Below are 123,582 nucleotides of genomic sequence, written 5' to 3'. Positions count from 1 at the left end.
CTGCCAGTCTAACATTATATTTTCAGCCTTCTATAATAATAGCAATGGTGAAAAATAATGTGAAGAGGGAGTATGTGTGGATGCCGGTGAGAGTGCTAGAGCACTATAATGATTCTTTAAGGGTGTGACAGTCACACCTGGTAAATCACATCCACCTGAGGACAGGGATGGAATGCCATGCCATCACAGAGAAACATGATGGATGGTGCCAAAGCTGCAGTATTTAATCGAAATTTAAGGAAAATTAAATTACATGTTAAGATTTTTTAGGTCACCACGAATTTTGTTATGGAGTTAATCTTAAGGGGATTTTAAAATATACAGATTTTTAATCAAATTTTGATTAATAACTTGTTTACTGACTGTATATCAACACATTGTTTATGAGCAGAAACTAAAGATACATATATTTCACAGAATTACTTATTTGTCCCAAAATCTGGCTCAGGCATGAGTTGCGGCGGGGGGGGGAGGGGGGTTCACTATTCTTACATTCCCACAGGATACCCTCATATTTCTGGTGATTACATATAGAAGACCTAAATGTCAACAGAAAATGGCTGAATCACAGGGTGACGGCATGGGCAGGGCAGGACAGCCCTGGTGGAGATTAGCTTGGCCTCCGTGCCTTTTGATGGTGTAACTGTATCAGCGTAATGCTCTGCACCCTTTTCTCCTCAGGAGATCACAGGGCTAATTTACACATCACACACAGGCCTCTCTGTCATCTCAGAAAAAATGCATGCAGGACGCTGGGACTTTCCGTTAAAAGAAAAAAAGGAAACACTGAAGCGCTTTTTCGAGAAGACACGGTCGGAATAGCAAGCCAAGGACAGTTACCGTTATAATGTCTAGAGCCCGCAGGTGACATTCCGCATAGGAGTGAAAGGTGTGGCTGCTCTTGGTGGAAGGGCTTTGGTTGGGATGTAGCCCAGGAATCAAACATGCACCATTTATGCACAGCCCATGAGACATTGTGCAGAGAACAACCCTTCACACACGATTCACTCAAGAAAGACCAGCCTGTTTATGAATGACGCTTGCAGCTGATGCCTTTTAAGCAAATGCTGTTGAGAAGGAAATGCAATGACATCAGTGCTAAAGCAAGTCAAGTTAACACCCAGTAAGAGTAATTTCTTAAAGGGCAACGGTCTTCGCGAATGCAGGCTGCCCCTTCTAATTCCACAGCAGATGACTGAAGGCTTTGGAACGTGTAACGAAAATATTAGGCCAAGTATGGTGTGTTAATTACTGGCATCTTTACTATGGCTGGATAAATAGTTCCCTGCAGATTCATGCAACATAAATATTTGATGAATCATTCATTGGAATTACAATGTTGGGATGAAAGTCCAAGTGCAACCCTACAGAATATATGTCATACTAACAAGGCGACTGTCGCTGCAATCAAAGTCAGCAAGGCCGACTTTTTCAAACGCCTATTCTCGAATTAGTGTGTGTGCGTGTGCGCGCGCGTGTGTAGGCGTGCTTCATCGTTCATTGGTCTTAACCAACTGTTTGGTGAGGTCTGCTTTGCCTGATTTAGCTTATCAAGCTGTACGCTGCTCCTGACCAGTCTCTGAATGAGAGGTAGATTGTAAAAAGGGAAACTGCAGTAATCCTTAGGACTGTCCTTCCAGTCTAAGGGAGTATTTGCACAGGAAATAACTGCACTGTCACGGACTGGCATCCCGTCTGGCCCCTCCCCTGCCTCATGGCCTTGCTTCCTGGAACAGCCTGTAGGCTCTCCCTAATCAGGAGCTGGAGAACCTGCTGCACGATGGATGGATGAAATACCTATTCATCAGTGCTTTTGTGGTTGCAGCTGGAAAGGCTGGTGTTGAGTAGAACAACAAGCAAATTAAAGTTTTATCACTGATGTATTAATAATGAACAGGGAAACATCCAGACATTCTCAAGTGGGGAAGCTTTGAAAGATGGCAAAAGGTCTAAATGTATTGTTATGTAGATACATCTGTTAAGCAGCTCTGACAGCCGAACGGCCCCCAAACTCTCCCCTCCCACACCCCAGGTGGGCAACACTGAACGTCACTTCTGTTTCTGTCCCTGCTGCTCGACCCCGTACAGACAGCAGGGGGAGCAAAAATCAATACGAGCCCTGCCATCGTCACCAAGACTTATGTCCCTTTCAGCTGCGGGGCCATTAAGTCAAAAGCCTGCGCTCTTCCCACCCAGTATTTTAAAAATAGTCTGCAATCATTAGTACTTGATTTACTGTTATTTAATGCCCCCCCCCCCCCCCCATTTAATTAGTTAACAGTACCGAAGTAGGTAGCTGGGCAGAGTGAATATCTCTCTCTGAGGGGAGCATTAGTCTGTGGTCAGCTTTGTGAAATTAAGACCCAGTTAGCTGTCTTCATACATTGCCTGTTCGGCATTAAGAGCAACTGCACATTTAGCTTGATTTCTCACCAAGTATTTTATGCCCCCTCCTGGTTAGCTTCTGCTGTAGGTCAGCAAATTTATAGCACAGCTTGGAATGATGCTAGCTGGTCCATTTGTGATCCCTGGCCTTTTTCTGTTACAATCCATCTCTCCCAGCATGAAAGTCATTAGCGTGTGCAATTTAGCTCCTTTAAATGTGAGGGTTAGGATAATAATTTGTTATAAGACCAGTAGACAAAGTGACTGGGGGGGGCATTTCAATAGTGTCCACTAGTGTCTGTGGAAGCACAGCACATGCGAAGTTCACGTATCACCCAAGTGGAGCATTTGAAGGAGAACAGATTAGCAATATGTCACAGCGAGCTTACAGCAAAGAGCTGGGGATAGGCAAAGCTCTATTAAACAAGACTGATAATTACAGGAAGCACAACAATTTACCTTTCAGGGGTATAAAGCTGGATATTTTGTGAAATAATTCAGTATAGCTTAAAGGATCAATCACAGTACTTGACCTATGATTTGAACAGGTTCTGAACTTTGAGCTGCATGTTGGCTGTAGTCCTGGTTTTGCCAAATACTTATTTTAGGTCAAGACTTTGTGTAAATAGGCAATACATATGTAATAATGCAGTTTCATCAGGCATGTGAGCGTCAATTTGATCACCAAAGAAAAACAACTGAGAAAACTATTTCGAGAGAGCAACTTGAAAAACCTTCTGAGCGTATTTTTCAGCAGGGTGGTAATTAAGAGCAGTTGATCCATAATTTTGTGCAAAAAAAGGAGGTGAGGAAGAGGCCGGGGCAGTTTACGGATACAAAATTGTGTTGGGTTGCACATCAAAGAACCACAGCAATCTGTTCCTCATGAAAAACAAGACTCCCACACAGACGTAATCAAGGAATCTGGCTTCTGCCTGCCAGGGTCTAATTGAGTCTCTTTCACACTTAAAGTCATTTTTACTACATTTTTGTCAGAGATACATTTTATTCATGGGTGGGTTGTAAGCCTGCAACTATAGATTAAGCCTGATGTCTGTACACATGTTGTTGTTTTCTTAGTCAGTTTGTGGACACTGGGGGAGTTTATAATAAAAAAATCCAAAGTAAAAAGGCTCCACATCATTATGGCTAATTAGCGTCTGTTTGGTGGGGGGCAGCTTGGAGGTTGGGGGGAGTGCTTCTCTCTTCTGCTTTGTTCCGTTTGTTTCGGCCAGGAGCCAGTCAGCACAGGCAGCAGCCCGTCCAAAGCTATTGGACAGAGGAGTAACTAAGCAGTGGGGCAACTGGAGGGGCGGGAGCAGAAATGTGGCAGGTGCCGTCCTCCTAGCATTCCCACAATGCATCTGGCTGGCTGCCAGCTGCCAGGAGTGATCCACAAGCTGCGGAGACACCGCGCCAGCGAGGGCATCAAGACGCCGTGCATAGCACAGCCCATGGCCTCGTTATCGTGCAGCGCTTCGCCTTAAAAGCTGCCTGGCTGTCTTGAAGTGCCACATGAAAAGTCCCGACTGACAGAATGTTTCATGAGCTGCCTTTAATATTTCATCTGCTGTGTCTCCTCTCGTGCATTTCCTGTTTCCATCTCATACATTAGAGATCGCAGATTGTCTAATTAAAGGAACTTATGGTCATATGAAGGGCCAGCCAGTGCCAGTTTCCCTTTGTGCTGCCTCAGGTCAGTCAAGCTTTGGTTTACTCTCGAATCCTCTGATCCCAGACCTGTCTGGCAGTGTCCCTGACCATCAGCAATTTCAGTGTGTAGATGGCAAACAAGTTCCTGACCTGAAGACTTCAAATCCACCTTGAACATAATATCATTTCCATTATTTACAACACTGCCAAAATTGTAATGTAAATGAGGGGTGAAAACAGCAAGCTCTTTAAGTTACTTTGGATGTATGCTAAGCAAATGAATATTTAAACAGAAAAATGCAGGGCTTGGATGCTGCAGGGGAGGGAGAAGCCCCCTTCCTCGTTAATGTGGAGATCATAATCTCACACTGTCCAAACGTGTCTGAGGATTTAATAGTTTCTCTACAACACTGAGTAATGCTGCCAGTTTAAAAAAAAAAAAAGTAAGATTTTCCACAAGTTAGTTTCACAATGACATCTGCCGAGCTCGTTTGAAAGTCTGGCTGCCTCTGTTCGGCATTGATCCTGTTTATGACTCATCATAATGCTCGGACTCAGGAAATTACAAATAGTTAGCATTGTCTTGCTTGTTTATTTTGTATATTTATGAGGTATTCCAATTTGCACAGACATCTGGTGTTGAAAATCCTCTCTGAATTAAGTTATCCTGATATGAAGAAGGCTTCAGAGTGAAAGCCAATCACAGCACCCTAACTTTGATTTCCATTTTCAGGAAGCGGTTGTTTATTTTGAAAAATTCTCATATTTTGTATAAGCTGTTAAGTCAGCATCTTTCTCAGGGCCTGCCTCCCAAAGAAAAATAACCAATCAAAATTTGTCTTTTTTGTATTATTATTTCAACCGTGTGATGTCATGGGGCCATGACCCCCCAGTGCGTCCTCCATGTGTGTAGCAATGCATTATGGTTAAGGATACTGTAAGGGTCACACATGATGTCAATTGCATAACTGTACTGTGAATGCCATTGATCCAAAATCATACCTGTCGGAAATGGTGGGTGTCAATAATGACATCATTCACACCTGTATGGACCGCAGTGCGGGGCCACCGAGGGAGGGGGCATAAAGTCATGTCCATTGTTTGGTCAGCTTTTCAAAAACTTTCAAAAACTCTTCTGCCGCATCTTCTTAAACAACTTTTGGAAGCGTGCTTGCCTCATGACACACATTTTGTCTCGTACAGTACTGTGTTTTGAGATCTGGCTAATGCTGCAGATGACATAACATTAAATATACAATCTAAAAATACAGTTCATTTTGCATATCAAACCACAACACCCAGTGAGTAACCACAATCATTTTCCTTGCTTAAAAATGACATTTTTATTATTTTATAAGGATATAATTCAGGCTTTTATTAATGAAAGTTTATTGATTTGCATCAAATTGTTGTTAATGTTTTTAGTGATTTTTCATCACTATATTCCAAGCTCATGGCCAATAGGTCGATTGGTCCACCTTGGCAGATCTCCCTTGGGAGGGGGGCAAGCCCTCTCATTTCCCCCCTAGCTACATGCCTGGTCAAAAGCAAACAAATTTGGTGTGGTGTGTGTGGGAGGGGGGTGTTCAAACTTGCAAGTTCAATAGGTAGCTACATGCCTGCTGCATTGTTAATGATGCTCCAAAAGAATGTGCCCCCCCCCAATATTACCAAGGAGTGCAGTCACGTTTGTAGAATTGCAGTCATTGTGTGTGGCATACAGTATATGTAGGTCTTATGTATAAAGGGCAAGTGAGTTAGGTTCTATGGTTAAGATGAAGCCTGACTCTGAAATGCAGTTTAGATGCAATTAAAGAAGATTATGCCAGCATTTGGTTCAAGTAGTCAGGTTAAGCTGAAGATGCAGCTCACGTTCAGCACTGATGCCTGTTCAGTCAGAGATGAGCATCTGCTCGAGTCCGAATGCTGTTGCTTGTTGCTTTATTGCAAGGCTATTCCTAACAGCTGATGTGATTAATACATTGTGACTTCTGCTTGATCGTTTCATATGAGAATCTATAGCATGTAATAAGTCCTGTACGAGATCTTTAAACAGCCTTTGAACAGGCAGTGCTTTCACAAATGTTGCGATATAAATTCTTCTACTGGTGTCAGTCTGTGCTTGCAAATAAAAAAGGATGAAGTTTAGTTCATGTAGAAAGATCCAGAATTAAAGAAGAAACATTGCAAAACAAATGGCTCTATGAAACAAATACAGACAATGAGCAGCATTCAGTACTCAATAATATAAAAATATACATTTGTCCTAATACAATATTTTTCTTTTTGCAAAATAACAATATTGTCAAAAGTATTAAATGATTGATCTCTAAAGGCATTAGATTGCAATAATACTGTATTAATTTTACATGAATTATGGCCTTCCATAACTTCATCTCTCACTAGGTTATAAACATAAGGTAACATGTGTAAAATCAATTTCACACCCATAACACTCAACTATGGTGAAAAAGCATCACATTTAACTGATAACAAACGTATGTTGATCTAAACAAACTGGGTGATGGGCACAAAAGACACTAATAATCATAGTTTCAAACAGCAGGAAGAGACTCAAATATTTTGCTAAAAGGGAGGTATCCATAGATCAGCCATTCAAAAAGATAATAATGACAGACACTTCAAAATCTATAAAGAAAGTAAAAGAAAAATGGTGCATACCCCATCAAAGCAGCTGACTATCACCAACTTAATGATGGAAGGATCCAGAACGGTTGGACACTAGGGGTGTAACTGTAGACAAAAATCACGATTCAGTATGTAGCTTGGTTTTGGAGTCGCGTTCGGTACATTTTCGGTACAGTGGGGGTAGAAGGATCAAAACAAATTGCTTCTTTTTTCTTTATTAAACTGGTTTACTTGTCAAAGTATGGCTGTCAAATTATCAAATTGCTGCAAATTACTCAGAAAAAACTAAAATGTACTTAAAAGTAAATTAAAATAAATATTCTTTCAAGTAAATAATAAAATAAATATCCATTAAGGTGCACATTTAGAGAATTAACTGTACCTGATCTGTACTGTATTCATGTTAGCAGCTTTCAGCTTCGTATTACATCTGTGCAACACAAATACTGTCTCAAATAATACAAAGCATAACAGAATAAATATCCAATATGGTGCAGCATAAAAATACCTGTGTTGTACTTGTATTCACATTGACAACATCCAGCTTCGCATTAAGACGTACGTGCACATGCGTAGTGAAGCGGCTTCCTCCGCCCCTTTCCGAATGTGGCTCAGAGGAAACACACAAAGGTTCTGCATTTGCTAGATTCATTTGGTACATATGCATATTGAACTGAAAGACTCATACCGAAAATTTTGGTAAAATCCCCAATCACAAAAATCGGTATGGGTTTTTCGGCTTGGTATGCATATGTACCAAACGAATGCGGCAAATGTGGTCCGTCACACACCTACTGGACACAGAGAAATGGATCAAGATCCATCCACCCGAGCTCTACAACCTTACCAAGTTCCTGAATTTTGGCTCAGGGCTCTTGTCACTGCCAGCAGGGAGCCCTCAAAGTGCCAGCACCTACAACTGTGGAGAAACAAAATAAACTGTAATTCAGAAATGTATGTAAGTGATAGTTGCAAAACATCTTAGTAGTAGCATTATTTATCTGTTTCTTTGGTCATTTTCATCAAGGGTGCCCATAATTCTATGCCCGGCTGTACATTTCCAAATGATTTTTTTCTTGCCTTGTGCTTTTTGGTTAACATTTATTCACTCATCAGCACAATAAGGACATTTGAGTGATAAGACTGTGAACACAAGTGTCCTGTGAAGCACACTAACGATTACATCTATGCTTCATAAGCAAATGACGTCCAGAGCACAAGCACTGTAGTCAGCAAAACCCAGAAGTTTCACCCAAACAGGGCATCATCCTTGCAGGCTGGCGGCAGTGATGCTCAAACGTTTGTTGAACAGCCATTGGTTTGCAGGTCATGGTCATTTCAGATGCTCATTAACCTGTCCTGTTCTGTCTGCTCCTCATTGTCATTCGAGTCACCCTGTCTCCCTGGGCAGTACCATCTGTAGAGACCATTATTAGCCTTTTATATGATAATCAAGCATTCTGCCAAGTGCCCGAAACTGTTCCTCTTTCCACCATCAGACTAACCCTTCCCTCAGAGGGTTGCTTCGGCATATATAAAAATATTTAATGCAGTTGACTTTTTTCATCATTATTATAGCTTTCGGTGAAAATGCTGCGAGCCAAAACTTTATTTCTTTTCACCAAATTAGAAAAACACCAGAAGAGTGTCCAGGGAGTGTCTGTTGTCAGCTTGAGAACGCTGGTTTGGAGTTGATTGTTCCCACTGTAGAAGCAGCCAATCAGTGATGTGTGAAGACGCGCCCATGCTGGGGGGCTCCACTGCAGTCAGGCTTCATCACAGTTGCTGCCTCTCCGCCCTTCAGTTCCACTGCCACATCCCGAAAAACAAAACCCAGTGTCCCCCCTCGCTTTACCTCCCTGGGCTGAGCTCTTCTGAGATGTTACTGCCAAGAACGATAAACTCTCCGTGATTTCCTCCTGGTTCCTCACTTGTTACTTGCTCTCCCCTCCCTCATTCCAGCTCTTTTAGCAGCTGCTTTGGCTTCTCTTCACTGCCCAATAACTGGAGCAGAGCCAGAATCCGGCTCCCGTGAGGAGTGTGTCTTTAAAAGTCTGGTTGATTCAGGCCAAACGATATTTATGTGTTGGATATTCTCTGTTTGTACCTGGGCAATTCCATTCTGTGATCCCGCCCAGTTATTTCCAGCCCCTGCCATTAAATCCACCTGCGTCTGCTGCCTACAGCCTACGCTGGCATGACTGTAGCTTCCCCACAGAAGACTTTTTTTCTTATTTATATAACTTGCAGCAAACTTGTGTTATATATATTTGTGAGTATTGGTCCAGGCTGCATCTGGCAGATCCTGTGTAATTATAAATGGGATTGAATCCCCAGATATGTAAATTAATATGCTGAATGTTCCCCATCGGACAGCTCTGCTTCAAGGCATTCTGATTCACTGGAGAGGGAAGGGAAGATGCTGAAGGGTAAATATGAAAAACATGAAGGAAGAAGGTAACCTTGGGCTGACCCTACGCCTTCTCCAGGGTGAGATGTTCTCTGCATTTGAAGCAGGAAGTAGACATTCAGTGATTTGGGTCTCATTACCACATCATTGGTGAACTCTTTGTGGAGAAAAAACACTGCTTGTCTCTGTGGTTTCCACTGTATTCTATCTTGGGAAAAATAGGACAGATTAAATTTTAAAAATCATGGAGCCGACATGGTTTGTCGGTCGGTACAGTAGTCTTATATCTCAGTACTGATTTGGGTCTTGCATATACCCCAGTTCCTCTTAAATGTTAGTTAATTGTATATCTCATCTTTTGCATATTTCAGTTTTCCTATTCCCTCTCAATCACTGCCTTACCATCTGGGTTCTGATTTCATCTTTATGCGGGAGAATCTAGCAGTTAATACGATAATCTTTACCAATGATATTATTTGGAACAGCAATAAACAATGAGTTGGGTGTGTTCTAAAAACGTAAACAATGTGGAACTGGACACACACCAGTACTAGTCTTGTCTCTGTGTATTGGAGACAGCTGGGTTAATTATGGAAAGCTCTTATAAATGCACGGGGCCCAACTCTTTTGGATAATCCCAGCAGAGAACACTACTGAGATGCACTGATGAGCATCATTGGGAGAAGTTGACGACATCACAGAATTTTCCGGAACTGTAAATGTGCCTAGCAAGAGTCCCTTATGCACTGAGCTGACTTTATAACTTCAGAATTCAAGCTACAAATGCAGAACACAGATAGTTCAGACCCTCCCAAAAATGTTCGCAATTTAAGCCGGTTTACAATGAAAAGCTGGTATAGCAGTGAGGTTTAAGTGAGAAATTGGGAGGAAACAGCAGTGATCCGCATCATTATGGCCTTTGAAGGAGTCTCTCAGTGTGTTTTTTCTAGTTGGAGGTTGAGAGGTCTTTCAAGACCCCAAGAGAAACCTACAAATTAGAAAACCGACAGTGTTATGGCACGAAGAACATATCATCTTGGGTAAGTGCTGCTTCTGGGTGAATGTGATGCAGGATAACACGTACAGTAACAGTATCACTGAACGGTCTGTTTCACCTTCAGATGGCATTCCAGCAGTGTGTTAGCGTCGCCCCCCAATATAAATCCATAGGCATCAATATGGAGCTGGTCCCCCCTTTGCAGCTATAACAGCTGCCTCTCTTCTGGGGAGGCTTTCCACGAGATTTTGGAGTGTGTCTGTGGGGATTTTTGCTCATTCATCCAGAAGAGCATTTATGAGGTCAGGCAATGATGTTGGACATGAAGGCCTGGCTAACAATCTCTGCTCTAGTTCATCCTAAAGGTATTCGATGGGGTTGAGGTCAGGGCTCTGTGTGGGCCAGTCAAGTTCTTCCACACCAGACTCACCCAACCATGTCTTTATGGACCTTGCTTTGTACACTGGGAAAAGGGCCTTTGCCAGTCTGTTCCCAAAAAGCTGGAAGAAGAATTGTCCCAAACGTCTTGGTAGGGATATTTCCATATAGTGTAATTTTTGTGTTTTTGCTGTAATTTTTTTGTCAAGGAATCCATAAGGGGAAACCACGTTTAAATGAGTAAATTGCAAGACTTGGGTCTCCCAACATAAGAAATCAGTCAGGGACAGTTTCAGCTACTGCCCCGTCTTCCTGCCCACCTTCAGTGGGCCCCCTACTTCTTTAACATCTAACAAAAGGCCATGGGAAAAGGATGAGAGTATTTAACTAACCTGACACTCTTCTTATAGTCTCTGCTACTCATGAATTCATTTAAGTGTGATTGCAATGTGACTTATGAAACTGGGATAGACTGCAATGTAGGTCTCAAAGATTAGCCACTGACCACAGCTTGTGTCACATGCTACTATATAAATTAAGGAAATCTTGGAAGTCCTCAGTATTAAATTGCAGCAGGCTAATTTAATTAAATGTGAGGAGTTTATGACTCATATACCTGGAAGAGCATAAATGAAGGTGAAAGGTGAGGCTTATTCTAATTGATTGAATATTATCTTTTTAATTAGCGTAGACATTAATATTATTGGCCCATCAGATTCTATACTGTCTGAGGAAGATAACCTCCTAACTGTGTTGTTTTGACTCATTAATGACACCATCTATTTTTCATAATTAAAATATTAATGCATATGTAAATTGTGGCCCGAGAAAAAGAGGTTGACCATGAAATCAGTTTGATGGTGGTGTGATGTAATTAAAAAGAACAGCAGTCTTTTGTCTGAGTCTGTAGCCATATGTTAGTTCTAGCTGAAGTTCTTAAACTTGGTCGGGAAACTAACCTAGCAACAAAGTTTTGTGGTGCAATTAAAACCAGCACTTAAGGAGACACCTATATGAATCACTTGATCTTTTGCACATTAGAGATTAAAAAATACTCACCAACTGTAGAAATGTGATTGTAAAGGGCTGCTGTGTCCCCAAAAGGGTTTGTGAATGGCAGTGTTTCTCACTCTGACTGTTATTACTTCGGAGACTCCAAGTGTTGACTGTCCACATAAAGTAATAAGATATTTTAAAATTATTAAGATATGGCTTCTTAAACCAGCTGCAGGTAAATATAAAATGAAATGAGTAGAGCGATGGGGCAGTGCGGGGGCGGAGTGGTTGGCACTGGTGACGCCCAGCGGACCCCGGCTCTGGAGGGGGGGACAAGAAGCAAGGCCACATCTTTAAACACCAGGCTGTTTAATATCAGCCCTTAAAAGGACTCACACAAATGGGCACCACAACCGCGGAACACATGAAAGGGAAACACGAGGTCTGATGCTGGACAGCAAGGCACACACATGGTAACTATTTACAGAGGGCATGGAAATATGCGAGTAACTGACACAGATCAGGGTGAAGCACAGGTAAACACACTTACATACACCGAGGACACAGCACAACTATCTACAACAACAATAACACACGGGGCTATTTACATAGGACACGGGGCTATTTACATAGGACATCGTGAGAATTCTGGGAAATGTTAATAGGGTCCGCTTTGCGGAGACATCTCACCGGCGCTACACACTGTTGCCGCTCTTTGTGTAGAGTTTGCATGTTCTCCCCATCGGAGAGAACATGCAAACTCCACACTGAGATGAACTAGAGTTGCTAAATTGTCCATTTGTGAATCTATCTATGTAAGGAAAATGGATGAGAAGTGCAATGACTTCATTTCATTTTGTAGTTCAGATGAAGGGCTCCGGTACTCACCAGTGAACCACCCTAGATAGTCAGGAACCTATGGTGGCTGAAAGGCTTGGATGGAGTCTCCATGATACTGGAATGTGTCATTATAAATGGTGTAAAATACACTCTCAAAATCATCCCACCAGTGTGATCAAACCTTAATCTGTTTGCCTGCTAGTGATCTCAACATTTTCAGCTTGTTTAATTAAGGAAAATGTAATCAATTAATTAGGCAAGGAACTGAATCTGTTTCATCATGTAATTGCAAAAGTCAAATTGGAATAATGAACATTTGATTCACAATATTTGCATGCGGGTGTGAGGCTCTTAAAAAGGATTACATGATTTATTAAAAATTGCTGCTTGCTATAGATTTTGCAAGTCATTTGTAGATATTTCATATAGTTATTTTGATTTCTGTGTTTTGCCTCATTTTGATGCTAAATGCAAGCATCATCTTGCCTCGAAGACTTAATTTGAAAATCTAAATTGAGGAAAAGGGTATTTATGTAATACTTATTTGAAAGCATTCTGTTGGGAAGGCAAAACAAATTCTGCGCTAATTTGATTTCACAGGAAAATCTGGTTAGTTTCAAAGAATGAAAGTGCCTCAGTTATCGGCTGACGAGCTGCTTCTCCATCATCATACCAGGCCTGCGTGCAGGATCCCGCCCTGCGGGCTTTCTGCTGGCTGCATCCCGCCTCCGAGCCCCTGGAAAGCCCTTTCATGGAAACCAAACCACCCAAGCACACATCCTCTGTAGTAAGTGGCATTTTTTTTCTTACTATCTGTAAATTTTTCATTAATTCCAGCTGACAGCCAAGCGGATAATGATTTTAATGAAAAATGAAAGAATGAAGTGTGTTTAAATTCATTTGTCAGAGTTAAGCTCGCATGCCATGCCATCTCGACTGAGTTGGACCTTAATGCCATCCGTGCTACTGTGACTTCACTGAACCCGAGCCTCAGTCACGTTGCATGAGCTACACCCTCAGACACCTGCCTTCTTATCTAGCCTCTCCTCTGTCCAGCCCACATCGCCCCCAGCCCTCTGTCTGTATCCATCGACGTGGGCGGGAGACTGTGCGGCCTAGCAGCGAGAGAGGCAGATTGGGGGGGGTGGGGGAGAACCCCACCACTGATCCTCATTTCCTCTATTCAGTACAGATTCACCTGGAAGCAGAAATGCATAACTTGATATGCAAATTCTAAATTTAAGTGCGACTGTGTTCTGGATGCTCTTCCTCTTCATTGCCCTCCCCATGGAGAAGAGGAGGACTATTAATCTACCATGGAGGAGGAAGCAGGCTCAGGAACTTCGGGCTGCTGGAGGATGGGCAGATGGGCCCTGTCGCCTGTTAGTGTCCCGTTAGCGTCAGCAAAACGACGCCGTCGAGCCAAGCTACAGTGCGCGGGCGTGTGTGTGTGTATGTGTGTGCGTGCGAGCGGGTTTACCTATCCTTATGGGGACACAATGTCCCCATAACGTGATAAATATCCGTTTTTTTTCCCCTTATGGGTCCCTTTATCCTGGTCCCCATAAGGGAAAACTCTATTTTATAAAAATCGGTGACTGCTATGAAAAAACGAAAAATGCAAAAAAACTCTTGTATTTTGTTAGGTTACTTATGGTTATGGTTAGGGCAGGGTGGGGGTTAAGGTTGTCATAGTTAGCGTTAGCATTTTTCCCATTGAAATGAATGAGCGGTCCCCATAAACATATATGTTTACCCTACATGTGCGTGTGTGTGTATGTGTATGTGTGTGTGTGTATGTGCGTGCGTGTGTGTGTGTGTGTGTGTGTGGCCGGCCTTCCCCCACACTACATGTGCGTGTGTGTGTGTGTGTATGTGTGTGTGTGTATGTGCGTGCGTGTGTGTGTGTGCGTGTGTGTGTATGTGTGTGTGTGTGTGTGTGTGGCCGGCCTTCCCCCACAGTATATGTGCGTGCGTGTGTGTGTGTGTGTGTGCCTTCCCTCGCGCATGTCCTAAGCACAAGCCTCCCCAGGCTCCACTAATGAGGCCCTTGAGTGCCTTGAGAGTGGCTGAAGCACTGTGAAGTGTCAGGATTCCCCGGGAATAAAGGTAAATAATAATCAATGTTAGCTGGCTTTGATAAACAGCAGTCTGGGATCACCGGGTCTGCCGGCGCGCACGGCTGCCAAAGGCCCTGCGGACTGACAAGGTGACTGAAAGTGAAAGAGGATGAGGCCGAAAACACGGCCTTTCTTTCATTCTGTGCCAAGCAGGGACAAGTGAGATCTGATTTAAAGAGACTAATTAAATGGAAAGTGCTGAGAAATCTGCCGCCATTTTCATTAGCCTGCCGCGCGCCTGTAATTTCCCCCGTACCGTGAATTCTAACACGTGACATCACTTGACGCAACCTTAAATGGATTCCGAACTTAATAAAGAATTTGTCTCCCAAGAAGAGCAGGTCTTCACATTTCATTACCACAAATAAAAAGAATAGCAGTGAGGGTGAAAGTGCCTCCATATTGCAGTAGGGGAGCTCCTTTGGCTCCCTGGGGGACAGAGACTGAGGAAAAGCTCTTCACACCAAAGGCCTGAGCTAAGAACTCAGTTTCTCAGCTGGATTTGCATTACAATGTCCCATAATAATGACAAAAGAAAGCGGATTTACAGTTTTACACCTTTGTCCTGTTTTTGTTCATCTTGGAAAAGTAAAATGGACAAAATTATTGTTATTGTTTATTATTTTTTGGTTTTATATGTATATTATTATTATAAATATATTATTATATTATTTATTATATTATTAAGTAATAAGAAATTAACTGAAACAATAAATGCTGACATATTCATTGATTTATGGATGTGTGTACTGGTTTGTTTATCTGTTCATTCATTCCTTTGTTCATTTAGTTATTTGTTTGTCTGACAGGTGCTTCTGTCTAAAGCAAAGTGCAAATTCACTCATTAAAAACGACCACAGCAGAATCACGTGATCTACATTTTCAATCAGAATCAATAATCTATCTATCTATCTATCTATCTGTTTGGTTTATTGTTTCAGGTATTCCTCAGTTCTGCCACACTACATGAAAAGGTCAGAAAGCTAGTTAGGAATGAGTTGTCTGTTCTGAATTCATGCTGATTGCTCCTTACAAAGTTATTGTCTGACAAATCACCAGCTCCTTGGGGCTAGTTAGTCTGTGAATGTTGGGAACCGGTCTTTACGTGTATTGTGTTATTATCATGCAGTGCTGGGGAAGCATTTTTAAATGGTACATTTTCAAGCTACAATCTACTTATGATTAAAAGTACCTAAGCCACTGCCGAGGAACTGCTGTAGTTGGCTACACTACAAGCTACAGAGAAAAGTATAGCTACATCGAAGCCATTTCATCCGGTAACACTTGTGCTGTAGGATACTCTTAAAGCAAATTAATTTAAAAAAATGTGAAACATAATGTTAAAAGTAACAAGAAAATCTATATATTTTTTCCAGTGTAATGTCAAATCACAATGAAGTTTCAAAAGTTTATTAGTTGTAAACCAAGAGTATTTCACAGTATCTGTGTGAAAATTAAAAGGGTTACAACAAAAAAGATTTTGATTATCTGTCAAAGAACCAAAGTGCTCATTTGCAATTTAATGAAAGTATCTAAAATATTGTTTGTCGTTTAGTATTTTTCAACCCTTTAACATCCATTCCCAGGGTATTCAAGCAAAAAACACCAATCAGAAACACCTGGTACAGTCACGCGGGACAGCACTCGCGCGGCCAGACTCGGCGCACTAGTGACTAGATATATTTGCGGTGTCGGAACGGTCGTAAAGTCGATAACAGTCGTAAGTTGACGATTAACTGTAGTATTTTAACGGTGCGGCATTTTCCACGCTACATCGCTATTTGTTAAAAAAAAAAAGTTAGTTACTGGAAAAACTACTGCGTTCTAAAAGTAGCTGCACTACTTATAAACTACTGAAAAAAGTTATTAAGGTAGTAGCGTCTCTAATTGTAGTTAACTATTTCTCAACACTGGTCATTTGCCATTTTAAGGAATCTGTGGACACTGTTCCAGCTTGAGTCCGATAGCAGCTCCAGTCTTTTACAGTTGCTGAGACCATGATACCCCTGGGACGAGTTACAAGATGAGGTAAAAACTACTCAGATATGCTAATGCTATCAGTGTAGCAGAAGAGTCTGTATTATTAGGGGTAATTTACTTGTCCCTTCTTCAGTGAACACTCACCTAAAATACTGCATTAATTAATCTGCTATAGCCCTGTCTTTTCATTTTTACTTCTGCTCAGTCTCTCCAAATTTCCTTGTTGTCTTACTGTTGTGTAGCCAAAAGAGACAACATTTTCATTTTATCTTCATCCATGTTAATTCTTGTCTTCTGCATTGATTTTCTGGTGTCCTTGTGTCTTATTTATTTCAGCTTGTAGCTGTATTGGTACTTTAGGGTATTTAGGTGTTCCCCATTGTCTGCTGAGTGCCTTCCTTTCCATTGTGTTTAATCTCCCCCCTTTTAGCCACTTTTTCTCTCAGTTTGTTAGGAAACGGAGTAAACTTTGACTCTTAACAACGTACATCTGAAGTTAAGCCACTTGTATTGCAGTGCTTGAACATTTGCCTGTTCAATCTACAGCTTGTAGACTAATATTACTTTAGCAGTTTGCTTTTTGAAAGAGTAAAATGGATAAAAAAATTATATGCTAGTCAAACTCTGCATTGAAATATCTACAAATAAATCTTAGTTCATGCTAAAATTTTGAAAGCATCATATAATTACCACACACATTTTAGCTGTCTTATTACTAAAGAAGAAAAGTGTTTTTTAAGATTCATGATGAACAAGGGCGGTTCCTCGGGGGGGTGGCAGTGCCTCCATGACAAAATGCATTCCCCCCTCCCCCCAAAATATGTATGTAGCAGGGGTGGGCAGAAAAAAATAATCAAGCTTCAATAATCAAACAAACAAGAAATCAGAATGAGTTACATATTTGTAAAATCTGTAAAATGTGACTGAGAAGCATTGCATAAATAATAATAAATAATTCTTGGAGGACATTAAGGTCAAATGCATCTGGCCCCCCTAACAGAACAACTGGCCCCAATCTGCTCTCCCCCCCCCAGTGTAAATGGTGTAGAATCGTCACTGATAATTTTATTCTTGTATATAAAAATCTTTTCAAGGTGTAATACATTTGACTTCTATAATGCTGGAAAAATACATTGTTCCCTTTTCAAACATTTAAAGTTGCAGGGGTTCTGGAACCAATCCCAGGTACCATAGGGCACCAGGAGGCTGGGGTATATCCTGGATGGGATCCCAGTACATAGATGACAATGAAAATCCAAAATACAGAAGCAAGCCTTGTCCTAAGTGAGCTACACTAACCGCAGTGCTACTTTGCTGAAGAACGTCTTGCTGCTTCTTCACACTCCCGACACTAAGTAACTGTACTCTATAGAGACTCTCCCTGACATGTTTTCACCTTTATGGTCTTCCTTCACTCTGGAACCGCTGTAATTGAATAACACTCTGCTAGGATATCATTGTCAAATCTAAAATTATTAAACGGGCCTTTCTAAACCTGTTACTTTGCTTTGCTGGCATACCCTTTCGATTTTCTTGGCCCCATCCTTATGAGAGCTGGTGCACCCCGCTGTCCCTCCTCCACTCTGCTCAGGAGCCTGCAGTGAAGTACACACCACCCTTTCAGTTGGCTGTGGTTCCCTTCCACCGTGCCGTTTAGCAGATAAAGCAAACAGTCAGTCTGGCAGAGGACATGCTGGAGAAATTCAAAGCTTTCCTGGCGGCATTCAGGGGCCGTTGTGGACAGGAAAGTCACACAGCACTATTCCAAATAGTGATAATTCATTAGTCTGGACAATACTGGGGCTCACTGGCACTGCTATTTCTTCTTCATGGTTGTGGATTTGAATCCCATGCCCATTCTGTGTAAGGAGTTCTCAGGGTGTAAAGCAGGACATCTAGCTTAACCAGATAAATTGTCGTATCTTGCGGTAGTCTGTATTAAATGTAAGTGAATGAAGATAAAAATCCATTTAAACTTGGGTACCTGAAATCCAACAAGTTATCCGGCTAAGCAAGAAATCCAGCTTCATGGTACAGGCCTCAGTTCTCTGCTTAGTTCAGGGTACCACAGTTTAAATGGACTTAATCCTTGTTTACTTACATTTAGTCCAGACTACCTTAAATACGAGGAGTTATTGTTCACATCTTGTGTCTACACGTAGTCAGCCAACAGCATGCCAGATAGAAGACATGTTCACAACAGACTTGAACAAATATGTTGTTTCACAAATGTTTTTGACTGTTAAACCTTACTTATCTGCGGAAAAATATCAGCAAGTTTACAGCTAGTGGAAGTAAATTTAGTGGAAGCTAATTAGTCCGCTAACGGTTTTCAAAGTTAGCATAAATGCTAATCTGCTAACGAAAAAGTTAGCTTCGCTCATTAGCACTTAGTGGATTTGCCAACCACTGCCTATAGTGCGTGTGTGCTCTGTGCATCTGTCCATTGCTTACACCCTATGCTCCCCCCCCCCCCCCTCCTTCGGGTCCCGGTATTATTATCGGGTGATAGAGAGATAATCCAACCAGCAAAAGATTAGAAATTGACAGATGGTGCTGGGCATCATACTACAAGAGGGGCCCCGCCGCCCATGGCAGGCCAATGCTGTCAGGTTTGCGCCTGTGAAGCTAATGAATTCTCAATGGCTCACAGTGCTCTAACAGAACATTCAGGCAATCCTCGTTTGAAGCTCTGCTCCCTTTTTTCTAGGTTTGGCGTGGGCCTCCGCAGTTGCTGCGGGGTACAACAGGGGTTTCATTTTTTTTAAGCTCTTGTAAGAGAGTTTCAACTGAAAGGCTTAGCAACAGAAGCTGCTGTATACTTCCTACAGGGCCATCACGCGGAGGGCGCTTTGGCAACATGCTCTGGAGCTGCTTTAACGTGCTTCTCACTCAGCTTACATCTCTGGAAAAAATCTTTGCTGATTATCTGCAGTGTTCCCTCTTTCTAATGGACTGGTCTTTGTCATGTTGAATCCATAGATATATGCACAGTGAATGTTGCTGTGAATCTCCCAACTGGAAGGACATTTTGGCAGGAGGTTCCCTGAGCGTGGTGAGCTGGCCAGCCAGCAGGTGGCGTAGTGGTTTAGCAAATGCCACTGCTAGTCTGTAAAGAATGTGTCATGGCGTTAAACATACTAAACAAAGCTGAAGCTCTGCAAATGAAGAACTTGTGATATATAACTATCTATCCACTAAACAGACGATTTGGAGCAATTATTTTAGCAATATTTTGCAAAATAGCAAAACGTTAAAATCAGATTAAGCACTAGAATAAAGCAGAGAGTTTAGCTAGTCAAAGATTGCCACTTTCATTTCTAATATCCTCAGTGCTCTCTGTTGCATGCCTCTCCCCTCCCATCAGAAGCTCATATGGCTGCCCTATTAAACTCAGCTCTGTCTCTGTTCATTTCAGTCTGTCCTCCGCTCTTGTACCTGTGTAGCAGAGACCAGGTCTGCGGATGAACCAGTGACATCGGCCAAATTTGAGTTACATGGTTAAAACTGGCAGGTTAGCGCTGAAGATGGCTAACTGGCTTGTTTGGCTCAGATCGTTAACCACGCAACGACTAAAATGCAGTGAGCCAATGCACTGATGGGACAGTAAACATCTGCCCCTGTGTTTGTAAAATGCAAGTTTATTGGGAATCTAAAAAGAAAACTGCTTACCTGACTGTGGTAGGGACTGGCTGAATGGATTTTATTTTTCTTAATGTTGTTGATTGTAAATATACACCAGAGTCTCTAGATATTAAATATACAGCAGTAATAAGTCTTGTATGAAACCTTCAGATGCTTGGAAACACATGCTGTATTGGAGATCCTTGCCATCATTGGCTTACAGACCCATGTGTGGTGAGATTCTCACGTTTCACAGCTGTATTGGAGATCCTTGCCATCATTGGCTTACAGACCCATGTGTGGTGAGATTCTCACGTTTCACAGCTGTATTGGAGATCCTTGCCATCATTGGCTTACAGACCCATGTGTGGTGAGATTCTCACATTTCACAGCTGTATTGGAGATCCTTGCCATCATTGGCTTACAGACCCATGTGTGGTGAGATTCTCACGTTTCACAGCTGTATTGGAGATCCTTGCCATCATTGGCTTACAGACCCATGTGTGGTGAGATTCTCACGTTTCACAGCTGTATTGATCTTTTCTTTCTGGTCATGATTGCATGGTTCACAATAACAGCAGATCTAAGGGGTGGATGAAATCCAGCCATAGATATCAACTTATTAAGATCACAAAGACCTTTAAGCAACAAAGTTTTAAAAGCTTCTTTAAAAAAATCTTAAAGAACTTCCAAGCAGAAGTGATGTAGAAATGCAAAGTGGAGACAGTCCATCTAAACACTGTTTTCACGTAACAAGGAAAACTCGCCCAGTAATAAGATATTAATAGGAAGCTGTCTGGGCTTCAGTGAATGCTTTATAAATGCCTTTATAAAAAATTGCTTATGTTAAAAATGCTTACAGGATGAATGCCCCAAGTATTATTCTAGTCAACAGACTAAGCAAAGCTAGAGAGTGAACTGAATGATATGACAGAGAGGCGAGCCTTACACAATGAGCTGCACAGAGATCATGTCACAGTCGTCGGCAGTCTCCCACGGCCCTGCTGGACAATCCCAACATTCCATGCTTTTCCATGTTAAATCCAGTCGTAGATCTCACTTGAGCCTTTTTATTAGGCTTGTGTGGACATAAATGCGCCATAATTAATTGATCTCTCACCTAGCAGCATACCCAGATGAGAGAAATGCCAGTTAAATGCAAGGTAAACACGAAGGGAACATGAGCGGGAGTAGCTGATGGCTTCCCCCGTTGCCTGTTATGAGATGGTTTTCGTTCTGTTGATGTGCTTTTGGTGGTACACTGAGGACAGTCGACTCAATAGCAAATGTCAGTCAGCTGGCATAGAAGGATTGGACCAGTGCTGGAGTGCATCCAAAAGTACCAGTACCAGGTCCTCTGTGCTGCTGCCTGCACTGGGTTCCATAGGGGCTTGTGGTAGGTGACTCACTGTGTGTGGGCATGTCTGCGCATGCGTGTCTGTACTGTTTGTATATTTCTATATATTTTTATGCAAGCTAATGGGTTTGCCAGTCTGGGCAGAGACACCGTTGGAGATATGGAACAAGGCATGCGACATGATTAATGGAGGGGTCCTGCGATCGATTTTTAATGTGATTAATTGGGCTCAGGGCCCTCCCTTTCTGCAGAGTTTTGATGAAAATGAATAAGGAAAAAAGAGATGGCAGTGAGATGTTTGCCAAAGTGACAGGATGGGGCTGAAATACAAACAGCCCAGGGGTGATGTTACTGTCAATGTGTGAGTGCGTGTGCTGGCCCTAACTGTACCGTGCCTCCAGAGTAATAATAAATACCCGAACGGCAACGGGGACGTTACCGTCAATGTGTGAGTGCGTGTGCTGGCCCTAACTGTACCGTGCCTCCAGAGTAATAATAAACCTGATCGGCAACGGGGACGTTACCGTCAATGTGTGAGTGCGTATGCCAGCCCTGACTGTACCGTGCCTCCAGAGTAATAATAAACCCGAACGGCAACGGGGACGTTACCGTCAATGTGTGAGTGCGTGTGCTGGCCCTAACTACCGTGCCTCCAGAGTAATAATAAACCCGAACGGCAACGGGGACGTTACCGTCAATGTGTGAGTGCGTGTGCTGGCCCTAACTACCGTGCCTCCAGAGTAATAATAAACCCGAACGGCAACGGGGACGTTACCGTCAATGTGTGAGTGCGTGTGCCGGCCCTAACTGTACCGTGCCTCCAGAGTAATAATAAATACCCGAACGGCAACGGGGACGTTACAGTCAATGTGTGAGTGCGTGTGCCGGCCCTAACTACCGTGCCTCCAGAGTAATAATAAACCCGAACGGCAACGGGGACGTTACCGTCAAAGTGTGAGTGCGTGTGCCGGCCCTAACTACCGTGCCTCCAGAGTAATAATAAACCCCAACGGCAACGGGGACGTTACCGTCAATGTGTGAGTGCGTGTGCTGGCCCTAACTGTACCGTGCCTCCAGAGTAATAATAAACCCGAACGGCAACGGGGACGTTACCGTCAATGTGTGAGTGCGTGTGCCGGCCCTAACTGTACCGTGCCTCCAGAGTAATAATAAACCCGAACGGCAACGGGGACGTTACAGTCAATGTGTGAGTGCGTGTGCTGGCCCTAACTGTACCGTGCCTCCAGAGTAATAATAAACCCGAACGGCAACGGGGACGTTACCGTCAATGTGTGAGTGCGTGTGCCGGGCCTAACTGTACCACACTTCCAGAGGAGTAATGAACCCAAGCTGTGGCTGCTGTTAAATAAAACCCATGCACATCTCAGAACAGTCACTCTTGCTTCTCACAGGAAAGAATTGAGAAGAACTTGATCTCCTGCCGCATAGTCCATAATTAGAATAAAGTACATCTTTTACTGAATACATAAAGACTTTTATTCAGATGATATATATTATAGTTCCAACATGTAAGAAATGGGCCCTGGTACCAAATCTCAATTCCAAAGCTTGATGGTCTTGATAATGAATACAATTAACAGTGATGAATACTCACATCCTCAATTGTTAGCACAGAGGGACAAGCAGCGACACCTTAACCTCTGAATCCATTCGTGGAACACTGATGTTTCTGTTTTCATGATGTAAATATTTGCAAATGTGATTCACCCCAGACCCAATCACAGAGTGTTTGTGTGAATATTCTGATTGTTTCTTTAGTTAACAAAATCTAAAACTAACATAGCTAAACTAATCAAATAGCAATGTATTTTTTTTTAAAAAAAGAGAGAAAACATAAAGAAAGATTAACACAACATTAAAAACAAACTGTTATGTAGTGCCACGGAAATGCCGATTGCAGCACCGGAAGGCTGTTTTGAGTAAACATGGCTAATGGAATGTGTTTTATGTATGTAAAAAAACAAACAAAAATGCCTCTGCTTCTCGCAGCCTCACAGGTACAACGACTTATGGGCAGTACAGCACATCTCTTCATTTTTAACTATGCTTATCTGACCTTGACTTGTGGACAGGAGGCACAGGCTTTAAGGAAAAGTTATGCTGCTAAAACATCTTTTTTACTTTAATGGGAATTTGCAGTTCTTTTTCTCTTGGTTACATACTATATGATTTATCCATCCATTTTGTACCCCCACTTCTCCTACGCAGGGTTATAGGGGTCCGGACTCCATCCCAGGTATTGAGGTCAAAAGGTACAGAACAACCCTGGATGGGGCGCCAACACCATTCATGCGGCTCTGGGTCATGGGGTCAAGCCAAAAAACCCACAGGAACCTCAGAACAGCACGGAGAGAATGTACAGAAAAAAAACTTGCACCCGCGGAGGGCAAACTCAAACCCTAGTCCCAGTGGTGTCACAACAGTGCTAACCTCTGTACCACCGTACCATCTTCTAGCTTTCATATAATAAGTTATAGAAAATTTATTTTACAAATATGCTGGAAAAAAAACACATCGGTCCAATGTGACAGAAGAAAGTAAATAGCTTCTCTTTCTAATGGAATAAAGTGCGATAACACATGTAGCTGTGTTGACTTTTCCGGATTTGCAATTATCTTCATTTTACTTTTACTGATGTGGAAAAATATGCTTGATAATTTATACTTGTGACTTCAACCTGCTTCTGTACCGGAAGACATCACTTAAATGAAGATATACGTACAATAACCATTGCGCCTGTAGCCTCTGGGATAGGCTCTGGACCATGGGCGTCGCTAGACCCCTGTTACTGGGGAATGTGGCCCAGTATTTATGTTCTGAGCCCCAGTAAAATCTTATTCAGCTTTCAAAAATCATATGGATAATGGGGGCGGGGGGCCTGTGCCCCAGTACAGCTCTATGTTTAGCAAGGCCCCTATTCCGGACCCCTTGCGACCCTGAATAGGAGGAGCGGTTTCAGAAGATGAATGGATGGATGGATGGATGGAATAACCACCTTCTCCAGAGAGTCAGAAATGGCCTGTCATCTACATTAAGGGTCAGTCACTGTGGTCTTGGGAGCTGAAGGATTTTCTCATTTTCATTCCAGCTGAGTTTTTAATTAATTATTCCTAATTGAGGCATTGATTATATCCATCAAACTATTCAAATCATGTTAAATAAAAATGTATGCTTAATGACATGCTATTATTTTGTAATTGTGTTTAACCAAATTCATGTTAGAACTGGAGAAAATAGAAGTAGATTTTATGAATGTTTTTTTGCTCATTAAAATGAATACTACAGCGTTCAAAATTTTAATTGAATCAATGATTACTTAGCCCTTGAGCGACTTAGTAAGTAATGCCCTTATTATGCTAAATTAAGTTCATTACTATTTTATACTATTTTATTTTGTTTAAGTTCCAGAAATGAACAGATAAAAGGAATAGATTTTATTGGCATGAATACACTTGTAACTGTTAATTATTTATTTTGGTTGAATTCCACTGAAACCCATTTAAAACCTATATAATATAAACTGTATGACAGGATTCAGTCAACATTCAAAGCAATTTACTTGGGAGCCTACTGAGGCAAAAACAGTACATAGCATCTCCAGTACCAGGGTTGGCGACATCTGGTCCATCCGCTCTACATCAGCAATGAAGCACCAAACTGCCTGTTCATGCCATCAGTATGCTGTCTCCATTCGGTCATGAAGAGATCTTCCCCATATGTTTATCTATGAATGATGTGCTCTATTGCCTTGATATTTGATATGTGACATGCTTTGTTTTTTTGCCCTGCATAGTGTCATTTCCGCTTGTGCCGCTTCCAGTGACGTGTTGCGAGGCCTTTGGCTCTGACGCAGTCAGACTGAATAGTCATTGAAGAGTCTTCCTTTAGCAGCTGAGATTAAAGGGCAATCACAATGTCAGCTTTCTGAGCTCTCATCCACACTCAACCACTCCCAGTGTCTTCGTGGGCTCTGTCTCCCTTGTTAATGTCCCCATGGTTGGCCCTTAGTTAGACTGGTCTACAAAGTCATGAGATTTTTCAAATAGATTTTTTAAAGTCCATTTTCTCACAGTTCCAGAATGTCTTTGTCAGTATTCTGACCAATATTTGTTTCCACCTTGAACATGCTTGTGCTCTGAGCCTAATGACCAGAGATGGGGACAAGTCGCATATGATCAAGTCCAAGCAAGTTTCAAGTGTTAACCATCAAGTCTCGAGTCAAGTCTCAAGTCACAGTTAAGACAAATCAAGCAAGTCAAGTCAAGTCAAGGGTTCACCCTAAGCAAGTCGAGTCGAGTCCTAAGTTTCAAGCCAAGTCAAGTCAAGTTGCAGTACTAAAACAGAGGTTAAATTTTCGATACATGTTTATTTTTGCACAGAAAAATTTTTACAGAAAAGATGAACTTATATACACTCACCTAAAGGATTATTAGGAACACCATACTAATACGGTGTTTGACCCCCTTTCGCCTTCAGAACTGCCTTAATTCTACGTGGCATTGATTCAACAAGGTGCTGAAAGCATTCTTTAGAAATGTTGGCCCATATCGATAGGATAGCATCTTGCAGTTGATGGAGATTTGTGGGATGCACATCCAGGGCACGAAGCTCCCGTTCCACCACATCCCAAAGATGCTCTATTGGGTTGAGATCTGGTGACTGTGGGAGCCATTGTAGTACAGTGAACTCATTGTCATGTTCAAGAAACCAATTTGAAATGACTTGAGCTTTGTGACATGGTGCATTATCCTGCTGGAAGTAGCCATCAGAGGATGGGTACATGGTGGTCATAAAAGGATGGACATGGTCAGAAACAATGCTCAGGTAGGCCGTGGCATTTAAACGATGCCCAATTGGCACTAAGGGGCCTAAAGTGTGCCAAGAAAACATCCCCCACACCATTACACCAGCACCACCAGCCTGCACAGTGGTAACAAGACATAATGGATCCATGTTCTCATTCTGTTTATGCCAAATTCTGACTCTACCATTTGAATGTCTCAACAGAAATCGAGACTCATCAGACCAGGCAACATTTTTCCAGTCTTCAACTGTCCAATTTTGGTGAGCTCGTGCAAATTGTAGCCTCTTTTTCCTATTTGTAGTGGAGATGAGTGGTACCCGGTGGGGTCTTCTGCTGTTGTAGCCCATCCGCCTCAAGGTTGTGCGTGTTGTGGCTTCACAAATGCTTTGCTGCATACCTCGGTTGTAATGATTGGTTATTTCAGTCAAAGTTGCTCTTCTATCAGCTTGAATCAGTTGGCCCATTCTCCTCTGACCTCTAGCATCAACAAGGCATTTTCGCCCACAGGACTGCCGCATACTGGATGTTTTTCTCTTTGCACACCATTCTTTGTAAACCCTAGAAATGGTTGTGCATGAAAATCCCAGTAACTGAGCAGATTGTGAAATACTCAGACCGGCCCGTCTGGCACCAACAACCATGCCACGCTCAAAATTGCTTAAATCACCTTTCTTTCCCATTCTGACATTCAGTTTGGAGTTCAGGAGATTGTCTTGACCAGGACCACACCCCTAAATGCATTGAAGCAACTGCCATGTGATTGGTTGATTAGATAATTGCATTAATGAGAAATTGAACAGGTGTTCCTAATAATCCTTTAGGTGAGTGTACATATATTATGTATCTTATTTAGTGATGAATCTCGTTAATTAAAATGAACGGATCTTTTTCATTTCAGCAGAATATAAATATAATGTATGTTAATATAGCCCAGTGATGAAGTTATGAAGCTTAATCGTCATCTCTGCGGTGGACGCGCAATATACACGTTTCATACATAATATATAATCTGATATATTTGTTTTCTATTTGAACTGGTTTCATTGTTATACAGCACACAACATTTTGTTGTTATTGTGAGTGTACACAAAAAAATTATAGACACTTAACGTAACCGATTCGAACGATGAAATTATTCTTGTCTGTATGACCAAAAAGTTTTGAACGAGTTATTGAAGGAGAAGTGATTGCACCGACGCTTTCATCTTTAGATTTTCATGCAGTATAACGTTACACGAGCTGCCATTCAACTAACCACACGCAGTCAGTCCATACAAACGCTTGAAAATGCGCACATTTAATATAGACATTATAGTTTACATGTAATATCGAGAAGCCCTTTCATTTCAAGTTGCACTCAACATTAAAATGTGGCTACGCCACTGGTAACGTTATAGCGTTTTATTTATGAGATGATCATCACATTTCTGATAAAAAAAAAAACATGCAACCAAGGCCAAATTATGACAAACAGAAAAGATTAATTTAATTAATTAGTAATCGTTTTATTAAATTGACTATAAAGAATTTGACTTTCTTACCTTTCCTTGTGGTTTTTGAAGTGCCGGATGAAATTTGATGTTGTGGTTGTCGTGTCTGATATTCTCGCGTTGCATTCTCTGCATCTGGCAAATCTTTTTTTGTTAGTACGGTCTAGTTCAAAGTCTTTATAGCCAAAACGTGACTATATGAGGAGCTCGACTATTGTCTGCCATAATTGGCGCGGTTTGAGTTGTGCAGCGTTCTTCTTCTTCTTCTTCTTGGTAACGTTAAGAGTTGTGCAGCGTTAAGGGCGCAGGCGCCAATTATGGTGCTGCTGAGTCATAATTATTTTATTAAATTATTTTATTTTATTAAACGAATTATATTTAAAAGTTCAAGTCATTGTCGAGTCTTCCACTTTAAGTCAAGTCAAGTCTCAAGTCACTTACTCTCAAGTCAAAGTCAAGTCAAGTCATTTTCTTACTTCAATCAAGCAAGTCTCAAGTCCTGAAAATTGTGACTCGAGTCTGACTCGAGTCAAGTCATGTGACTCGAGTCCCCCATCTCTGCTAATGACACATCATTGTTTCAGATGTGCAAGATGCCATAATGACATCTGGCCACTATGGCAAAGGTTGGTTTGACTGAATATTAAAATTGAGCTAGTCTCTGGTTTTCACACTGTTAAGGTACCCTATGATTTTTGTTAAAATTGTGAAAAAGCCTTTGTCATTATCATTTCAGTTTTTGTTTTATTAATTTTACTTTTACATAGAAATATATATGCATGTGTACATAAGTTAAAATGCTGTATAAATGAATAACATTGATGCAAAATGGGAAATTATCCTTTTTTTTTTTTAGTAAAATTGCATGTCACAGTGAACTGCTACTCAGTGTTTTACCGACATTTACTGGCAGTTATCCAATAACAATGAGGTGTGCGACTTTCTACTGAGACTCTCAGCTGCCTTCAGTGATTTATAGCCAAAGGAGATAACGCTGTGGCTCTGAATATCCCAGCCAGGCCTCATGTAGCTACCCTCATTTTTTTCTTCATGCCATAACACAGTTCTACAGAAGAAAAGACGAAAGAAAGAAATAAATAAGCAAATTAGTTGAGTCAGAGAGACGCCGCTGAGCTTTGATCCGAGTGGCCATCAGAGGGATCCGCTGCTTAAACACAGAGACTTGAGCATGTGCGTATGTCAGATAATGTTCTCTCACATCTCCCTTCCTAGTGTTTAATCCTTCTATTAAAACGTGAGTGTGGATTGCCGGGTTTGCACTGGAAAAATGCCCACTATCACACAGAAATCGGCTGATGGAAGCCAGGTGTCTCCTCTGAAGTTTTCTGTGTATTCTGGAACTGCAGGTAATCCTTACAGTGCTTGCTGAATTAAGTAAAAAGAAAAAAAATGTGGATTAGGCAGTAACATACCATGGTGCTTATTGGATTACTAATAAAACATGTAATGACAGTAATTTAACTCTATAAAATGTAAAGCCATGCCAAATATAAAAGTAGAGACTGCAGCTCTTTATGCATTCCTTAGACTCAATGAGTCGGAGAAACTGCACAAACCATTTATGGCAATAGTGAACAAGTGATTATTAATGCCCCCCTCCCCCAAGCAAAAACAGGCCCGCCCCTCCTGTGAAGAGTGGGGTAAAGCAATGGCCTTCACAGCCGGTCCAGAATCTAGTTCCCTAGTTACTTGCCACAGGCGTGGTCACTCCTCATGGCCAAGCCCACCTTTGTTATTGTGGCTAAGCTCTACTTTTATCCATACTATTGAGTTCTAGTATACTTGATGCCAATACTGATTGAAATTAGTAAGCCTTGATTACTGTCTAGTATGGCATGTGATTTCTTGCCATGATGAAGGGGTTGTACTGGATGTCTCAACTGAACTATCACTCAGATCAGATAACCAGCTGTGGAAATGTGGGCAGATGTACCGCAGGCCTTAGGTTAAAGTAAAGGTGTCGACCTGCCTTATCCAGCTCAGTTATGCCTCCTGATTTGGCACCTGTAACTCCCCTCAGGCAAATGAGTCAAATTTCTGACCAAGAGAGACAATGTTGCTTGACACAGCAGCTTTGTTTTGATATGATGATGCCAGTTATTGGAGGTGCAGTTGTCCTGTTTGACCAAAATCCCACACAGGAACAGTAGCTACGTAGCTAATGGAGCAGTTCACCCAAATAATTGTTCTCTGCAGTTGCAAGTCCCAGCATGTCTCAAAATTAAGGGAGCCGAGATCCCAGTGGAAGGTTTTATAGATTGCAGGGATGCGGCTAGTTCCATGGATGAATCTTTTGCACATCCCCATAAGATCCCTCTGAAAGACTGACTGGGTGTTGTCCATTTGGGGTGTAGATAGGTGACCTTTAAGGAAGGTTTTAGTCATTGCTATTACATGTCCCTCAGAATTCAATGTAGGGATCCTCATTAGGGAGACTATTCAGTAACCTGATACCTGTGTTCCATCAGTCATGATAATTTCAGGACTTTTCTGCTTCCACTTACATAACCCACACATAGATTGGGCCTCAGTGGAATTTTCCAAGTGTCTAGTGTAGGCTGTGCTGCCGCTGTAGAGTGGCACCACTAAGGATGTCCGGATGCTTGCCCCTCGTGTTGACTTGTTTAATTTAAAGAGGGCCTCAGTTCTTCCCCTTCACAGGCATTGTGCTATTAGTCTTATCCCCCCTCTGTCTCAGTGGCACCAGCTATAGATGAGTATATTACAGAAGCTCTGGAGTATCATTTCATTCATCACGGACCTCTCCTGTAGCTACTGGCTTTTTCTTTGTGGGGGGAATAAAGGACAGAGGGCTATGGCCTGTATAGACAACCAGAGTCTTAATGAGATTGCAATTAAGAATCATTACCCCTGCCATTGATCCTGTCATCAATTGCAAAGGTTCAGTTGACTTGTATCTTCACTAAACCGGACCTTTGCAGCACCTATAACCTATTTTATATGTGGGAGGGAGAAAAGTGGAAAACAGACTTCCAAACAACCAAAGAGCATTACAAACACTATGAATACTAGTCTTCGGTCTAGTAAGTGCTCCAAATGTGTTTCAGGAGTTTGTAAATGTAGTGCCCCGGGATATACTGAATAGGTTTGTTGTCATTTACCTTCAATGAATCTTTCTTGAAATGACGCCTGAACATGTACATGTTAATATCATGTCTCATGTCAGACCAATTCTTCAGCATTTAATAGGGAATTGGTTGTGTGTCAAGTTGGAGTTACATATATCTATCGTATCATTCCCCGGTTATGTGCTCGTTCCTGAGGATAGGACAGAGGCCCAACTGGTATCTGGCAGGTTGATACTGTTGTTCACTCCTCTGGTTGGACACCAAGTTCCTTAGAGGGCTTTTGTCATAGGGGTGGGTGCCTCAAACACTGGGGGGGAGTGTGGTATTGCCATCACATGTGTGGATGCTGGAGAGAATCCATCCATGCACTTTTTTCTCTTGTTGATTGTCCCTTGTGGAACAGAATTATAAGAAAGGAAACAGAATTGCTAGCCATTGAGTTAGCACTGGTGGAATGCTGTCATTGGATAGAGGGGCTTAAATTCCCATTTGTGGAAATGGATCACAAGAATATTAAATATCTTCACTTGACAAAGCACCTGAACCAACAGGATTGATGATCCTGGGTTTCCTACTGATTTCATTCTTACTGTCCAGCAACTAAAACTGTAAATCTAGATGTGCTCCATACACTAAGTCTGGGGACTGAGATCTGGAGAACATTCTGTCTTGCTCTGCTTTTGTGACTTCAGTAAGAGGCCGTAACCAAGGACCAGGAGGCCAACTGGGACACACCACCCCCACCTGAGACACATGTCATTCTGCTGTTATACCCCCAGCCCATGATGGTCTCTTTATGCACCTCCTCGTTTTCAGGCCGCCTGGGAGTAGCTAGAATCTGTCACCTGCTGTCCCTCTGGTTTTGGTAACCTGAATGACGACAGTATGTGTTGGCATTCATCTCAGCTTCTGCCAGCTGTGCATGCAGCAAAACAGCACGACACAACTGCTCCCAGAGCCTAACTGATGTGACAATGGCCCCTCTCTGGTCAACATCTGGGGGATGAGCTAGGCTTTATAATAGAATAATAATAGAATTTCCAAACAATGAGATGGAGGCTTTGAGTAGTGTAAAGTTTATCACAATAAAGTTGCTATAGAATTTCTTTCTGTAGTGTTTATTTTTTATCCTCAATCTGCATATTAAGTAGCTGAAGCCTAATATATACAACCGTACCACATCTTCGGAACCACACAGTTTTTAAAGCATTTCCTCTTGCAGATGGATTAGACGGTATGAAAAGGATTAAGTCCATTGTGAAAAATATTTATGTGAAGCATAAATTCTGAGAATAACTGTAAGACAAATGCAACAAAACAGAAATACTGCATCTATGGCAGCCAAAGATACATAATAACTGAACCGAATATAGTGTGAGCATCTGAGGAAATTCATGTTGCTAGTAGTGATTACATCATCGTACTGACAAAGGGAACCTTCATTAATCTGTATATTTTAAATTGATTAATTTTGAATACATTGTTGTGCTGGTAAGAATAATTCTGAGACAGAAATTCCAGTTACATATTTCTATTGCTGTTCGAATAGGTCAGTTCTGTTGGGTAAATTAAAATATGCCTTTAACTGCCTACAGTCACACTTGGGTTAGTTTGATTGATAAGTTTACACTTGAGCAAGATTTGACTTTACTGGAGCTCTTCATCCAATCCAGTTATTCAATATGAACCATGAGTATAAACAATAGCATTGAACAAACAAATCTATTCAGGATTAGAAATAAGGACAAGTGTGATGAGAACCTTGAAGGACCCTGGGTGGAATTAATTTACTATAACCACTCAACGTCAATCTTATTCAGGGAAAGAAACATTCATTTCGGCTAATCATTAACATCCTAATGAGAAAAAGGCAATTTGTCGATGCAGTGTGACGGTTTAAATTGTCATTTACCACCATGAAGTTCAACTTCAAACATACAGTTCCATAAGAGTGTGCCTTGGGATCAACCTCACATTTTAATATATGAACAAAAGATTTTGTAGTGTAATTACCAGAAATCACTCTTAGGAATCATAAAGGTAGACAATAATTACTTGTAATTTATGTGACAATGGAGAGACATTTTACATTGATTTCGAAGCTTACCAATGGCATTCTGTCTCATTGTAGTTTATAATACAGTAGGTAGGCATATTCAAAAGATGCTTGGATTAGTATCTAAATGTAATTTTAAGTAAGTTTGATTCAGGTGTGTCTTAAATATGTAGCAAGTGATTAGTCTATGTAGAAGGGGTAGTGTATGTTTAAAGAGTAGCACAGCAGCTCAGTGGGAAGTGCTGTGATCTCATACCTCCATAGTTGGTGTTTGAACCCTGCTGGTGTGTGTGGAATTTGAGTTCTCCCCATGTTGTGCTGTGATCTCACACCTCCATGATGGGGGTTTGAACCCTAACTGCTTGCTCTCTGCATGAAGTGTATGTGTTGCACATGCTTCCTCCTGTATTAAGTGCTTTGCTGTCCCCACATTCAGTAGTGCGTTTATTAGCTACACCTGATGTTAAAGCAAACAGCTGCTCCTCCAAACACAGAATCATGTGGCTGAAATTGAATAGATACAGTACAGCACAGGGTCAGGAGGTTTAGATATTGTGCCACTAAAATTTCAATAGCTAAGATGTCTGTTTTAGCGATTTTGAACATGGTGTGATTGTGAATTCCATGCATGGTGGTTCCGGCACATCAGAAACAGCCACCTTACAGGGATTTTCACACACTTCAGTGTCTGGAGTTTACCGAGAATAGTGTAATGAACAAAATATATCCTGTCAAGGACAGTGCTGCAGCTGAAAACACCTTGTTAATAAAAGAGGTCAAAAGAGAATGACCAGACTCGTTAAAGCTTACAGGAAGACTGTACAAAAGTAACAGCAGTACAACAGCAGAAAAGCTTCTCTGAACAAACAACTTGTCTACTCTTGAAGCAGTTATGAAGGTGAAAGCGGGTCCTACCCAGTACTAACTACATTAGTGGCCAAAATTGTGGAAACACGTAGCATTTTTGGCGTTACGCTTTAAAATTGCTACATGAATATTGGATTGGATATTTTACAGACAAAGAATGTTGCATATATCATACATTGGATGATTAAATAAGTAACTGGAGCAATAGTAGAAAACTAGAAGTGTTTCCACAATTTTGGCCACTACTGTAGGAGTCCCCAATGAAGTGGATCCTAACTGGTACAAACTGGGTGCCCCTAATAAAGAGGATCCTAGCCGGTAATAGCAACTGCCTACTAAAAGTAGATCCTACCTGGTACTAGCTAAGTGCTCCAACTAAAGTAGATTCTACCTGGTACTAGCTAACTGCCCCGACTAAAGTAGATCCTACCTGGTACTAGCTAAGTGCCCCAACTAAAATAGATTCTACCTGGTACTAGCTAGATGTCCCTAAAAAAGTGAATTGTACCAAGTACTAGGTGTTCCTAATAAAGTGGGACGTACCTGGTACTAGCCAGGCATACATAATAAAGTGGGTCCTACCTTGTATTAGCTATGTGTACCTAATAATGTGTCCACAGAGTGGAACTCGAACACTGCACTGCTGCCTCATGGCCTGTGTGTTGGTGGGTAAAAAGCCACCTCCACTCTCTGTGGTTTATAGAATTCTTCTTGCAGTCCAAAGACACGCAGCTGGACTAAATGGCATGTTTAAATTGCGGAGAGTGATGGCCAGACATCCTGTCCCAGGTGTACTCCTGCCCTGTGCCCTGCGCTGTCTAAGAGGGACTGCAGGGGACCCCATCCAGAATTAGCTGTTGGAAGATACTTCAAAATTCAATAGATAATGCAAAACCACATATAAATGTAATTCACAACAAACTTCATGATCCCAGTCCTAGAGAATGACAGAATATTTTGGTTCTACCTTTTTTGCTATAATTATTGTTATAAAAATCACCTCACCTGGTGTTCAGGTGTAATTGAGGTGCTAATTGAAAATTAAAACCTGTCAAGATGTGATTATCAAAAATCTGGGTGTCCAGCACTTATGTCAATGCAAGCATGGTGACTAAATTTAATAGTCAGCAATCATTTTTATGCGATCAAGTCTGATACTGCTATTCCATTTGATATAACACCCCTAATCATGCAGATTTAGTTTGCATACTCAGCAGCCGTAGACTGACATTTTAACAGCAATATTAAACCAGGACATGGGATAAAACGTCAGGCTTTATTTGCGCATTTGCGAATGTGCCAGTTTCTGTCTGTCTCATAAGACATCTTTGGCGATGACTCTCCGTCAATTTCCTGAGCAGGGCATTCACGGCGTGCAGAGTTAACCGGATTTCCAGCATGTTTGCTGTGCGGCTGCCTGATCCCTTCCTGCAGGAAGACCAAGCGGCAGGCAGACTCGGGCGGCGGAACTCATTTGTGTTTAATTATCATCACCTGATTAAGCAGCAGCCGCACTCCGACAATGCCTGAACCGGGAAAAGGAACGGAGCCGTGACAGTCAAATGCCGCCATCTTGTCTTCACACATCCAAAGAGGTTGTCCTCAGAAAAAATCCTCAAAACAGCCTTTCAGTCAATTTGTCACATTGTCATCGATTCCCCTAAATAGATAGTCTTACGTCGTACTATTAAAAGTGTGGTTTAACATTATCAGTTGCCTTTCACTGATAAGTAGACATAAGGTTATGTTTTTGAGACTTCCCAAACCACTGATTTATGATTCAGTAGTTCAGCATATCATTGATTAATTATACTTTACGTAATTAACCCATCGAATGGAGTGTGTCTTCTAGCCTAATGGGAGTCGTAATGTGACAGGGTATTGAGGAGCCACACAAGCGTGAAATGTCCTGGGCAGAGCTATCTTCGGGAAAAAAAACCCTCTCACACAAGGGTGGCTTTGGCCCCTGGGCTCAGCGGAGGGGAAGGGGAAAGCCAGCTGGAGGGGTTTCTCCATGCAATTTCCATCAGCATCCGCAGAACTGCAGCTGGGATTCTCTTCATTCATCACAGCTCATCCTAAAACAGTCATTTGTTTGGGAAAAACCAAACTTTATCGTGATAAATAATAGGTACACTTTTCTTTCTCATTATAATCTGTTTTACATTTATTTACATTCAGTTTCTGCTCTGAGAGTAAATACAGGAATATTTAACAAAATCACTCTGAGAATATTTTGCAGTATTAAGGAATATTAAGGAAGACTCCCGTAGATCAGCGATTAGCATGGGATGCCCTGCCCCCACCTGCAACCATAAAAAGTACACAGGAGGTCTTGTGTATAAAGTCTTCAGTAATGCTGTTGGAATCAGGTCTTGGATAGTAACCGTCCATATAGTTTTTTTTTAATCCAGTCTTCATCACCTGTCAGCTGTTACCATAAAACTTTGCTCCACCGTAATGTTTCCACCTGCTCTATCCTAATAACACTGTAATGAAACCGGATTGTAAACTGTCATATAAATCCACTAATATAAAGGTTCCTTCAGGCACTTGGAATAGTTGCATTTCATTGTGTGATGTATAAGCAGTAGCAGCCCCTGCCTTTTATAGAAAATGTGGCTTATATTTAGCACAGGTGAAGGGCCTGTCTGACTAGAGGCCATATTGTTAATCACAGTGGATAAAGTTGGCTTTTCATAATGAAAGATGCTGTGTGTCAGTGTTCTTTCGCAAGACCCAAAGCACAGTCCAGTTGCAGAACTCCCAATATCTCACTCTATTTGGTCTTCCCTTCTTTGATGTGGTTGTTATAGCAATTGCGAGGGACACATTCAGTTGGTATAGGTCAGGCTCGGAGGAAACATTTCCATGACAACGATTTACCGGAGGCTCTGACTCGGAAGGCAGGACATAATTCCAAAAACTCAATACCATAGTTGTCCATGAGAGGGAGAGCAGGGCCATGTTGTTCTGCCAGCTTTAGTGGTGACAGAAACACCTGCTCCAAATTCGGATAATAACGCACTTGTATTGTTACGGGCAAAATGAGAAATCATTATCTTTTCTGAAATGCAAGGCTTTTAAGTATACTGTAGCATTCACTGTAAAGACATTCAGAATAACACGCCTGTACTTCACATTATAGCTGTGCGGGTCCCCTGTGCTTCCTCAGATCACGGAAACCACACATCGGATGAATGGTCATGAAAAATAAATGGACATTAAGTGAAATGTCAAATGACAACATCACCTACTCTGAAGATTATTGAGCCCACAACTTTGTGGTCATAAGTCCCGCTTCCCAACGCCAGCACCAGTTATCCTTCAAACCAAACCCAAATCCAAGCTCTGTCTGATATGCAATGTATAGCCCTTACGCCGATGCTGCTTACACTTGTTACTGACTGTTCACTGGAAGCTCAGCCTAGCTGCACTTATGCCCAGTAGACTCCTTGACAGCTGAATGCTTGTAATGTACTATTTGCCTTAATTGTACATCACCTTGCATGAAAGTGTCTGCTAAATGTAAATGTGAAAGAAGCACAGCGACCTTCAATTCCTTCAGCACACTACCCATTCACCAGTGTTCTGGAATCAGAAAAGAATAGCTGGCCTATAGAAGGCATATAATGAGCTGTATTGCGTACCTGACATGTAATGAGACGTTTTAAAAATGAGCGAAGTTTGATTTGAAATACAGTGACTTGGTGCTATGAAACAGACCACGTAAAACTGCAAATATACTACATTATAGAATGTGCTATAAAAAGAATTGATATATGCTAACTAAACATTGGTTTGGCTTTCCTGGGAAGGGGCAGTCATATACAAGCTATGCTGATAAACAGCAGTCTTATTCTCTATCCTCCTGAGATCCAAGGAAAAAAGTGTCCTTTGGAGGAAATAAGACATCTTACAATTTAGATTTTTTCAAATTTATTTTTATTTTTAATTTCACAGCATGTCTTCTTTAGTGTACAACAGGAATAAATACGTTTCCTTACATCAGTGAAAAGATAGATGCAAAAACAAAATGTCCACTACAATGGACATTAATGAATGTGTGGTGTCTCAGGAGGCTATAGAAGGGACAGTTCCACCTGCAGTCTTCCCATCTTGTTTTTTCACACAATGATTGCGAATTAAACAAAAAAATATCCCCAGGATCTTGCTTGTTCTCTGACCTATTCCTGACTCCCATGTGTTAGATCTGTTGTGCTTTGTGATTTAGATCTGTATTTTTAAAGTAATATACTGAAATGTGTTTTCATGTTGTTCGTGGGCAATGCCAATGGGATTCCTACTTCTGTACAATACACATGCTGTACGGAATAAATCTGAATTATTGATTTTCTTATTATAAATCTCCCAAAGGTTTCTTGAAATAGATTGTTATACATATTTCTCTTAGTGCTTCATTCCGCAGGTAATTTTCACATGCCAACAACAGAAGTGATCATTCTCGAAGCAAACATTGTTATTTATATATGTCTACTTCATGACAACTTTTACATCTGCAGCCTGCCAGATGTCCTAATGAATCTGCACACTTTTTCAACTGCAGTGCCTAGAAAATCTCTCCATTCAACTTCCAACCACATGTACAGTAGTGAGCCTGGAGCCCATCCACCGACAGCTCTAGACCTTCTTCAGGGGGGCTCCAGCTATGCTAGTTTTTGTCTTAGCTCCCCCTGAAAAATTATTTTACGAAATCCATTTCTAAATCCGGTAATGCTTTACATTAACTGCACCTTAATAAGGCATTTGTAGAACATTTATAAGCAACGTGGATGTATAACTTTACATCCTAACATACCTTGTATGAATATATATATTAATAACAAACATTTTATGATTATACGATTGTAAAATACTGTTTGTTATCATATAATGTTTGTTATTAATGTACAGCTGTTAAGGTATCCTTACATGCTACTTATGAATGGTCTATGAATGCATTATAGAGGTGCAGTTAATGTAAAGCATTTTCCTAAATACATATTTTCGTACATCATACTGTACAAATTTTATAGTTAGGCCTCCTTGCCATCTCCTCAGCACTTTATTGTTCATGTTCTACTTAAAGAAAAATCTTTTTCAAACTTTGCAGACATGTTATATGGGTGAAGATCTGGATCCCGAGACAAATTTTGAGACATATCACCCAGAAATTGAAGCAACGCTACTTGGTAGCAGTGTGATGTTTAAAATAATTAGATGGATGGTATTACTGCTTCAAAAGAAAAATAAACATATATGGATGAATTTCCCCAAAATGGAAGCAAACATTTGATCATGTGAACGTAGTAGCTCTAAAAGTATCTGGTGGACCTTTTTCAAACTTTGTAGACAAATGAGATGTGGAACTGTTCAAATTTTGAGACAAATCGCTCCAAAATGGAAGCAGTGCCATAAAGAGAAAGAGGAAAAGAGTAAAGCTGCTTCAGACATTTTATCTTGTCAGCATGATAACTCAAAAAGCATTTGGTAGATCTTTTCCAAACTTTGTAGAGACATTGTATGGGTGATATCTGGTACCAATTAAATTTTGAGACAAATTGCACATTGTATGGGTGACGAACTGGATGTGGTCAAATTTTGAAATAAATTACATGAAAATTAAAAACTAAACAACACTACATTGTTGCAGCAAAGGGAAGGGTGAGATATCTTACTGTGTGAATATGATAACTCAAAAAGTATTTCACAGTCTCTTGATCCTATTCAAATTTCCCAGGTACATTGTATAGGTCAGTGGTTATCAAACTGTGGGAAGCCAAATAATTGGGAGGGGTTGGGAGATGATGTTCTGAATATCCTGAGGAAAGTTTATAAATTTTGTCATCACAGTCAGGCAGAATTTTTCGGCATCAATCCATTAGCCGGTTGTGAAAATCTTCGTGCCTCCCCCACCCCAGCTCTGCTCAATAAATTTTACTGGTGGCAACCCATTATCATGCCCCATCCCCCTAATTACATCTTAGTGGTAGCTGGTCAGCAAAATTTACTCGCCAGCAGCTTCATGGAATGGATTTCCATAGCCGAGGAACTGCATGCAAGCCTCACATCATCAAGATCAAAGCCAAGCATCAGAAGAAATGATGTAAAATATGCCACCACTGTACTCTGGAGCAGTGGAAACATGTTCTGTGCAGTGATGGATCACACTTCTCTGTCTAGCAGTGTGATGGATGAGTCTGGGTTTGATGGACGCCAGGTGAAGGTTACCAATTCTATGCTCCCAACTTTGTGGGAACAGTTTGGGGAAGGCCCTTTTCTGTTCCAGCATGACTGTGCCTCAGTGTGCAAAGCAAGGTCCATAAAGACATGGTTGGGTAAGTTTTGTGTGGAAGAACTTGAGTGGCTCACCAAGAGTCCTGACCTAACACCTTTGGAATGAATTAGAATGGGAATTGCGAGCCAGGCCTTCATTTCCAACATCAGTGCCTGACCTCACAATTGCTCTTCTGAATGAATGGGCAAAAATTCCCACAGACATCATTCTGATGCCATCTAAATTAGATAATGTTCTAGTTTACTGATAATGGCTATTTTCATATGTATAACTGAATGTCTTGAATTATGAAAGGTATGAATACATCAAGACAGAATGTGAACTTTTATTTCACCTTATTTTAGTGTGCTAAAGGTCTACTTTGCATGGGTGTGGCACTCTTGGGTAATTATTAATCGGAAGTTGGCTGTTTAAATGCATAACCTGCATGGAGCTGGGTAGTTTAAAAAACAAACTGTTGAAGCATTTTAAAGAAGTCCACTTGAAGCAAGTCTGCAAGTGCACTCCAGCAACTATGCTATTCATCTAGGTTATCAGAAGGAATGTGGCATTCAGGTGAGTTTTAAAACAGTATTCATTAGTTTAGTTACTTGCTTAATGCTACAGGGTACATTTTACAGGTTGCTAGTTAAGTACCTTACCTAACTGGGTGTGGGTGTTAATGGTAATTCCAGTACCATAATCTCCACTGTGCCTTGTTTACAAATGTCTCTGTAAGTATATAGTAGCAGTGCTTCACCAAAAACTGGTATTTTATATTTCCAGGTGAACAATGGCGATGAAATCAGCTGTTCAAAATCAGTTTTTTATTAAACCGCTTGATTGTCGTTTATACCAGGGTATTAGTAGAAGGATAAATCATTGTAAGAGCACTATATATTACTTATTTATACCACAGTCTGATGCTTTGCTGCTGGAGAGAACAAGGATTTTGGGGAAGATGTGTTGTGCAAGCTGATTCCTCCTAGCTGGCTTCTGCAGTGTGACCTCCTTTCAGAGGAGTATATGGTATATGGACGTGCCGTCATTAATCTTGGCTACCATCAGTTGTTGCCAACCACTTTGAATTATTACCAATCCTCCTCCTCTCAGTCTAGAGTTTTTGTTTTGGATGTTCAAATATGTATATGCAGTTTTATAGAGAGATGCTGGATGTAAGTGGTATGGACGCCATGTTAAAGGCAAATTACTACAACAGAAATTGAGTTTAGTTGGTCATTTATTTCAAATTTTATATATCAGGCTGATCCAACCAGATTGGTCAAGGGTGGGCTCATTCCACTTAACATTTTATTATTAGAGAGCATTGAACCAGCACTAAAATAAAACTTGCCCTTTGAATAATTAGAAATAAAAGTAACCATCAGCATAAATGGACATTCATCTTAAGTGAAAGAGCTACTGGTTGCTGAATACCAAATCTTCTGTTAAGTAGTGTTTCATAATTGCGTAGAGAGGTATGATTGGGCCATTCCTGAGTGTGACCATGACAGGCAAATGCTGGGATAGACAAAAAGTAATCATTGGAAGGACACCTGGCTCTGGAATAATTCAACTCTAGGAAATGAATGCATGGTCATTGTTTGAGCAATGGGGGAGCTGGGGTAGGGCAGGCTTCTGTGAATTTCAGAAGTTTGGGGGTGTCAAACAGAACTCAAACTGACCATCTGTCCACTTGGGTCTGACATTTCTAACACTTCTTTGAGTGTGTAGCTCAGTGGGTTATGACACTGTGCCTATGATTGGAAGTTTGCCCGTTCAAATCCCAGCATCAGCAGAATGATTTCTCTGTTGGGTCCTTGAGCAAGGCTCCCATTTGCTCTAAGGACTAGCTGACCCTGTTTTCACAAAACATGTACATTGCTCTGGATTAAAGAATCTGCCAAATAAAATAATGTAATTCCCATTACATAATTTCTGTGCAGATGCCACTTTTAGTTCACTATACCTCCTTTGTTAAAGATACACACATAATAATAGATACTTTATTGATCCCCTTGGGGAAATTGTCTTTATACCTCCCTCAACTTGCTCTTTTTTGTAGAGTAAGCTGTCCGTGAAGGGCTGCCACCTGTAGTGGTGCCCAGGAAGCTGAGGGTTAAGGGCCTTGCTCAAGGACCCACAGACGTGCTGAGGTTGGGTTTGAAACAGTGACCTTCTGATTACAGCCACACAGGCTTAGCCCTCTGAACCACACACTACCCTCAGACCTCTTGGCAGTACATACTATAAAGTCTCAGTTTTGAAATATAGTAGAATGTTTAACTTTATCTCGCTTTCCAGTGTTTGCCCTACCATTACATTAGGGGGGGCACACTGCCGCCCAACGGCCCCTCCTGCCCCCCCTTGAAGATCAAGTTAATTTTATATAATTTTATTTTCTATATAGCGCCAGATCACAACAGAAGTCATTTAAGGTTACCTTTTCTATTGAAAAGGTCTATACATTGTCCTTTTATTAAACAAACTAAATAACCTTATGTTATTCATCTTATTTATATAACAGCTTGTCATTTTTATCTTTACACAGTCGCGTGTTTACAATTCCCCTCTGCTCTCTGTATCGCGCATGGCGGAGTTCCGCCCCGATGCGCGTGCACGGACACGTGCACACACACACAGGTGAGCACACTCCCACCAGTGGACAGAGAGCACGCTTCGGAAAATGTGTCTCATCAACCACCTGAAAAGCAGACAAAAATATCTGTTTTTTTTTTTACTGCTGTCATTAAAAGAAACACATGAACACTATGAAACCTGTCGGTGTCCGTCTGCCCCCCCCCCCCCCCAGCTGTAAACCTAGGGGAAACACTGCTTTCTGTCTGAGTTTCGTGACAGTTTGCACTCAGAAATGAAGAGCCTCACGGTGGTCCGCAGCAAGCTTCCTTTTCTAGTTTATTGTGCGTATTTTTGGTCAGAGTCCTTCTGTGAACAGAGGCAGAAGCAGAGGGAGATTAGGAAGCAGCGGCATTTAACTATATATACCAGGAGCGGGAGGGAGGCTCCCTGTCAGTGGCCTGCTGAAACAAGCTAGCTTATCGACAATAATTCACACGTGTCCTAGTGGGAGGATGACTTGTGTAAATTAGCCCTCCTGCAGCCACCCACACTGTGATTTCCTCGTCTGTAATTGGTTTCTTTGTCTTTGTTTTAGCACCTTCTGACTCCATTGTGAAGTATCTGCTTTGTAAACGGACTCCATCAGTGCGCGCCAACACACAAAAAAGGAGTTTAATTAATTACGGGTGCCCTGCCGCTCTTCGTGTGACATCAGGCCTGGCCATTGGCCCCCTTGCATAGGATACACTACACCACCACGGCTGTTTATGGCTCTGTCTCTACAGTATTTTATTTATTTGGCAGTCACTCTACAATTGAAAGCAGGGTTAGTCAGGGTCAGCCAGTCCCTGGAGCAGTCGGGATTAAAGGCCTTGCTAAGGGGCCCAATGGTGGAACCACTCTGTTAACCGTGCGATTGGAACACAACGATTGTCAACCTCGTTAACTTGTGTGTGTCTGTGGCAAGATGTTTTGATTTGAGAAAAAAACCTATATAGGTTACATTTTTAAGATATCATGTCTGTGATAAAAATTGCATTTTGATAAAAATGTTTATCAGAATTCACCAAGGACCCCTGTTTAAACTAGGAAACCTTCTGGGGTGCGTTTCTCGAAACCATCGTTGCTACCTATATATATTTACATTTACATTTATAGCATTTGGCAGACGCCCTTAGCCAGAGCGACATACATACTGTAAGTGCTATATGTACGTAACTACCCGGGTATAAGTACGACGCAGATGTTTCCCGAAACCGTAGTTCAAACTACATAGGTAACGATACTGCGGACTTACGTAGTACGATGCATCGTTAAACGACGCAGGTGTTTCCCGAAACCATAGTTCGAACGAACGTTCGCAAACACTGTCGTTAAGTTGTTCGCGATCAGCTCGCGATCTATAGTTAGAAGCGTAGTTCCATGTAAATTCGTCAGCGATGGTGGAAAATGCAGTTTTCGTATATAGTCACCGTGTAAGTAAGAAATGTAATAATGTTTAATACATAATAAAGAATAATTTAGCCTTACGATCACATATAATGTTAAGTTGTCTGAAAATGTATATTGAAACGCATAGAGCTCGAAAATCTCATGTAGCAGAAGGACTGTCAGGCACCTACGATAAATATCTAACTTTAACACAAATTTGATAAACATATTAGCGGTATAACAGACCCTGGTTGATCCGTATGGACCCCCCCGGCCCCCGTATGTGAAACGCAGATTAACTGCACATGTTAACCGTGAGTGTGAACGGTTTTATTGCCGCTGTCACTTTTTAAACTTAAAATAATCTCTTACAAAAGAGAATACCTCGGTTATGTGTGAAACACGAGAATTTTAATTTTTCTGTCAGAATGCAATAACAAAAAACTGCACGAATGCAATAACATGATAGCCATGGCATTTTTAGTGAAATCCGCTTCCCTCCTCGTGACACATGCGTCGCCTGTCTAATCACAACTATTCTATTTTTCAGAGATAATTTATTTTATGATCTTGAGAAACAACTTTTGCTATATTGAGATCATAAGGAAAATAAGTCGTGATCTCTACATAAGACAGAAAAAGACATTGATGTATTCATCTATAGACGTTGGTCCAATGCAGAATTGCAGTAATGAAAAGACGGAGATAGAGCAGTCTGTGTTCATGTGAACGGGCATGTTAAAAGTTCACCGCTTTGAGTTTTCTTTCAGTTCTTTAAGTAATAAATGGAAAGCATAGTCTATCTATCTTGGCGGTTAAAATTTGAAAATGACAGCTCGCGCGCTTGCTCACCCAGTCCGTAAAGAACTCACGTTGACACTGAATATGAACAGTCTGCTAAAAATTGAACTTTGCTATCTCATGATCTCTTCGCCACTCCAGCACCACAATATTTATTCAACCTGCGACATGTTTATAACTCATTATTAAATCTGGCCAGCAAGTCGATCTTTCGTTTTCCTCAGAATAAAAAAAAATGTAACATTATTCCACTAATAAGTTGGTAAGTAGTTTCATTGCTGGCACCGGTGACAAGTCTATATCGGCTATGGATTGAATTATCCAGTTATCCGGAAGGTTTGGACGCGATAGCACGTCCCACTTTCGCTGAGGTCACACTTCCAAATTCTGAGACCAGGGCCATTTCTTGCGGTGGAAACGCATGGAACTAGTTCCGGATTGGGGAGAAGTCCGGCACCACGTTGGTGGAAATGAGGCATCTGGAAGTTGAATGAGACGCCAACTTATTCTAGTGTACATGAGCTTTACCCTGTACGCAGCCGCAAACCGTATCTGACCGTAATACGGATCTGCTGACTTGGGGGCGGACCCGGCCTGGAATTGACTGCTTTCTGGGAGGAAGAGAAATAAGGAGAAAAAACTACAATCAAATACAGGTAAGACATTTTTTTATAGTTTTATTCGCTGTTTTCTAGCCTGGGTAAACTGGAGGTGACATGTAGACATCGCTAAACCGATCGAGACAAAATTTACATGGATTGTTGCCAATGGGTAGGGTCTTCAAGATAATATGTCTTACCAATGGCAGAAGTCTCAAAAATGCTTATACTGTAATGCCAAGGGAACCCCACATTAGCCTGTATGTAAGCGTGGGTTCATTAACAATTCAGGTTTGTTTAGCCATGTAAGTAAAACTTATGGAAATTGGTTACTGTTTGGTTAGCATCTTGTGACTGTCATGATTTAAACTAGAGCATGTCTGTGCAACTTGTTTGGGTGTTTTCCGCGTTTTATTCAGGCAAGGTCGGAAAGCTTGTGCTATTTTCAAATAGGGGCGCAAGCTCAGGGGTATTAAAGGACAAGACAATGAGAAAATCTGATAAACTGTCACAGAAACAAAAGAATGGATAAGCTATGCATAGCAAAAGCACAGAATTTTGATTGTTTTAGCTGAGCTATGTGCTACTGGTAGTATCATGGAAGAAGTGTCGGTGAAGAAAGCAACAGCTCAGCAGACCGAAATTTTATTTTTTATAATGATTTCCTTGGTGTGCTGGGACTTTTGGCTATTTAAAGTCTGACACGCAGCACAGTGTTACTGTAAACTCTGCCAAGAACTTGTGGCAACTAAAAGTGGAAATATTATGAACTGTTTTCACCATTTGAAACATTTCCATCTAGTAGAATGTAAAAAATGCAAGCACTTACAGTCAGAAACACCAACAGTTAGGGTTTCCACTTTCAATCTGAATGAGAATCAGAATCAGAACTCACTTTATTGCTAGTATGTGCTAACATACCAGAATTGTTTATGGTCCAGTGCCAGAGAACACTTTATAGAACACTATGTGCAAAAATACGAATACAAATAAGAGTGCACAAATTTACAAAAGACAGTGCCAGATGTCTTAAGACAATAAATTAAACAGTCGAACTAGTGCAAGAACTATTTTGGTACCAGTTGAAAGAATATTACACTTATATTATGAAGGGAAGATGTCAGACAAGAGAGTAATTGTCCTTGGGTGAGCGGATCGCACCTAGGTGATGGATTACTGAGGTACTAGGTGAGTTATTTAGGAGTTGGACGACTGTGGGGATAGTGTGTGGTCCGGGTCAGGGTGCACTTGCACCTGAAACTGAAGGCAGTTTGGTGAAGAGGTGACTGCCTGTATGGGCGGAATCAGTGGCAATTCTCCCATCTCTCTGCTTTGCCCTGGTGGTAAACAGGTCTTCTAGTATTGGTAGGCAACATCCTGTGATTTTTTTTTTTTTGATGAGCAGACCACACGTTGTAACCTGGTATTGGAGTGGGTGGAAGCAGCAGGATACCAGTTGGTGATGGAGGATGTCGCAACACTTTCAACGATGGCAGGTTTTAGTAGGTTCAGCAAGTTTCATTGGAAGACGTTGAGCCTCTTGAGTTAGCATAGGAAGAAAAATCTTTTCTGGATTTTTTGGTGATGGAGGTGACTTACATGTCACACTTCAATGTGTTGGTGATGGTGGTCTCCAGGAACATGACCAAGGAAGAGCCTGGCCATTAATATCCAGGGAAGGCAGGCAGGGGGTTAGCAGCGGAAGTCAACTCTTATTTCTACTGTCTCAACCACATTGAGCTCCATGTTGCTGATGGCACACCATGCGGCAAGATGGCCCACTTCTCTGCAATAGGAGGTCTCATTGTTATTGGAACTTTTGTCTATAAAGAGAAAACAGAAGGGGGGTGTGAGAACAGAGCCCTGTGGGCATCCTGTGCTGGTGGCCATAGGGTCAAACAGGTGGGATCCCAGCCTTACATATTGCTTCCTGTTCATCAGGAAGCTGGTAATCCACTGACAGATGCTTGGAGGTACAGATACCTGAGAGAGCTTGCTGTGGAGAAGCGATGGAACAATATTATTGAAGGCTGAAGGTGAAGTCCACAAACAGGATCCTGACATATGTGTTGGATGAGTCCAGATGTTGGCGAATGTAGTGGAGGGACAGTGTAACTGCATTCTCCACTGAGTTATTTTCTCTGTATGGAAACTGCAGATGGTCAAGGAGGGGGTCTGTGATGGACTTGAGATAGACCAGCATCAGGTGTTCAAAGGTTTTCATAACTGCTGAGGTCAGAGTAACTGGCCTATATTAATTTAGTCAAAGGATCTTGTCTCTGAAGAAATATGGCACGTGACTAATAATACCTAGAACATATTTTGTCCTTTTCAAGTACATAATGGGCACTGGGTATTCATGTTTGATTCCCTAAAGATAAGAAACATGAAATAGCGTTACACCATTAAGTCTATCCCTAGAAATGGAATTACTGTAAAATAAACCACAGCATAAAACTATAAAGGTACTATTATTTAGGAGCACAACCACCAGAAACACTGAATATGACGGTAGATAACTTAATACGTAGTATACACAGACCAAAGACTGAAGGTTGCCACTTCAGAATCTTGCTTTTGGAACCTGGAAAATGAGGTACTTTCTCAATTTTACTGTTATGTAATGATGAGTTAGATGTAGCCAGAAACAACAATACAATCAAAACAGATGACTTGTAGAATCATGACTCAATTTGTTTAAGTTTTACATGCTTTTCATCTTTTATGAGATTTAGTCAGTGATATAATAGAGTAGATAAGGGGGGCATTCAGTATATGTAATGGTAATTAACTGAGGAAGGATTAACAACAACAACAAAAAAATCACTGTTGTTTGATAAACAGGCAGAGCGGATCAAAACAATTCACGAGAATTCATCCCTCATTGCAGTGATTTAACCGATCAGATATCAGTGTCAGAATGGAGGGCACTCTGTGGCCCCCGGCAGCGATTTTCAGTTATTACTCTAGATCCACACCTTGAATTACACTTGGTTTCTCTGTGGTTTTCCATGTTGAATACTTTATTATCAAGTATTATTGCCTGATTTCATTATCCACTAGAAACTGGACAGTGATTTAGAGGCATTGGCTTTGGAGCCTCTGAACCCATGTGAACCCAAGAGGGGGAAGGGGGCCATGGTTTGAATATTGCTGCTTCCGGCTTCAGAATTGTAATCTGGCACGTGTGCAACTCAAAGTGCTGCTAGCCATGCATCTGAACGCATAATGATTCACGGACAGCAAGTGTGCTTTTCGTCACGGTGATGAGGCACGTCCCCTGAAAAACACCTCTCACGGATAACATCAGCGTCGAACCGAAGGTGAACTTTGACCGACTCCCTTCTGCATGCGATGGCTTCGTCACACTGTCGCTGTGAGTGGGGTGTCCACGAAGGTGCGAGGGGGGCCATGACAGAAGGCTGTTAGAGTGGTCCTATGCGTGTTTGTGTGCACTCATACGAGCTGGGAAACGGGAAAAGGGATGAAACGGCCCCTTAATCCTAATAGCCCAGCTTTGTCGACCAGGTGCCTTTGGCATTTGAATCTGTGTGAAAGCACAGATGGGTGGCCATGAAGGAAGAATGTTTGGGGACGGCATGAAAGGAGATTGTGAAAGTTAGGCTAAACACTGGCGTTGTGCTTAGTAGCGATTTTCAATCTGTCCTCGCCCCCTGGTCATGGCACAGGGCGAGTCCTTCGGCGCCAGACCCGACTGAGGTGCCGATCTCACCCTGCGGGGGGCGGTGTACTTTGCTGATTGTGATTTGCCACTTAAGCGTGACTCATCCGGCTCCATGTGCCCTTCAGCCTGTCTTTCAATAGTGCAATTAGCGGGAAAGTACGGTGGTGACACTGGCGCTGCACCTTGTTTATGGTTTGTGGCGACTGCAAGTTTAATTTAATAAGCCCTGCTGTTTCATTTCGGCCCACTGCCTCAGCGGGGGGCAGGAGGTAGGGGACCGTCCTCGGAGTGCTCACCTACTTGCCCGCCTTCGTCCGCACAGTCGTCACGCTGTGGCATGATGAATGTCAAGCGGCGAATCTGTGGTGATGGGAGGTTTGTCACCGATCCGGGGGTCTACCACAGGCTGCGTTAACCCCAGGCTGTGACACCCTCGAGCCAGGATCCAGGTTAGACCTGAAAATCATAAGCCCAATTTTGATTGAACCATATTACATTTGGGCACCATGATCTTCTACTGTAATTTATCTTCCGTGATATATAATATAGATCCAATTTTAGGTATTTACGTATGTGTATATGAGACAGGTCATTAAATTTATGTGCCAGTGACTTATGTCAGCTGGAAGTTTATGCTCTCATCTAATTTCTAACTGCGTATCCTGGTCATGCGTGTGGAGGAGCCTGGAACCTATCCCAGGCAGCACAGGCACAAGCCTGGGGTATGTCAGAGCTTGGACTGAAGGCTTCTAGGGCCTGCCTGTGATTTCTGGTGGACTTGGACTGGAAGGTCATAGATGGCCAGTGTGACAGGGACTGATAGTTGTACTTTGCCGTGGCTAATCAATATAGTTGAGTGATGCTGTGTAGCTGGCTTGAATGTCCGAAGGTGGTGGGGGTGGCATATGACCATTGTATGGCCAAAAGATTGAAAAAGTATGTAGATGCTTGTATTTATTTTAGGAATTGGCTAATTAAGCTGCACCCTTTGCTGGCAAAGGTGTATAATTAGGCACACGGCCATACAATCCTTTAGCGACAAACACTGGCAGCAGAATGGGCGGCATACAGAAGAGGTTAGTGACTTTTCACTTGGCACCATAATTGGATGCCATCTTTACAACAAGTCAGCTTACCACATTTCTGTCCTACTGGAGCTGCCCTGTTCAACTGCCAGTAAAATGGCTATAACAACAAAGTGTGACCAGATTTATCTTAATACTAGGGCTGCCGCGATTAGTCGACATAGACGATGACGTTGACGCTGAAAATGCATCGACATCAATATTTTTAAATCGATGCATCGTTTTATTTTTACTTTATCATTTTAATAAAATTACCTTTATGAATTCTAAAACGCTTCAATTCAATATAACAAATGTTTTCCTTCAATAGTATTACGTAATTGTGGGAATAGTTCAAATTATCACAAAACAAAAAAGTGGTTTTACACTGCGAGGTGCGATGGCGTACCATGGCGGAATTAGCGCTACGTGTGAGCACCGGGAGAGAGAGACGCAGGCGCTAATCTGGGCCGCCAGAATAGGCAAAACCACCGTGTCGTCTATTCATGTTTATTAAATTACCATTAGTACGGAGAGCTTTTTAATATCTTTTGTCCTTGTAGCTGTCAAATACACTCATTAATAAACCATAAAGTTGTCTGCCTGCTATATTAGAATTTCCATTGAATAAATGTTTGTGAAAATGTTTAGGCTAAAATCTGGTCTTATTCTACGTTGATTGATGATGCTAGTGCGCATTGGACTTGTTTGGATTGGTGTCATTATCGTAAACCGAAACGGATACCAAATAAAAGGAAATAATTTGTGAGATAAAATGAAAACAATATTTTTGAATTTTTAACACTGAAAAAACGTGTCGGACTTTAATCTTCAAAAAGTTATAACTATACAATATCTGCTCTTTTAAAAGATGTTGTGGCTGCTGATCTGTCCCTTCCTTCATTGCGACTTTAGTGCTTATCGCTTGCGTCGCATGTGGCGTGCTCCAGTAACCGAATTTAAGCATAAACATACGCCAGATTTATACGGATTACTAACTAATGGGCATCACAATATGCATCTTATTAGTATTCTAAGGCATACTATCGAATTGTGGGCGAAAATAATGTTCATATACTGCCGAAAAACCGGTGTACATTATCTGAAGCCCTACAATGGCATATAAAATGGACTATTTTCTGGAGGAAAATTCATCGTTTAGATTAATAAATTTACTGATAAAATAATCCATAGATTAATCTACAGAAAAATAGTTGTTAGTGGCAGCCCTATAGTTAATACCCTTGGTTTTGGAATGAGATGTTGGACAAGTTGCTGTCCACATACTTTTTGTCACAGAGCGTATGTTATGCATATGATATGACATGGGAAGGACTTCTGAGTAAATAAGTACAGTGTTGGATGTGTAGCAGCTGACTGGCGTGATCACTTCTTAAGATGCTCATTTTGGAGACCGGGGCTTTTGGAATGTAGGGAACTAACTAGAGGTCGACCGATATATCGGCCGGCCGATATATTGGGGCGATATTTAGCATTTTTTAATGTATCGGCATCGGCTGATCCGAGTGCACTACGCCGATTTACAGACAGGCACGTGTGCGGGCAGCCCAGTGTTATTGTTTCCTTGGAACACGTAACCCATGCTGCCTTGTGCAGGACCCCAGCCAGAAGTTTTGGAAAAGTCCTGGGAGAAAATGGTAAGGCTTAAATTCTGATCTTTCAATGACCTGTTTATTTAACTGGTTTGCTATGAAATGTTGCTTTAAAAAGAAAACACAGGCGCTTTTGAAAGTGAACGCAATTACGCTCTTTGGAAATGGGGTAACGATAACGATCTTTCAACCAACTGTAGCTTACAGGTAACGTTAAGGATCATCGATTCTGACAGTTGCTTTTGTGCGCTTGTTGGTGGGCTCACAGACGTTTTTTAATCATTAAAAATCATTTTAATTGTTAACATTTTAATTATTACCATATCAGCCCGATATTATCAGTTCTGTTTTTTTTCTCGTGTTGGAGAATTTCACTCTGTGTGTGTGGGGCGGAGCAGGCAGCGCTCTCAGACACCGCAGCGTGTGTTACTCTGCCCCGATCACAGACAGCGCCGCCCTTGGAGACACAGAGCTGCTAAGATCAATGCATGGCGGAGAAAACTGTTTGTTCGAAAGCGTGGTTACTATTCACTTGAGCTGATGCTAACAATGGTCCTTCTGTGCAACTTTTTTTGCATTTGAGAACGGAGATTCGAACAATTTGTCAGAACTCTAGATAAAAAGTGCACGACTTTGCGCAGTTAGTTTCCTCAACATGTCTATCCTTTATACGGCCTTATATGTCGACAACGTCACAATCACTAGGGGCTTATGTTGTCCTTGCATACAAGGCTGTGTAATACGACAAAGTTATTTTATTTTCCGCGATCGCTAGATTCTAATTGTGAATTTGGCTTGTAAGCTATCTGTCTGCATAAACAACATGTTAGTGAAAGGTTTTGGGCCTTGTACACTACTCATCATACCATGATGCACTTAGTTAATAGTGTTTTTTTTTCTTTCAAAATGTATTAGAGTGTAATTGTTTTAATGTGCATGGAATACTGGAATTGTAGAATGAATTGAAGATGAAGGCACTATAATAAAAATGCTAACCTTGCATTTTTTCTTCTGTTTTAGTAATTGCTGTCTGATGGCTGAACAAAAATCTAGTCCTGTATGGCAGCATTTCACCAATCCAACACCACGAAAAGCCAGGTGCAATATCTGCTGCAGGCTGGTGAGCCTGGGAGCTGAAGGAGTAGTTTGCTGCTAAAGGGATTCTGATGCTGCTATTTTTATTGTTTATAAGTTTAAGTTGTTTACAAGTTGTATTGTGTTTTTGTTATTTAAGTTTATATTTAAATTTACACAAGTCAGTATTCAATAAATGCTAAGTTGAGAAATTTGTGTATCATTTGTTATTATTAGTGTGATATTTTATCATGCAAATAGAGGGGAAAACGTCCAATTTTCAGCCAAAAAATATCGGCAGCATATATCGGCCATCGGCTGACCCTGACTCTTAAATATCGGCATCGGCTATTGAAAAACCCATATCAGTCGACCTCTAGAACTAACACTTGAAAAAGCAAAACAACAGCCATTTCAGGTGCTAGATTAAGAGGAAGAAGCAAACGATATGTATTTATTAATGCTTTTTTTGACAGCTTGGAACATGAGCTGCATAGCAAATTTTAATTTCACAGGAGGATTTCTGAATTAGCCATCAAGGCACAGAATAGTGCTCAATTAAATGTATGCAATGCCTCAATTCCCTGGGTGTTAACCACATGAGTTCTGAGTGTGTTTTTTTGTTCATACCGATAATAAAGATTTGTTCCCCTTTTGTCCTTCTGTGAAAAGCTTGGCGCTTGTTCCTGTAGTCAAGCCCACTATGTGCTGTGATGAGGCCCACAGTGGGTTCACAGGGAAATCCTATTTGCACCTGAGCTGCAGCTCACTATTTACATTAAAAGTGATTAGAATTTGACAGCAGGGAATGTTACAGGGGGGTTGCTGATTGAGCGCTGCCAATGGAATGTGGTAATGATGCCTTAAAGTCACTCGTGGGGGGGGGGTTCTGAAGGTGCTGCAGTCCAGGTGAAGTGTGAAAGTCAGGAGAGGGGGGATGTACATTTTAATCTGTGAACCTTCTTCCATAGTAACTCTAAAGCTCGAGAAGGTAGAGTGTGTGATTGGAAGAAACAGTTATAGTTATTAGTGAGGCACTTTCGACCCTCCCCCCCCCCCCCCAGTTGCCAATGGTATCCTCCCTCCCCATGAAAATCTGTGCTACAGTGACACTGTGCCATTTGGCATGAACACCACAAAGAGGCCATGCTCAGACATACCCTCTGATGGTGCAGAATTAGGTAAACTTCTGGCTGAATGTGTTTGCAATGGAAAGGGTTTTCTTTCATTACATTTGCAATTTATACTTTGAATACCCCTGACAGCTATAAGACCTCGGATATGGGAGATAAACCAAAGCATTCAGGGAAAGGTCCCCGTCTGAAAGACACACCTGGCTGTGACATATCTATAAAATATATGAAAAATGATTAGACAGTGACTAATTGCCCGTTTGATGGCTAAACAGACCATTACCTTTTAATACCTAAAGTAAGGAACGGGATTAATTAAGCAGAAATGTATTCCCCTACTCTGCCAAGTCCCTTCCTGACACTCTGTAAAAACGCTTCAGATGGTGATTCACAGCTCAGGGAATTGGTGGTAATGATGTGAATAGATTTCGAATCTTCATTCATGGGCCGCGAAGAGAGCGTGATGCGGATGAGCTTGCGGGGGAATGAAGGGAGGCCCCACGGCCAGTGCTTGGCGAGACCTTCTGCTCTGAATTACACCGTGCTAATGTCTTTGGAGCGGGGGAGCGTGGCAGGGATGTCGTCAGTTGATTAGTTGCCATTCTCAGAATAATTTCAGCCATTCAGTGGCTCCTGTGCTGCCTGATGTAGTGCTCCATCCTGTGAAAAGGATTAGGATGTCAGTCTGCAAAAACGTGGGGAATATCAAAATCCGATTTCAGCGGAGGTAGGGATGGCTCAAGTGATGATGTATTGTGGTTGGGTTTCACTTCTCCTTTCCCCCCCCTGGTATTTCTTTCTCATTGTGCCATTTTCCAATCCTCCTTTGCACTGTGCTGCCCATAGATAGCACCCCTCCACCACCACCAGAGCCCGCCAGAAGCTCAGGGAGCAGGGTTGCTCTGCTATGCCCTCTATCTTTCCGGCTGAGCCCTGCTTCTGTACATTAAAGGCCAGCTAACACCATCTGCTTAATTAAGTTGTTTGTTGGAAGGCACAGAGGAATAAATATCAATTGTTTATTTGAATTTCTCTGCTGGCCCCTGGAGGATGGGCTTCCCCTTTGAGTCTGGTTCCTCCCAAGGTTTCTTCCTTCTAGGGAGTTTTTCCTTGCCACTGTCACCTCTGGATTGCTCACTAGGGGCTTTGGGCAGGGATAATATAAAGTGCTTTGAAACAATGTATTGTTGTGAAAATGCACTATACAAATAAAATTCAATTGAAAAATAGATTTGAATTAAACTCAACCTCACCACCATACAGAACAAATGCAGAAACACTCATATAATTGGGTGTCTTCCTCTGGGATCCTGAATGTGGTTGTAGGTTTGGATCGATAGGAGAAGCGGCCCCACTATTCATGGCTCACAAGTGAAGGCGACAGACAGATCAATATCATATTTATTTATTTGTTTGTTTGTTTTACAAAACTGCTCTTTCAACAGTCAGGGGATTGTTTCAGGTTTTTCCTGAGTGATGGCAGGTGGGCCGGTTTCAGTGTTCCTGGCAAGGCCATTTTTATGCCTTTCAGACGCATCGTTAAGCCTCTGTTCCACAGAATGAGAAAGTCACAGAATGAATAAATAGCTAAACAGCTCTGTGTAGATCTGCTGCTCCATCTTGGAACCATACTGGCGGTTTTATTTTATTTATTCATACACTCCCTACTGGGTCTCTGGAGCTGCACTTCTTGACCACTTGGGGTGGAGAAATTTAAGAATATTTTTTTTCTTTCAAACTGCAGCGTTTTTCTGAGAGATTCTCTGTGCCCATTGTTGATCTGCACCATGGCCATGGGTGCCTGTGGATGGGTAGGTCAGCTTTCTTCCATGGTCAGGCACCGAGTCAAAAAAAATGAAGCGGCAGAAAGCTCCTCAAGGTCGACTGCAGAAAACCCATAACATCCGCATAATCGTATAATCCATACCTGTCTAATTAAGTGCTTGTCTGATGAGTAGCCAATCCCAGGAAGTGCTGGGGGCAAAACCAGGGATGTTCAGGAAGGAACACTAGTTCATCACACATACTGAGGACAATTATAGACATCGGCTCACTTAAACAACTCATCTTTGGACTGTAGGAGAAACCTAGTGGGAACACTAAAATGTGCTAAAAAGTAGATGAATACCTTTATAGCTGTACAAGCTTCTCTATGCTCACCAGACGATAAGTCATCGTAAGACAGAATAGTTTTAATGTGTTGAAGATACCTGGGGGTGAGAGGTCACAGTTGTTTAAATGAGGCTGCGATTATGTTTTTCCCTCTAACCTTAACTTTTAAATTAACAAATTGATATTTGAGATACACCAATTGCAATTTTCTTGGCTGATTCTGATTTCCGATTTTTTTGCAAGTGTGACCTGCTGATTCTGATTTTCTTTCTAAGATTTCTTCAGTGCAAAATTATTTTCATAATAAAAGAAAATGTTAAACTTTATAATTTCTCCCAAACTGCACTGCACAACTTACAGGATCGTCCCTCACTTAAACATGCTCTGTGATTGGAAAAAGGTACAAATAATTAACTGAATATGAGTTGCTGTACATCCAACTTTATCTGACATATTCACTATACCAATCAAGAGCAAGTGCAACAGATTTAAATAACAAAACAAAAGTCAGTTACTTATTTAATTTTCCATTATGTTTAAAGGTTTCTATCTTTATCATTCTGATCCACTGGATTCCAGCTTGTGTTGCAATCAGGCCTCCCACTGGGTGGCCATTACTGTCTATGTCACTCGGCTCTGATTTGTGCTGATTGTTCCCTGAGAGGGCTGACCGCGTGTTGATGCCCTTGTCCGGTGATGCCGAGCTTGTTAGACATGCATCTCCTTCCACATTTCTCCCTGGGTGCCCTGTCAGAACGCCCCCATGAGCACCCTGTCAGCAGCCTGCCTCGGCATGATAACCTCTGACCTTTGACCCTCTTACAGGCTGGCTGGTAGTGCAGCGTATAAGGAGCTCCACTCTTGTAAAAACAAAGGATTTACACACGGTCACTGCTGCTTTACTTCCCAGCGCAGTGCTTGACTTGCTGGAGTAAAATAATGGTATAAAAGTAACAAAAAAAAATCTGTGATTAATTGTAATTGGTGAAGGAATCTGTTGATCTCTGTGGCAAAATAATAAACTATATCCAAACCTATGAAGCTTTGGACCTTGTGACAATAATAGAAAACCATGTGACCATATTTAAAAATGACAATAGTACAAGACTGGAAAGAATTACCAGTGAACGAACAGAAGAGATCTTAAACTGCATGAAAATGTCCTCCTGGTTGATATGTTCTTCTGATGGGTGGCACAAGTGCCCAAAGACCTTGCCAAGCTTTTCAAGTAATATTATTTGTCTGTGGAAAATATCATTTCAAACTAAGAAGAAATTGGTGAGTTAGACGGCAAGGTGCACACTGCCTGTGGAATGTCTGATCGCCTAACCCTGTACATTTTGTTATTACATCTAACTGCAGGGAAAACTCATTTGTTGGGCCATATGGAATGATAGATGGGACAGTAAGAGAGATGTGGGCCTTCCCCTGCCCAGTTTTGTCTGGCTGTCTGCTCTTACGTTTAGATCCCTTTCAAGAACCCTTCCTAATCAACCAAGTAAACGTTTCTTAGCATGATGTATTTTCCTGAGATCACTGGGGGCAGGGGGACACAAGGGGGCTCTTATCCTGTTTGTATGCAGGTTACAGTCTGTTTCATTTTGCATATAACTGTTGAATGATCGCACGGCAGCATCTTTGGGGGGAATCGCTGGGCGGCGTACTGTAGTGGCGAGGTAGTAGCGATTGAACATAATCGGTTATTGAAATTAGCGGCGGCATGATTTATTATTTATTTATTTACCTTTATTTAACCAGGCAAGACAGATTAAGAACGGGTTTCTTATTTGCAACTGTGGCCTGGCAAAAGCCTTTTGAAAGAAAATAAGAAACCAGACCCATCTGCCCTTCAGATGGCAGACACTGTACCAGTTGTGTGAGTAGAAATGTGTGTATTTACTTAGATGCGTATGAGTATTCATTTGTGTTTTATTATGGGTGGAAAAAAACAGGCTCCGCTCTGACTTTTTGTAGCCCTCCTAATTTCCAGTACAGTTTTTCTTAGCATCGTTTGAGGTGAGTTTCACGCCTTGGCATTGGACTTGCGTCGAGCTCCTTTGAGGTGATGACAGAGGGCGGAAATTGCTCTCTCTGCCTGCATCACATGACTAAAGCCGCGAGCTGAGGAACATAGTTTGGGCCCTGTTTTTTTCACATAATAAAATGAGGGCTACATATTTTTCACATGCCTTTCTACTAATGGTTATAGATCACAGCTTTTCAGCGAAGATCCAGTGAGCCTCGTGGTCAAAAATGGCGCAGTTGCGATTTAGAAGTCATGGTAGAAAGCAGGTTCTTCAGGGAACCTGGCAGAATGTAAAAATAGAAAAATCCGGGGGATGTGACACAGCATGGGAAGGTGTTTAGATGGCGGGGGGAGGAAAAGCAGAGTTGGCAGTAAAGGCGAGGACCCCCAGTGGGGGGGGACACTGGAGGGTGTCCCTCAGCCAGTGCCAGAGGCCACTGAGTGCACTACGCTGGTTGGGGTGTAAACCCCCGGAGGAGGACAGGTTTGAGAAAGAAGCGGGGAAGGGGCCAGGAGCAGAGCATCCCCCAAGGAGTTTGTCTGGGGAGATGAGTCAGCAGTGAGCACTTTGAGCCGTGCCGAGGAAGGCCGATGCCAGCGTGGGAATTATTAGAAGCAGTCTGCCCCCGAGGTAGATGTTGTCTTTGTGAATATGCCCTTGCCTAGCTACTTATTTTCATGAATGTCTGTTCTCTCTCACTGCTGCTGTACTCCTCCTCTGTCATTACTGCTAGACTGGTAATGAATGCGTATTCCTGTACGATAGCTCACATTTTCATGCTGATGTGCCCATGGAATGTTATGTTGGCTTGGCATAACATCAGGCTTCAAGATGATTGATCACGACATCATCACACATGTTTCTGTGCTTGTGTTGATTACATCTAGTTACATATTTCATATATGCATCTATATTTGATGTTATAGGAAAATATCTGTCACTGGCTGATTTTGAGTGTTAAAACCTTTTGAACCCACAGAGCCTCAGTTTTGGTGCATTGGGGAGTGGCTCTCTGTTCTTGGGACCACTTGAAGAAGCCGACCTTTCATTTATTCAGGACATTATGATTAGTCTTTTTCCCTGAGCCTCACAATGACTTTAGATAGTCCAGCCATTTTTCGTATAGCATTTATTTTATTTAATAAGACATTTTATTTGTGTATTAATCTATCCCCTATGTGTTTCATATTAAATAGTACACTGACATTTTGACCGTCACATGGAATTGTACAGTATTCTTTTTGCATCTCCTTCGAAGTTGAAAATGTCTCAGAGCTGCTCCTTCGCTTTCTGTCTGGCTGGGATATAGGGCAGTACTGTTTGAGTGCTCTTGTCCGAGACAGTCTGTGTGCTGCTGTTCCTTAAAACTTTTTTCCGGCTGCTTGGCTGGAGTACGCTTCTCTTGGTTGGCATGGGAGCTCCCACTGCTGCCTGCAGCCCCGTGACCCTGTCCGGTGACGGGGACGTGCTGGAGTCCAGGCAGTTATGGAGGGAGTGTTCGCAGGACGACAGCGTGGGGGAGGGTGAAGCCGCCGACGGGCTGGTAGCTTCGTCCGTATCTGGAGTCGCCTGGCCTTCCTCCCCCTCCTCATCATCTTCATCATCGTCACAGCACAGCGCGTGGTACAGGATCTTGTCGCTGAAGCGGACCCGTTCCCTGGTGCCCGAGGTCCGGGATGTCTTGTGACTGTGTGTGGAGCTGGTGGCCTCCTCACTCGATGAATCCGGGGTGACCCTCAGGGGTCCATTGGGGGTGGGAAGCCCCCCATTCATTTGAGAGTAAGTGGCAGTGGCTGGTGGCGGCGGCGTCCCACCCTCTTGCTCCAGCGTCATGTCCGACAACTTTGGATCTGGCCTGGCATTGGGGGTGGGGCCTTCCAGGAAGCCGCAGAACTCCCAGCTGTCCGAGAGCACATCGGGATTGAGGAAGTCCAGCCTGAAGGTATCTCCAAGTCCGCGCTCGCTGCTGGAGGTGCTGCTTGCTGTGGCCACCGTCCAGTCATCAGGCTCCAGGTCAAAGTCGAAGTCTGAAGTCAGCTTGTCAATCTGCCCCACGACCTGGAGGGGGAAGCAGGGGGGTTAGGAAACATCTGGTTTCTGATCAGATCCAGTGAAATGGGTGTCATCACATGATTTATAATTTCAGGACAAGCGAGGCATGGATGTGAGAGTTGCTGATGTTATTTTAGAATATGACCAAGAACAGGAAACCCTATTGACTCTTGATTGTATCCTCTCCAAACAGCTCTGCAATTTAGCTGCTTTAAACCTCTTATCGGCAGTGTCGATAGCCTGCTCCACTGCTGTTGTGCGGCAATGGAAAACATCAGCTGCATCTGAACTATGCGATAATTGCTAGTTCATTGTTGTAATGAGCTTACCCGTGTTGGCAGAAGCTTGTTATGAAACCTATATGTGATTTTCTTTTTATTTATTTATATATATATATATATATATATATAATAAATAAATTATATATGATAAATTTTATATATATATATACACACACACACACACAGAGTAATTACTATTAAGAGACCACTCTATAAATCATGGTTTAATTGAAGCCCAGAATTGACTGTTAACTTATCCGACAGTTTCTCATGAATCGAAGGATGACATCAAGTCAAAAGGAATGGGAAACATTAGGCATGTAACGAAGAATCGCGAATTGGTTAAGAATCGTTTTAAATGTGTGACGATATAAACCAGCTGATGTGAAAAATGAGTACTTTACGGTACACTTTAACATCCTAACATCCCTTAACAGCTTTAATATACATTAATAACAAACATCACATGATTATACAATTATAATGTTTGTTATTATATAATGTTTGTTATTAATGTATATTACAGCTGTTAAGGGATGTTAGGATGTAAAGGTATACATGCATGATGTTTATGAATGATTTCTGAATACTTAATGAATACATTATGAAGGTCTACTGAACATTTTATGAATGCAATATAAAAGCATTATGAAGGTGCAGTTAATGTAAAGCAGGGGTGGGCAATCTCATCTGCAAAGGGCCGGTGTGTATGCGGGTTTTAGCTGCAACTCCCTAATTAGATTACTAATTAGAGTACTGATTGGCTGAACAGTCCTCACGCCTGGGTTTGAACAGCTGACCTACAGGTTATCCCAAAAACCTGCATACACACCGGCCCTTTGTGGATAAGATTGCCCACCCCTGATGTAAAGCGTTACCGTTTATTTATTTGAAAACTTTTTTTTTTTTTTTTTTTTTTTAAACAGTATTTTATTCAATTTCAGTTGCACTGTTAAAAAGAGGACACATTTTGCACAGTTTAGAAAGATAAATAAAGGAATATTTTTGAATAAATTTGTCTGCAGCTCATTATGTTAAATAATCGTGAGAAAATTGTATCGTGAACTCAGAATCGTGAATCATATCGAATCATGAGTTGAGTGTATTGTTACATCCCTAGGAAATTAAGTACAGGTGTGAGGTACACTGCTAGGATAGTTTGTATCAGGCTTCTAGAAGCAGGACTGAGGTCCAATAAAGCAAGGAAGAAGCCCTTCATTAATGAGAAGCAGGGAAGAACCAGACTGCAGTTTGCAGAAAAATATATATTATTCACAGATGCACACCCATAAATTGAGAAATGAGTGAAACAAAAAATTGTGCTATGGTCTCTTAATTTCTTCCGTGGCTGTGTGTGTGTGTGTGTGTATGTGTGTATATGTGTGTGTGTGTGTGTGTATGTATGAAATTGAGTGTTCAAGTAGTTTGACAAAGACTACAGTGGGATCCCAAGACCATGAAGCTGCCTTGCACGCTGATCGTGAGTGTGCTCTGCTGCGTGCACTGATCGTGAGTGTGCTGTGCCTTGTGTGCTGATCGTCAGTGTGCTCTGCCTTGTGTGCTGATCGTCAGTGTGGTCTGCCTTGTGCGCTGGTCGTCAGTGTGGTCTGCCTTGTGTGCTGGTCGTCAGTGTGCTCTACCTTGTGCGCTGGTCGTCAGTGTGCTCTACCTTGTGCGCTGGTCGTCAGTGTGCTCTACCTTGTGCGCTGGTCGTCAGTGTGCTCTGCCTTGTGCGCTGGACGTCAGTGTGCTCTGCCTTGTGCGCTGGTCGTCAGTGTGCTCTGCCTTGTGCGCTGGTCGTCAGTGTGCTCTGCCTTGTGCGCTGATTGTCAGTGTGCTCTGCCTTGTGCGCTGGTCGTCAGTGTGCTCTGCCTTGTGCGCTGATTGTCAGTGTGCTCTGCCTTGTGCGCTGATTGTCAGTGTGCTCTGCCTTGTGCGCTGGACGTCAGTGTGCTCTGCCTTGTGCGCTGGTCGTCAGTGTGCTCTACCTTGTGCGCTGGTCGTCAGTGTGCCCTGCCTTGTGCGCTGGTCGTCAGTGTGCTCTGCTATGTGCGCTGGTCGTCAGTGTGCTCTGCCTTGTGCGCTGGTCGTCAGTGTGCTCTGCCTTGCCATCAAATTACAGCACTTGGTTTCACATAGGATATCAGGGTCTCAAATGAAATTTAGATGCGTTGTGTGTGTGGAAACAATCTGTTGGTAACTGGGAGCAGATGAAATGGATCGCTGTGTATCCTGCCACAGCTGGAGGCCTGCACATGCTCCATACTCCAGGTTTGGAACAGAGAACATAATTAAGATACGGTCTCCATAAGGAACCCCACCCCAGGTTTATTTAGAAATATAAAATCAGTTTTTAAAGCAAGTTTGCACATTTTAACCATGCATATATAGCACTATAGATCGTGGATCTTCATCTATATTAAAATTTCCTCAGTATTTTTCTGATGATGCATGATGGTGACCCATGAACTGGAACATGCCACCGTAGTTATTTGAGCATTATTTTACTGAAGGTCATGTTAAAAGAAGAGGTCTCCCCCCTCCTTAGTCTCCCATGAAACCTCAGGACATGAAGTACCCTCTTGATAGCATAAATCTTCCATCAGATAATGCTAAACTGCCTGGCACTGACTGAGTCCACATGTAAGGAAACAAAGGTATTACATTAATTGATTACATTTCTGCACATTTTCACTATTAATCCCAAGTGTTGCAATGCTTGCAAATAGTTTAGGAATTGGTGAGAGCAGGCTTTGTATGCTAATCACGCATGTTAAATCCTTTGTATTCTCTGAGGTTGTGAGACAAAGGTCATTCTGACAGTGGGAAGTGTTAAATAAATGAAACGTTAAATTAAATAAGCAAGGCTTTTCTCCTAACATTTCACTGCAGTGCTAAGCTTAGCTTGTCCTCTTTTATTTGAGTTTTGGGGACCGTGAAAATGACTGTTTTTCCTCCCCTTCTTCTCCACCAACTACATCTTACCTCATACTGGATTTGGTGTGATGCCAGAGTTAATAAGTGCTACTCACTTTTTTTCTAGGTCACAGATGTGTGGTAGTGCAGGGGTAACAAGAAATAATCTACGTTCCCATTTTAGACAAAAAAAAAATTGTGAGCTATATAGTGGCTGAAGAGCCAAATGGAGTAAGAGTGTAAAGTCGTAAATGACGTAGGAATAGCTCATCACTGGGCCCAAGTTGGATTTTAAATGCGAGAACACAATGTAGACAGTGATTATAGGCTGCTGTGTGAAATTAAATCCTTTTGTTTGCTTTTGCAGCACAAGATGGCTGAGATTGCAGCTGAATGCCTTCCAGTTGTCATTCGCGTCAACTACAGACATAAAGCAGGCTCATTTTTGAAGGATTAATGGGGAAGGGGCCATCCAGCTTCAACTTTAACCTTTGATTTGAGGGCAGCACTTTCCTTCGACCCGCATGCGAGCGGTCCCACTCCCCCGTGAAATTTTAATAAGGCCGGATGTACTGCGGGGGCTCTTTAGTAAAAATAACAGTGGATTGCATGTTTGGAAGCCTGTCAGCTTCCTCCCCTTGGAGACTTCTCCTCCTCTAGATCACTCGCCCGTGTCCGCGCTGCCGCCGTGAGTCAGGCTGCGTGATGATGGTCGTTATGCGCGCTATCGGGCTATTTTCAGCGCGTGCTTGGAAACCTTGATGGGCGATGATGGGGCTGCATAATTGTGGCCTGGGATTGTAGAGGCCTGTGTGGGGTTTACAGTAAGAGAGCGAGAGCGGAGAAACAGAATGGTAGTAAGCGTAGCTTAGAGGGGCAATCGATACTCTATTAAAGCTGTCTGTGGAATGGCACTAAGAATGGAGACACAATGGACCCGAGACAAGCTCCCATGTCATTTTTTAAAACCTGAGTCATGTGAGTAAGGCCAATTGTCTGTAAACAATTGTTAAAGTAATAATAATATAGGGATTTTTAAAGCAGCCTGCTCTGAAGATTAACAAAGGAAAAGGTTAAATTACTTAGATGAATCAGCAGTAATTAACATTGTGTACCGGTGATATTCTCCTAGGTTGACGGTGGGCTGCACGTTAACATCAGGAAGTGACATCATAATGAGAGCAGTGGGTGAAGGCTGAATCGGAAGTGTCTTCACCAACACACAGAAGGGCCTTTGCATTATTTGAAAGGTTTTGATATCAGGGGCTCTTTGTGTGCCAGATAGGGATGGTGTATTAGACAATGATATAGCAAGTATTAATGCTCATAGCCATGATTAAATTGTCAGTGCAATACTTATCCCACTATTTTTCCCGCATTAGTCATTAACAAGCCAGCGTTCTAAGCAAGCCAAATCCATTAGGACAGAAATATGTGCTGTAATGCGCTTTGGTGAAATGTTTAGAAAGAATACGTTTTCCATTTTTATATTTACACATTATCTTTTCAATCTGTGTCCTGTGTTATTGCCGCTGCATGAAGCGTTAGAAGATAGATACCACATGATTGAGAAAACAGGGTCTGTAGAGGTTCACTGGCTGTGAAAGCCCTGCAGTAATTGCATACATAGACGTGTGGCATGTATGTCCTGTTATGTACTGTTCCAAAGGTGTGCTCATCCATAAACATGACATTGTGACACATAATTTATGATTATGAAGAAAGGCGTGATATACCACATAACAGGGCATGACCCCAGTTCCTTTAAAAAATCTGGAATTAATAAACATTATGTGCTGTTCTTCTCTCTCATCTGCAGTCAGCGTTCTCTGACAGCTAGGTCATCTTAAGCAACGCCCCCATGGGCCACATTAAGCTATTAGCCGAACCATGTTTCAGGAGGAACCTTGATTGGTCCACAGAATGCTGAGGTTGACCCTCTTCATCCTTGCAGCCTGCCTTTAAATCTGTGAATGAATCCTGGGCTGCCATAGATGTGGGCACTTCCACAAACTGTTATGTATGTACTTATGTATTTATGTATGTGTGGATCTGTCTGGTTGAGGTTGGGCAGGCTTTGTAACTAGGTCAGGCTGTAGCATTATTGAAAATAAGTCTGCAGTAGCATGTGACAATGACATCCAGCATTATAAATGTTTCTGCAATCTCGGACTTCAGGCTCAGGCTGTAAATAAGGTTTTTTTCTCACCAAGAGAACAAGACCCATGAAGCTATGCCAGTACTACGTGAAGTCACAGCAGCTGTCCTCCTTAGGGTGACTGTGGGTCTTTATGTGCTCTTGGTGGTCTGAGACCATGCTTCACTGCAGGCCATTCTGTGTAACCTAGAGTCTATAAAATTGTGAGCTCAATCCATTTTACTGCTGTTCACTCCTAAATGGCCCATAAGCAGAGGACCTTACTTGCTGGTTTCCTAATCTTTGGTGGGAAATGAGCAGAAAGAATCTGCACACCAGAGCTCAGTTAGCATAGCGCTGGGCTGTGTTTCCATGGGCCTGCAGGCATGCTCAGTTAAACAACTTTTATATTTTGCCCTGTGCAGGAAGACCACACACCTAACTCTGCTGCAATCTATAAAGCCATCTGTATTTTCTATCAAAACTACAAATTCAGTGTGCTCAGGACTTTTTTGTTCATTTTATCTGTATACCCCATTGCCCTTTTCAGGAAACCTTCAGAACTATAAAAGTACTACTCAGAAAATACATACATTTATTGAATTGGGGGGCATTGCTATTATTAACTGTATTTCAGGCAATGATTCTGGAAGACAATTTAAGACATAACACTGAGCTGTAATGTATGTCTGTGCCTGAATATATATATGAAAATGTCCTTCAGATAATATAACGCACAGCAATTACTCACAAATCCTTGATGGGTGTTTTGATACAGATCATTTTTATTCCTCCACTTATAATTGAAGGAAAATGTAGGAGTTTGCATTTGGTAATTTGCGGTTTGATTCAGGGCAAGACGTAGTGCAACTCTGAGCTCACCTGCATTCACACAAGCAGAACAAACAGCATCCCCAGTTCTGCCAAAGATCCCCGGGCTGTTTATGTAATATCAGTGTGTGTGGACTGCTGTTGACATTTTAATGCAGATTTTTTTTCTGAATAGTTCCGGTTTGGTTGTGCTATCTTTCCCAGGGACTGTGCTAGTAGGCTAACCAATTGACAAGCCAAGATCACCTCAGCAGTGACATTAGGATTCTCGATAAAGTTCAGATAATAGGATTAGTGTTGTGCCTTTCATCCATGTGATGGCTACATGCTGCATGTGCTTGACTTTGGGTTTCAGAAAACCACAACTGCTAGCATTTAAGCATGCCATTGGAGACTTGATTTTAGTAATATGAAAGTTTGAAGTTTTACGTGATTTTCCCTTGCTAACTGGATCTGATCTGGTCAATAGAAATACCTGTATAATCAATAAAACTCATTTTGGGGGCATCCTTTGTAGTGTAAGCTATAATAATATGGAACATGTATCTGATCCTGTTTTGTTGCATTATTGTATTTTTATTCATTAAGTGTTCATAAATTCATTACTTCTAATAATTTTTGTTCCAGTAAGCTTTAATATGGTGATTCTGGTGCATTCATATGCAGATAAAGTTTCATATTAGATTTATTATTACATTTGCTTCCCACATTTTATCTAGTTTCCCTAGATAAAGCTGTCTGCAAAATAACATCACGCTTCAATTTTGGGGGAGAAGGCTGTATTTCTGTGGGTTTTAACTTCATCCAGTTAATTTTAATTTTATTGGTTCTTTAATGAAGGTTTTAAGTCTTCATCTGTAAACAGCAAAGCATGTTTTTATGGTTCTATAATAAATTGTAGCAGCACCTGTTAAAATCTTAATTTATCCAGGATTACAAGCCAATAGTGACAGCCCTCCCACTTTTGTGGTTTGTATATTTATCTCCCTGGCTTTTAAAATGACGAGATTATAGCATGCTTGTTGTATTCTGATTATGGCCCATACTCCTTGACAGATGTACCCACTGTCAGTACCGGGGACGTTACCCAGCACGTTGTCGGATTTGCCATCTTTCTGAAATGTCTATTGTCTGACCTTGTGTACAGAGCAGTTATTCATTTACACATTCTGAAATCTGTGCTACCTGTGAGCTCATGCATATGGATCACCTGCAGCCTTGTACGCTTAGCATATTTTGTATCCAGAATGAACATATTGCTTCCAGGCTAAGACCCCTAAAGTAATTTTCACTGTTTTCTTGTAACAACTCATTCATCCCTCACTCTGCACACAATTTTTTGCTATAAGCAGTGTGCTGGAAGAAGGGGTTCAAAAGAGAACTTGTATGAAGCCAAGCCAGACCTTAGCAAACCACAGCAAGTCATGCCTGAGGCATCAGAGGGACATCTTTGGCTAATGACTTTGTCCCGGAGAGCTTGTGACCGTGTAGGAGCCTGATGAGTACACATAAAGGAAAGGTTGTCTCAAATAATTAATGACATTTTCCCATAATACATTAGAGATAAATATCAGAATGGCTAAGAAACAGCGTGTAGGAAAATATTTGCCTCTCGCCCTTTTTCCTGCTCTTGTCCACAAAGTATGATAACATGGTGAAGGAAGGTGCATCTGCAGCAGTCAGGTGCCTCTGTGACAGCCACTCATTATCTGTGCTCGGTGTCCAGGCATGCTGCAAGGCAGACAGCTCCGTCTCGCTCTGGCCAGCTAGCCTCTGTCTTCATGCCTGCTCCTTTACCATCTCCATAGAGAGTGCAGATAGTAACGTCAGATCTGAGGGCTCTGCAGTGCTGCCTTTCAGACGAGTCTCTGATTTGCTCATTTGTTCGATGTGGGCAGCCGTTCTGTAGCACATAGGAGCGACTGCAACTATGTTTTTTTTTTTTACTTTGGTATAACTGTCACATTAAGGGTAATGTAAAGAGCATAGACTCATATTAAGTCTAGTACAGGTCTCTATTCAAGGTAATAAGACACCATCGTGTGATGTCATAATCCCATCTGGAACACGTGGTTTTCAGAACATCTCCACATGACTTCTGTGGCACTGTTCCCTTACCTGGCAGAAACTCAGCAATGTTCTTGAAATCTGTTATATGACTCTGCAGATCTATTACATCACTCCTACCTTGTTCAAAAGCTGCAATACAGTGATGACATGGTACGAGGGCCAGCACCTTGAGCCACTTATCCTGAATTAGGCATTCGCTTACATAATGACGACCTGCAGGGGGCACAGTCACACATTTATTTCTTAGAAGTCCTTCAGAGAATCAGTTTTGCGAGTAGTATGCCACCTGTGCTGTGCTGTCAGTGGAGATTTTTGGTGAAAAAACATATCCTGGCAACTACTGTACTTTGATTTTTGTTGTTGTTTTGTTTGTTAAATGGTGCTGGCAAGTATGAATCAGACTCAGAGGCTAATTAGCACCTACATCTGTTGTGTCAACTCAAGCTAAAATCTGAGTTCTCTCTTTATAAAAACTCTGGGGAAGAACCATCCTCGCTTTCAGAAAGTCGTATTTGTTAACCGTCTTATCGATCCTGCTCCATGCTCTATCTTGGCAGTGGTGCAACTTTTATTTCTTGTTTTTTTTTTTCATTTTATTTTATTATTTCATTATTTGTTTGTGATTGCTGGAATGCAGGCTGTTAACTGCACAACAAGCATGAACCCTTTCCTACAGTGATGCTGTCACGCGTTCGCACATTAAATACAAGCTGGATGACGATGGCACTCGATAATTCATGAATGTAGCTTGGCGTTCACAGCTTTCAGAGGAGAGACACACGTGTCCCATCACCCAGAGGGATTCTTGTGAATGGCTTAGCATGAAGTCCTCAACCCACAGCGGCATTTCTAAGACACGCCCCCTGTTGGTAACAGACCTCCCCAGGACGTGTCTCCTCGTCCTTGCGGCCTGCCTTTGGAGCCCTGTTAATGGAGCTGTGTGCCCCGGCTGAAGTGCAGGTGCAGCGCGGAGGTGATAGCGGTGCCGGGCAACTGAGCAAACCCTCCCTCTCCCCGACAGGCTGAGTCGGCACCGGGGGGACGCCGGCTCAATGCCACATACCCTGAGGGCTGCCAGTGGGTGGCGGGTCTTGTTTCAGTGATGAGGCGGCAATGCCCTGGCTGATTGCTGCAGTGTGGGCTGCAAGGCTGGCTGCGTGAGACCGGCGCACTGGCATGTGTCCACACGTCGCAAGGTGGCCCACCCCACCCCCCTGTGTCTCCCTGACCGCTTCCTCGTATGCAGTTGGCTCGGGGGGGCGCTTTCTGGGCTACCGTTCTGCTGTGTTTAAACTTTCCCCACCTTCACACACATGACCTTTACATTGGCCTTTAGCCACTGGCAACTATAGTGATACCAAAAGTGGACAGAAGTCAGTGCCCCCCCCCCCCCCCAAAAGATAACCATGGGGGTCTGTTAGTCCGCTGCTATGTCAGGACGCTCACAGGAGCAGTGAGCTTTCCCACCAAGGATTTGCTTTGCATCTCTCTGTTTTGCCTGTGTATTGAACTGCTTCACTGCATCAGGAGACCCTACATGAGCCTATAACAGGGAGCAGCATTGCTTTACCTGGCTGCTGGAGAATTTATGCTTATGCTGAGCAAACCGGTTAACGTTACACCCTGCCACTGAAGTCCACCTTAGTGCCAAAGACCAAGCCTCCCTGGTGAGCTTACAATTCAGCCGATCCAGTGTCAGTGTTGCAACCTGCCAGTAGTCTTTATGCAGCAGCGGGGATGCTAATACATTTCTGGGATGGACAGCTGACAGTTCCGCACTGGAGAAAACACTCAGACCAGTAAAAAAACAGAATCATAAAACATAATTCAGCTTCATGAAAAGAATGTTTTCTGAAATACTCTTCGCTATATTGATGTGATCATCCTGGGGTAAATTGGTATAAAAGGCACTGAGAGACCAATGGAGTGGATAGGTTATATGGGGGGGGGGGAAATGCACATAGCAACCGCCTCTCAGACACGCGCGATACCAGCAGAGCGCCTGCCCAAAGTGCGGCGCTGAGTGAGGACTCCGTGGGCCGTCGGCATGCTGTCATGCTGTCATTTCTCTCCCGTTACTGTGGCACAGCGCTGCCGTCCGACCGCTTTGTCTCTCTTACGCTTGGCCTGTTCAGTACTGCCTGTGGACTCACCCTGGGCTTGTGAAATGCACTCCAGCCAGCTCCCTGCCACATCTTAACCACCGCAGTTACATTTTGTTTATTCATCAGACACTTTCATCAGACACTTTCAAGTGAGGTACATTTTTGAGAAGTCCCTAGCGAAGCCGGGTTAAGTGCCTTGCTCAAGGGCCCAGTGGTGATGTTAGTGTTCTGAGCTTCGGAGTTGAGCTGGCAACCTTCCAATCACAGGCAGGGGGTGAATCTCAATACCAAAAACACAAAAACTGTAACTATGGTTTTGGCAAGACCGGTCTTGCGAACCTGCCTTCCAAAAACTCTCGCAAGATCATGAGGACAGATTTTGGATTGAGACAGATATGTACTTGTGTACTTGCTGCTCCATTATGCTGTACACCCAGATGATTACCCCAGCCAAAGTTTTTATTGCAGTATTTAACAAATAAAACATAATTGAAATGTCCAGTCAAAATGACTAATTATTCCTAGTATGATTATTGTGAAAAAAGCACGAGTTTCCACTTAAAATATAGCTATTCATTTGTATACGTGGGTGTTAACCATTCCAGTTCAGCAGTCTCAAGAGCCAAAAAAGTGAAAATCAGCAGGAACGATGGAAACATTACTCCGATTAAGGTATCTCAGATTAAGGTAATACAGTTATGGTTCGCTCCTTCTTGCTCCACTATCGCTCCAGCACGCAACGAATCATGGGATTGTTCTCGTTTGGCAAGGATGCACCCGATGCATCGTCGATATGTGGGAAGGAGCAAGACCAACATCAGGGATTTTTACCATCCTCTGCTCTTGTGATCTTATTATTGGAACTAGTTTTCGGCAATGGAAGAAGATGTAAAATGGGTACATCAGAACACAAGAACAGTCAAGTATGCATAATGAGATTCAGCCAGTGTCCTAACCCAATGAGCTGCACCCGCCCCCATACTATGTTTATCAAGTCCATGTAGCCTGTAGGCACCCCTCAAGGTCGCTCGCACATACTGTGACAGGTTTCTTATCTATATGTTGCCTTCGTCCCTGATATCTGAACCCATGATTTGTTTTTATGTGCTCAGACTAGAACCCAGATTGGGCCAAGCAGTAAGTGATGGACTGAGTCCAGCTGATGATCAGTCTGCATTTGCCAGTGTCCCTGTGTGACTTGCCTGCTTTAATGGTGCTCTCATGTCATGGGAAGGGGTGTCACTGTAGTGGATACTAGGGATGGGCCAATCCACATTTTTTCAGTTCTGATCCGATTCTGATACACAACTGCCAATTCCGATACAAGAGCTCTTTTTACTTTGTTATACTTTATATATAAATTTTTTAAGCTAGTAAATACAGATGGAAAAAATGTATGACAAAAAAAATTAATTAGACCATTACAAACATACATAACGTACTGTTCCACCTTGTTTGTACATGTGTTTTAAGCGTTTTTGAGGCATTTGCAGTTCAATATGAATATCTTCAAAGCAAATATACACAAGTGGTGAATGGTTACAATTTAGGGTGACCAGATAATCCATGTCAGGGAGGACACTCTGAGCTAGGACAGGAATTGTAAATTACCATTTCAATTAAACGGACCCGGATTTCACTTGAGCACTCAGCTCTTGCTGTGTGCTGATTGGTCAGTCTCCTATAATCAAGCATGTGTCACTAATGCTAATGTGAAACAGCTGGATGAGTCTTTCAGTCAAGGAAACAAACCAGTCAAAGCACAAGAAGAGCTAAACTATTTAGCCGAGCACAGGAGCCTTTCAATTAGAAAGTAGTTTGTAAAACCCGAAGTAGCTCAAAGTGTCCTCCCTGACATGGATTATCTGGTCACCCTACTACTGGTTTCTGTTAAAAGCGTAAAATACTCCCAGATCATCATGTCTTATCTTACGCTCTTGTACTGCGAAGGGTATGTGCATGACGTCACCGCAGGCGGAAGTCACTGTACTCACACCCACTGAGTAGCAAAAAAGACTGAGGGGCAGCGTTAGCATTCGATTTGAATGCCGCAAAAAAATACATGTAAAATGGGAAAGAGCTGTCGTGCGATTGATTGTACAAATAGATTTAACACGAAATATGAGCTAAATATGAGATTGCCAAAAACTAAATAAGTAAGTATAGGACGTGGATCGGTCACGCATGGCCGATACCCGATCCATCAAATAGGTCTGGATCGGCGCCGATACCTATCAGAATATCGGGTCGCTGCATCTCTAGTGGATACCCTCCACCCCTTTGCCCAATCTGAGCAAATTTCCTATGATCTAAGTATTAAGAAGAGCCACACATTCCTGCTTCTCTCCCTCACATCATTGGGTCCCCTCTATGCTTACTCTATTTGGCAGCTGGCCAGATCTTCAGAAGCTCTGAGGTCTTCCAGTCACCAGGAAAAGGACATCTGGCAGGATGAGGCCATACGTAGCAGTTAGCTTCCAGCCTGGCACTCGGCCGTCATGGCAGGTGATGAAGGGCCCAGTAGGTCTTCCCCAGTCAGAAATGGGGGGGGGGGTTGACATTGGTCTGCTGTAAGAGCCCCTGACCCCCCAGCAGGTGGGGGCTGTTTATTAAACAAGGTCTGGGGATTGGAGGACTCTGACACAGTGGAGGGCATAGGGAGGGGGCATTGTGGAGAATTTTTTGACACTTTCTGCAAAATGTTTGGATTCCTCCAGGGGGCGATGCCTGCCCTCAGAAAACACAGCCTGTCAGATGGTAGCATCTCAAATCTGGACACAAACCTTAAAGATTGTTGTTTCAGGGATTGTGTTTCGCTGTCATTTTTCTAATGGTAAATACCCTCCATGACACCAAAGGCTTCCTAATGTAATGCACTTACATACAGAATTAAGCCTCGAGATTAAAGCCTCATAATGGTATGTATATACAGTTTTGTAATGTGAACTCAATGTACAGTAAGACTAGTTCTGTCCAGCTTGCCTGGATTTTCTCCCCACCCTTTACTGCCATCGTTTTGATGTACGATGGGATTAAACGCCTTGCCTGGGGTTTCTTATATCCAGAAATGCTACAGCAAATATGCTGTGTTCATCCTAGTGGTGGAAGCAGGAAATACCGGTATTCATTTCTGTTTAGACACAAGTTGAGTTGCTACTGCAGTCCGATAATAAGCAGCATGGTCTATTTGCTTAGAGGATGCCTTAATGTGGGGAAGCCCAAATTACACTTTATGGAGAATACTAGGGATGCACAATATTTATCGGATAGATAATTTATCGGCCGATATGGGGTAAAATTAAATCATTTTTATTGCTCCGATAAATAACTTAAATCCAATAAATAGATCCGATAAAATAGGTTAATAGAATTGCTTGCTTTTGAAATGGGCCGTGTCGCGCTGATGACGTCTGACTGGAAATGAGCGCCAGGCATGCGAAATTTCTTCCGCCTATAAAATTTCTTCTGCCTGTGACGAATCGTGATGATGCAGGTTCAAGGTACCCCGTAAGTTTAAAGCTGCAGCAAGTAAAAAAAAAAAAAGCTGCAGCAAGTAATAAAATACAAATTTATAAATGTTTTTATTAATTACTATGAAGAACTTGTTTGCAAAAAGCTCGACAGTACAACCAACATTTTTTTATTAGTTTGTTAATGTACATTTAGCTCGATCGATGTTTCATAGTGCACTCTAACCTGCAAGAGTTCACATCAGTAAACTAATTTTATAAGTATTTTTTTGAAAGTGTGTTTTTATTATTATTAAGAGCTCGTTTGCACTTAGCTTGATAGTACAATCGACATGTTTTAATGGTTTATTAGTGTGTGTTTGGCTCGAGAGTGATTAAGCTTTATTGATTACAACTGTATTTTTAGCTGGCTAGTGACAAGTTTTGTTGGTTATTACATAACATACGTTTCCAAATGTTTTTAAAAGATTTCAGTTAACAAAAATCGTTAAATGTAAACTTGATAATATAACCAACATGTTTTATCAGATTAGAAATGTATATTCAGATCAATAGTGACGTTTTCTTAACCGGTATGATTTTACCATTTACTGTTATAGTTAGGCCAGAGCTACTAAAATTTCAGTTTCATCAGTGCATCTTAGATTTTCTAGTCCCCTGGGTGCACAAACTGCAGACTATATGAAAATTATAATAAATATAAAAATATGAACTTATTGGTTATCGGAATCGGCCATGACAAGGACTTAATTATTGGTTATCAGTATCGGTTCAAATTTTTCATATTGTGCGTCCCTAGAGAATACATACACAAACACAACTGCATGTTCACTGGATATATGCCAGGCATGAGGATGCAAAACACCTCTACTGTACCCTGAAAAACCTCCATTGCTAGACTGTGAAGCAAAATCTAGGTGATGCTTCATGCTACCGTTTGTCGAAATCGCTCTCATTTCTGTCGTTAATCGTGATGTCGCACCATGGAGGGAAGGCCGGCTGCCAGCTGCTGCCATTTTGCCAGCTTCACTGTCGTGCGTGCCGACCCAGACAGGCAATATGACAGTGTTTGTAACAGAACTGGTCACCAGTGTGAAAGTGGGACACTAGGACCTGCCAGGGGTTCAACACAGGCATCTGTGCAGTATTCTGTGCTGTGAAAGCAGCCTGACAGCCCTCATGTGCCCTGACAGAATCAGTGGTAGAGACGGGATGCTGGTGAAAGACAGGGTGCCCGGTGATAGAGATGGGATGTTAGTGAGAAAGACGGGTTGCCTAATGAAAGAGCCTGGTGATAGACATGGGATGCTGGTGAGAGAGATGGGATGCTGGTGAGAGAGATGGGATGCTGGTGAGAGAGACGGGATGCTGGTGAGAGAGACGGGATGCTGGTGATAGACATGGGATGCTGGTGAGAGAGACGGGATGCTGGTGAGAGAGACGGGATGCTGGTGAGAGAGACGGGATGCTGGTGATAGACATGGGATGCTGGTGAGAGAGACGGGATGCTGGTGATAGACATGGGATGCTGGTGAGAGACATGGGATGCTGGTGAGAGAGACGGGATGCTGGTGAGTGAGACGGGATGCTGGTGAGTGAGACGGGATGCTGGTGAGTTAGATGGGATGCTGGTGAGAGAGATGGGATGCTGGTGAGAGAGATGGGATGCTGGTGAGATAGATGGGATGCTGGTGAGTGAGACGGGATGCTGGTGAGTGAGACGGGATGCTGGTGAGTGAGATGGGATGCTGGTGAGAGAGACAGGATGCTGGTGAGTTAGATGGGATGCTGGTGAGAGAGACGGGATGCCCGCAGATGGAATACCGGTGAGAAACAGGATGTCCGGTGATAGAAGCATAATGAGAATGGGAAAGGTATAAGGTGTTGATGGGGGATGGGAAGGTTTACGGTAAAAGTTGTTGATGGGGGGAGGGGTGGTGTAATTGCCCATCTTACCCTTGGCATGATCTGCCACTGAATCTCTTATACTGTTGTAAGAAAAATGACAACGGATGCTGTTGGCGCTTTCTAGGGACCATCTGACTTCAGTATTGATTTTAAAAATGTATGATCCATCTACCAGATTGTTATTTAAGTAGTAGTGACCTTAATGAAATAATTAGACAAAATAAATAGAAATAAATAGCAAGCCTCAGGTCTTTCCAGACTCATCTATCCCACTACAGATTTTATTTGCAGTCCCAGAGCACTGAAGCTGTAATTTATATTATTCTGCCATAATAGTGCATTTATTTTTTGTATGGGTTTTGGCTTTGTGCTGGCGTCTGCCTATCCTGCCCCAGAAGAAGCGGGGCATTCATGTGGACCTTTTCATGTGGCCATTTCATTTGGATCTTTCCCAAGGTCATTATCTCTGATTGAGGCTTAAAATTAATTGTCATGTCTGGACAAAAGGATGGATGGGTGAAAGGTTATGTGACTGTATTGCAATGATTGTAATATCAGATCAAACAGACAACCGAGTTCGCATTATGGGCACACCGCTGGTCCCATGTCAGTAGGGTGTGGCACACCCCCGCCCCCCCAGCCTGGTCACATGTGGCAATATGGTGCAGAAGGGAGTCGTACAGCCATTGCATCCTCTCCTGCACCAAGTCGGCCCACTGCTGTTGTAACTGGCCCTCGAGATTCTGCAGATTCTGGATTCTGCATTAATACTGGGTCTGAGTTGACATCCAAGCTGATCCCACACATATTAGATTGGGGAAAGATCGGGGGACCTGGCTGGCCATGGGAGGACTTCAACATGACGCAGGCCGTCCATAGACGCACATGCTGTGTGTGGACAGGCGTTGTCTTGGTGAAAGACTGTACCAGGGTGCTGTCTCAGGAGGGGCAATACATGCGGACGCAGGATGTCACTGATTTAGTGCTGTGCCATCAGGGTCCCCCAAACGCCTACCAGACATAGTTGTGTGCGGCACCATATGCGCTCATGATGGTCATCTGTGGTAATACAGAACCGAGATTCATCGCTGAACATGGTACAACGCCACTTGTCATCAGTCAATGCCTCACGGTTACGGCACCACTCCAAACGCAGCTGTCTCTGCGCTGGTGTTAACAGCAGCCTAGGCATGGCACGGTGAACCGTGAACCCATAGACCCGGTGCAGGATGACACGGGGTGTTGTAGAGAGTCCAGTACCTGTGTCTGAATAGCATCTGAAGATGGGGTTCTTTAATGCTTAGTGCACCTTACGATGATCCTTCCTTGGTGAGGTCTGTCCTGGGTGACCGGAACCTTCACGACATGTGTGGGTGCCCTCACCTGCCCATTGGTTCCAACATCGGGCGACTGTGACATCTACATGCCCCACATACCAATCAATTGCTCGATATGACCACCCGGCCTCATGCAAACCCACAATGCGACCCCTATCAGACTCCGTCAAGTGCTGGTAATGCTGTCTAATGCATCTACGAGGCATCCTCTGTATCTGGTGACTAGACATGCCAGCTCCTTGCAAATCAAATCGTTTACATACCCATCGCTGGTCTGCACGTGTAGCAAATTACATCCAAATTGGACCATTACTTCTGGGTGCTTAACTTCTTTTGTCAAAATGTATTTTCAATTTTTTATGGAATAACAGAATTTTGTTTTGGTGTATCTTTATTAATTAACGGAAACAACACATTTAATGCATTTAATGTGGCTTTTATGGTTTTGGCTTTTGGTAATCCATATGGTCCATATGAACTCTGATCTACGGAGACAAAAGAGCAGAGGGGCTGATTTCCAGTGAACTCTCCGGGACACCTGTTAGCAGTGCTACCAAACCCGCGGTAGTGAGGGGGAGGCAGATACCCCTAACAGTTAATTTGGCTTCATTTGATCCCTCAGAAATTGACATTAAAAATAAGTTGCCCCCCCCCCCTCCAAATATCAAACTCGCTCTTACACCTTGCGCTGCTCTGCTTTCAATCTGACCTCACCCCCCACCCTCATTAGGATTCTCTTTATCGGTGCCTAAATATAGCAAATAAACATGGCTGGCCATTTGAAAAGGCCTCAATGTGTGGTTGCTGCAGGCCTGCTGGCTGAGTGCAATTCGGCATATTCTCCACGAGAGTGAACTCTCAGATGAGACATACAAGGGTGCTGTGGTATTAGCTGAGCGCTGCTAACAGGCATGTGCACATAATCTGCAGAATTACGAATGGGAGATAAGTGAAGGAGCATGTGTGTACAGCGAGAAATTGAAGGCTGGCTGAGCATGGAGAGAACCTATATCCTGCTGATGGAGCAGGGAATTTAATTGGTCTGGAAGCGAGGCTGGTAATACTTCTGTGTTTTTTTTTTTATGCCTGCGATCATAACATGTTGTTCACACTATAATTCTGTAGTGGATATAATTTCTGTGCTTGAAAACACTTTACTGTAGTGGTGTCCTGGATATTCAAATTTATCGTCTGTTTGCCCTGACATTGCAGATAATAAAGAGAGTCTCTTTCTTTATTCATTATGTTCAGATGTATAACAAGTTCTGCTGCAAAGGCTTTTGGGCCTGTGCTCTGGATCTCAACAATCCTGCTGATGGTCCCTCTTTAATCTTGTCCAGAATTTAGTAAAAAAAAAAAAAAAAACATTTCCTCTCGGTCAAAAAAAGAATGAAGTTGTTAAACCATACACCCACCTCGCCTTGCTTTAGTGAGTCATAAATATTTACTCTGAAAAAGGAGATTTTGATAGAGAAACATCCTGCATGACTCAAGCCAGGCTCAATAGTCACACGATGCTTATGAATATATTGTGGGTCTCATTTGCTTGCAGGTCATGTACGAGGGGAGCACATGTGACTGGACATAGCAGCAGCCGAGTCTAAGGTTATCGCATATCGGGAGTTTTCTCATATCTGTGTGTGTTTGTGTGTGTGTGTGTGTGTGTGTGTGTGTGTGTGCGTGCGTGCATGCGAGTGGGCATACCTATCCTTATGGGGACACAATGTCCCCATAATGTGATAAATATCCGTTTTTTTCTAATTCATAAAAATCAGTAACTGCTATGAAAAAACTAAAAATGCAAAAACTCTTGTATTTTGCTTGGTAACTTATAGTTATGGTTACAGCAGGGTGGGGGTTAAGTTAGCCTTAGCTATTTTACCATAGCAGTGAATGAGCGGCCCCCATAAGGATAGGTATACCCGACATGCGTGTGTGTGCGTGTGTGTGTGTGTGTGTGTGTGTGTGTGTGTGTAAAATAATATATTCACAAAGCAACTGAGTGCATGGGGAGATTAAAATGAAAAATGGCCAAGTATTCAAAAAAAGCCCCCATCATCAAATAGTCCTCAAATTGCCTTGTTTAAGACAAAATGCTGATGATGGCATTGCTGTCTTATGAATACTGAACACTACAAAACTGACCCATGATGGGGACAAGTATGCCCCCCATGTTTCTAATGTGCTGTGATAAGCTGTGGCACCAGGCTGTCATTTGCATAGCAATTGGCCAAAGATAATGTGTCCACGTCAAAGCTTGTTGTGATGGAACGCTTTAATTAGAAGAGGGCAAAGACATTGTTTAAAATATCATTATCAACAAGCAGTATTGGCTTATCAACAGGAAGGGCTCACCTGTGAGGCCTCACACAGCCCTGTAACGATGGAACCCACAAAAACCCTGAAGCTTAACAGGGTGTGAAGGATGAAAATGATTGAAGATGGATGTTTCCACTGCACATGACCTGCTTAGGCAGAACTGTGGGGTCAAGCAGTGCCCCACAGTTTGAATACCTCTGGTACATAGCCTGCCGTCAGTGTATCCGTTATACTTGTTACTTTTATGTTTTGGTTGTATTGCAAAAGAGAAATAAATAGAATATAAACATATAAAAAAGATACAGGCAGTCATCAGGTTACAAACAAGGTCCGTTCCCAAAGTCTGTCTTTAAGTCGAATTCTTAGGCAAGTCGGAACAATAACAATAATAGGCAGTATGGCAGTCTGTTCCTAAGTACGAGTTGTCCTTAAGTCGGACGTACTTAATGGCATTTTCAGACCTGGGGCCTCATGTATAACAACGTGCGTAGAATTCACACTAAAACATGGCGTACGGACAAAACTAGGAATGTGCGTAAGCAAGAAAAAATCCAGATGCATAAAACTGTGCGTAAGCACAGATCTACGCACATTCCCTTTATAAATCCCAATGAGCGTGAAATTTTACGTACGTGAACGAGCCCACAGCCACTCCCCCGACCCGCCCATATTTATGTATATTTGCATATGTAAATCTGTATAAATGCCCGCTTTGTTCTATGTTTTTCTTTAACAACAATGGACAAACCACGAGGGAAAAAGAAGTATTTCTGCGAGTGCGAAGTGGAGGTCATGTTAACAGAAATTGAGAAAAGAAAAGTGATATTATTTGGTGGTATAAGTGGCATCAGCAATAAACGAAAGTTGACGGAGTGGCACAGCGTGGCGGAGTCAGTTAAAAGTGTTGGTTCCAAAATTCGCACGGTGGCCGAAATTAAAAAGAAGTGGTCGGACATTAAAATCGACGTGAAAAAACGAGCGGCCGCTCACTGTAAGAGTCTTAACAGCACAGGCGGAGGTAGCAGAATTCCCGGTCTCACACCCTTTGAGCAACTAGCGACACACTTTTATCGGGTGAGGGGGACGCTGATGTCATCGCGGGTGAGTTTTTCTTGTACCATACTTCTTTGAATTACTTGCATGTTTATGAATAACACGTAGGGCGCAGATGCGGTGTTACTTTCGTTTATTCTGTTTGTTTATTCTTACAGACAACAGTACAAGAGGTGCCCCCAATGCATTAATAGAGGGAAAGTGCTTTCTATTTACATAAGCAAATTCGTTCTCTGAAGGTGACTTAATAGCAATGTGCACGCAGTCGATAGCTTCGTCTACGTTGGGAAAACTGGACATCGCTGCAAATTGCACTTTAATATTTGCCTGTTCAACCACAGTGTAAGGAAATTTTATATATCTGGGCAAGGGCGTAACTTTGGCTGGAACATTGGAGGGGGGGGGGGGTGGAAGTCTCCACCCATGACAGGGGAAACATGATTATTGGGGGGAGGTGGTCATCACCCCCCTGGAAATTATGCCCATGTATCTGGGTGACAAGCAGATTTTGCCGTCCCATACAACACCGGCATGGCGTGACTCAGTGTTGACTGAGAAATACCCGATCAGTCCGCAAGTTCTCGCTGAAAAGCACCTGTGGCTAAGAACCCGCGAGTGGACAGAACTTGTAAAGGAACAGGTAGCCTATAGCGCAATTCCTCATCATCTGCTTTTGTAATGCTGGCCCCAGTTTAGCACACAGCTCCAAAAGGATTGCTCTTGGAAATCTGAATCGACTTAGAAGCCAGTCATCATCATGGGCCAGGAAATCAGTATATGATCCCTGAATACGAGCTCTATTCTGACTCTTCCATTTGCAATGTCCTCTAACAATGCAAGAGCAGCCATGGTTGGAATATTTTTTGTCTTTCTCTGCACCGTTTTATTGTCACAGATTGATTACGATCAGGTGACCGATGGCCAAATAATTTCGGTGTATTTCATGCAGACCGCGTCATGAATGCGAGTCTGACACAGTGAAACTGCAGTAGCACTCTTTTGCCAGTAGGTGCCTCCATTTTGCCAAATCGAGCAGAAACTTGCGTACGCCTTGTCTGGGGTTGCCGTGAGAATGTGCGTGGCGGTACGCCAAGTTAAGTTTTTATACATCTCGACGTGAGCGTGGAAACGGGCGTGCGCAACATTTTTGTGCGTAAGCACCGTTTATACATCACGGTTGTGTGCGTTGTTGTGTAAACGTCAAAGTTAATAAATATCTTAGTTTGTTCTTTGATGAAAGACATATAGTTTTATTATACATAAATGCAATGATTTACGGTTGTGATAAATGATGAAGAGCTGCATTAACTTTATTCCTTTTAACAGTGTAACTGCATTTCCGCAGTAAACGCCGCGAGGGCCCTTGGGATCAGCGAACAGTTCGTTTGAGTCACCGACCGAGTGTCCGAAAACCCGCAAGTTCCGATTTGTTCATCGAACAGGCTCTCGGGTTTTTTGGAGTCAGTGAGTTAGAGACCAGGGGCCTCATGTATAAACGGTGCTTACGCACGAAAATCCGAAATCGCGGGGGATGCTTTAGGATGTTGAATAGCCAAAGATCAGTTTTTAAAAACGTTTTAAAATGATTTTAAAAATCGATTCGTTCAGACTTACGAGTCGGTTCAACCCGTTCACAAAAAAACCAAGTTAAAAAGAACAACTCGTTCGCGAATCGGCCATCACTAGTGCACAATGCTCACGACGGACACAGTTTACGCCCTCAAGCTGCACAAATGTTTTTATTTTATTTATATACGTTTTATTATATACATCTGGTCCTTTCACGTGATCATATTGTTTAGCGAAACGCCAAAAGAAAAACAATATATAAAGTAAAGAACAAACTATCATTAAATCATTCGCGTTCATTATCAGAATTAAGCACATACTGTAATTGAAAGGACATTTGGATTGTTGAAATTGCGTTTCAGATATTTAGATAAGTCAGGTGGAACATTAATACAATACAGCCCTCAGAAGGTCGCAGCATTCTTTGTGGCTTGTTGTATGTTGCGTTGCATTGTCATGCGTGATGGATGTCTGTTGGACGTAAATGAGGACACATTAGAGGACTTTGGAAGGCGTGATGCTGAACTGCATGTGCCGATGGCAACAAAGGAGTGTACGCCGTCAGCGCGGGCAAGGAGGGATCAGGTGGCAGAAGGGCTGAATCATCTGTAGCCTGGTAAGGAATCTAAAGTGTGAGATGTAGAAAAATTACAGCCCTGTTGCCTTTTATAAGAGCATTTTAAAACACCTTAAAACTGTTTTGTTTGAACAAAGATTGCACTTTCTTTTAAATTTTGTGAACTGTACACCCAAAATTAAAATAAACACCCAGGCATAATAAGTCCTCGTTCCTAACCGCTGCTCTCGTTCAGCAGCGAGCTTCTGCTTTCCCCGTCTTCTGACATCATTATACGGCTTTCGGCACTTCGCGGATGATGCCAGAAAACGAGGACCCGCTCGCTGCTACCTCATCCCACGCCTGCTTCACCTCGAAAGGCTTAGGTGGAACAGTGCTGCTCCTGTAAATGATATACTCGCTCATTTTCACTTCGTGCATGAGCACATCTGGTTTGCCGGGCAAATAGGCTGTTGTAATACGAAATCTGTCCTCTGCATTTAACCCATATGTGACGTCGTGACATAGCAGGGAGCAGCCCGAAGAGCAGTGCATGAGGGCGGTACCTTGCTCAGGGTACCTCAGTGGTGCTTTGTTCGTCAGGGATTCGAACCTGCAATCTTTCAATTACAAGTGGGCTTTTCCACTACTGCCCACATGGACACGCCCATAAATGTTAGTTTCGCTTTGCACTTTCCGTTTTGCTTTAGCTTATCAAAATAGAGCCCAAGATGTGATGAGTTGATAACTTGTCGGATTTAAGGTAGTCCAGACTAAATGTAAGTGAACAAAGATAAAGTCCATTTAAACTGGGGCTACTCTGAACTAAGCAGAGAACACTGGCCTGCATCACGAAACTGGATTTCTTGCTTAGCCTGATAACTTGTCACATTTAAGGTAGCCTACTGTACTTTAAATATATTTTATTTTCATTCATGCTTGCTATCCTCGAGCAATGCGACCAGCATTCTGTCTCACAGCACCGTGGACAGTACGGGTCCAAGATCTATGTTTTGACCCATGACCTTGGCAGCAGAGGTCATTGTGTTCATCCATCCCCACACCTTCTGTATTGAGTCTATGTCACGTAAGCTAACAAAAAAAGAAACACTCATGTTCTTCCATTTCTTCACAACTTTTGCACACCAAAAAACAGATTGCATATGTATATATATGTATGTGTGTTTTTTAAATGCTGATTAAATTGTGAAATGCACCTTGTGATTTGCTTTGTTGTGATGAATACATAATTCCTTCCTGTACAAATAATAGTATCTAGATAGTGATTCTGGAGCATTAATTACGAGACTTGCAGCAGGCAGAATGTCATTCTCACTTCAAGGTGGGAGACCTGGTGTTTTAGCAGGAATGGTAATGGCGATCCGTATCCCAGCTCGTGCTTATTAACACGTGTGCTGTCTATCCCAACTGTCATCATAATCACCTCCCCGGTCATGTTTTCTCGCACAGTCTCTTCGGTTACTCGCTTCCTATCCGTTTCATTTTCAGCTAATTCTCACAGTGCCAAAATAGAATAGTGTACCAGAACTGTGAGGACGGGGTGGGGGTGGGGGGGTAGGCAATCTATCATGAGTCCCTCAACATTGCAGTGTCTCACACATTAATGAGGGAGTCCCAACAATCAAAGTAGTCTATTAAGAGCCTGGTTCCCGGCATGATGCCGAATGTTAGCTTTTCTGCTAATTTGCTACATGTAGTCCACTCCCACCACAAAGTCATAGTTACACTGGACTCATAAATCACCACCTTCTTTATATTTTTAATAATTTAATTTTATAGTATAACCTGGTTAGTCTTATTGCTATTTTAAAATCTTGACTGAGGGAACCGTGTAAGAATTGCAGTGTACTTGAACTTCTGTATCTGTGCAAATGGCATATAAAGCTGCAATTCAATAAAAAAAAAATACAGCTGAGCTGCAGCTGGAAGGCTGGGAACCTCTGCCTGGTGCCCCAGCCGCACAGCACTGCTCAGATCCACAGGGATGCAGGTGACAGTCTGTGACCTGGCTGCACGCTGGGGATGTGTGAGGGATCCCGCCGCTTTGGCAGCGTCCTCCCAGGGGCTAGAGGACACACTTGCCCGCGGCCCACGCACTCTGCTCCACTTGTTAGTGTGTGTGATAACTCATAGGAACAGCTGGTGCCTCTGTCCACGTCAGGCTATACGGCTGGCCACGCCGTCGGGGAAATCAAAAGCGAATGCAGACGGGTGGCGGTGCCGCATTTCCACACGTAAAACAGGCCTCGATATCCTAGGAGTCACAGAGAGGGAAGCGGAATCCCCAGTTTATCGGAGAAGTAAGAAAAATGGCCAATTTGACATGATTTATTTGGGGTTTAAAAGATATTATTCCACATGGCCAAGTGTCTGCATTGGCCCTGGAGAGGAGATTGGGTTCCTCAGATGAATCACGTCAACACCAGCTTTTTTGAAAATAGTACCTGGGTCTTAATTTACTCGCATCACAAATGTACACTGAGGTGAACCCAATGACACCCTTGACTGCAACTGCAAAAACTGATCACTGCTATTACACTGGAATTGCCCTCGGCTTAGGCTGGTGTGGGGGGGGGGGAGTATTATCTCCCCTCAGCCTGCTCCACAGTGTCTCTTAATCCCTGTGGAGGGGGGGTAGGGTTATGGCAGTGTATTTACATATTAAAAGATGACAAGTCTCCTCATTTTTTCCTCACGCTATGTTAGAGACAGACGGGATCCGTTTTCCATTATGGGTGAAGATGTATTGATATGGTAGAGAAATGCATAAAACCTATTTCAAAGGTGATGAGTGTAGCGATAGATGCAGTTCTGAATAGATCGCAGACTCCCGCTTATCCATTAAATGGTTCAAACTATCCAAGAAAAAAGGCCTGTATTATGCTTTATTACCGCTTGGCTTTCACTCAGAAAAACAGAGTGTGACGTCATTGCCGGTACTGGGGAGCCTGCCGGCAGCTGTGTGCCTGTCTGTCTCTATGCATGTTAAAGGATCGGCTCTGAGGTCAGGCTTCTTTGCATATTTAGGACAGGTCGCTAGTGCTCTGCTTCCACACCATGCCCTGGCTTGCAGAGCGAGCTCTCGCTGTCTGTCGGCGCTGCACGCCATCTGGATCGGAACACACTCGCCACCTGCCCATTAAGTTCCTATCAAACATGCCGCTGTAAGTAGATGGCCTAATTCTCATAGTCGCTTGACGTAGGGAAAGGGGCTTTACTGCCGCCATGACATGAGAGCCACATTATCTGAGGCACGCCGGTTCCCAAATTTATAAAAATAGCATGCACAGATCCAAGCAAGAAGCCGGTGCTGCAGAGCGAAGGGGAGTTACGTAAGCAAGCAGGCGGTTGCATCATTCGGCAGACGTAGCGGGTCTCGCTGAGGTCTGTGTGGTCACAGCAGGTTTCGCTGGGGCCGCTAGCGCTGGCTCCCAGCCAGAAGAAAGACCAATGGCCACACTTTGGCTTTCAAATGAGGACCCTTTTCCCATTAGCCTGTTATGAATTCCCTTGCTAGCGCACCGTCACGTCCGCACAGGTGTTTGTTTTTATCTGCTTACACCTTGAGCTTGATCTTCCTGGAGTTTCATACTCGCTACTGATTCATCGCTTCTAAGTACTGGCAGATTTGCCCCCATCCCCCTGTGCCATCACACTGCCCTCGTTAGCCACCATGCCATTCCCAACGCGGCGCTTGGATAAGTGGAAACCTGGAGAGCTGACGTGCTTCTGGTGGGTGGTTTTCACTTTTCCGTGAAGCCAGTTGTTGGCACAAGCTGCAAAACGAAGGATACGACTGGCCAACTTATCCTCTTCCTTTAGAAAAATTGCGTGGGCAATTAACTAATTTTTCATCCATATGGGATAGACTGAATAGGCTTTTCTTTCAGGGCCACCATTTCCTGTGGCCTCATGCCTGATGTCTGTGGCTTGTTTACCAGTGTCTTATGTAAGAGGCCGGTTTGGTTATGTATAGCTCCTGTCTCGCGTCCTCCTGGGTGTCACAGGATGGTGCAGTGGGCCTCCTCCAGCCCGCTTGCTGCCTTTGCCATCCCTGCCCTGTCGTTTGCCGGCAGTGAGCTCAAAAACTGCCTGGAGGCGGTGAGGCGGCTCTTGTTTGGAGCCAATGGGCAAGGGAGTATCTTCCTGCTAAAGGTCCCTAACCTAAAGCCAAGGTCTGGGGACACTGAAGCTGACCTACTTATGCGAGAAGTGTGCCTAAAAAGGCACGGTGCATGCAGGGGAGCCATGAGGGCTGTAACAGCCGATAGCATGTGTCCATGAGATAAAGCGGGACTCTGGGGACAGGCAGCTGTCAGCCATACTGCTCTGGGCCACGCGCCACAGGGTGCCGCTTCACCGAAATACTTACTGTACTGAATGATGATGATAATAGTAACAATAATATAAATGCAGCTGGTAGTAATATTTATGGTAGAAGCTAATAACAATAACTAGTAATCGTTGCACTACCAGTTTCTCAGTGACCAGTATGTGGTATCCTGCTTACTATAACAGGACATCATGCCAAGCAAAGTGAAAATGTAGTCGGGGGGGGGGGGGGGGGGAGCTGACCGCAGTCGGGGGGCTGACTGAGGGTCTTCTGACAGCCGGGGAGCCCCACTGGAGGGAGCCCCACTGGAGGGAGCCCCACTGGAGGGAGCAGTGTAATTAGGGCTCCCTTCTGCTTTTTTTTTTGTTTTCCTCCGTTTTATTTGAGCATCTCAGTAAGAAGAGCTCTGGGGGCGGGGGGGGGGGGGGGTCAGAGCGATACAGGCACGGCTGGGGGGCTGGACTTTGCATCTGTCGCACACACAGACACACATACATAGACACACACATGTGCACACACATACCCGCACATGCACACATAGGCACACAGACACACGCACACACATAATGCAATATGTGTAATATATATCAGATGTAATATGTACATTTCCCCACACACAGACACACACACATATGTTGCACTTTTTCATACAGGCCTCCTTAAGTGTAATGTGCCACAGACTCACTGCCAGGGAGACACTGGCTCCTCTGAGGCTTCCTTCACAGCTACCTGCAGCATCATTGGGCTCCACGTGAGACTGAGCTATGGGCAGAAGGATACAGAACATTCCGAGGAGCCCCACGGTGGCACTGACGGCGTACCGCGTAATGGCAAGAACCGGCTGGCATGCAGATCATTAGCCCAGCTGACTTCCGTGATGGAGGGCGATGCAGCTCACTGCCTCAGCTCCCAATCTGAGCCTGTGGCAGAGATCTCCTCATCTCGTTACCATGACACTTGTGGAAAATACAATAGGAGTGCGACTCTGAAATCAATTATATAAATATAGTGGCTTCCCAGTCCCTGCGTAAGAAGGGCTCTCTCTTAGTCCAGAATAGCTTCCTGTACCTTTTTTTAACTGACCTGCACTAAAAATGGCTGCTTGTACCATCGCAAATAACGTCTCTGGTTTGAAGCCAGAAAGCCACACTGCCTGTCACCTTTGGCCAGCAGCCGAAGCCCAAGGTGTCACCATGCAAGCTGAAAGACACGTCTGGGGCCTTCTTGTATCAACTCTCCCCCCCACCCCTCAATTCCCCTGGGGTACATTCAGAGAGTCAAACAAAGGCACCAGCACCTCACCTCCCGCAGCTCCCTGGCCACCTCCTTCAGCTCCTGCAGGATCCCTTCCAGCTGTTCAATCACCATCTTCATGTGGCTGCGTATCTTCTCTCTCTGGCTGGGGGTCTCAGAGGTGTCCCGGGCTGGCACTCCGCTGTGGGACATCCTTCACAGGGCAAGGAGGGGCGCGGGGGCAGGGGCGGCACGCTGGGCTCTCTGGGGGGCCATGTCGGGCTCCATGTCTCTGACCACAGACGGGTGCGGCGTGTTTTATCCGAACGGGAGCTCCAGCGACGCAGAGAGACCTCAACATCTTAAAAGCACTGGGGCGGTCGCAAGAGCTTCTCTTCCCTTTCCTTTCAGCGGGTTCGGCGCATCGTGGGTGTGGAGAGAGCGCGGCGGCGCGTTCCAGCCGGCGCCGTGGCAGCGAGAACAGCAATGGGCAGGAGGAGTGGGAAAGTATTGCATACGAGTCTCTGTCTGTGTCTGCTGAGGGGTACGGCACTGTCTCTGCGTAAGGCGCTGCAGGAGACCGCTACTCCACTGCGAAACTTTTTGTCACATTGGTGCTGTCTGACTGTTCTCCCTGGAAAGGCAGAGACTGGCCACGGCGAGATGGATGGAGGAGTTCTGTCAGTTTTGTTGTCCAAATCTGACAGGAAGCCTAACTCTGAGCCCTTCTCTAGTTTTCATGCATAGCCAGCAGGGATGAACTGTCCTTTCTAAATATACCCTTCAGAGTGTCTCGTCTCTTACACTGGAGGGATAAAAATCACATAAGGTACTTCCAGTGTCCTGGATTGTGTCCTCATTGAAATTAAGAAACCAGCTAAAAAAAAAAAAAACAATCAAAACCCTCTCTGCATGTTTTTTTTTCTGGAACGTCTGTGTTGTGTCCTTCCTTCCAGATTAGCTGAGAAAAAAAAGCCAGAGGACAAGCGAGTGAGATCTATGATCCTCTCCTCTGGGCTCCTACATCCAGGGGGAGGGAGAGCAGAAGGCAGGGACTCTGAGTCAGAGTGAGAGTGCGCGAGGAGTGCGGAGGCCGACGGCCAGGACAGGAGCCTCTCCGCACAGTGCCCATCACGGCCTCTGCTGTGCCCCTTCCGAGACCTGCGTCCCTTTGACCCAACTTTTCCCGTGGAGACTCAGTACTACCAGTTCCAGTAGGAACAAAGGGAAGGTGGAAATCATTAACGACGTCCTGGCATCCCCTCGGGAATCCACTGGGGTGTGCCGTGTGCTTTCATTTCTCTTTGTACTTTGTGGGATTTATTGTTTTTATTATTGTTTTATTCCCATCTTCTGCAGAAGTAAATCCCAGGTGCATTTCCTGATGAGCACGGCAGGAAGCGCGAGGGGGCGGGGAGGTCAGGCTGAGATCCACGGGTGCGTTGTCCTCCCCTGTACCAGGGGGCAGTCTGGCGAGGGGGAGAGCAGGAAGAGAGGCAGGGCTGGTGCTGTAATCCAGCCAGGAGGTCCCCCCGGCCCCGCTCGCCCTCCCCCCTCTCACAGCAGCGGCGCAGGCGTCCGCGGCTCAGCGTCTGTGGCTCAGCGTCCGTGGCTCAGTGTCCGGTGCGTCGGCACCGTCTCTGGTGGCACGGAGGGCAGTAGGCAGCCTGCGCAGCCCGCCGGCTCTGTGGCAGTCCCGATCCCTGTAGCCGTAAGCACATGCACACACACATACGCAGCACACAGTCGCTCAGCCTCCTCTCTCTCTCGCTCTCTCTCGCTCTCTCCCCCTCACTCCTTCTCTCCCTCTGTTTCTCTCTCCCTCCCTTGCAAGCCCTGGCTGAGCTGTCTCAGATCAGGAAGCTATTCACCATCACAGCTCAGTACGAGCGTTGGTGCCGGGCTCGGAGGAGAAAGCCGGTGTTGGCGGCAGAGCCACCAGCAGGCTCGACCGGCACCGGCGGCGGGCGGCGGGAAAAGGCTCCGGCTCCGGCAGCATCCAGTTGCTGCCGCGTCTCTCTCTGGCCTCCAGCCACGCTGCAGGAAAGGGTGCCCTCGCTGGAGGCGGTGGGTGAAAACGATTGCGGGTGGAGATGCTCTGTACCTGGCGGAAAGAAGTGGCTCGGTGCCCTCCCTGCTGGCTCCTCTCTCTCTCTCACTCTCTCCCCCCGTCCCCTCCGCGCTGCGCCTGCGAGCCTACTGGAGGAGGCTGCCCGAGTTAACAGGGCTCCGGCACGGGGGGAGGGGAGGGGCCAGACCGCTTAAAGGGACAGTGCTGTGACATCGGCGAAGAGGTGGGCACCTTCACGTCTGTCATCTCAGGACCAAATAGGATTAAAAAATCCCAGGATTCAGAAATCACAAAAGCAGTGTGAAAAAAAGATTGCCGGTATGCAGCCCCCCTGTTTGTGACATAAATGTATTAATGGGCTTTGAATGGGCTATGTTCCAGGCACAAAATTGTGTGGGAAATGAAATATAATCCTAGATAATGTACCGGCTCTTTTGAGTTTGTACTTTGTTTTTTTCCTTCTGTGGGTTCTGTCCCCAGGGTATGTACCCCAGCAGTAACAAGCTGATCTGGAAAACTCTGCAATATAAAATATTCCCTTTCATGTATTTTTTTTTTTTGATTAATAAAATATCTGTTTTGGACGGTTCTTATTTCTTGAAAAACACGAGCGTGTGCTCTCAGCGCATTTGGCTCCATCTCTCACGTTGTCTCTCTCTCTTTTTGCCATCCGCCACCACCATTTATTCGCGTGTGTCCTATATGGACTTCTCAGCTTGAATGTTGGGTTTGAGGCATGACTTAAATCTTTGGCTCTGCATCCTCACATAGCGAGAGCCCAGACTATGAGCAGTGGGGAACAAGGCCGACAATTCTCCTGAGAATGGCAGGATGGCGTATGAAACCGGCTCGGGTGTGCATGTGCTCGTCAGATCTGACCTTTTTCAGATGAGCTCAGCTGACTTTTATTGCTGCACACATAATTCTTTTTAGTGGTATGTAGCTAGCAGGCCGAATGGCTGTCATTATGATACCTATTGATTGTTTGTGAAGTTCAGATATCATTGATGTTAATAGGTGTAATAGGTGGAGCTGTGGACAGGGAATTGGGCAGAGCTGAACATGTGTACTGTAGCTTGAGTGAAGCCACAGATGAATGAATGTGACAGTCAGTATTTACTATGAGGATGCAGATGTGTAGAGTATGACCCATTCTTTTCTTTAGGTCATCACAATGCTGATCAGGTGGTGCATGGGTGGGTGGATGGATGGATGGATGGATATTTTTTCTTAGACTTCAAATCATTAGTGTTTAATTTTTCTACTGAAAATATAATGCAAAAGATCAGTGTGCTCTATTCAGAAGTCAAAATGGCTGCACGGAGTAACTGCATCTCACTGTGTATAAACATTTGAATTTAAACGCCATGAATAAAATATTGCAGTGCTGATCTCACCTCTGCATGAGAAATGGCTGATTGCCACACAGTGGCGCTGTGGTGCAGCCATGATTCTTTCATTTCAAGTCGGGGACTCCAGGAAAGCTGACTGTGGGGGTAGCTCTTCAAAGCACCTCGTGTGATGGTTCCACGAGCGCTAGGCAGCGGGACACGCTAACAGAATTCCATGCACTCAGGCACCATTCTTTCTGTAAACACACTTAAAGCAGCCTGGAAGCTGAAGGCCATACTGGATCACTGTAAGGTTTCGAGCTCAAACAAATCGTCCCAACTTGCATTAAGTAGCTGTCACCCAGGGTCGTCAGTGAGGTAATTAATCTGCAGACTCCTCATTAGAGTCACTAATCGTCTGCAGCATCCTTACGGGCTGAACTGGGCCAGCCACAGCCGGCAGAGACCGTGCCCACGGCACCCAGTAACTGCCTGTCTGGCTAACTTTGCCCATTTAAATACACTGTTATTGTTCTTTGACCTTTTTAAATCGGTCATAGACGTGCTTTAGATGAGTAAAACTGCTCACAGAGACCTTACTTGAAAAGATTTTAAAGCCTGTTAGGCTTCATTAATTATCGGCAAAAGTTGTCCTCCTCTGTGACGTGACTCATATGTCACCAGGGCCTAAAATTGGGTTCGTATGCTTGGAGTCTGACTTTAGCTTGAAAACCCAGATTTCTGAATAACCCAGCTAAGAGAAGTAATGAGTTTGGCACTGGACCTAAACACGATCAGCTATGGGCAGTGCTTAACCTAAAATAGTGCTGTAAATTGGGGCTTTTTTTTTTATTATTATTATTATTTAAAGCCAGTTGTTATGAATAAAGGTCAAATACTGAGCCTGGAATGATTGTTGTTTTTCTTTGAGGTCTCCTTTGGGAGTGCCATACTACTCTCTATGCTACAGACCCTCTAATAAGATATATATGATGTGTAAGCGCGTGTGTGTGAGCCTGTCTGCTCTTATCCATGTATCTTCCTCAGTGAAAACGAGCAGCGCACGTTTGCTGTACGATGTGACAGATGACAGCTAGCTCACCATTGGGGGGATTATCTCCCTGAAGGCTTGGCTTTTATTTTAAGACCAGTTAAAAATGGTCCTTCTTTTTTTGGTGAGCAGATAGAGGTCACTGTAATGAGAGGTTCCCTATGCCTCTGAACACAATGCTACTTTGATAGAAGGGAACACTGCCATAGTGTTAAATACCGGATTTTGGTTGTGAGTTAGCGTTAGGATCTCACCCAGTGTGCAAATGACTTTGTGTCCAATGCAGTGGGAAGTTATCATGCTGTATATGAGAATTCCTCCATGTTGGTCGCTTTCTTTGCCTCCATCATTCTGTATATGAGAAGATTCCGCTGTGATGGTCCCTGTCTCTGCCACCATCATGATGACTCCTCCATATTGGTCTGTGTCTCTACCGCCATCATACTGTATATGCGGTGATTCTTCCATGTTGGTCTGTGTTTCTGCCGCCATCATACTGTATAAGATGATTCCTCCATGTTGGTCTGTGTCTCTACCGCCATCATACTGTATATGAGGTGATTCCTCCATGTTGGTCTGTGTCTCTGCCGCCATCATACTGTATGAGATAATTCCTCCATGTTGGTCTGTGTCTCTGCCGCCATCATACTGTATATGAGATGATTCTTCCATGTTGGTCTGTGTCTCTGCCGCCATCATACTGTATGAGATGATTCCTCCATGTTGGTCTGTGTCTCTGCCGCCATCATACTGTATATGAGATGATTCTTCCATGTTGGTCTGTGTCTCTGCCGCCATCATACTGTATGAGATGATTCCTCCATGTTGGTCTGTGTCTCTGCCGCCATCATACTGTATATGAGATGATTCTTCCATGTTGGTCTGTGTCTCTGCCGCCATCATACTGTATGAGATGATTCCTCCATGTTGGTCTGTGTCTCTGCCGCCATCATACTGTATATGAGATGATTCTTCCATGTTGGTCTGTGTCTCTGCCGCCATCATACTGTATATGAGATGATTCTTCCATGTTGGTCTGTGTCTCTGCCGCCATCATACTGTATATGAGATGATTCTTCCATGTTGGTCTGTGTCTCTGCCGCCATCATACTGTATATGAGATGATTCTTCCATGTTGGTCTGTGTCTCTGCCGCCATCATACTGTATATGAGATGATTCTTCCATGTTGGTCTGTGTCTCTGCCGCCATCATACTGTATATGAGATGATTCTTCCATGTTGGTCTGTGTCTCTGCCACCATCACACTGTATTCACTATGAGGTGATTCCTCTATATTTGGGTGATTCCTGATCCTGTTAAACTAGCAGCTCTTGAGCCTCTACATGTTAGCTTCTGGTCCAAACAACTGTGTAGTAGCATAACAGAGCTGCAGTGGGGTTGCAGACAGGTTAGCGTGGGTCAGCCGCGCTCTCCAGCGGGTCCACTGCAAGCCGCACGGCGTCATTGTGCATTCTGTGGCGGCGCAGCTGATCCAGTTCATCTCCACGGCGGCCCGCTCCCCCCTTTGCCTTTGCTGTCCCTTTCCAGCCTTTCATTATCTTTATGAATTTCTTCTGCTTGGCCAATACCCCCCAGAGACTCGTTTGCACACTGCCAGCCCGTGACCCTCGCACTGTCACTTGCTTTAGGGACCAGAGGCAAATGTTTTACCTTTTGGCTCCGGTATCGTGCCTGATCTTTAGCATTCATGGGGTGACTAATGGATCTACAGTCTTACCCCTGGATTCATGGAACCTGAATAGATCTCATCTAAATGTAATAAAGTCATTTTAGATTAACGCTACAGGTAATTACTGTGATATCAATAACACATGCTTACACACATACATACATCTCCTAAGCACATATGTTCATCAGGGTTGGAGTCTGGCCTGGGGAATACCCTGAACGGGATGCCAGTCCATCACAGGGCACGGAGAACCACCCGCTCAGGCACACACTGATACACTATAGGCAAATTAGAAGCACCAGTTAATCCAAGAGTGTGTCTTGGCACTGCAAGAGGAAACTGGAGAAGGTGGAGGGTCCCTGTGTGGCACCGGGAGCTCGTGTGAGCTCGGGACGCACAGGGTGGGGAGGGCGACTCAGCTGGCAGCACAGTGCTACACCCTGAGTATAGTAGTGCTGCAGTAATAACAACAGCAGTGCTAGTCTACTCCTTTCCTGTTTTCTTCCCTTGCAGTAACATCCTGTTCAGGCATGCTGCTTCTGCGACCTATTAGTGGTGGTTTTTCTTTCTTTCCTATACTCAGATATTCATGGAATCTGAAGTGAAATGTGTGCCGTAAGAGTAGCGAGAGATTAACATGAAGCATAAAAGGCTGGATGACTGAAGCTGGCTGTAGTCTTTTAAGCCTCATCAGCTTTCAGACTAATTTATGGAACTCTCCTGGAGGTGGGGCTGGGGCTCCCTGGGGCATGTGACAGTCCATGGGGGGGCCACATGCGCCCGCTCTCCTTGACAGATTGGATCCCTGTGTTTGTCACGCCGACCGGTAGCCAGGTCGTCCCTCACCGAGGGGGCAGCGGGCCGTGGCGGCTTGCGGGCACAGCACGGGCGGGAGAAGGGCAAGAGTCATTTCCAAGACAAAGCACGTCATGTCAGGGTGCCGGCCCAGGATGAGGACTCTGTTTCACTGGCGGGGTGGCTGGGTACGTGTTTGTGCACGGTGGCTGTCCCTGAATGTTGGGGGGGGGGGGGGGCATGTGACAAAGGGAAGGACGTGTTTTCCACACACGGAGCAGCCGCCTGCAGTTGCTGTGACCGCTCAGGGCCGCATTCGTCAGCATGCTCTTCAGCCGGCCGAGTGGGCTAAGGGATGGTTCCGGTGAAAGGGGCTGTCACTCAGCGGCAGGGCAGAGCCGCTCAGGAAGTTCCGCTGCTCAAACAGCCGTTGATGACGGGAACCTTCAGAAATCACAGCCTAGGAGTCATGGGCTTTCCAGGGAGAGTCACAGTCCTGAGTACAGAGTCTAGGGCCGGTGTGTATGCAGGTTTTTGGGATAACCTGTAGGTCAGCTGTTCAAACCCAGGTGTGAGGACTCTTCAGCCAATCAGTCCTCTAATTAGTAATCTAATTAGGGAGTTGCAGCAAAAACCCACATACACACCGGCCCTTTGCGGATAAGATTGGCCACCCCTCGCCCAGGGATTCATCGCTGTCATAAATCACCTTCTCGTGATGTTGTCCTTAAATAGCAGGGTGTCCTCTGCTTAGCTTCACATCTGGTGGTAAAAATGTTTCTTTCATTTTCATCATTGGCTCCTCATGAAATAACACAAGGTGTATGTGTTTTTTTGTTGCACCCCCGACACCTCTCCATCTTACCTTGACTATGACTGTTTCAGTCTCAGACTGTGATTGTTACCATCCTGAAGAAATGCATTATGGGTAATGGATGGTGTTCCATGGATTTTCTTCATGCCAAAAACAGTCCATCACAGTGTGGAAGCCCAGCCATGGGAGCCCGTGTCATGTGTTATACAGTTGATTTAATAGTGAAAATGCCATGCTTTATGTTGATAAGGCTGTTCTTTTTCTTTACTCATGAGTTGTGCATTATTGATGATGGTATATATCACATGTAAGTGCTACAACAGGCAAGAATAGTGTTTGTACAGCCCCTGGTAGACAATGGTGAACAGGAGACCATTAGCTGTGGGCCTGGAGAGGCCCGGCAGGCTCATTATCGTGAGGCGAAGAGGAACTTACCCGCTTAATAATTAATATTCACTTATGAAAGATACATTTACAGATCGACGCAGGACTGAATGATGCAGTGTTTTACCCGTGATGGCTGGGTTTGACTTTAAAACCGAAATCAGCCGTGTTGTTTTGGAAACACAATACGAGTACCCAAGTTGGGCAAATGCTGGCTGTCAGAAAAAACTGCCGCAAAAAATGATTATACATCCCAGTGTAGAATGGCTGCTTTTTAAAGCTGAGAGACTGGGCAGATGGCAGGTAACTGTGAGATATTGGCACAGAGGAGGTAGCCAGAAATCAGGGCCCGAGGAAGAAATGGCAGGAAGAGGCTGGCGGCCTGAGGCACACAGCAGCCAGCCCTTCAGCCTGCCCCCCCATGCTTGCAGGCCCCTCCACGTAAGCTGAAGAGCAGTTAAGGTTACAGTATTCTTAACCCCCATTAAGTGCTGCCCCCACTTTGAGGGGCCAGTAGCGCTAACGCGGGCAGGCTGCCAGGCTCCTTGACGCAGTTTTGTGGTGCCTGCAGTGTCTTTGTGAAGGCAGACGGAGTGGGAGCGAATCCGCTGGACAGTGACCTGTCCATGATGATCAAGGATAAAGCAAAGTGCAAAAACTATCAAAGAGCTGTAAAGCTCCAGATTAATCTCAGGCCACAGTAAATAATAAGCTGTTGTGCTTTTTTTTTTTTTTTTTTACTTACCTGGCAGGGGAGATACCATGATCATGAAGGTGGTTCACCCAGGGTGAGGCCCAGCCAAATGTGGGAATCTCGACTGCATAATTTCTGGTAGTGGGGGACTGCGTTTGTGCTCTCCCCTGATTTACAGTATTATTATTATTATTATTTTTTTTTGTGGGCAGTGGTGGCTTGATGGTTAGGGAAGCGCACTTGTAATTGAAAGATTGCTGGTTCGAATCCCTGACCAGCAAGGCACCACTGAGGTACCCTGAGCAAGGTACCGCCCCCAAGCACTGCTCCCCGGATGCTGAATTAGCTGCCCCCTGCGATGTCACGAAAGTCACATACGGGTTAAATGCAGAGGACACATTTCATTGTTGCGCACTGTGCTGTGGTGTGTCAACAATGACCACTGATCACCAAATTCTAATTCTAAGGATGTTTCTGGAATCTTACTACTTATAAGACAATAAGAATAGGCTATCCTTAGTGGAAGTGACCCTGTTCAAATCCGCACTGTAAGCTTAGTACCCTGTGGCACTCTGCCAGATCACATGCTATGCTGAATATTATATAAATAACATAAATAAATAAATAACACAAACATTGAAACCTGATAGTTATAGCTTTCCAAACTGGGAAATTATGTTAACTTGCAGACATGGGTATGAAGGTTAAATGACTAAATTACAGTTTATGGAGCTGTGAAGTACAATTCACCTGTGCATTTGAAGGAGACGGTCACTTGGCTGTTTTTTCTTAAGCTTTTTCTATGATTATTTTCCAAGAATATGTAGGTTAATAAAAAGTGAAATACGCCGTTTTCTGGAAAGGGAGTAGGGTAATAAAAGCTGAAATATCATGTTTTCTGTGACCCCTAGGATGCTGACCCTCAGTTAGGATACTGCATGTGCCATTTGGAGATTATGGCAGAGCGTAATTAGTGCGTCGAAAATTTGAGTTTGGAATTTAACCTTAATGGCCTCATTAAATATCAAGCTCTTTGTGCTGCTTAATATGTAAATCTTTGTCTCCCCAGTGTTTAGAGTGCCCAACAACCAAATAAGTAATGTGTAATGAAGACAGCACTGCAAGGATGGTTTTAGATGCTGCACACAGTGATTCCTCTGCAAACTCTGCATCTGCAGCCTAGGATAACTGTGCCTCTTTCATCAAATCACAATGAATCCATTGCTACTAGCAGTAAGAATAAGAATTTGACCATTCCTTAGTTAACAGATGTCGGTGTAACCCACGCTATATTTAAATCAGTTTGCTTCTCATTTAAAAATGTCAAGACTATTCTGTTATAAGCTATAAATAAAAATCAAAATCCTTCATTAACTGGGGGTCAGCAGTGACCCCATGTAGCTGGCTGTTTATTTGCTACATCCTGTTTTTGAATAAGATCTGTTTGTACTTTTGAGGTTGCTTGTTAAGTGAACCAGCATTCAGCTTTTCTAGCTGTGGTTGCTTTTAAAAAAAGGGTTAAAGAGGAGAAAGGCCCAGCGTCCCGGGTCGCATTCACAGCAGAGGTGATCACACCATGCTGAGCAGTCCTTATACCATGTAAGTATCTGTGGGCACTCAGTAGCACAAGGCTATATGTCCCTAGAGCCACTCCTACCCAATGAGAATCAAAGAATCAAGCTGAGGCCATGCTTACCGCGTTATTGGGGCCATTTAGCAGAGCCACGGTCCTCCCCCACACCCTGGTCCCTCATGGGCCTCTGCTGGTGTAAACGAGCAGCACTCGTGTCGCACTTTCTGTGGCTGCGGAGAAATCGATCCAGAGAGGGCCCTGTAACCTAAAAGCGGTAAAGAGCTATACACCCATACACCCCCCCCGCCCCCCCATCTCTGCACTCTGCAGCTTTTCCCTCGGCTGGATCAAAGCCACAGGATGCCTTTTGTTTTCTGAGAAAGATCTATACGGCATAGTGAGAGGCATGATCGTGAGCCATCGGGGGGCTCACATGTCCAATCGATGGCTCTCCAAACGGAGCCCAGACTTAGCCACCTTCATCCATGTGAGGAGGAGGAGGAGGATTGCGAGAGCGTTGACAGTCAGAGCACAGTCCTGCTTTGGGAGGTCGTGGTTAGCAGCATCCAGTCTTTCTTTGCATTTTGTTGGATGCTACTGGCTAGGAAAGTGATAGAGACCTAACATTTCTGCCTGAGGGAACCTATCTAGATGTGATCTCCATGCAAAGCCCAATAAGAGCCCCCTCAGTGCGTGCTTGGATCTGTATGACACTAAACTGAGAGGTGTTCTCTTTGTATTGTTGAACTATCGGTAGGGTGTTGATAGGGTTAGAGTTATTGGATAGTAAGATAGATCATAAACATGAGAAAGTCCAAGAGTCCTTCAGAGGAGGAGAGGTTGTTCTGTGTAAACAGGCCACACTGCTGTCCCAGCTCCCTACCCCCTACCTATAGCCCAAGTCATCCTGCCCCCCTACAGTGGAATGAACCTGTGAAACCCTGCAGAATTGTATATGGATGCATCTGGAACACTACTGGACTTCTGCCCCAGAACCAAATTGCTACACCATCAAGTTCTGGGTAGCCGGAATCCCTAGGAACTGAAGGTTGCTGGTATCTCCTCCCTCGCTCATGAATCCCACATTCATTTACAACCCTCTCGCCTATTAACAAACTAATGCACTAATGTGATTAATGAGAATGCTCGCGTGATTAATGAGCGAGCTGCTGCGCTTACTGCTCTGCTGTACATTGTTATCTGTTTTTGCAACAATGGCCTTGTAAGTCACTCTGGATAAGAGCTTCAGCTAAATGAGTAAAATGCCAAATGTGAGTGTAACTGGGAGAAAGCATGTTTTGTTCTCTTGCTTTGTTGAGAGGCTTTTGCTGCTTTAGTGTAATTGCATTTCCTTTGTGTGATTGTGCAAACCTTAGTCTGTTTGCTCACTTTTCAGAGGCTGTTGTCGACCCTGTCCTCAGCTCCTGCAGTGTATGTAGATTTTGTGGTTGCAGCTCATCCTCGACCACATTATTGACTAGCTAAAGTAGCACAAGTAACTTGTGCATGCTTCAAAGCCTCTTCTGTCCTTTGTAAAACCATTTCAATCTTGAAATCATGATGTCCATTAAGCCTTTGGTCAACACAGTGATCTGAGGGCTTCTGAAAAATTACATTTTGAATCTGAGATTCTTCCATTTGGCTTAGACCTATTTTGGCAGGAATTCGTGGCTTTGCTAATTATTGGTCCCTGTCTTTCTCCCAGAATCATGCTGCGGTCCTTTGATGTTTCCTGATGCAGGTCTACCCTTGACTGGGGTCAGCCAGCTTAGACTACACCGTTGGCTTTAATTGAAAGAACGATATTCAGATGGGCACACCATGCTTTTCCACTAAGGGTCCTTACAACACACCTAACCTCAGACTTCTGTGCTCCGTTTCCTTATTGGCCAGTTGCAGCCACCAATGTAACATATTAATGGTGGTGGGGTGCAGCCAGAGTTACTCTCGCTTGTTCCTGTGTCCCTCCTGCTTCAGCCTGGACACCAGCTGGTTTCATGCGGACTTCAGTCCGACACTCTGTGTGAGGAGTTTTGATTTGTGTCCCATACTGCTTTGTTCAGAGTGTTTAATATGAAATATGCCATCCATCCATCCATCCATCCATTTTTTTTTATCCGAGGTCGGGTCGCGGGGGCAGCAGTCTCAGCAGGGAAACCCAGACTTCCCCTGAAATATGCCATCAGGCAAAACGCATGAACGTGTCCCCTGCTGCACCCATTAATAGTCAGGAGTGCAGGCGTGCAGGTTCTGGAAGTCCGAGGCTAAGCTCATCTTTTTTAACAACCTGGGGATCCCGTCTGCATGCTGTGACAAGCCCGGTCATCTCTCGGGGGGCCTCATGCAGGCCACCTAGCTTAATCAGACATTACGTCTTATTAGGCTGCAGTCGTACCGGATCATCCGCGCTTGATGCGCATCACTGCTGGCAATCTGTTGGCTGCTCACGGAAGGAGAAGGCCAGCAGGTTTAGCGGGCAGAGGGAGAAGAGCAGGGTTCGCCTCAGTGTCCGCATGGCACCACAGACACGCGGCTCATGTATGCCGGAACTGGTCCAGGACACAGAAAACTGCAGCACAGACAAGGCGGACACATGAAATCACATTTAATGTTTGTTGTTCATCTGGAAAATGTCAACGCGACCTTAAAAGGATAAGTGGCTAGAAATGAATGAATGTATTTATTTGGCTGAATCCTTTTTTCGAAGTGACTTACATCCTTTGTTAGGCTAATACAGCAGTAAACGCTCACTCTGTAAACATAGAGACGTACAAAATTCATGCTAAAGGGATGCTATTAGCATATACATTAGCATATGGCTTATCCCTTTCTCTCACATGGCAGGGAGAGGGAGGTACAGGGAGAGGGAGGTACAGGGAGAGGGAGGTACAGGGACATGGGACATCGCCAACATGGTCGACGTTTGGGTTCCTACAACCTGGAGCTCAGCGGTGGCTAAATAAAGAAGCTACTAGACCAAAAAACACTTCAGCTCATTATTACCTCTTGAGGTTTTATGATTTGTGAATTGAAGATGGGAATAGAGAGTCTGCCAGTCCCAGCATGTCCCAGATTGCCTGCAGTATGTCAGTATAAGGAGGAGCTCTCTCCTTCTCCCTGACCTTACTCAGGTGGGTCCCAAACGCACCTGGGCAAATTATTCAGCTTCCCAGCATCTAGGCCAAGGCATATTGTGTTATTGGCTTCTCATTAGCAGCATCTGAAGCTAAACCTAGCATCTAGGCAGAGGTGGGCAGGTGGGCACATGTTCAGAGAGTAAAAGTCCGGACCATGATTCTGTTTTATTCAACCAGTTAAGAAACCTTTGACTGTCACTCTTTGTACTCAACTGGTTGGTTGAAACAGAATCTTGGTCTGGACTTTGACTCTCTGGACTTGAATTACCCAGCTCTGCATCTAGACTCCGTCTTGCCTGCCTTGGACAGGATGGCTCACATCCAGCCAGTGCCCCAACTTCATGTATCCTCTCTCTGTCTTATTATGCCCATAGCCAGTAGGCTGCCGCTCCCCGTGCCAATGAGGTAAGATTGAGCTGCATGTCGTAACAGAGACTCGGCGTGATAGGACAGTCTGACCTTGCCTCCCAGGGGTGTCTGACAATAAGCAGGAATTAGGAGGACAGTCCTGCACATCTTAATATTTAGATCCCTCTCTTTCAGACGTACAGTGGGTGGGAGATCGGTCCCACTGCACCATGTTTTTTTCTTCTGTTATCTCAACCTCAGGCGGTGAAGGAACTTCAACACAGCTTCACTCTCCAAATGCTCCATTTATTGATATTGGCCTTTTAGAGAAATGAACCTCACGGATCCCCCTGTAACCAGAGCAAAGTTTAAACCAATTAGAGGTGCATCTCAGCCTTCATTCGGAGAGCAAGGAGCCAGTCTGCTCAAGAGGCCCATCCAAATTAAAGCTGTACGGACCGAGGCAAATGCAACCACAGTTATATGAACACGAGCAGATACATCAAACATGAACATTGAAGAAGCAGGCAAAACTTGAGAAAATTAAAGTTAATCATCCCTGTTGATAGACACCTATAATTCTGTTCCTTAAATATGTGGTTTCACTAGATGTATGGTCTACAAACATTACTTACAACACACCGCCATGACTGAAAGGTGTAATGTTACGTAATCTGCACAACTTCAGTACAGTTGGTTTTGAAGCACCATGTTGGGAATGATGCAGGAGAGAAGTCTGTGGTCTCTGGCTGACTTCATTCGACAGAGAGGAGGTGAAAATGTGGAAGGTGCTGCTGCTGCTATGCGGAGAGTCGGGGCCTGAAAGCCTCGTTTTTGAAGGTGCATTTAAAATGCCAATTCTGATGCTGGTCCACAGCCTACTGTCCACTTTCCCTATTAATTTGTCTTCCATTTGCTCTGTTGTCTAACTTCCATTACAGAGAGGGAAGGGCACCATCACAGAGGTCTTCCACGGGACATTCTTCATCCTCAAAGCAAGAGGCACCCTTGACTCTTGCATCCATTAGCAGTAGTGAGTCACAGAAGCCTGAAATGTTTTAAGTCATGCAGTGCAACTTGTCCTTTGTCGGCTGCTTTGGCTCATGTTTGCTTCTGGGGTCCAAGGTCAGTTTGGTAGGTGAGCAGGTAGAAATGGTGAATATATCTTCAGGAGCAGGTGGTGGAAGTAATAGCTAGGTGCATATCTCTCCATGCCATGTCTGCCTGTTGATAGCTCTACAGATGACAAGCCTGTGAATAATTAATAGTGAATATAGTTGACCATGCCTGTTACATGTTTATGCTGGGGACATGGTTTCAACAGAAGCATTTGATCCAGTAATTCCTGTGTGTAAATTTTAAACCTTAAGTTGGATTTCTGATTTTTCTCTAACACCATATGCATAAGAAAGGGTTGGTTTCCTTAAGTAGCGACTAGCTAAATGTTTGTTTTGTTTTTGTTTTTTTTGTTTTGTTTTTTTCTTCATTGGTTTATGGATTTGATGTGAAAGAGAAACACCTCGGCCTTTGAGCCCTGGCATTTCAGAGTTATTTCTCGGGGCTTGGAGATGGAGCTATCAATGGATGGAGAGCCATAGGAGCACTTGGAGGTGAAATGCCAGAGTCCCCTGCCGCGAGGCTGCACTGAGCACGTCCCGGCCGATGAGCTCAGTGGGAGGAAGCTGCCGCTGAAAGGCGGGACATAAAAGCCCGGCTAATTTCTCACCTGAAGACTTTCTCTCAACCTTCCAAAGCCCACTGGGTGCCGACAGGCTTGGCAAGTGACTCCAGCGGGTGTTTTTTTTTATCTCCTTTAGGATGTCTAATTAATGCGAGGATTGACTCAGACTTCTCTGTTCTTTCACCTTTTGAGTTCACTAATAACGCTCTCGCTTCCTCAAAGCAATGCATCCGAAGACACAGGAAGGATGTTTTATTTCAGAAACCTGATGATTTAAGAAATCCGGCGGTCTCTGTATTCTTCATGATCTTCATGAATGCCAACAAAAAAACAGTGGCTGCCTGGATTTTTTAATTTGCGACATTGTTGTGTCTTTGTGGCATTTTGAGGATCAAATGTGAGATGGTGTTTGAATGTTTGTCTTTCATTTTTTAGCTGTTATAATCGGTATGTCATTTGTGTGGGGGGGGGGTTCAGTTGGTGGCGTTATTGTCTCACAGTGACCAGTTCTAGCTGGGAGTGGCCACAGGCTGCCTATGGCATGACTGAACCAATGGTTAAAATATGCCTTAAAATTTTATATATTAATTTGTGTATGTGTGTGTGTGTGTGTGTGTGTGTGTCCAGTATAAAACTGTCTCCTTTGCCCTTGCCAGTGGACCTCATAGCAGCGTCTGGCCACAGCCCTGGACACTGCTAGAAATGACCCCTTCTGACCACAGCCTCCTGAGAGGCACGTCTCTGCTGCTGTCTCCGCCAGTGACTGGACGCTGCCAGGCTGGCACCCTGCGCCTGCCACATTTCAGGGGCGTCCCTTCGCATGGGCCCCTGGATCAGAGAGTAGGGGACGGCTGAACTTTGTCCTGCCCGCCCCAGAGTGGCAGGAGAGCTTCCCCTGTGATGCCTGGTCTCTGCTGCTTCTTTCTTTCTTTTTTTTTTTTATTGAAATTTCGACGACATCAAAATGTACAGGAAAACATTTTCAACATTAATGAAAAGTCAAATATAGAATAGAAAAAAGCCCCCCCCCTCCCCCCGCAAAAAAAAACAAAAAACATGTAGCTAATAGCAAACCTGTTGGTCACCTAATGTTAAATGGAATCAGATACAGGATTGTCACTATGCAAAAACAACAGACAACATTCCAGACCCACCAAGACAATAAAATATAAAATTAAACCTTCGTTACTCAGGGATGGCTGCCAACCCTAATTTTTGAACATGTGCAAAAAAAGGACCCCATATTTTATTAAACTTATGCAGTGAACCATTCAGTGTACACCTTATCTTTTCAACTTTAGCAAAAAAGAGAACATCCTTAATCCATAAGGAGTGAGGGGGAGGAACAGAAGACTTCCACCTCAGTAAAATCAGCCGTCTAGCTAGTAGAGTAACAAATGGCACAAAATCTGCTTTATATTTTCGTAGTAGTAAATTAGGGGGCAACTCCCCAAATAGTGCCGTGAGTGCTACTGGTTCAATTTGAACCGCAACACAGACAGAAACTGAACTAAATACCTGTGACCAAAAGGCATGTAAAGAAGGGCATGACCAGAACATATGAATATGAGTAGCTGGGGCTTGATGACACCTCTCACACGTAGGGTCAACATCATTATAGATCTTGGAAAGCCTGACTTTAGTGAAGTGAGTACAGTGTAGAATTTTACACTGAATCAAGCTTAGTTTAGCACAAATAGACGAAGAGTGAACTCGACATAGAATGGCATCCCACATCTCCTCTGGAATGACCTCTCCCAAATCTCCCTCCCCCTGGGCCTTAATATTATCAAGAGATGATGGACGCAATGCACGAATAAGATTATACAGACGTGAAATCAGCCCTTTTATGGAAAGAAACGGGGTCAGGAAGGAATCTACGGGTGAGGCCCCTGGGAGACTCGGAAAATGGAGGCTCAAGCTACGGACTTGCAAAAACATGAATCTGCTACTTCTTTCTAAGAGATGCTGTCTCACGAGCAGATGCACTGAAGAGTGGTCATGCGACCGAGACCCACTGGGCCACTCTTACGTGTATATACTGTACACACCTGGCAACACTGAAATGCTGGCAGCGTATTGCAGTTAGTGTGTGTGGGTTATGAAATATCGATGTGCTATCAGAAAGCCTGCAGTGTAAATGATGTACAGGCAGGTGGGGGGGACTGACTCCAAACTGCCCCAAAAAGCCAGTGCACTACATAATGAATAAATACTGGAATCCGCCACAACAAGTGAAAGTAATCCACTGGGTCTCTCAAAGCCCCAGTGTTCCGAAAACCAAGTAATGTTTTGAGAAGCCTATTGATTCCTGTACTAACTGAGGTGGAAAATAGCCAAATGACTAATACAGCTTGCGCAGAAGCTGTTTTATTGAATAGACTAAACAGTGCACTGTGCCATTTGTGCTTGCTGGCATTTTATGTATTAATTCCTGGGTGTGTTTGCCAAGCAGAGTCATGTCACACGCTACGGGCAGCTTTCTGGCGGCCCATCTCCCAGCATCATACTAAAGACCACTACAAGTTTGAGGTTTTATGATTGATCCAAATGTCTGAGAATGTTCACACTTCCCTGGTACATTGCTGTTTGGAGTTACTGCAGCAAAAAAACAAATAGGATAAATGGGTTATGCGGAGAAAGAGAGGCAGAGATGAGAGAAGCGGTAAAGGCCGATGTTTACAGCATCTCTCCGCCTGATGCTCATATTTTAGACCACTGTTATTGGTGCCTTATTTAGTTTCACGTTGTCCTGTCTCTGAACAAGCTGAATGCAGAATCGCTTTTACAAGCTGTAGATTACTCCCTTATGTGCGAGAGTTGATATTCCAGCTGCCATCTGTTGCTGTTAAAAACAAGATATTACAAAAATTTCGCTAGGTACAGCTCCCGGTGAACCGCAGATTCTCTAGCTTTACGACGGCTGCTGATCGGACTTCTAAGCTGTTCCATTTCGGGTTCATTCTCTGTAAGGACCTTCATGTGGTGAAATTACGTTATGTTTGCGCAGTTTTGTGATAATGATGATCAAATTGAGCCGCTGAGCTGAAATAGCTTTCTAAGCCATGTGTGGCACTGCATGTGAATGAAAGTGTAGTGATACGGAAAGCCTTGTTCCCATCCAGCTTTCCCTTGTCCTGGATTTAAAAGACAAGCCTGTTTGCAGAAAGGCTCTTCCTACAGATTGGCCTTGTACTTTTCATTCTTTGCCCGCTCTATTTTTCTTTTCTAAAATGCATTTCATGCAGTGAATGTATTAGGTAGAAAGTCTGTCTATGACACAGGCATGCCAATAAAGATATTTCCTCCCCTTTATGCAGCGGTTTTGACTGCCAAAAATGGCACTGATTTGATTAGAAAATTGCCCATGTTAACAATCTTTAAAACTATTGGTGGCCCACAGTGATTCAGTTGGCCAATCAGCAGTCACTCCTGATCAGTGGGCAGTATGGGCATAATGTGGCGCTGTCGTCCAGTTTCTTCATAACGTCTCAGAACGCTGTCCTGTGGCTCAGCATCGAAACAGTTTCGAAACTATTTATCTTCTTATTTCAGTTTATTATAGATGACCACTGAGAATGAGATGATTATACACAGATTAAATATAATGTACATTTAATTGTAGCAACAACACATAAATTCTGGGTTAATTACAGTCTGTTAAGTTTATTTTAGGTTCCATGTAACAGAGTTTCATACCCTCTTCTCACATCACTTCATTCCATGGATGTTAAAATGGGACGGATTTGACAGCCTGTGAGATGTACTATATGTAGGAACTGTGCTGCCGTCTGATAAGAATGCTGCTCTTTAATTAACCTTAAAATGGCGTCTTTCCTTCTCTCTCGATTGACTTATGGTTTTGGTGGGAAGTGTTACTTTTTATTCAAATTCGCCTTCGTTTCTTGAGTAGAGAGTCGTGCACAGTGATTCCCAGCCGTGCCCGCGGTCGTAGCTGTTTACAGGTACCCACTCTCATTCTAAGCGCTGCTGTGTCCTCCTGCGCTCCTGCGCTAACACTAATATGGCTAATGCCTTTTCTTTTCGTCCCTGCTGGCCTCTTTTTGTTAAACCCACTCCCTTCCTCACATAAAGTCCTGTCCCTACTCCCATCCTCACGTCTCACGCGCTAACTCGCCTTGAGCAAGGCTTGCATCACTCTGATTCCCGAAACCTGTTTGTTGAGACCACAGCGGATCAAACTCTTTTAGGTCTGTGGAACAAACCGTTCGTAAACTGTTGTGTAAATAATTTATGGCAATGAAATGTGACTATATATGTAATTAAAAAACAGACCACTCAACTTTTTATCAGAAGGAATGTGATCTCCCTTAGGTATATGTGCAACAAGAAAACCTGTAAAAGTTCAGAAGTAAGCTTCCCGATATCTGAAGAACAAAGTTAAAAGGCCCTTTAGTTCCCCAAAGCAAACTCTTAGTGGTGAAAATATCCCCCATGCTAGCAGCACGTACCACCTGTCTGAAAGAGGCAACCAGGCTGACGCAGACGGTGTGGAAAAGACGAGGTGTCGACGGGGCCCAGACGGACAGGCTGCGCGGGCCTGATCACTCTCTGCTTCGCGACTGATGGCGAAGGTCGGTGTGTCTCCAGGGTCCCAGTGGAATCGCAGGTTTTTAATCCCATCAAGGATGTGTTGAATAATGCAGTGATACCATGATCAGGAGAGTGTCTCCCTGCCCTCTGCTACAGTTTCTCGTCATGTGACCTGAAGGCCGGGCTGTCACTCTGTGTTTCCATTTCCTGCTCCTTCCATGCCTCCAATTTGGCTGATGAGTGTAAGCTCACCTTGATGCAGCACCCCCCCCTCCCCCAGCATGGCGGCCTGGCAGACCCGTCGCACGTGATGTGTGCGATGCGGTGAGTGCATCGCCCCGTCCTTGTGGTTCCGATGAGCACGGTGTCATTTCAGTGGAACACCACTGTGAACTCTTTGGCTGTTGCATTCAGGTGTCATCGTGATGGCCCACACACACACACACTGGTTCCCTTTGCTGTATTACTGCTGCTTTGTTGATGGTTTGTGTTTTGTTCTTAGGTCCTTCAAAATTGCATCCTAAATATCCTATAAGCCTTGCTCACTACTGGTGAAAGCCTCGCAGGAATGATGCAATAGTGAAGCAAAATGTAATTTTAATTACATAAATTTATATTCGTTAAATTTCTTGTCAATCATTGTGTTAGTGCAACATGATAAGTAATTCATAGATGATTTAACATATACAGTAGAGAGTTATATGCAAATACTATGGCATTTTATATAAGTGCCTTGATTTGATTTTGCCGATCTGCTGGGGGTCCTGGAACCAAACCCCTTCAGATACCGTGGGACAACTGAAATCTATTTTGGTGACGGAAACTGATATTTTACGGGATGTGCAGTTTAGCGCTTGTAGCGTAGTTCACCTCTGAATAGGTTCAGCGGTGTCATATTAAAATCAAACAGAAAATTCTGGAACATGCTGATGTTTGGCTTCCTAGAGATCACAGATTGTGTGTTGCCTCCATTTGCCAGCGGGGCTGTAAGGCCGCTCATCCCTCGCCACAGAGGCTCTGGAAGGTGGCTGTCGGCTTAGCCTGGGCTGCAGAGCTCGGACGGGTCGTCCTTTTCTCCCAGTAGCATCTTACATGTCTGACAGTGAAGCGGCTGGCAGCATATATGAAGCTAAAGGAGAGAACATGTTATTCTGAATGGTGTTGAATGGAGGGGAAGAATGGCAGGGTGCGGTGGACAGTTTTAAAAGGAACAATGGCATCTCTCTGCTTGTGTGAAATCCTAGGAGCATCACTTAAGGGAAGAAGGTGCATTTCACTCCAGAGACGGCCGCTTTGCTCATGGCTGCTTGGAGATCCAGGCCACCGGAGCGCCCGGCTGTATGGAGACGTAGCTTATGTTCAGGCAGCTCTATGTTTTCACAAAACTAGATTTGCAGCTTTAATAATTCCTGTGAAAAACATGAGTTCCTGCTGGTTATTACTAATCCAACATTAATGTCAGCGCCCTCAGTCTCTTGGTGTCAGTGGTGTTGGGCGGGTCAGTCCCCGGGACCTCACTGGTTTGGAAGAGTTTATTCGGAGAGTTGACACCCAAAATGACTGAAATGACGAGTCAGCCTCTGCTCTAGTGTGGCACTTGGAGTCTCTTCCATTCATTTGGTTGCTTTAGTGGCCCCTGTTGAAAGTTCCAGTCAATGGCAGCCGTTAGTATTTATTCTCCAAGCTGAGCTTCTTTCTAAGGAGGCTTGGTTTCTAATCAGCTTGCTGTAGCTAATGAATTGCAGAGAGACTAAAGATGTTTTGTGGTTCCCTGAGAGTGCAGAATGGATCATGCTGTCATATGCGGCGCTCTCGTATCATCTGTCTATCTGTTGTGCAGGCTGATCAGCCAAGCAGGACGATAGTGACCACAGGAACAGAAAAGGGGAACAGCTGACACACGCAGGCGTGTGAGCTGGTAGCAGTGCACAATGGCCAACGCCGTGGCTGATAGCAGTGCGCACTGGCCAACGGCGTGGCTGATAGCAGTGCGCACTGGCCAACGCCGTGGCTGATAGCAGTGCGCACTGGCCAACGCCGTTGCTGATAGCAGTGCGCACTGGCCAACGCCGTGGCTGATAGCAGTGCGCAATGGCCAACGCCGTGGCTGATAGCAGTGCGCAATGGCCAACGCCGTTGCTGATAGCAGTGCGCAATGGCCAACGCCGTTGCTGATAGCAGTGCGCAATGGCCAACGCCGTGGCTGATAGCAGTGCGCACTGGCCAACGCCGTGGCTGATAGCAGTGCGCACTGGCCAACGCCGTTGCTGATAGCAGTGCGCACTGGCCAACGCCGTGGCTGATAGCAGTGCGCAATGGCCAACGCCGTGGCTGATAGCAGTGCGCAATGGCCAACGCCGTTGCTGATAGCAGTGCGCAATGGCCAACGCCGTTGCTGATAGCAGTGCGCAATGGCCAACGCGGTGGCTGATAGCAGTGCACAATGGCCAACGCCGTTGCTGATAGCAGTGCGCACTGGCCAACGCCGTGGCTGATAGCAGTGCGCAATGGCCAACGCCGTGGCTGATAGCAGTGCACAATGGCCAACGCCGTTGCTGATAGCAGTGCGCACTGGCCAACGCCGTGGCTGATAGCAGTGCGCACTGGCCAACGCCGTGGCTGATAGCAGTGCGCAATGGCCAACGCCGTGGCTGATAGCAGTGCGCACTGGCCAACGCCGTTGCTGATAGCAGTGCGCACTGGCCAACGCCGTTGCTGATAGCAGTGCGCAATGGCCAACGCCGTGGCTGATAGCAGTGCGCACTGGCCAACGCCGTGGCTGATAGCAGTGCGCACTGGCCAACGCCGTTGCTGATAGCAGTGCGCACTGGCCAACGCCATGGAGAAACACTGCTCCTACAGTCACATGCAGGATCCCTGCAGGCACTCTGTATGTGCATCTATATAATATGTATGAATGTATATGTGGGTTCTTAAGTATGTCTTAAAGTTTGTTTTTTATCTGACCTTTAGCCTGTTTGTGATTGATTACTCCGACATGAATGACCATTTTAATGAGCCTAATTCACTGGCATATACATTTATCCAATACATCAAACTAGGCCGTTCGTTGGTTTGTTTGGACTGCAGTTATATAGGCCTTCTTGAAAATGAGTTTTAATTCTTAATTAAGCATATGTAATTTGTTTAATTGATTTTGACATATTGTCCTCATTTATTGTAATCACTGTGGCATGATACTGAAATATCTGTTTGGAAATTTGGATACATTTTTTTCAACCATTTGCTGGATTTTTATAGAAAAACATGAATCAAAAGTTGCAGTCCTAACCGAATGAAACTGCTAATGGGTGGTCGGTCTTAATCTCTGTAACCTGATTACAAATTACTTTTATTTGTTTTAAAAATGATGCCTTAATTACATTGCTCTTTGCTAGCCTTCATTTCCCTCTCCATTTATTTCCCACCTCATCGTGATGAATTGAGCTGTGTGTCTCCACTCTTTCGTGTCTCTGTTCCAGAAGGCCACACCCTCCTTCCTGATTGAGCCGACTTCCTGCGGAGCGTGTCCTGATTGGCTAGATGGCAGTGTGGTAGCATGTAGGTGAGTAACAGCAATGCATCACATAATGGGTTCTGCTCAGGTGTGAGTGGCCTGTTTTTCTCTCTCTAGTGTAGGCTTAGAGGAATTTGCGCCGTGAGCGTTTAACTGTGTGGAGGCGTGTTAATGACTCAGATCCTCCCTCTCTACTTTGTCACGGAGTATTGCGCTTGTCTGCTTTGTATCAGCCCAGTATGTGCATTTTAGAGAAACCGTTTGTTTATCTAGTCTGCCTACCATGAACATGGCTGTTCCCACCCTTGGATGTGAATCTGTGACCCCCTATTAGCTGAGAATCCAGCCGCTGCCCAGATAGGAACTTCTCCCTTCTGATTTGTGGGAAATGACGTGTGTCATACATTTCACCGTATTTTATGCTATGTTATTTCACCACGGCTTAAACATGCCCCACTGTCTTTGTGTGCCCTGGTTTCTGCAGCTTGTTTTTACGTGGAATAGATATGCATACTAAATAGAATGTTCCACGATTCGACATTATATATATAATATGTATTATACTATATTATATTACTATATTAATAAAAGCTGTGCACCTTTCATTTTAATGCAATTCAGTCTGCAGGAGATGCGAGCTGCGGTTGTTCACACACAGAGTCTGACTCAGTTCTGTCTTCATAGCCACTGGGATCTTTTTACTTTGGTTTCATGCTTTTACCTCAAGAGGAATTAGACAGGAAGCATGTTACATGCGTCTGCATTCCGGCTCGCCGTGTGGTAAATGGGCCAACGAGTGGGGGATTATGGGAGCTGGCCTGCCCTCCCCTAGGCTGACCTGAAATGACTGTGATGGCGTAGAGGGCCCATTCAGGGAAACTCCGGAGGCAGGGGCTGTTTCTGCATTGTGCTCAATTCTACACACGTTTAGTTGGAAGTGAAGCAGGGTGCACTGTGTTGGTGCCTGTCAGTCCCATCGGGCGCTCCTGAGCGGCGGGAACTTCATAGCTGAAAGCTGCCCTAAAATTCACCATGCGCATCCCTCTGCGTCTGCAGCCTTGCAGATACCGTATCTCGGTGCACACACGACTGTGGTTTCGGCAGATGCTCAGCTCGGCACCCCTTAAGACTGTGTGGCCTTCCCACGGAGCCCAGGGAACCACACACCCCATTGTTGCGAAAGTCCCTTTGGGCTTCCGGAAGAAACCAATCGATGTGACCCCCATGGAGCAGGCGATAGGAAGATAGAGGGACAAACCTGTGTCGTGCTGCCCCCTGTTGACAGAAGAGGGAAGAGAATGGGAATGCGAGGCACATGGTCGGCTCACACAGGTGTTATCAGACCAGCCCTGACTGGCACCCTGGTAGAGCCGCAGGCGGACACATCGCCCCCCAGGACCGCCATTTCGAAAGGCTCAGCTTCCCATATAACTAGTCTTTAGAGATGTGCTGATCCAGACCTATTTGATGGATCAGGTATCGGCCATACGTGACCGATCCACATCCGATACTCTGTTATTTACTGTAGGTTTTGGCAGTCTCTAAAAAGATAGGTCCGATTTTGTGTTAAATCTATTTGTAAAATCAACCACACAACAGCTGTTTTCCGTCTGAGATGTTTTCTGCGGCGTTCAAGCTGAACACTAACGCTGCCACTCAGTTTTTTTTTGCTTCTCAGTGGGTGTGAGCACCGTGACTCCCGCCTGCCGTGACGTCATGCGCATACCCTTCGCGGTAGGGGGAGCGTAAGAATCAGATAAGAGGGTGATGATCTGGAAGTGTTTTACGGTTTCAACAGCAACTAATAGCACAGCAGTCTGCAGTCTTTGTAAAAACAAAGTTTTGAGAGGTGGGAGTAGCGTTTAGTAGAAAATCCCACTAAAAATGCACATGCAACTGTGCAAGACAATGCGAGTAATCTGAAAAAAGCAATGGATGATTTGAGAGTCGCTAGCTTGGGCTGTTTTGCACACTTGATACAGCTTTGTGATACAGGAGGGGCTGCTGTCGCAACAAAGTGTAAGTGACACTATTTCCAGTGGGACAGGCATTGTAGGGCATTTTAAGCATTTGCCTCTTGCGTATCCTCACTTGGATGATATTCAAATTGAGCTGTAAAATGCCCCAAAAACACTTAAAACAAGATGTACAAACAAGGTGGAACAGTATGTTATGTATGTTTCCAGTAGCCTAATTAAGGATTTTCTGCCATACATTTTTTTTATCTGCACTGGAATCTATCAGTATCGGCAGTCATGTATCGGAAACGGATCGGCCCCCCGCGCGGCCCTACTACCCTTTATTTTTAAAGGTGACTGGCAGTTCCCCTCTTTCCCGGTTAGAGGTTCCCATATAGCAGTTCTTGACTTGACATACTGTAGTTTAAATCCCCCCACTCCAGCCTAGGAGAACCAGTTTTTTGAAAGTCATTGCTGCACCTGTAAATATGATTTCTCCAGCCTTCCTGTGGATCTGTGTCTGTGTGGATGTAGGTGCACATCTGTGCTGGTGGTTAATCGGACAAATGGGGAAGAGCAGCAAAGACCAGAAGCTGAAGTGATGCCTCCCAAACCGAGCGTTGGGCGAATCCTTCAGGGCTCAGCGATTCTCTGCTTCTCTGGCTGGAAGCACACCTGGGTTTGTCTCCCAATACCAGCATTTTATAAAATTTTATATTTTACTTTCAGCATCATTACATGAGTGTGAAGAACAGATGGTGACAGTAGCCTTAGCTTGTCAGCACTGAGAAGATGGGAGGCAGAAATTAAGCACTAAGATGTCTCTGCATGGTGTGTGTGTGTGTGGATTACATTTATATTACATTATGGGAACCAATGTATGTTAGTTTGACATTGTGGGGACCATTTTTCAGCTCCACACAAAGATCTAGCAATGTGAATGCAATCGAAAAACTAGTTTGGTTAACTACGGGTAAGGTAAGGGCTGGGTAGGGGTTAAGGTTGTCATGTTGGGATTAGAGTGTTTCCCATAGAGATGAATGGTGAGTCCCCACAAAGATATAATTACAAACCTGTGTGCCTGTATATGCGTTGTGTGTGTATAAGGTTCTAGCAGAGTGCAAACTTTAAAGAGGGGCATCCCACGGTCGAAGGGCAGGCGGCGACACGGGCAGCGGGCAGACGGTATAATTGAAGAAATAATTGTGTTCTAGTGCTTGGGGACAGCTCTGTCCGGGTGGCACTGTCGCATAAACGACTCCCGTCGTCTAGAAGAGGTTTCAGTGGGAGGCCGCGGTTCAGCACGAGCAGCAACGCCGTTTATTTCTGAGCTACTTGTCCTTGGAGAAATTGTTAACGTTAATATGGTGATTATGGTATGGAAGGCGTCCCTGTAAAATGCAGAAGCGAGCGCTGGAAATGAGAGACACGTCTGCCCCGAGAAGGAGCTCAGGCAGGAACCATGTTCAAGAGAAACGGGCAAGAACCGCGGCTCTGTTGCATCATGTCTCTGTCGTTAATATTCTCCTTTTTAAACTGCATTAGAACACTAATGTGTGGAATCCTCTTGTTATTTAATGCTGGGAAACACGGAATATGCTGGGAAGGAAACATCCCCTTTGACTTACATGCCAGTAAATGCCGAGCCTCCCGAGAGCTTCCAGTGTCTCGTTCATTTTTAAACACTTGAATCAGAAATAGATGCAAAATTTTATGAAGTACGATTCCCACCTTTAAGTGAAGGACATTAGAAAGCAAAAATCACATGACAAATGCAGCCTTCCTGGTAAATGTAGGGGTGAGGGGAATGTCAGTGGTATAGCGGTGACAAGGGATTCAAGATTTTCTTTTCCCCCGACTAAGTAGGGAGCCATCGGAGGCAGCGCGCTGTGTCACGCGGTTATGTGACATGAGCTGTAATCAAGGAGCCGAGCTCTCTCTGCTACCCGTGGTTACGCAGCCTTCACTCACACGTTGCCATAGCGTTTACAGTGCAGGTTCATTTTCTATTTCACTGCCCCTACAGTGTTGTAATGCCGAAGTTGGATTCCTTGACCAGCATCCTCGCACCTACATGTTCATGATTTTTTGTGCATCCGTCCATCCAGCCATCTATTTTCAATCCGCTTATCCTGGTCAGGGTTGCCGGTGGGAGGGACCTTGGGCCTATTTCAGGCAGCACAGGACGCCAACTTGGGGTACAACCCATACGGGAAACCAGCCCCCAAAATAAAGGCGAATACATACGACACTGATATGGAAGGAGTTTGCACCCCTGCAGGTTTGCAGTGAAACCACAGGAATGAGGAAGAAGTCTTTGTGCTGAGTAGGAACAGCATTGGTGTTTTGGCTCTCAAGGCAAACGTTGGCGCCTATGATTGGTCAGTGACGCTAACAGTGACCAGTGTCTTCCCGGCGCACCATGGGCAGCATGCCGCCCAGCGGCCCCCTTTGTGCCGCTCCCTTCTACATTCGCTCTCCAGCGCCACCAAGGACAATCCCAGCGATTATTAAGGAGACCTTGCAGCTAAAGGCGATTTCCAGACACATTCATATTTTTTTAAGAATGGAAAATCTCACCTCCTACATGAAACCACTTTCGAGTTTTCATGCTCCATTGGCAACCAAAAAAAAGCTACAAGCCCTATTTTGATAATGGTAAATTAAGATAGTGCTTAGTCAAATGCTTTTGTCCATGTGTTAAATTGAATTAAGAGCTGAGCGCCACTATTAATGATCTGTAATGACTGTATATAATGTAAAAATTAACCAGCTTTTTAATTTGACATTATATTGCTTTATGAATATTTTCTTTAATCACCGATACATTATCGGAGCTCCCCGAAGCAGAAATATGAAAGCTTAGCAGTATTTTTTTTAAAGGGATGCTACATTTAAGGAAGTGATTAGTGTGCCGTTCTTGGAAAGCATACAGAAGCTGAACCTTCAGCAGAGGTTCTCACTTCCATTCCCCGTTTTCAAAACATGCGTGAGGCACAGAAGGGAGCCTAATGGCATTCCGTTATTTTCCTCACTTTGGAAGATATACTGTAGGTGTGCTTCTTGTAAACTTGCAGTTTACAGCGGTGCTGTAGACAGCTGGGGAAATCATCTTTTCTATAAATATTTCTGAATTGATGTTATTGGAAATAATGTTTTATGGGTCACAATGTTTGACAGTCTTGCCCCCAATAAATATGATACGCAGACCTGCAGAGAGTAGAAGGAACAGCTGAATGTGTCTTGTAGGAATGGAGAATGACAGTGTTCACAGGGTGTTAATTGCTGTGGTTTTGGAAAATATAAATGGAAATCATGAATCCATCTGCTATTAGACACATCCAGGCTGGGGTCATATGAAATGAACTGAAAGCGATACCTGCTATTTGCTGGGGGGGGTCATTTAGTCTGAGGCTGATGCAAAGTGTGTTCTGATTGGTGTTTGCAGCAGCAAGTTATTTGCTTTGCGGCGTGTGTGTATGTGACATCTGTTACCTACCCATCCACCTGGGTCTGAAGGCGTTAGCCTTCTTGCATGCCATGGATGTGTCAACAACTCAGAGACCTGAGAGAGCAGTCAACAGCTCATACTCAGCTCGAGTGATTTTAACGCAGTTTGAGTCTACTTGAGGTACTAAAAATATTTCATGCAGATAGGGCAAGGTAGCCGCTAGTGTGTTTCCATTGTCTTAACAACACTTCGATCTTATGTGTGTCGATTGCTCAGCCCCCTTCCCCCTGTGACCATGTCCATCAGTGGCCAGCATGGTTACCACCCCTCGGACACAAACCATATCCAGTATCTGACTGGCTTTAATTTAACTTGGGATCTGCAGGTTGGTCAACAACCAGCTGTTCTGAAGGCCTGATCCCTGGGAGACTGATTTGCTGTCACAGTGCCATCTCTCCTGAAAAGTTGGCCCCCTGTCCAGTGATCTCATGGTCACCGGGTGAAGGGCCAGGGCTGGAAATGAGTGGACAGTGCAGAGCAACAGGGAGAAAAGGGCAAGGGGCCGTCAGGGTAGAGAGACAGGAAGAGACAGGCGAGGGGCCGACTGGGCAGAGAGACGGGCGAGGGGTCGTCGGGGCAGAGAGACAGTCGAGGGGCCGTAGTTGGCGGAGCGACAGGGAGAGACGGGTGAGGGTCATTGGGGCGGAGAGACAGAGAGAGGGGCCGTCAGGGTAGAGAGACAGGAAGAGACAGGCGAGGGGTCGACGGGGCAGAGAGACGGGCGAGGGGCCGTCGTTGGCGGAGCGACAGGGAGAGACGGGTGAGGGTCATTGGGGCGGAGAGACAGAGAGAGGGGCCGTCAGGGTAGAGAGACAGGAAGAGACAGGCGAGGGGCCAACGGGGCAGAGAGACGGGCGAGGGGCCGTCGGGGCGGAGAGATAGTCGAGGGGCCGTCGTTGGCGGAGCGACAGGGAGAGACAGGTGAGGGTCATTGGGGCGGAGAGACAGAGAGAGGGGCCATCAGGGCAGAGAGACAGGAAGAGACAGGCGAGGGGCCGACGGGGCAGAGAGACGGGCGAGGGGCCGTCGTTGGCGGAGCGACAGGGAGAGACGGGTGAGGGTCATTGGGGCGGAGAGACAGAGAAAGGGGCCATCAGGGTAGAGAGACAGGAAGAGACAGACGAGGGGCCGACGGGGCAGAGAGACAGGCGAGGGGCCGTCGGGGCGGAGAGACAGTCGAGGGGCCGTCGTTGGCGGAGTGACAGGGAGAGACGGGTGAGGGTCATTGGGGCGGAGAGACAGAGAGAGGGGCCGTCAGGGCAGAGTGAGACATGCAAGGGGCCGTCAGGGCATAGACAGGTTGAGACTGGCGAGGGGCCGTCGGGGTGGAGCAACAGCTTCTCCCAGCTCTGATATAGTATGTTATGGTTTCCCCCCAGCCCATAGGAGAGTAGTCACTGAGATAACCCTCAGATTCCCGCTTTCTCCCAATCAGTTCCCACCCACCAGTGAACACAATCAACGCAGACATCCCCAAGCACTCTTCAGATCAGCTCCCTTTTGATTTGCCATGCCATCCATTTACATAATTCTGACGCTCCTGCAGGACTGCGGTGGATGGATGGGAGCGCATGTTCACCTCCAGAGGATGCTCCCTTTTGCTCCTCATACTTTCATTCTTGAGAACATGCAGCACATCACACAGCACTCACATGGATGGAAAAGAAATTACAGTGGATTGGTCTAAATATCTCTGCTGCTGGGTGCACACAGCATTACTTCCAAAAATATGATGGCCTGCATCTGTTTGGCCTTTGAAATGATACGTTCCTTTGATCTCCTCTTTAGTTATTTGTATGAGATACTACCAGCATACTCCTCAGATTCTCTCCACGTGCCATCAGTATGATACTGTAGCTACCTACCTAAAATTGAAACCGGCTTTTGCAGAACTGGAATGAAGCCGTTGAGTGAAGGAATCCTATGATGAGCCTGTCATTGAAGGTCTTCCTCACTGACTGCCATAATATCAGCTCTTGTGTCTATAGCTGTGCTCAGTAAGTCCCCTACACAGATGCCCCTGAGATCTGGGACCCTCTTCGCACTCAGCGCAATGCCTAACATCCTCTGCTTGTGTTGTTATAATGTCTGATTACAGCGGCGATCCGACCTGGCTGGGACACACCCATTTACTGCCAAATGAGTGCTTGGATGCAGCTGTACCTCCCCACACCACCCCACATTAAATACTCTCTACTTACACTTTAATTCACCCCCCCCATCTCCTCAATTCCAGCGCACGTTCTAGTTTATTGCCTTCTCTTTGCAGATTCATTGCCTCCGTATCTGTTGGTGGGGGCTGTGTCCGTGATGTCTCCTGCTCACTCAGGCCATGTCCCACCCCACCCTGACTCAGCAGGTCAGGTCCAGGCTCTGCTAGAGAGCTCAGTCTGTAAAGCACGCTACCAGGACACATCCCGCCTACTGAAAAGACATGCACTGATTCCCAAGCTTTTCTGGCAGGGCCATGAACTCCAAGCGGTCCTTGGCTTTTGTAAAGGCTGGGTTGGTGAGCAGCCTCTGTCTTGCCTCTCCAGAGCGCAGGCTTTCTGTGAATTTCACAGGATAAAATTTATTCTATGTCCTCTCTGACCTTAATCGCTTCATTATTAAATCCAGCCTTCCTACCGGCAGTGACAGCCTAATGCCTCTGTGCTCTTCGCAAGCAGGTTTTCTGGCTAGGATTTCCTGTGCTTCCCTACTGCCATCCCTGTGTCATTCACCTGCCAGACTATGGCATAATTGTTGTACTATGCCATTGATGTTCCGTATTATATCATGACTACGATACTATGCCATTGATGTTCCATATTATGCCATGACCATTATACTATGCCACAACAACAGAGGCCATTTTACCAGCTACTTTGTTGGCAAGGTAAAACTGGTTAAGCAGTTTTTTTTCTTTACCACAAAGGTCATATAGACTACACAATGTGTATCATGAGACCACGATACAAATAGTAGCATTTTTGTACTGTGATTTCAATCATTTTGTACTGAATTTCAATATATTTTCCCATCCTTACATACTGTCATTGAGACGTCATACCATGACTTGACCACTGTACCGTCTCATTCATATGCCGTCCTATGACTTGACCTCTGTACCGTCTCATTCATATGCCGTCCTATGACATGACCGCTGTACCGTCTCATTCATATGCCGTCCTATGACATATGACCGCTGTACCGTCTCATTCATATGCCGTCCTATGACATGACCGCTGTACCGTCTCATTCATATGCCGTCCTATGACTTGACCTCTGTACCGTCTCATTCATATGCCGTCCTATGACATGACCGCTGTACCGTCTCATTCATATGCCGTCCTATGACATATGACCGCTGTACCGTCTCATTCATATGCCGTCCTATGACATATGACCGCTGTACCGTCTCATTCATATGCCGTCCTATGACTTGACCTCTGTACCGTCTCATTCATATGCCGTCCTATGACATGACCGCTGTACCGTCTCATTCATATGCCGTCCTATGACATATGACCGCTGTACCGTCTCATTGATATGCCGTCCTATGACATGACCACTACAGTCTCATTCATATGACATCCTATGATATGACCACTGTACTATGTCATTCATATTCCATATTATGACATGACCACTATGCTGTTTCACTGAGGTGCCAAGGTATGACATGACCACTGTATGGCCAATGATTTGCAAACAGGCTTGAGCTACTTTTGATTGTGATATATGGCTCATCTGCAGAGCATGAATAAGGCCAGCATGAAAGCTTGTGCATTAAGGGCACTTATATTTTTAACATGGCCTTTGCATTATGCTAAACAAGGCTCACTGAGTGCCAGTCATCATAGTTACATAGGGTAATACAGGGCTCTGTGACTGTCTAAGGCCGCGATCTAATGCTGTTCCATGCATCATGAGCAGCATGTAAAGGAGTAAAGAGGAGCAGAGTCTCTAGCTCGCCCAGACAGCCCAGATTACAGTGCAAAGCAGAAGCGGAGCACAAACAGATTCGCCTGTTTAGAAGCATCTGCTGCTGAGTTTCAGGAACAGGGAGAATCAGAATCGAGTTTATTGCCAAGTACGTTCACACATACAAGGAATTTGCTTTGGCGGTTGGTGCCAGACATCAAGAGATAAGACTAGGTTTATATATATATATATATATACACACACACAAGGGTATACAGGTACTAATATAAATAGATAGTTTTTTTCAGCACGTTTGGCAGGCTAAATAGGCAGCAACACTAAGTTAAAAAAACAGATGTCTGCCTTAGTTCATCGAGGCGTCCGGGCTGGACCACACACCTCCCATGTGGCTCTCATAACAGAAACAAACTGCCGTTCCTGCCCAGTTAACTAAGATGCAGCCTAGAAATTAGGCATCTGGCTCCACCAGAGGGCTGTAATGCCGAACAGAGTTGCAGGTCCCTTTCTGAGAGATGGTGGAGTCTTCATTTATTTTGATTTGGCTACGAGGAATAGTCATCTTTTGTGGTTGTGGGCCTGGCTAGTATGTGTCAGGTCTACGCTCTGTCTGGCACTGGAAGAGCATGCGCTGTGCTCCAGTACTTGGGGAAACCCAGGAGAAGAACACAGCAGGAACCCCCCCCCCCCCCCCCCCCGAATTAACACAGAAATTAACATCTGTTCTAAACCCTCCTTCATGAACTTCAGGAGACCGTTGAGCAGGGACTGAGAGTGCACTGGTCATGTAGGGTCACAAATGCGTACGGACCTTCAGAGCTTAGTATGCAGTGACATCACCCTCAGTGATGTCACCTCCTGCAATTAGGATTTGGTCCATGCAGTGATGTAATGCTCCATTTTACTGATGAGGTGTTGATGGAATTATAGTATACCCAGCCTTCTGCTTCGCAAGAGAAATCCACCATTTTTGCACCATAAATTTGTGGCTTGGTCACAGCAAAGTAAAGTGTACTGCAGCAGCCATAGTGCAGTGTGAGGAAACCATGAGTAAAGGGAAGTGCCTTGTGAAAATGCACACATTAGCCTGCAGATCTGAGCCATATGGATAATACCTGTAAGGAAAACCTATGAAGTTCTGAGAGATGCGCTTGTCTCTGTCATGGTTTACTGGTTGGCAATGAACACCTTGTCTTGTCTGTCCAATCGCCGTGTCCTGCCATGGTTCTCTTACTAATCTTATTTTTTAGCCCGAAGCCTAGTTTGTCTGCACTTCGTGTTGCCATCCAGAAGCCGATATGACTGCGGCTATTGACAGCCTCTTTCATTTAGCTCAAGGCAAGACGACTCAGGAGTAGCCAGTGTTTCCGAATTACATTCTCATTGTCAGTAAAAAGTGTGAAACTGTTGAGTATGAAACTTTGATACCTTTACTAATGAGGGAGGCAGTAAGCGGTTGTAGGGTGGCAGCAAATGGTTAAAAATAACTGCAAGACTGCTTTTGCATTTCGAGTTTTCAGTGGGAGCTGGCTGTGCCGCGATTCCGAGCCGTAATGCAGAGATTTATTGGGCCCGTTTGGATGACAGTAGCCAGATGCATAGCGAGCATCGCCGCGGAGCCCAGTCCCGCCGTGGAGCTGATAAGAGAGATTAATGGTGTTGTCCGACTGCCTGGCACGCCATCAGCACTCCAGCAACCCAAAAGCAATGGCTAACTGAGCCATTTGTGGACCAGGTCAGTGCAATCTGCAACTGGGAGAAAAGCAGCCTGCGTCACATGACCGGAGAAGGCCTGCCTTAAACTCCTCACTGAGGCCCGCGGAGCTCGCCAATGTCCCAGTCTCGCTTTGAGACCCAACCGCGAATGGACAGTGACATCAGTGTGAAAAAGTTAAGCAAGACAATCCTTAATCCTTAAAATGGAAATATGAGCATTGATATTCATGTTGTTTATGTCTGCCACATATTTGCATGGAAATGGATTCTCACCCCCCAGCACGCTCTCTCCCTCCAAAGGAAGGAGCCTATTATCACCTTGGTAATCTTCGCTCTCTCCAGCATTAAGATTCTTAGCTGCTCATAGATGCAAGCCTTTCTTCCATTTCGTTTCATTCCTTTGAGGTTATAGCACAGCACTGAAGCAGAGATACTGTAGCATTATTATCACTAATACTACATTATTGCTGTTTCATTGATAATGTTGCAGCATATAGCTAATTTCACA

General features: G+C 44.1%; 1 protein-coding gene, 3 long non-coding RNA genes and 1 pseudogene across 4 annotated transcripts; 4 read left to right on the top strand and 1 right to left on the bottom strand.

The window, feature by feature from the left end:
* Nucleotides 1-16,062: 16,062 nt before the first annotated feature.
* Nucleotides 16,063-25,689, top strand: LOC111846695 (uncharacterized). Its single transcript, XR_002838934.2, has 3 exons — nucleotides 16,063-16,148; nucleotides 16,360-16,456; nucleotides 23,619-25,689. It is a non-coding gene; the product is annotated as an uncharacterized lncRNA (long non-coding RNA).
* Nucleotides 25,690-43,965: 18,276 nt separating this feature from the next.
* On the top strand, nucleotides 43,966-90,928 carry LOC140578192 (uncharacterized). The gene is made up of 3 exons (XR_011982264.1): nucleotides 43,966-45,482; nucleotides 88,736-90,035; nucleotides 90,159-90,928. It is a non-coding gene; the product is annotated as an uncharacterized lncRNA (long non-coding RNA).
* On the top strand, nucleotides 49,205-53,073 carry LOC111846794 (uncharacterized). Its single transcript, XR_002838953.2, has 2 exons — nucleotides 49,205-51,832; nucleotides 52,808-53,073. It is a non-coding gene; the product is annotated as an uncharacterized lncRNA (long non-coding RNA).
* Nucleotides 59,248-88,742, bottom strand: insyn1 (inhibitory synaptic factor 1). The gene is made up of 2 exons (XM_023817377.2): nucleotides 88,394-88,742; nucleotides 59,248-60,191 (listed from the first exon to the last, which is right to left on the bottom strand). The coding sequence occupies exons 1-2, from the start codon at nucleotides 88,535-88,537 to the stop codon at nucleotides 59,403-59,405; spliced, it is 933 nt and encodes a 310-aa protein (XP_023673145.1). The 5' UTR covers nucleotides 88,538-88,742; the 3' UTR covers nucleotides 59,248-59,402.
* Nucleotides 90,929-97,198: 6,270 nt separating the features above from the next.
* Nucleotides 97,199-97,325, top strand: LOC111846826 (U1 spliceosomal RNA; annotated as a pseudogene).
* Nucleotides 97,326-123,582: the final 26,257 nt, after the last annotated feature.

This window comes from Paramormyrops kingsleyae, chromosome 13, assembly GCF_048594095.1.
Source record: "Paramormyrops kingsleyae isolate MSU_618 chromosome 13, PKINGS_0.4, whole genome shotgun sequence".
NCBI lineage: Eukaryota > Metazoa > Chordata > Actinopteri > Osteoglossiformes > Mormyridae > Paramormyrops > Paramormyrops kingsleyae.
The sequence above is the reverse complement of the archived record's forward strand: the minus strand, read 5'-3'. Positions and strand labels throughout refer to the sequence as shown.

What these genes read in the sequence shown, in the direction of transcription:
- insyn1 (XM_023817377.2), bottom strand. Translation starts at nt 88,537, where the DNA reads ATGTCCCACAGCGGAGTGCCAGCCCGGGACACCTCTGAGACCCCCAGC. An exon ending in TGGCCAGGGAGCTGCGGGAG is followed by an intron (nt 60,192 to 88,393) that starts GTGAGGTGCTGG and finishes TTCCCCCTCCAG; the next exon opens with GTCGTGGGGCAGATTGACAA.